The 122,622-nt window shown below is 39.4% G+C and overlaps 1 protein-coding gene across 1 annotated transcript; it reads right to left on the reverse strand.

Moving 5' to 3' along the window:
- Positions 1 to 26,029: 26,029 nt before the first annotated feature.
- TM9SF3 (transmembrane 9 superfamily member 3) lies at positions 26,030 to 106,980 on the reverse strand. The gene is made up of 15 exons (XM_070945836.1): positions 106,878 to 106,980; positions 101,374 to 101,569; positions 68,021 to 68,143; positions 60,931 to 61,091; positions 58,534 to 58,611; positions 48,273 to 48,404; positions 46,213 to 46,379; positions 44,103 to 44,197; positions 32,189 to 32,319; positions 31,371 to 31,510; positions 30,028 to 30,096; positions 29,790 to 29,936; positions 29,456 to 29,539; positions 29,262 to 29,338; positions 26,030 to 27,376 (listed from the first exon to the last, which is right to left on the reverse strand). The coding sequence occupies exons 1-15, from the start codon at positions 106,953 to 106,955 to the stop codon at positions 27,309 to 27,311; spliced, it is 1,746 nt and encodes a 581-aa protein (XP_070801937.1). The 5' UTR covers positions 106,956 to 106,980; the 3' UTR covers positions 26,030 to 27,308.
- Between the last annotated feature and the right edge of the window lie 15,642 nt (positions 106,981 to 122,622).

The raw sequence follows: 122,622 nt of genomic DNA on the forward strand, positions 1-122,622 counted from the left end.
TAACAATAAACCTTGGTTCACAGCTAAACTTAAGCAGCTACATCGTTCCAAAGAGGAAGCCTACAGAAAAGGTGATAAAATGCTGCACAATCAGGCCAGAAATGTATTAACAAGGGAGATCAGAGCAACAAAAAGAAACTACTCTGAAAATCTAACAAATGGGGACTTCCGTTTTGGCGTCGCGGTGATGCAGACAGGGAAATGGCGGGGCTCTGATGAGCCTTGCCAAAACCCTGTCTGGCTAACCGCCGCTGACAGGTCTGCGGACCTACCCCGTCCTGAAGGGAAAGGGGAAAAAAGAGGGACCCCTTGGGCGGCTGAGAGGAACAGGCAAGTTCCTCGGAGGCCGGAGGCAACCCTCTAAGTCAGCAGCTGGGGACGGCAGCCATGGCAGCTGCCATGGCAGCCATGGCCCCGAGACTGCAACAAATTGAGATAAGCAAAGTGCAGGAGGAAGGAAGAAAGGACGAAGCGCTTTGGAGCCGGGTGAGTGACACCAGCCCAGGCGGAAACAATGCGCTAATGAGGATATTTATAAATGAGATCCCCAGCCTTAATTAGCGGCTGAAGAGCTGAGGGGCTTGAAGACTTTGGGGGGAAAAAAAGGGAAAGAAGTTTTAAACCCTTTAAGAACTGTATTTCACCACTGATTGATTGGAGGGAATTGCTTATTAACTAAATAAAGCTTGATATTTGAACTTTTTTCTTAAAACTGAGAACTTGAAAAGGAAAAAGCAAACTAAGGATTTGCCACCTATAAAAGCCAGACAAAGAGATCAAACGGATTGCTATATAAATGTTTCAAAATGGCGATTGAAACTGTGACTAAGTGAAAGTGCTCATTGTGGGAATTTGCTTTCCTTGAAAAGAACCTATTTGACTTGCTACATATTGTGGATTACTTTGAAAAGAACTATGGTTTTTTGAACTTTGGAGATCCCTATTCTGTCCTTTGATGGTTTTACAAAGAAAGAAGAGATACAATGTTTAATAAACTTTTAACTAACTAGTGCAGCAACAGAAGTTTTGGCGTAGCAACAGAAGTTGAGAAGCCGATGTTTTTACTGGAGGCAGACTTTTTAATGGATTCAAAAGGATATGCAGAGTTTTAAGCGTGGAAATATTGACTTTGAATTGAAATGCATATGGACAGATAAGGAAAAGAAGCAAAATAGATAAATTGGATAGCAAGGTTTGGATGTTTAACTGTTTAAAGAATGTTTTGAACTGTTTAACTGTTCAAAATATATATGAGCTTTAAATAAAGATAAGTGTTCATGGTAAATAAAGATAGAAATATTATAAAAATAGAAATGGGAAGCCAAGGTGACTAAAAGTGATCTGTTCATAAAAGCATAATTTGTTGTAACATGCTTTAGTTTTAATTTGATAACAAAGTGGTGGATGATAACTGTGATTAATTCTCAATGATTTTAGATGATGTATTAAGGTACATAGATGGAAATTATAATTGTGATTATATTTAATATATACTGAGAAGGATTAATATTAAGAAATACACCCTGGAAAAGTATTGTTGAGACAGTGGATTAAAAGATAATATCTGGAAAAAGAAATTTTTAATAGGTTAGTAGAATAGAAGTTGGAGTTAATGGAGGAGAATATGCTGAGAAATCAGCCAAACAATGAAATGCTGGAAATCAGCCAAATAATAGGTGGAGTTGAGGAGGAGAATGCTGTTAATCAGCCAAAATAAAAAATGCTGTTAATCAGCCAAATAAAAGAGGGAGTTAAGGAGGATAATATGCTGAAAACTCAGCCAAAATACGCTATGCTGGAAACCAGCCAAACAATAGGTGGAGTAATGGAGGAGATTGAGGAGAATATATTGAAGAATAATTATTAACAAGGGGTGAAAAAGAAAATGTTGGGTGATAATTAAAATGAAATGATAAATTTTGAGATTTCTGTGTAAAAGTTTAAGAATATAACAGGATAGATTGGGTTTAGAAAACGAGAAAAATAGGAAGAAATCTTGATTAATAAATTGAAATAAAAATTGAGTTGTATATATTTTGAAATTAAGATTTGTGATAAAATTGTAAGGTAAATATATAGATTAATAGAATAGATTGTCTTTGTGTTTAATGTTGATGCTAAATGGAGCAAGGGATAAAAAAATTTAGATAAAACGGTTTTGAATTTTGATTTATAATTAAACTTATAATTGAATATAAAAAGGAGATTTGTTTTAGTAGGAGATTAGGATATATGATGAGATAATAGAAAGATTAAGATGTTGAAATTTATGTTAAAAGTGTTTGTTTTTCATTTGTTAAATTAGTGTACCCATTTTTGACCGGACCAAGACTTCGTTCTGAAAAAAAAATTCTGTTTTCTGTTTATGTTGGAAAAAAAAATTACAAAAAAGAAAAAGAAAAAGAAAAGCTAACAAATGAACCAGCAAACATGTGGAAAACTCTTAAAAGTATCACTGGCTACGGCAAACCACCTTCCCAGGCTGAAGGAAATGTGTTTTACTGCAGGTCTGAAAGGAAACTACAGCCACCTGTCTCCACAACGTCCATCTCAGACACACCAACAACAGCCAAGCCTCCTACAAGTGACCCCATCCCATTGGGTTCACAACCCCTAGTGATCACAGAAAAGGAAGTGCAAGACCTATTTCACAGACAAAAGCCAGGAAAAGCTCCAGGCCCAGATAAAATAACGCCTTCTTGATTAAAAGTCTGTGTTGACCAATTGGGCCCCATCTTCACCCATATCTTCAATAAATCGCTAGAGATATGCTATGTTCCTTCTTGCTTCAAACGCTCTACTATCATCCCAGTGCCGAAGAAGCCCACCATCAAGTAACTGAATGACTACAGACCAGTTGTTCTAACATCTGTAGTCATGAAAACTTTTGAAAGGCTAGTGCTGTCCCATTTGAAAACCATCACGGATCTGCTGTTAGACCCCTTGCAATTTGCATACCGAGCAAATAGATCAACAGATGATGCTGTTAATATGGCTCTGCACTACATCTTACAACATCTTGAATCTCCAAAGACCTACGCAAGGGTCCTCTTTGTAGACTTTAGTTCATATTCAATACCATCATTCCAGACATTCTTCTAACTAAGCTAAACCAGCTACAGGTACCTGAACATACTTGTAAGTGGATCATAAGCTTCCTAACAAACAGGAAGCAGCAGGTGAAGCTAAGCAGAATCACATCAGATACCTATACAATCAGCACAGCGGCCCCCCAACGCTGCACGCTCTCCCCACTTTTTTTTAAAATAGATCTTTATTAATTATTTACAAATAAAAAAACATAATGTAATTTTCAAACAGATATGTTACATATAGGTATACACAACACATAAAGACCACCACAAAGAAGGACTAACCGGAGGTCGTGTCGAACCCCCAGATACTTATTCAAAGTTACATCCCAGTAAATCCTTTTCTTCAAATAGCGTTGACTATTTTAGATACCAAACACTATTTCATTATAACTAAGTATATATTTAATGCTATGTTATTTATTCTATGTTTGTCCTCTTCTTTAGCCATATATACCAGCGTTCCCAGTTACTGTAATACATGGATTCTTTTTTCTCTCTTAGGATATACGTTAATTTGTCCAATTCAGCACAATTCAATATCTTATTTATTATAAGTTGATCTGATAGTGTATTTACATTTTTCCAATGCTGGGCAAATGCCATTCTCGCTGCTGTTGTAATATGGATGAATAGGTGCCAGTCTTCTTTGCCCACATCTTTTAGTTTGATTCCAAGTAAGAATCTGGAGTTAGGGGGAAACTTGCACCTGTTACCTCGTTCAACCATTTTTGAATCTTTTCCCAAAATTTCCTGATCTGAGGGCAGGTCCACCACTGGTGAAAGAAAGTACCCCTGGCCGAATTATACTTCCAACATTTGTCCGAGGATCCAGGGAACATTTTAGCTATCCTATCTGGTGGGAGGTATCACCTATAGATCATTTTATAAAAGTTCTCCTTAAATGCCACTGATAATGTCAATTTCATTGATCTATTCCATATTCCCTGCCATTCTTCAAGTTGCATCGGTCTTCCTAAGTTTCTCCCCCAGGCAATCATCGTATCTTTTACTATCTCCTCAGCTGTATAGCTTGATAGCAAAAGATTATAGGTCTTAGATATAAATTTTGTTTCAACACCCAGGAGTCTATCCAGCGGTTGTGTCATTTGGTAAATACCATACTCGTTTGTCTTTCCTGAATCTAGCTTGAATTTGGGCATATGACCACCAATCTATATCTATTCCTTTTACTTGAAGTTCCTTTCTTGATATTAAGTTCCCTCCTCCATCCATCAGGATATTGTAGGTCCAATTTCTTTTTATATTATAAACAGTCGGGTAGGTTGCCATCTCCAATGGGACCACCCATTTAGGAATTTGGGTATGTTTGTTTCTTCACCTTTTCCCATATTTTTATTAAAATTCTTCTAATATAGTGGTTAGTAAAATATTTAGATTGTTTTCCTTGTTGTGCCCATAAAGCTGAATGCCAGCCTTGGTGAAGATCAAATCCCTCAACTGTTAATATGCGTTTTCTCGAAAGGGATATCCAGTCTCTTATCCAAAGAAGGGATGAGGCTTGGTAATATAACTCCCAATTTGGGAGCCCCAAGCTCCTCCTCTTTTTGTGTTCCTGTAGCATTTTTCTCTTAATTCGTGGTTTTTTCCCTTGCCAAATAAATTTGCTTATTGCCTAATCCAATTTCCTAAAGAAATTTTTATCCAAATTTACAGGAGCCGTTTGAAATAGAAAAATTCATCGGGGGAGCATATGGGCTTTGATTGCAACAAGTCTGCCCAAAAGTGAAAGCTGTATATTCTATCTATCTAAGTCCTCTACTGTATCAGCCAATTGTTTAAAGTAATTGGTCTTTTTTTTAAAATTTGATTTATATGCCGCCCTTCTCTGGAGACTCAGGGCGGCTTACAGTGCGTTAAGCAATAGCCTTCATACTTTTGTATATATTTATACAAAGTCAGCTTATTGCCCCCACAAACTGGGTCCTCAATTTACCTACCTTAGAAAGGATGGAAGGCTGAGTCAACCTTGAGCCTAGCGAGATTCGATCTTACTTTAATTGCAGACAGCTGATGTTAAATTACAGTGCTTCTGTCTGTTGAGCTAAACCAGGCTCCTAACCTGGTCTCTTTAATATTAGAGCATTTGTTTGTCAGCCAAGTCCCTAGGTATTTTACCTTCTTTGTAAATTTAAGTCCCATGGCTTCCTGCACCTTATTTTTTTGATCCTCTGTTAAGTTTTTGGATATCATTTTAGTTTTATCTTTGTTAATTTTTAATTCTGCTACTTCTCCATATTCTTCAATTCTCCTTAGCAATATTGGACCTGAATTTAGAGGGTCTTCCAAGATGAATACAAGATCATCAGCGAAAGCTTGGAGCTTGTATTCTTATCCCCTAATCCTTAGGCCACTAATATCCTTGTCTTGCCTGATTATGTTGAGAAGTGGTTCCAAAGTTAAAACGAATAATAACAGTGAGAGAGGGCAACCCTGTCTGGTACCTTTGGAGATTTTAATCTCATCGGAGATTGTTCCATTAAATAGCAACCTGGCCGATTGCTTAGCCTGAATTGCATTTATAATTTTAGAGCCAAATTCCATAATTTTTAATTGTTGTGTAATAAAATTCCAATTGACCCTATCAAAGGCCTTTTGGGCATCTACGAATACCATTGCCATATCTTTGTCTGAATACCTTTCATAATACTCCATTACATTTAAAATTACCCTTACGTTGTCTCGAAGTTGTCTATAAGGTAGAAAGCCATTTTGGTCCTGATGGATGAAGTGGGAAAGAAATATTTTGAGTCTTTCTGCTAATACTGTCGTAAAGATCTTATAATCGACATTTAAGAGCGAGATTGGTCTGTAGTTCTGAATTAATGATCGGTCCGAGTTGGGCTTTGAAATCAACGAAATATAAGCTTCCCTCCAGGATTGAGGTATCTTGGCATCTGTTAAAGCCTCGTTAAATACCTCGTTTAGTTGAGGACTCAGCAAGTCAATAATATCTTTGTATAATTCACTTGGGAGACCATCAGGCCCAGGGGTCTTTCCCCCCGCTTGCTTCTTAATAGCTCTTTCAATTTCGCCAATAGTAATCTCTTTATTTAAAGTGTGCTTAAAAGAATCAGGGATCGGTTGCAATTGAAGTCCCTGGAGATATTCTCCAAGTTTATTTTTATGACATCTTTCTTCTCCATATAAGGAGCCGTAAAATTCCTGGGCTATTTTTATTTTTTGATCCCTATTAACTGCCAAATTTCCATTTTTATCCTGTAGGTATTCTATTTTTCTTGCTTCTGCCTCTTTCTTTAGTCTATAACTTAACCACTTCCCAGGTTTGTTCGCATGTTCAAACTGTCTTTATCTGCTTTTCCTATTTTTGTCTGCCAACTCCTTTTGGTCTATTAATGAAATCTCGTGTCTAATTAACTCTATTTTCTCTTTGGATTTAAGATTTCGTGGGTCTAATCGCAACACCTCTTCCATTTTTTCTAATTTTGATAGTAGCTCCACCCTTTTTGACCTTTCTTCTTTCCACTTGCGGGCTAAGTGTTTTATTGCCAATCCTCGCACTACAGCCTTAGCAGTGTCCCAAGTATTTTGTAAAGAAGTGTCCTCTCTTTTTTTTCCATAAAAAAGAATTATAGTTCTATTTTTATCATATTAACAAAGTCCTCGTCCTTCATTAATTCAGCTCTCATGGACCATCTCTTTTTTTTTTTAAACCCTGCCCATTTGATTATTATAGGATGGTGGTCTGCCCATACATTCGTACCTATCTCCAATTCTTTAATCACCTCTTTAATCTCTGATGTTGACCAAAACATGTCAATCCGTGACCACGACCGATGCCTGGGGGAGAAGTAGGTGTATTGTTTTTCTTTAGGATATAGATCTCGCCATACATCTGACAGTCCTATTTCAGTTGCCAATTTGTCCCAAGTTTTTGGTAGTGTTTTTTTCTGTCCTTTTACATATTTTTGGAATCCCCTCCCTGGTTCATAATCCTTACCTACGTCTGAGATTGCATTAAAATCTCCCAAAATACATACATTTTCATAATTGAGATCAGCTATCTTCTTACACAGTTTTTTTAAAAAGATTTTTTAATCAATATTGGGAGCATAAATAATTACTAGTAAAGCCAATTTTAAACCTGTTTTAATCTGCATGTAATTGTTGAGTCACTAATCCTTTACGGTCATACACCGCAATACCTTGTTTTTTCTGGTCGGCCAGGGATACATACAATTTCCCAAGTTTGGGACAAACTAACACCCTTTGCTGGTCTTTACGTATGTGGGTTTCTTGTAGACAAATTAGATCATAGTTTTGTTTTTGTAGGTTAAGCCAAACTTTTTCTTTTATTTGGGGTGTTTAGACCATTAATATTCACCGAAAACAGGTGCAGCCCCTCTTCCATATCCTCATTTACCTGTGGCTTTCTGTTTTTGTGATCTAGTTTCCACTTGCAATCCAAGTCCATCCCCGACCCTTTCTTTTCCGTTCATCATCATCTCCTATTCGCCATGACTTTCCATCCTTGTCTCCTGTATAATATCCTCCAAGCTCCTGCTCTCTGGTTCCCCTTCACTTTCTCGATCAAAGCGAGTAAATTGAGATTCATAAAATTCCTGTGTGTCTTGTGGGGTTTCAAGTCTAATCCTCTGAACGATAACCCCTCTTGCATTAACCAGCGATACCAAATTCCATATTTTCTTAAGTTAGTTGTAAGAAAATCAAATTGTCTTCTAGAGTCCCGCACATGTCTTGGTAATTGTGGTAATACTGTAATACACTTTCCTTTGTAAGTGAATGATTGATCCCTAGTTTTCTGAAGTACCTCCTCCCGAACTGCCTTCTTAGAGAAACGAATGGATTTCTCTTGGGAGATTATGTCGCATGGCGTAACTGGTGTAAATGCGGTAAATTTCATCAACCTCCCTCGTTGCGTCGAGTTGGTCCCGTCCTAGAATTCCCGCAATTATTTCTCCCATCACTTTTTTGAGACATTCTTCTGTTTCCTCCACCACATTCTGGAAAAGTAGAAAATACCCAGACCTGTCCATCTCAAGCAGCACTATCTTGTTTTCCATCTTTTTATTGATCATAGCATAGGGAGAGTCCATTTTTTCTAGTCTGTTATCCATTTTGGCTGTTTTCGCCTCTATAGTTTGTAGTCGCTCTTCATGGTTAATTAAGGTATTCTGGATCTCTTCAAATCTTGTGTGAAATTGCCTTGTCTCGTTTGTTAATGTTGTCACATCCTATTTTAATTCCTCAAGTACTTTAGAAGTACTTTCTTGATTATTAACTAGCGTATCTTTTTTTTTTATTGAAAAAGTTTTCAAATACAAATTTTTCCCTTTTCTCCCCCCCCCTCCTCCCTAACCCCCCCTCAGCACCCATCCCCCCGTGACTTCTTCACAAGAAAAACCTAATTCATAACAGATTACATAATATTTTACCATCCCCTTACTCCCTCCTCTAAATACTGACCCTTACTTACGAAATATATTAATATTGTTACTTCCCCCTTTAACCATTCGTTTAAAAAAAAAAACATTCTACTATAACATTGTATGATAACTTCTAATTTAGCATATTATTATAACTCCCAATTTAGCAATAATCTGCCCTTTTTCTCCTCTCGCAAACTTATATCTGTATATTATTACAACATTTCATAACCACCTTCCACTTTAAAACTATATAATAAATCCTACCTTAACATTTAATCTTTTGTGTATATTAATATAACATTTCAATGCAGCCTTCCCCATAAATCCTAATTTAACATTTATTCAACTCTATCCATTTCCTCCACTCCCCTAAATATATTTATTTTATTTTTTATTTTATTTTGAATTTGTATACCGCCCTTCTCCCTGAGGACTCAGGGCGGTGAACAGCCAAGTAAAAACATCAAGTACAAATATTAAAATACAGTTAAAATATACATATATAAATTTGGCCCCATTAATTAAAAACAATAAACAAAACACTTAAAAACACTTAAAAAAATTAGGCCAGCCCGGCTTGCTGGAAAAGGAAGGTTTTAAGGGCACGGCGGAAGGCACCGAGGTCTTGGATTCTCCTTATCTCTGGAGGCAATTGATTCCAGAGGGTAGGTGCCCCCACAGAGAAGGCCCTCCCCCTGGGGGTCACCAGCCTGCACTGTTTGGCTGATGGCACCCCGAGGAGGCCCTCTCTGTGGGAGCGCACGGGTCGATGGGAGATTGTCAGTGGCAGCAGGCGGTCTCGAAGATAGCTAGGCCCTATGCCATGGAGCGCTTTAAAGGTGATAACCAACACCTTGAAGCGCACCCGGAAGACCACTGGGAGCCAGTGCAGCTCGCGCAGGAGCGGTGTTACATGGGAGCGCCAGGCTGCTCCCGTCACTACCCGCGCTGCTGCATTCTGGACCAGTTGGAGCCTCCGGGTGCTCCTCAAGGGGAGCCCCATGTAGAGAGCGTTGCAGTAGTCAAGGCGAGAGGTGACGAGGGCATGAGTGACTGTGCACAGGGAATCCCGATCAAGAAAGGGCCGCAACTGGCGGATCAGGCGAACCTGACAAAAGGTCCCCCTGGTTACAGCCGTCAGATGTTCCTCCAAGGACAGCTGCCTATCCAGGAGGACTCCCAGATTGCGAGCCCTCTCTGTGGGGGCCAACGACTCGCCCCCAATAGTCAGTGATGGAGTCAACTGACTATATCGGGATGCCGGGAGCCACAGCCACTCAGTCTTGGAAGGGTTGAGCCTGAGCCTGTTCCTCCCCATCCAGATCCGCACAGCCTCCAGGCACTGGGACATCACTTCAAGGGCATCGTTGGGGTGGCCTGGGGTGGAGATGTACAGCTGGGTGTCATCAGCGTACTGGTGGTATCTCACCCCAAAGCCACGGATGATCTCGCCCAGCGGCTTCACATAAATGTTGAACAGGAGGGGCGAGAGGACCGACCCCTGAGGCACTCCACATATAAGAGGCCTTGAGGTCGACCTCTGCCCACCTGCCAACACGAACTGCGACCGGTCGGAGAGAAAGGAGGAGAACCACCGTAATACGGTGCCCCCCATCCCCAACTCTTCCAGCCGGTGCAGCATGATACCATGGTCGATGGTATCAAAAGCCGCTGAGAGGTCTAACAGGACCAGAACAGAGGAACAACCCCTGTCCCGAGCCCTCCAGAGATCATCAACCAACGCGACCAATGCCGTTTCCGTGCTGTGTCCAGGCCTGAAACCCGACTGGAACGGATCTAGATAGGATGTTTCCTCCAAGAATTGTGGAAACTGTCGCGCGACCACACTCTCAACAACCTTCGCCAGGAAGCGAAGGTTGGAGACAGGACGATAGTTGGCCAATATTGCCGGATCCAGGGACGGCTTCTTGAGGAGAGGCCTCACCACCGCTTCTTTCAAAGCGGCGGGGAAGTGACCCTCACTCAACGAAGCGTTGATAACACCCTGGAGCCAGCCTCGTGTAACCTCCCGGGAGGCCAGTACCAACCAGGAGGGACACGGGTCCAGTAAACATGTGGCCGCACTAAGTCTCCCCAAAATCCTGTCCACATCATCCGGAGTCACAGCATCAAACTCCTCCCAGGTAACATTCTCAAGACTATTCCTCGTCACCCTGCCCTGATCTACCCAGTCAGAGTCCAAATCCCCCCGGATCTGAGCGATTTTGTCATACAGGTATTGTCCGAAATCCTCCGCCCTGCCTTCCAAGGGATCCTCCCGCGCTCCCGGATGGAGCAGGGAGCGGGTTACCCTGAACAGGGCGGCCGGACGATTCCCTGATGACGCAATAGAGGCGGAAAAGTAGTTAAACTTTGCCGTCTTTATCGCCACTAGGTAGGTCTTAATATGCGACCTTACCAGTGTTCGGTCAGATTCAGCGAGACTGGCCCTCCAACCACTCTCTAGGCGTCTTTTCCGGCGTTTCATCTCCCTCAGCTCCTCGGTGAACCAAGGAGCCGCGAGGGATCGACACTTAAAACATCCCTTTTCTTAAACTAATCTATCAGTAAACTAACCTATTTCCACCCACTTTCCTACAAAATTGCCATACACAACAATTCTTAATATCTTTCATCCACTGCCCACTCTGCTTAAAAGTATATATATATATATATATATATATATGTATATATTCCATTATAAAAAAAAAAAAGACAATGACTTTAAATTTATAATCCATGTAGTATCTTCTCTGATGTCTTTCCACTGGATTGTTGAGTCCATCATCCATAATAGGGTAACATAGCTTCCTGATGCAACAGTTTGTTCAAAATCTTCAGTCATCATCTGCCCCCATCAGTAGTAAATATCCTCATATATATATAAAAGTAAAAACAACCACCCGAATGACATTATAATTATATTCCATATAGTTGTAATTGTGGCTTTCATCAGGATTATGAATTCCCGTCATCCTAGTGGGTAACAACCAGATCTTCTGCATGCCCCAGCGTAGCTCTCTTGCCTTGTAGCTCAGGATAGTTATAATATATTTATTGATATAAGAAAGAAATCCAAAGTAGATAATTCAAATCCAACAATTTAAGGCTCTTTTCACATCCCAAAATTACGGCATTGCAGAGGTCTGTCACTGTCCTCAGGATAATATTAACCAATACTTCGCCTCCACTATCTTTTCACATATTCATTCATTTTTTTAAAATCACTGGCTTCACTGTTGCTTGATTTAGAAGTTTCTGTTTTTGTGAGACCTATTTCTTTTTTTCCTTTCTTTTTGTGGGTTTAATTTCCATCCTGGTTTCCTTTCTACAAGTTGTGTATCAACTAATCGGTTTTCATTCTGCTTTATAAGTTGATCTTGTTGGTTTTGTTTTTGTATCTCATATTTCTTTTTTGCCAATTGTATATCAGCTAACTGGTTTCCATACTTGTCTTTGACTTGATGAATCATCACGTTGGAGTCAGATGCCACCCCTCTCATATTTGTAGATAATCCAGCTGGAGTATCTAAAGAATCCAAAGGCCGTTTATCCACCGCAGCCTCTGTAATTTGATGTTTTCCCTTTATTTCCAACTCCTTCTGCTTATCCTGTATCGTGCCTAAAGATGTTAAGTTCATTTTCAAAATTTTTTGATAAAATTCTTCAGCTCTTTCAACAGTATTTAGTTGGTATCTTTCTCCTTGATATCTCAATATAATACCAACTGGGGCGTCCCACCTAAATGGAATATTTCTTTTTTTTAACTCAGTCGCCAAAAAACCAAATTTCTTCCTTTCCGTTAGCATCTTGGGCGGGAGCTCTTTGTAGATCCAAATCTTTCTTCCATACAATTGCAAAGTAGAATTAAAGGAATTTTGTACAATATTATTCCTAATTTCTTTATCTGTAAAATAGATCACCACATCTCTAGGCAATTGCCTTTGCTTTACAATCCAGGAGTTTATTCTATAAACTCTGTCAATCCTACAAAACACTTCCTCAGGTTGAGCCTTTAAAATCCCAGCCAGAATTTCAGAAGATATTTTCCTTAAATCATCTCTGTTATTTTCCTGCAAACCTCTCAGTCTAATCGCATATTCAGTGAAATTATACTGCATCATTAAAACTTCTTTTTCAATCCTCTGTTGCAAATTTTCTACGTTACCAGTCTTTTGATCAGCCTCCATTTTAGGTTTTTCTTCTGAGCTATTATCTTGAGTATTTGTCAAGTCATTTTCAATTTTTTGGATTCTATTGTCCAGATTATCCTGAGTTTCTTCCAATTTAGACTCTAATAACTTAGTATTTGCATCCAACTGGATCATAAATTCTGAAAAACCGTTAGCCATTTTTAAAATCTTTCGCTCCAAAAAGTCAAACTTAGATTTCACCAATTCTTTAATTTCCTGCTTAAATTTTTCAAGATGCTGATTCACAATCTCATCCCTTCTCACAATCTCCTCTAAGAGAAATTCTATTATGTTAAAATCAGGTTTCTGAGACTGGAGACTTAAAACTTGTTCTTGTAATTTGTTAATGGGGGAATCCCCCCCCCGCTGCTTGTTTATCTGACTTTATAGGTCTCAATGCCATGTTTCCGCCCAGACAAACTTTATTAGAAAAGAGAAGAAAACTTCTTTCCAACCAAAAGCAATATCAGATCTCCAGGAAAAAAAAACATGAAAGTGAAGTTTTGTCTTCAATTGTAGCCAAAAGTATTTATTCCGCTACATTGTAATAATAGAAAACGGAAGGACTTTCCCTTTCAGCCTCTTCTCAAGCCGCGGCAGTCGCCATTTTAAAAATCTTTTTTTTTCCCCTTTCCTTTTTTTCTTTCTTAAATAGCTTTTGTAAGATAAGTAAAATACTTGCGATTCAGGAGCACAGGTCCAGCTCAGGTCTTCTTTAATTGATCTGTTAGATTTGCAGGCTTGCTCTTGACGCCTAGCTCTGCATATAGCAGAGGTCTCCCAAAGCCCGGAGCAGCGGCTAGGGATATGGGGAGTCTCATCCGCTCCGTCCCAAAAGTAAAAGAAAAACTTTTGGGACTATGCGGAGAGCTCTACCCAACCCAGCCGGCTCTATCTCCATTTCCTCATGGAAACGGAGTTTTTTCGAGCCGCCATTCCGTTGTGAAGGCGGCTCTTACAGGTAGTGGGGCTGATGATCCCGAAAGAACGTCTGGCGGCTACAAGCAGCAAACCGGAAGCCTTTTTAACTAGCGTATCTTGATTCTTGAGTACCGTATCCTGTATGGATTTAAGAATGTCTTGCAGTTCTCGGGATATAGCTGGGGATTTACCCGAGGGTGAGACATTTTCTGCTGATTTCCTTAGCATCTATGGAATTGTTATTGGAGAGGGGGAGGAGGAAGATGTAAACAACGTCTTATGTGTTGTTGTAGTCGTAGCCATTTTAGATAGGCCTAAAAGATCTCTCCAATCAATCATGCACTGCCACGTTTCTTTGTCAATATCGTTCAGTTTCGTGGTAGTAAGACTACTTTATCTCAATATTTGAATTGAAATCAATAACTCTAAAAGTCTATGTCTAATATAATAAATGTGAAGAGTGATTAATTAAGACAAATAAACTGTAGTTTTACAATTAATTAGTAAATAATCAATCAATAGCTCTAAGTCTATCTGTCTTTGATATAATAAGTATGAAAAGCAATTAATTAAGGCAAATAAGCTGTAGTTTTACAATCAAGAGGTGAGTAATCAATTAATAATTAACAATTCTCATTTAATATCAAATGTTCAATAATAATAATAACCCGTAGATAATAATAATTACCAGACCAATCACAATAAATAATTTCTCAGAAAAAAAGAGGGTTAAGTTAGTTGTAGAGTAAATCCCAGGATTGACCACTAGATGGCAATCGAAGAGCAACATATGTTCACTTTCGCGTTCAGAAGGCTGTTCCAAATTGACAGCTCATGCAAATGGCATCTTACTTGTAGCTTCCAGGGTAAATTTCCAGAATAGCTTGAACGAATCAGTATTCCCCTTCACCAGATCTTCAGAGAGCCCAGATTTACGAACAGCAAAGAAATTGTTTTTTTTTTTAATTGAAAAAGTTTTTCAAATACAGATTTTTCCCCCTTTTTTCTCCCCCCTCTCCCTAACCCCCCCTCTCCACCCCTCCCCCTGTGACCTCTTCTTCAAAGTAAAATCCAAATTCATAACAGATTATATGATACTTTACCATCCCCTTACTCCATCCCCCAAATACTGACCCTTTCTTTCTAATAATATTCTAATAATATTATTATATCCCCCTTTTACTATACATTTCAAAATAACATTCTACTATAAAATTATGTGATAACTTCTGGTTTAGCATAGCAGTATTATTATAACACTCCATTTAACAATGATCTGCCCTTTTTCTCCTCCCCATACATATTTCTCTTAAATCAAACCATTTATGTATATTAATATATTAATATAACATTTCAGAACAACCTTCCACTTTAAGACTAAATAATAAATCCTAATTAAATGTTTAATCTTTTATGTATATTAATATAACATTTCAAAGCAGCCTTCCACTATAAAACTATATAATAAATCCTAATTTAACATTTATTCTCATAGTCTTTATGCTCATAATCTATCCATTTCCTCCACTCCCATGAGTATGTCTTTTAAACATCCCTTTTCTTAAACTAAACAATCAGTAAACTAACCTGTCTCCACCCACTTCCCTACAAAATTTTCATACATAACAATTCTTAATAACTTTATTGTTCTGCCCACCCTAAAAAAAAAAAATTCCCTTATGTAAATAATATCAGTAACTTTAAATTTATAATCCATATAATATCTTCTTTGATGTCTTTCCACTGGATTGTTAACTCCATCACCCATATTAGGGTAACATAACATCCTGATTGCAACAGAATGTTCAAGATCCTCAGTTATCATCTGCCCCCATCAGTAATGAATATCTTCATGTATATAAAAAAAAGAAAACAACCACCCGAGTGACATTATAATTGTATTCCATATAATATCTGTAGTAGTGGCTTTCTTCAGGATTATTAATTCCCACCATCATAATGGGGTAACAACCAGATCTTCTGCATGCCCCAGCATAGCTCTCTTGCCATGTAGCTCAGCATAAACATAATACATTTATCAAAAAAATCCAAAATAGATAATTCCAATCCAACAATTTAAGGCCCTTTTCACATCCCAAAATTACGGCATTGCAGAGGTCTGTCACTCTCCTCAGGATAATATTAACCAATACTTCGCCTCAACTATCTTTTCATGTATTCAGTCATCTTTTAAGTAACTGGCTTCACTGTTGCCTAATTTAGAAATTTTTGTTTTTGTGAGACCTGTTTCTTTTTTTCTTGACTTTTTGTGGGTTTGAACTCCATCCTAATTTCCTTTCTACGAGTTGTATATCAACTGATCAGTTTTCGTTCTGATTTATGACTTGATCTTGTTGGTTTTGCTTTTGTGGCCTAGATTGCCATTCATATTTCTTTTCTATAAGTTGTGTATCAACTAATTGATTTCCATGCTTGTCTGTGACTTGATGAGTCATTACATTAAAAACCGATGCCACTTCTCTCTTATTTATAGGTAATCCAACTGAGGCATCTAAAGAATCCAAAGGCGATTCATCTACAGAGGCCTCTGTAGCTCGATATTTTTCCTTTATTTCCAACTCCTTCTGCTTATCTTGTATTGTGCATAAAAATGTTGAGCTCATTTTCAAAAAATTTTGATGAAATTCTTCCACTTTTTCAACAGTATTTAATTGGTACCTTTCTCCTTGATATCTCAATATTATGCCAACTGGAACATCCCACCTAAATAAAATATTTTGTTTTTTAAGCTCAGTCACCAGAAATCCAAATTTCTTTCTTTCCAATAACATCTTAGGCGGTAACTCTTTATATATCCAAATCTTTCTTCCAAACAGTTGCAAAGTAGAATTAAAAGATTTTTGCACAATATTATTTCTTATTTCTTTATCTGTAAAGTAAATCACCACATCTCTAGGCAGTTGCCTTTGCTTTGCAATCCAAGAATTTATTCTATAGACTCTGTCAATCCTACAAAATACTTCCTCAGGATGAATCTTTAAGATCCCAGCCAGAATTTCAGAAGATATTTTCCTTAAGTCATCTCTGTTATTTTCCTGTAATCCTCTCAGTCTAATCGCATATTCTGTGAAATTATATTGCATCATTAAAACTTCTTTTTCAATCCGTTGTTTTATATTTTCTGCATTACAAGTCTTATGATCAGCTTCCATTTTAGATTTTTCTTCTAAGCTATTGTCTTGAGTGTTTATCAAATCATTTTCAATTCTTTGTATTTTATTGTCCAAATTATCCTCAATTTCCTCCATTTTAGACTCTAATAAATTGATATTTGTATCCAACTTCATAGCAATTTCTGAAAAACCATTAGTCACTTTTGTAATCTTTCGTTGCAAAGTATCAAACTTTAATTGCACCAATTCTTTTATTTCCTGCTTAAATTTTTCAAAATTCTGGTTCACAATCTCATCCCTTCTTACAATCTCCTCCAAGAGAAATTCAATTATATTAAAATCAGTTTTCTGAGTCTGTAGGTTTAGAACTTGTTCATATAGTTTGTAGATGGGGGAATCCCCCCCCACTGCTTGTTTGTCTGGCTTTGTTAGTCTAAACGCCATATTTCCACACAGACAAACTCTTTTAGAAAAGAAAAGAAAAGAAAAGAAAACAAAAGCTTCTTTCCAAACAAGATCAATATCAAATCTCCAGGAAAGAGAAAACACAAAAGTGGAACTTTTTCTTCAATTGTAGCCAGGAGTATTTATTCTGCTACTTTGTGGCTTAATAAGAACGGAAGGACTTTCCCTTTTCAGCTTTCCCTGCTCAAGCCTCGGCAGTCACCATTTTAAAAATTCTTTTTTGCTTTCTTCAATATCTTTTATAAAGTAAATAAAAATACTTGCGATTTAGGGTCACAGGTCCAGATCTCATCCTCTTTACTTAATCTGTTAATTTTCTTTAAAAGGCTTGTTCTCGTCGCCTGGCTCTGCAAAAAGGCAGAGGTCTCCCAAAGCCCGGAGCAGCGGTGAGGGAAATAGGGAGCCTCATCCGCTTCGCCCCCAAGAGTAAAAAAAAAACTCTGGGGGCTTCGCGGAGAGCTCTAACTGCCCTCACCTGCTCTATCTCACATTTCCTTATGGAAATGGAGTTTTTCGAGCCGCCTTTCCGTTGTAAAGGCGGCTCTACAGGCGACGGGGCTGGCGGTCCCGAGGGACCGTCTGGCAGCGACGGAGAGCAAACCGGAAGTGAGTCTGCAAAGAAATTGTTTTATTAAAAATAACAAAGTCCAGCCTTCCTCTTTTATGATCTTATCCAAGACAATGTTACTCTCTCTCTTTCAGTTCACCTCCAAAACTCTTTTGCCATCCTTCTTAATTTTAGTTTAAATACGATGAGCAAAATCAAAGTTCATGGTAGAAATGCCTTTCAAAGTTCCCTTGTTTTTCTTCCAATTTAAAACCGAATCAAGTTAAATGCGATTACCAAGATGTCCTGACTTCCTGCTTAGATGTAGTCACGGTTTTGGGACGCCATTCCAGGCATCCTCTTGATGCGTCGGCCCTGGGGAGTTCCTCAGCTTCTTCCAATAGCTTGCACCTCTGGAATGCTCCCCTCACTTTCCCCGCTCGAGGATGGCTTTGATCAGCCGCCAGACGCAGCAAACGGAGCTATCAGCTTTGGGAGAGAATCCCTTGCTTGCTCGAGCTGCTGTGACGTCACCGGAAGCCAGTTGCGCTCTCCCCACTTCTCTCTGTATACCAATGGCTGCATCTCTAACAATCCATCTGTTAAACTGCTGAAGTTCACAGATGACACAACAGTGATCAGTCTCATTCAAGACAATGATGAATCTGCATACAGACGGGAGGTTTAACAACTAGCCTCGTGGTGCGACCGGAACAATCTGGAACTGAACACACTCAAAACCATAGAAATGGTGGTAGACTTTAGGAGAAACCTTTCCATACTTCCACCTCTCACAATACTAGACAACACAGTATCAACAGTAGAGACCTTCAAATTTCTAGGTTCTACAATATCGCAAGATCTAAAATGGACAGCTAACATCAAAAACGTCATCAAAGAAAGCACAACGAAGAATGTTTTTCCTGCGCCAACTCAGAAAGCTCAAACTGCCCAAGGAGCTGTTGATACAGTTCTACAGAGGAATTACTGAGTCTGTCATCTGCATCTCTATAACTGTCTGGTTTGGTTCTGCAACCTAACAAGACAGACACAGACTTCAGAGGATAATTAGAACTGCAGAAAAAATAATTGCTACCAACCTGCCTTCCATTGAAGACCTGTATACTGCATGAGTCAAAAAGACAGCTTGGCTGTCTCAGGAATTCTGGGAGTTGAAGTCCACAGGTTGTAAAAGGGCCACATTTGCCCACCCCTGGGATAAAGAAATGATCATGAGAGACTTCCGGTTGGCTCCGCAAGCTTTGAAGACGCTCTTTTACGAGCGCCCGATCCCCGGTTCCGTAAAAGCCCCAGAACAGCAGAAAAACAGCTGTCTGGAGGCTTGGAACCCTCTCTCCGGGCAAAGGGGAGAGAGAAGAGTCGACAGGCGGAGGTAGAGCCTCCCAAGTGCGCTAGGAGAAATCCTGGGGCGCAAAGGGTGTAGGCTCCCTATTGAAGCCTGTCAAGCTGCTCCGGACCAGGGACGACTCCGCCAAAGCGGAGCTAGAAGCTGCGACCAAAATCTGCCGAAAATCAACGGGGGGACTTTTAACATCTTTACTTTGATCACAGAGAGAGCAAATCAGGAGAAAACAAAAAGGAAAACTTGCAAGTAACATTTTAACTCCGTTTTAAAATGCAGAAAATGGCGCCTGAGGGCGGGAGGAGGAAACTACAAGGGAAAGTGCTTGTTAAGGCTTGTTAACGTTTGCAACAGTGATACAGCGACTGGATTACACCTGAAGAGAAAGTTTTAAAGTGGAAGCGGCCAGGGAAAGAATATGGTATTGAGGAAGAGAATTTGGTACTGACTTTAACTAAAATTTTGTTTTTATACTGTGTGGAAAAGAGTTGAATTGTTGTTCTGATAGCTGGATGAATACAAAGTGGCTGAATATGGCTGACAACAGGGCTGGTGAATCAGCAAATTCTCAAGCCGTGACTGTTCAGGTTTTTCAAGAACTTCTAGACTCTTTTACTTCTGCCCTGTTGGATACAATTGAAAGGGCTTTTTCAAATAACAGCTTGGGAAAATATAAGCAGTTGTTAGAGGGACAGCAGGAAATTATTCAGAGGAATTTGTTTTTGGAAGATCAAGAGATGGTCAGGATTAAAAGACAGGCTGGCACAGTTGAAACAAAGGCTTTGCTGGACGTTTCCATTCAACTGACAGAAAAGCAACAAATAGTTTCTTTATTGCAAGCTGACAATCTTTATGGCAATAAATTTTGGCTATATGGACAAAGAAATGGACTGAATGATTATACAAGCAAGAAGAGACGAAATGGGGATTTAAAGTTAGAAAACGCGACCTCAAGAAGAGAGCGAGTATTTCAGAAACATCAACCTCAAATCACCATTTTAAAAGTTTCAAAAATAAAATTGGGGGGTCTGTTGAAAGAATTTATTTAAAAAAAGGATTGGAAAAAATATAGAAAGAAGAACAGAAGATTAAGAAAGATATCTTCTTGTGGATTTTGAAATTGGCATCGGGCAAATATGTGTTTTAATGGTATTAAGAGATTAAGAGAATGTTTAACATAAGATTATATTATTTTAAAAGAAACATGAGATAAATTGTATAAGCTTTTAAGATGCCTAACCCTTTGAAGTGAAGAGAATTAATGTTAAATTCAGGATTTTATTGCAAAATGATAATTAGTTTTGGATAGTAAAAGGGCTGCTCTCTAAAAAGTTAGAGGTATTAAGACGGTTAACTGAAAATTTGAAAGACATCCTCCTGTAGATTTTGAAATTTATATTTGGTAAATAAGTGTTTCAAAGGTATTAAGAGATTTTTAAAATGTTTAACATAAGACTATATTATTTTAAAAGACATATGGGATAAAATGTGTAAGATTTTAAGATGAAAAATTTTTCTTTTTTATTTTTTCTTTGAATGAAAGAGGATTAATGTTAAACTCAGAATTTCACTAGGGAGTAATGTTCAAAAAGAATGATATTCGAGGGTATAGAAATGGAATTTATTCATGATTTTTACTGTTTGTAAGACTGCTAAAGTATCGCATTATATATCAAGAAAAAGTTTTTTTATAAGTAGGAAGAATGAATTTAATTTAATTGGTTTTGAGAATTTATAAAAGGGAGGTTGATGAATTGGAGGAAAGGGAGTTAAAGAACATGTGGGAGTTTTGAACTTTATAATTAGTTAGTTTATTTTAGCATATGTTTGTTAGATGCTATATCCTGTTTTTGCTCTGGGAAGTCAGGGGGGTGGGGGGGATAAGGGATGGGGGAAAGTGGTGAATAGAGAAATGTTTTAGCAGAAGAAAGTATTTACGAGTAGAATACAGGAGTTGCTCAGACACTAAAGGAGGAAAATATTTCACAGCAAAGAAGTTACAAAGGAGAGAGAAGGAGGGGGTAGGAAGAGGAGAGGGAGGGTGAGGAATGGAAGAAAGGAGAGGAGGAAGGGAAGGGAAGGGGATAGGAGTAGGAGTGAAGGTGAGAAGGGGGAAAAGAAGAGAGAAGTGGGGGAAAGGAAAAGGAAGTAGGATGAGGTGGTAGAGGAGGCAGGAGAAAGTAGGAGAGAAGAGGAGGGAGGGAAGGGAAAGAAGGGAGGAGAAGAAGAAGGTTTGTTGTGGAATGAAGGAAGAAAGAGAAGAAGAGCAACTCTGAATGTAATTAAAATGTCTTATTTTAATGCTTTCTTTAAGGGAAACATGTATATGTAGGATTTCTTACGTATAAGAAAATGTACAATTTCTATTATGTGGGGAAGGGGAAAGGGGGGGGAGAAAATTGTTTGTATTTATTATAAAACTTTTCAATAAAAAAAAGAAATGATCATGAGAGTAAGTAGACTTTAGGAATGGAGATTTTTGAAGTCAGCTCATAAGTTGAGTGTCTGAGAGTTGCAGGAATTCAATCAAGCTTACAGCCTATTATAGGGACACAAAGTTCAATTGAGCCTCATTCCTTAACCACTTTTGGATGTAATTAATTTCAAGCTAGAGATTTTGTAGGCAGCAGAATAAGAGAATTCCACTTGATGAGTTGTAATTATTTCTACATTAGGAAGAAATAGGAGAGGAAAAGAGTTTTAAGGACTCAACAAAATTCTGGCAAAAAGCTTAACCAGGAACAGATGTAAGAAAGTAAAAAATGATAAAAGGGGGAGTTATTTTGAAAGAATGTTTTTGTTAACTACTTTTGAATAAACTAGAATTAATTTAGATTAATTTAGATTAAATTAATTAATTTAATTAACCAGGTCTTTTTGGAAATGTTTTTTGTTTATTATTAAAGGGAGCAGGCCATTGGCAGATTTTACAAAACAGAAGTTAAAGATAATATGAGTCAGACTGAGATATTGGCTGTAACTATGGGGGTATGGATTGTGAGGCTCACTGTAACTATGGAGTGTCATTAGAGATGAAAATATTAAAGAAAAAGAAGCTTGAAAAAGAAATAAAAAGGGGGAAGCTTGCCTTTTTTCCCTCCCTTGTTCAAGATAATCTTCTTTTTGAATTAAAAATAATGACAACCAGAAGAGTAGCAAGAATGGAGGGGAAGGGAGTATTGTTAGAACAATCAGCAAAAAAAAAAAAAAAAAAAAGGAATTACACCGGATTTGTTTCCATAGTTGTTTAAGGAATTGGGTAATAAATTAGCTGAGTCACTTGATAGTAAATTGAGGGCTTTTGAAAACTATTTGTAAAGATGGAAGTGGAGATGAAAGAGGAAGTTAAGAGGAAAGCTCTGAAAACAAGTGTCTGGAGAGGTAAAACAAGTTAATGATAGAGTAAAAATGTTAGAGAGTATAACAGGTTTATACAGAGAGTTGAAAAAAGAACTAGATAATCTAGTTGTATTGGAACTGAGAGAGAATGAATTTGTTTGAGACTTAGAGCAATCCCAAAAGATTCTGATGAAGACATTGAGAGAAAAGTTCATTAAAGCCTAAAGCCTTAGAATTTTTTTGGATTGGAAAGAGGATACAGAAAATTGATCAAGTACTTAGAATAAATTCCAGATTTGTGAGAACACAAAAAGTTCCAAGGGCTGTTTTGATGCACTTTGTCAAAAAGAAGACAGTGGTCAAGTTTTACAACAGTCTTTTAATACAAGATGGAAGATGAAACTCTGGCAGAAAAGTAAAATGGGGCAAAATACACTTAAGAAATGTCTTATTTAGCAACAGAAATTTTGGGTTCGATTGTAGTTGTAAGTCAAGGACTACCTGTACAGAAAAAGTCCAATAGGTGTAACAAGAAACTGAAAGGGATGATACTGAACTAAGTGCTATAGTATCAATTTTTTAAGTATGTTTTGCTTGATAATGGACTATAAATACTTAGCATAGAATATAAATGGAGCAAATGTATCTCAAATGTGTAATGGAATGTGGAACCTTGGGGAAGAAGCAAGGGGTGAAATGCTCCCGGTTCAGGACGGTTCTCCTGAACCTGTAGTGAAAATGCTACTGGTTCGCCCGAAAAAAATGCTTTAAAAAGTAAAACAAAAGTTCCAACGATCACGCGGCACAGCTGATCGTCTGAACTTTTTTTTTACTTTTTAAAACATTTTTTTACTACCTATTGGGGGGGTCCGTTTTTGCTCCCAGGCTTCCCTGAGGCCTGCTAGGCCAAAAATGGGGTGGGTGGGTGGGGTCTGTTTTTGCTCCCAGGAAGCTTGCCCGAGGCCTGCTAGACCAAAAACGGGTGGATGGGTGGGTAGGGGTGCTACAAAAGAAAGAAGGAAAGAAAGGGAAGGAAGGGAGAAACAAATAAAGAGGGAGAGAGGGAGGGAAAAAAGAGAGGAAGGACCACAAACCTGGCACTAGACGCAGCTTCAGAGGATATCTTGAAAGAGCACAGCTGTAAGGAACCTGGAGGTCATCTGGTCCAACCCCCTGCTCCAGCAGGACATTGTTAAAGTGAGTTTCTGTCTTTTGTCCCCCCAGTCACATGACTACATAGCCACACCCACCGTCACATGACCCCCCCCAAGCCACACCCATCAAGCCATGCCCACAGAACCGGTAGGAAAAAAATGTAGATTTCACCACTGGGAAGAAGATATGCTGTCCAGGAAAATCACAGAGCCCCCCCCCCCCCCCCCCCCGTCTTAAACATCAGAGAAAGAATCTTAGAAAAGGTTCACCCTAATCCATCAAGCAGTTGAAAGAGGTAACGGGAAGTTTTATACTTTCAGACTTGCAAGATTCATGTCAGCCCTTCTAGGTGTATCAAACAGGAAACATGATTAAATTAACTAAATCTGCTTTAAGACTATCTTAACATAATCTAGTCACCTAGATGAGATGGGCAGTGTAGAAATTTGACAAATAAAATAAATGGTAAATTTGTTGCAGTGGATGAAAATTAATTTGCACAGGACTACTAAGACACTGATATTGGAAATTTATACCCCAAATGAAGAAAATGTATTTTTTTTATAAAGGAGACAATTTTTTTCTATTGATGATTGATGGGGAACCGGAATGGAGTCATCTCTCCACAACTGGACAGAATTTCTGAGAAAAACATTAAAATCACTCAAGGCAAATTACCGAAAGTTTTGTTTGATCTGATGGACAATTTAGGACTCTCTGATACAGGGAGACAGAAAAATGGTAATTCAACAGTGTATACTTGCTTTCCTGAAAGACAGAGGTTTTTTTTCAAGAGTAGATATGATTTAGATTTCAAAGAATTTGGCCATTAAGATTTCCAAAATAGAAATATTACTAATATCTTTGAGTCATAATCCTGCGAGTTTGATGTATAAAAGAAAATAATTCTTTTAGATGGAGACTGAATGCAATGTTGTTACATCAAGAAGCGATAGTAGAGGATTATAAAAAGAAATTAAAAGATTTTTAAAAAAATAATTTACGTAAAGGCACTGATTTAAAAATGGTCTGGGATGCAAGTAAATCTTTTATTGAAAGTTATTTTATACAACATAATAATGAACTACAAGCTATTCTGGATGAAATAAAAAGAACTAAAAAAATATCCAGAGAACAGAAACATTTCTTAATAAATTAAGCTTGTACAACAGCTATTAAATTTATTAAGAGAAATGGAAATAAAAATGAATTATAAAAAGTTTAAAAATGAATTTGCAAATAAACCAAGGAAGTGGCTAGCATATAAAATACAAAAAGAAAAAGAAAACGGTATTGAAATTATAATAGAAAGATACTGTATTAATAGACAGTATGGCAATACAAAAGCATTCCATCAATATTATTCCAGTTTATACAAGGAAATGCTATTCCATCAGAGAAAATAGATAAATACATAAAGGAACAAAATTTATAGAGGATTACTGAGGAACAAGGATAGAGTATGAAGGGACCTACAACAAAAGGGAACCTTCTGAAGTAATAAAAAGAAATTAAGATTAATTAAATTAAGAAAGGTACCTGGACCAGATGGATTATCAGGTTCTTGTTAGAATGTTTTGAGGATGAATTTTACAACCTTTCAAAACAAGATGAATTCTATCTTCTAGGGAAGAAAGATGTCAAAGAGTTGAATACAGAGTAAGCTGCAGTTATTTCAATAGAGAAAAGGAGATTGAACTCCATATCATGTAATACAGTGAATCTTATTTTAGAAATACTGTAAAATATTGTATAATTATAATATTTATTCTTCTCAGCCTCTGCACCCTGTTTGAAACTAGGTAAAAGCCTGTAGGGTAATTGTAAAATGTAATTATAACATTTTATATAACAATCAGCTGCAATTCATTTACTGTAAATTGTATTTATTTCTCTTGCACAATTATTTTCCAATGTGAAAAGTCTTCAAGTGAACTCATCTCAGGAAAATAGTTTAATATCACACGCACACACAACCAATTAGGATTAACAAATGCCCCTCATAAGAAACTATTTCTTGAAATAATCTGCATTATTTAGCTTCAAACTTTGCCTTGAAGATACATACTAAATGTTTACCTCAAACTTCCTTTAAAAACAAGGATTTCTAAATCCTTATTGCAGCTTAATCTTCAGTAATTTTGGGGAAAATTTATCTTTACTTTGTTGGTTCTTGCTTTTCACTTACAACATCTGCATACTTATGGAAAACGTTTCCTTGACCAGGCAAATTCTTTTTAGATGAATAAAGCACATTAGGGAATAGCCCAATACAACATGGGGTTTAGTATCTGAAGAATATATATGAACTTTTTCAGAATTGTTTTTCCAAAGACTGATGAACTAATCATCTTTAATTTAAAATATATGTTTTTCACCATCAGAAAGTTTGTCTGAAAAGTTTATTTGAAACTTTCTGAACATTTAAAGCAACATTGCTTTAGATATTATGAAAGTGTCCAGAGAGAACTAAACAAAATCAATCTTATAAATTACAAGTTTTTGCTTTTGAAAGAGCTTAAGTAAACAGAAAACATGAAATACGTACTGCAAGGAAATCCCAACATTTCATGCAAGAGCAGGCAAGATGTAAAAAGCCACCTAAATTCACATATTTATACACTGAATCATCAGAAAAAAAGTATTCTTTAGTAAATCTGTACATCCAAATACAGTTGGGAGCTACATCTAAGTTACATCATTTAATGTTTCATACATTTGTTACCCTTTTAAATCAAGTAAACATTCCAAACTGGGGGTGGGCTGATGAAAAGAAAGAAAGAAAGAAAGAAAGAGAGGGAGGGAGGGAGGGAGGGAGGGAGGGAGGGAGGGAGGGAGGAAGGAAGGAAGGAAGGAAGGAAGGAAGGAAGGAAGGAAGGAAGGAAGGAAGGAAGGAAGGAAGGAATCACTGTAGACATTCATTTAGTTTTTAAATCTAGACCTCCATGTGTTGAATGCTTCATCTTCATATATTTTGCTTCCTGACATTTAAAAATTGCAGTGCAGAAAACTCCAACTTTATTATTAGTTACGTTTCTTTGGATGGGTTTCAGATATACTATAGTTCAATATACTTTTTGTAATGAACAAATGGAAACATGGTCCTATTAAACTGAGAATGCATGCAAATATTTGACTTCTTTTAAAAAACAAAACAAATGCATGTATATTTTATAATAGGTAACATTGCAAATTATTCAGGTAGCACCCGTGTTTCTTTGCCCTATCAAATAACACTAAAGTTGAAGGGAAGAAATCTTTCCAGAAGAGTTATTTTTTGTACCAATAACTTACTAGAAACCTCTAAGAACCATCTGTTTCACTTTCCTTTAGAACTGAATGGAACAAATAGTTAAATACAGTTTGTCCTCTTCACTGAAGAGAGCTAGTCTATTCATTTTTATGAGCTAATTTTGGGAAGATAAGCATGTACTGTGGAAATGCCTACTGAATATAATCCACACATTTTCTGAGAACATTTGGAAAAAGTCAGTAAGAACCTAGGATCAATGAAAACGGATGTTGCTTTAAATGATCCACAAGAGAGAGACCCACAGAGCGCCCAGTGCCACGCACACAATTTTTCCTGCGTTTTTTGGTGTGCAACTTATATACTCTTTTCCCACCCCACACCCTAAAATGTTAACTGTTCCAGTTTTCAGTTCTTTTAGTCAATTTTCACATTCGTGTAGATTTTTCGAACAAAGGCACTTGTTCCCATATAGCCAATTGCTCCTGCAAAAAAATAAAATAAAAACAAACAAATAAACAAATAAATAAATATAAAATTGATAAAACTTTGACATATTTTCTAGAGTAACTTTTAAAAGCAGGGTTCACTATTGAGTAAATATAAATAGGACAACTGAACAACAACAAAACAGATGATGTACAATCTTTTAAATTTCAACAAGATGATCTACCTAAAATTCAGCTAACCTATTAGTACCGTTTTGTTGTTTTCTGTTTTCAACCTACACTGAGAATTTCTGGTAATTTGACACATTATGCTCAATCTTATATTATGCATGATGCTACATACCAAATATGTGCCTCTTCAAATGTATGGAAACACTGCATTTAAAAATGTAATCAAATCGGAATTGGTAGCAACTCTGAACTCTCACATGGCAAATATATTCAAGATCCCATTTCTCTCAAGCAGTAGCTTTTCAGCAGTTTTTATTTCTTTATATATGAAAGAGCCTTGGTAGTACAGTGGTTTAATGCACCCTGTAATTAACACAGCTGCCTGCAATTTCTGCAGGTTCGAATCTTACCAGGCTCAAGGTTGACTCAGCCTTCTATCCTTTCTAAGGTAGGTTAAATGAGGACCCAGTTTGTGGGGGCAATAAACTGACTTTGTATAAATATACAAAAGTATGAAGGCTATTGCTTAACGCATTGTAAGCCGCCCTGAGTCTCCAGAGAAGGGCGGCATATAAATCAAATTAAAAAAAAAAAAAGATTCTATGTTATACCAGGTTAAGTGACAGAACTTGGTTACACATAGCATGTGCAGTTCCAAAAATGCACTTGCAAAAATACTTGCAGAAGCTACCAGTGATTAACAGAATCAAACAACTGGAAGGGGGCATTTGGGCTACCAATTCCAATTCTCTGCTCAGTGCAACAATCTAAATTAAAGCATCTCAACAGAAGACTTTCCAACTCCTGAACACATCCAGTGCTCCTATAAACTATATTTTTAAAGAACCAGTATAGCTCACAGAATAGTGATATCACATGGGCCACGCTTGGGATCCCTAGAACTGTTGTACTATGTTTTGAAAATGATTGAAACATTCTGCTCATGCTCAAAGATATGCTTATTTATTTCTACAACTGCAGGATTCAAGATATACTGTACTAATCAGTTTAGATATTTCCAGCTCGCAGAGATCGTACATATGGTAGGTTTTTTAATAGCTTCTTTCATTTTTCTCTTACCTAGTCTACCTCATTTTTCCCCCATCTACTTTTTACTACACTTCTGATTTACTTTTGCTCATTGAACTGGGGGACAGAACAGGGTGATAAAGATTAATTGGCTTTTTTTTCTCTCTCCCCACCTTCCATTTATATTCCAATCCTTATTTCCTCTTGCCTGATCATCCTGTTTATCTTTTACTATGTGAAGCCACACAAATACAGAGATATTTCTAACGAAAGCTAGAAGAAGATAGAAAGAAATATCTGTGACTAGGTAATAAGAGAATTGTATAAGAAAGTGTTTGATCTTACAGTTGAGAGATCAATTGGTTTTGCAGTTGGGATGCCTTAATTTATATGCAATTAATTCTAAATCTAATAATTCATTTCATTTCTGCTTATTTTTTTTTTGCTTATTTTTGAGAGCATTCCTCTCACTCAAAGTCCTGTGCTGTCCTCAGCATGTTTTATGCTTCCACTATAAATTTATACCTAAAACTGAATTCCTATAAAGATATGTATATAACTATTACTTATGTAACAATATATCTATTGAATTCAAATAATTTTATAGCTGACAATTATTTAATATATTCAGAAAATTAACAATATATATGCAAAAATATATTAAGTAGTTTAAATAGATAACATTTGAGAACTAAAAATTCTGAAACCATTGTGATCTTACCACACATTATTCCTAGAGCTGTGCTAAATACTGCCATATAACCAAAGTAAAAAGATGTCTGAAACAAACCATACATCCTGGAAAAAAAGACAGAAGATAAAACAAATTTTAACATTCCCGAAATTATGAATAGTTACAAAGTAAAGTTGTCATTGTGTTATTTTAAGATAGATGTAAAATGTTAGATTACGTACTTTGTCTTGAAAAAGTAGTAATAAAAGGAATACATATAAACATAGATTGCAGTTGAAGCAGCAGAGAGAAAACTCGTCCATTGCCTGAAAAACATAAATTAAGAATATAATACTTTGAGCAATTACATAAAATGTTCCATGACAAAACTTGTAATACATATTAATTCAAATTTAATTAACTATTCTGAGATTCATAAAAAAGTAAGGTTAAATATTTTACAAACATTGTAACATAAAAACTCTTCTGTGTTTTTGTTCAGTCTCTTTTACAACCTAAAAGAGACCCATGTTCTGCTCTTTAATGGTTAAAACTGAATTAACATATTGTACTTACCACCTATAGTCCTCTGCATTCAATAAAAAGTATGTACACACAATTGTCACACAAACAGTTACAATGCAAAGGATGACCAAAACTAACATCATGAAGCCATAGACGTAATAGATTTTGTAAGCCCAGAAGGAGGTGAAGATAAAATACCTAAAGAGAAAGTAAGGATAATTCAAATATAAACCTCTAGTTAAGCTGATAAGCATTCTACTGACAAGTTGCTTCTATTAAAAAAACTTACATTTCAATGAAAATTGATCCAAAGGGGAGAATGCCACCAAGGCAAACAATAACAGCTGGTTCCATAAACCTGGAAAAAAAGAACTAGTTTTCTCATTTAACCAAGGATAATGGGAAAAGTCACGTAACGGGATATTCCTGCTGAACTCACTGAAATCAACAGAAAAAAAACACTGATTTTTAAAAATGCACTGGGGTAAAATCTAAAATATTTTGAATTCTTCAATAAAATTCAGACTGTGAGAGTCACAGGTCAGTCAGCATTTTAAGATTAATTACAACTGATGCAATATTTGTTTATGTAATATTGTGCAATATATTGTGCAATACTAGTTGTTTTGCCAATGGATGAGGGCATCTGGCCCTTGCAATCAATTCATGAAAAGAGATCATTCACTACTTGATGAAAAATGTCATGTAGTTCTGAAAGACAATGCATCCTGTCTCCTATTAGATGCCATATCTTATGCTTAGATAATTACCTGGAAGTCCCCATAAAGACCAACTACCGTATTTTTCGGTCTATAAAACGCACTTCCCCCCATCCCAAAAGTGGGTATAAATGTCTATGTGTCTTATGGAGCAAATATTATGGCGGGAGAGGGGGGATTTGCCACTGCCTAGCACCACTGCTGCTGGGGAACGCTGGAGCTTTCGCTGCCGAGCAGCTGATTAGCGGTTGGATCGGCCTCCCAGAATACCATCTATCAGCTGTCCTAGGCGGCACGGATTGCCACCTATCGCCGCTGCCTATCGCTGCTAATCGCTGGCAATAGGTGGCAATAGATGGCGGTGGCAATGGCAGCGATAGGTGGTGGCGATTGGCGGCGGCAGCGAACAGCAGAAGCAATCCCTCCCGCCTAGAACAGCTGATCAGTGGTATTCCGGGAGGCTAATCCAACCACCAATCAGCTGCTCAGCAGCAAAGGCTCCAGTGTTCCTGGCGGAGGCAGCAGACACCGAGGAGGTAGCAATGGCAGCGTTTCTGGTTGGCCAGCCCACTGATTGGCGAGACTACGGGAAGCCAGGATCCATATGTCGCTCAGCTGACCGGTGGTGGGCGCAATGGAGCGGAGCCCTGACGAGCCACGTGCTGGGGCTGCAATAACGTGCTGAAGCTAATCAGTCTGTTTGCTGTTTGTTGCAAGGATGCTAGCCAGATGAATACGGATGGATGCTGGGAAGCAGAGGCAGATTTTTTTTTCTTGTTTTCCTCCTCTAAAGCTAATTCCTCCTCTAAAGCTTATGGTCCGGAGCATCTTATAGACCAAAAAATACGGTAACCTTTAAAGTAGGGTAACATACTTTATCAGATACATGAATACAGACAAATTTAAATTTTACCATTTTTTCTCTGGGATTGGACGAGGAACAGCATTTACTCGGCAAGGAAAGTTGGGCTGACCAGAAAGATTTCGTCCAAGTATTGTTCCAACAAGATTTAAAGGAAGAATAACAAAAAAGCAGATGCAACAAACAGCTACCTGTTAAATCAAGTAAGAAGAGATATAAAATATATTCATTAAAATAAAATCAACCATTATGTTAGCAGCAATTAATCATAAGAAAACATACTGTTATCCAAAATAGATAAGCTAAATGTTGCTTCAAGTTGATAGTAGCAACTTTCAAGCTTTGCTATGAGTTGGATGAACAGCAGTGCCCCTCCTTTACATTCCCACTCACTCCATAGCTACATTGGCAGCCTTCCTTTGGTAATCTCCTGTTGGGAGATTACCCCTAGTACCATGTTTCCCTGAAAATAAAACCCTGTCTTATATTTTTTTGAACCCCGAAATAAGCGCTTGGCCTTATTTTTGGGGAGGTCTTATTATTTTGGGGCATGTGGAGCAAGACGTCTTGCCGTCGTCTTGCCTGATTTTCAGGTCTGTCTCCCTAATCCTAACCAGAGGAAATGGCGGGGACTGGCTGCACATGCGGTTAAATATTTTCGGGGTGTGTGTGCTTATTTTGGGGGGGGTATTTTCAGGGAGGTATTATTTTAGTGCATGTGCTCAAAAGCCCAATTGGGCTTATTATCCGGGGAGGTCTTATTTTTGGGGAAACAGGGTAGCTATGTGAATTTCAGTCCTCCACCTTTATTCAACAGATGGAATTTCTACTTCTTGGCAGATGTAGTTTATGCAAATTAAAGTACTCACCATTGTCCCAAAAGGAATAGCTCTTGATGCATGATAATAAATGGCAATAAAATTAATGAAGAAGGCTGTGCCACACACCATTGCAGGAATAAGGAATGCTCCAATGAACATTTGCTTTATCCATCTTCTTCCTGACAATCAAAACATTACATGCATTTGTGACTCAGGGTTACAATTATGAACTTTAAAATTCAGTAGTAGGACATAGCTTAACTGGCATTGTAACACTATTTAGACTGGAAATGATGATGAGCTCTCAGTACCACTTTTCTCTTTTGGACCCAAAATAGGGCTACAACTCAATGGGATATTTTCACAAATCTTGCAAATAAATACATTTTAAGGAACTTTTTATGTATCATTAGAAAATAGAGGACTTCCAGTTGGCACCGCAGGGACACAGACGGGGAAATGGCGAGCTCCACAGAGCTTCGCCAAAACCCCGTCTGCTAAGCTGCCGCCGATAGGTCTGCAGACCTCCCCTGTCTTGTAGGAACAGGGGGACAAGAAGGGTCCCCTTGGGCGGCCGAGAGGAAGGGCAGGTTCCTCGGGGCCGGAGGCTTTCCCTTCACGCCGGCGGCAGTGGAACGACAGCCATGGCGGCTGTCCTGAAACTGCGGCAACCGGGAACAAAGATCGTGCTGGAGGAGAGGAGAAGAAGCAGAGAAGAATAGAGAGCGAGTATCTCGAAGCCGGGTGAGTGACACCAACCCAGGCAAAATAACACATATATTTGGACTTTAAAAAAAAAAGACCCCAAACTTCCAATAGCGGCTACAGAGCCGTGGGGCTTGAAGATTGAAAAAGGAAAAAAAAATGGAAATGAAGACCCGAAATAGACTTTGCTTTATTAAATTTGGATTAATTAGCTTTTAACAACTCAGTAAATTGACTTTGCTTTTATTTGGAACGGATTGGAGAAATGTCTCTTTGGGAGTTTACACCTTTGAAAGTTAACGAAGCTAATGAAGACAGACAGACGGATGGGTACAAAATTGCCATGGAGTCTGCGGTGACTAAGCAGGAAAGTGGATTGAAGATATTTTTCTTTCTGTTTGAAAAAGAAATATTTTAAATGGCTTTGGATTACTTTGAAATTAACATTAGATCTATGGACTTTGGAGATTTCTACTTTGTCCCAGATGATTTTAAGAAGAAAGAAGGAATATTTTGGACATTTGACAATGGAAATTAACAAGCTTAGCAAAAAAAAATTAGGTGTGGCGCAGGAAAAAAAGACAGGAAGTTGATGCATCACACATGGAACAGACATTATAAAAGCATTAAAGGAACATACAGAATTTTTTAATTTGAACAGATGAACTTTGAAATGGAACATTTATGGACAGACAGAAAAAGGAAGAAAAGGAGGAAATAAAGTAATAAATTTTAAATGTAACTAAACTGAAATGTAAAGATTAAAAGCCTAAAGGTATACCTGTTTTTTGGATAAAAACATAAAGGCTTCTGGAGTAATAAAAATAGAAAATAAGAGATGGCAATTAAAATAGAGGAAGATATATAGGTGGTTAAAACAATAAAGAAGAGTATATATTACTGTGAGACAACTTTAAGAAAAATTTACTGCTTGATGTAACATGTTTTAATTTTAATTTGCAAAAAAATGTTAGATTGATGATTATGCTGGATTAAGATTTTATTGAACAAGCTATTAGACACACAGATATTAGCGACAAATTGTGATTTAATTTAATATATAATGGAAATGATGATTATTATGAAATATATTGAGAATTAATTTGAAAGACTGCGCTGGAAACTGATATAAAATAGATAATTATATGTTAAGGGGAAGTCAAAATAAGAGGGATGGATACCAACTAGATAAGAGTTTGAGACTCGGAGGAAATATGTTGGAAACTAGTTAAAATGCTGGAAATCAGCCAAACACTTACTGGAGAGTTGGAGGAGACTGTGCTGGAAATCAGCCAAACAAGAGTGGAGCCCTGGAGGGGACTATGCTGGAAATCAGCCAAACATAATATGCTGGAAATCAGCCAATAAAATGCTGGAAATCAGCCAAACAAAATATGCTGGAAATCAGCCAATAACGGTGGTAGGCTTGGAGGAGATATTGAAATTAGCCAAAAATAGTTGGTGCTCTGGAGAAGAATATGCTGGGAATCAGCCAAACAGAATACGTTGGATAATAGTCAAATAATAGAGGGAGGTATGGTGTGATAAATCTGTGTAACATGAAAAGTGTAATAGATGATAAATTGGATAAAATCAAAGATAAATTGATAAAGTTTAAGATATTAAGAATCGAAGAAAGGGTTAAGAGATTAAGAATTAGATGGAATTTTATCTTATAAAGTGTAATAAAATGGAGTGGTATGGAATTTGAAATTAAGATTTGTGGTGATAAAATTGTAGGGTAAATAATTAGAATAAGAGGTTAGAATATTGTTAAAAAAAAATTGATGCTGATGGTAAAAGATGTAAGGTGAAGAAGAACAAGATATAATTAAGTCTGATATATAGATATAAAAATGAGTGAAAGTTAATTTGAAATTAAAATTGTATTGATTTAATGGATTTGTTTAGATGAAGATGTTAGAATTTACGTTAAAATTGCTTTTTTATTTTTGAATTTTTATTTGTATAAGATATAATGGGAAATTGTGAATGGAGCTTGTTAAAGAAATGTAAGCGTGGTAACCATCTATGGACCGGATCGAGACTCTGCTCGATACATATTCTAAATACATATTCTAAGATTTTTATCATTTCTTCTTAAATTTGGATAATACAGGAAACTTAATTTGTTATACATCATGAAACTTCCATTTTCTAAGATCTATTACTCTGTTTGTCTATGAAACTCTGGCAATGTCATAGCATGATTATAAAATTGATTTTAGTGAAGCAATTAATGAATATAATCTTCCTCATCTCTTGTTGAAATATTTCTCCTCTTGGAAACAGAATCTGAAGATAATTATCCCAGGAACCAATTCCCATCTAGGGCAGTGGTCATCAACCGGTGGTCCGCAAGAAAATTTTGGTGGTCCGCAGTGCACCAGAGTGGAGGAGTTGCTCCAGGATGAGCAATGGCCAGTCCTGTGACTAGAGCTCTGGAATATGGGACTGGACAGGCAGCTCATGGTGGGGCTGTAAATCTCCGCTGTAGAGGGAGGTTTGTGCAATTTGCAACTTTGCAGCGCAGCTGGAATGAGCTAATGGTGCAAGGGGGGGGTGGCAGTGCAGGCGGGCCGAAGCAACAGGTGGTGGCAACCCCGGGCTGTTTCTTTCCCCTGCTGTAGCTTCCTGTCACCTAAACCATCAGTGGCTGTCACCAGTCACTCCTCGCCTGGCAAGGGAAAGGGAGGGAGGATGGAGATTCACTCCATATTCCAGAGCGGGAGCGAAGCTTCGTTTCTTGCTGGATCTCACAGCCGTTTCTTCCGGCTCTTGTTGATGCTCCGCGCACCTCGGTCTCTCGGGGATACGCTTGACTTCCTCTCAGCCCCAAGACACATGAGATGGCTCATGAGATGGGAGAGGGAAAGAGAATGAGAGAATGAGAGAGAGAATCAGAACGAGAGAGAGAATGAGAGAAAGAATCAGAGAATCAGAAAATCAGAGAGAATGAGAGACAAAATGAGAGAGAGACAGAGACAGAGACAGAATCAGAGAATGAGACAGAGAAAGAATCAGAGAGAATGAGAGAGACAGAGAATGAAAGAGAAAGAGAGAAAGAGACAGAGAATGAGAGAGACAGAAGAGAGAGAAAAAGAAAAGAGAGAGAGGGAATCAGAGAGAGAATGAGTGGGAGAGAGAGAAAGAGAGAGGGGGAGACAGAGAGAAAGAGAAAATGAAAGAAAGAGAGAAGGAGAGAGAAAGAAAGAGGAGGGAGAGTGCCTGAAGGACCCCATCCTGTCACTGGGAATCCAGGTGCTTCAGCAAGGTACTACAGTGGTTTAAAGCACCCTGTTATTAACACAGCTGCCTGCAATTTACTGCTGGTTCGAATCTCTCCAAGGCTCAAGGTTGACTCAGCCTTCCATCCTTTCTAAGGTAGGTTAAATGAGGACCCAGTTTGTGGGGGCAATAAGCTGACTTTGTATAAAATATACAAAAGTATGAAGGCTATTGCTGAGCACATTGTAAGCCGCCCTGAGTCTCCGGAGAAGGGCGGCATATAAATCAAATTAAAAAAAAAAAAAAAAGCGGCGCACTGGATTCGTATTAGTGGTCCGAGGGATTTAAAATTATGAACTTGGTGGTCCCTGAGGTCCAAAAGGTTGGGGACTCTTGATCTAGGGTGATACTGAAAATTCCAATCCCACAGAAAATTAGCTGCATGTGACTATCTTATTCTCATACAACAGGACTTTGCAAGCAAGAATGCCAGCAATGAGTTCCATCCATAGAAAGTAAGATTATACTGATCACGGATCCAATCTAGGTCGGTCACCGGAACTAGAGGCATATGTCTTCCAAGCCTTCGGACTCACGCTGGAGCCCATCCTCAGGGAACTTGTCTCTACCAGAATGTATGCTTTGGGCTATTCCATGCTTAGCATTTATTTGATGCCTCTTTTTTGTGGCCCCCTGTTGATTGGGGTACTGATGGCTGGCCACTAAATCGTTGGCTGTTGTTTCCTTGTCTTGCAAAGTCCTTGGCTCCTAAGTACCTGATAAGATGGGCCTGTTTCCAAGGCTTCAATCATTTCCCTATCTTGGTACCTGCTCGGCCAACAACCTCAGTAATTGTGAAATTGAATGTATGTCCTTGTTCATTGAAATGTGAGGCTACCAATGAGTTCAGGTTTCCTCATCTGACCGCACACTTGTGTTCTTGCAGTCTGGTGGCTAGTTTCCTCCCCATCTGTCCTACATAGTCACAGGGATAATCCATGTAGAGGATTTGGTAGATTATAGAAGTATGTCCCACCTCCAAGCAATTGTTACAATGCATAATTTGTCTTCGTATGATAGCCTCTGGGCAGTGTGCGATGCCCACTTGCAGATCTTGGAAGCTGCATTCTACTGCTTCCAAAATGTTTTTGATGTGTGGTAGTGTGGTCTTGTACTTTCTTTCTTCTTTTCTCTCCCCTGCGTGTTCCGCAGGCATCTTATCATAAAAGCTTGTAGTAGTCATTCAGCCTGAATTGTTCACATAGGTACCTGTTCTCCAGTTGTTTAGCTTGCTGGGTATACAGTGAGTTCTCATCCTGCCATATAATGTTGGATGCAACTCTTTTTAAGTCAAGGTGGATGGCTACTGTTGAAACCCAGGATGCATGGAATGATGGTGGCTTTGAAATAAACTGTGGTTTAAAGGCTTCCATCTTCCTGCCTGTTGACAAGTACATCTAAAGCTGACAATTGTCTGGATGTTTCTTCCTCCAGTGTGAACTGTACATCTGGGAAAATAGAGTTCAATAGGGTATGAAAGTCTTTCAGTACATTTTTTGGGTGATGATAAATGTGTCATCCATGTAGCAGCACCAAAACTTAAGTGTATAGTTTTGAAATGTATGGTATTCTAGTTCATGCAGGACAGTTTATGCCATGACTCTTGATATTGGAGATCCCCTGGGTGTCCATTTTATTTGCTCATACATTTACCTTTTGAACATAAAGAAAATATGTTGACAGTATTGGAATAGTTTCATGAGTTGTGTCCTGGTTAGGTTGTTCTGATCTGCGTTGTACTCTTCTTCTAGTTTTCTATCTATTACTGCTAGGTGGGGAGGGAGGGATGTAAATAGGGACACTATGTCAAAGGAGAACATGATCTCATCAGGAGCCCCATTTAAGTCTTGTAGTTTTGTCAAATATTGTATGGATGATGTGACCATGCTGTTTGAGGGTGGGATCAGGAAATGTAACGATTGTGTCAGCCATTGGCACAACACTGTGCCAGCGGCTACTCATTAGTAGCCTCACACTTCAATGAATAAGGACTTACAAAAAGAATTTCACAGCTACTGAGAATTGTTGGCCAAGCAGGTGACCAACCTAAATTGGATCCTGCAACATTATCCTGGAACACACATATTTGCCTTCATTCATGTTATATTAATTACACTGAGCTAATTTTCTTCCTCAATTTTAAATAACTATACCAATAGTATTTACTGTGTGCCACATACTATGTAGCTGCAAAAGGGTGAGAAAATGGTATGAAATACATGAACTGTCTTAACAATGTGAGAATGGATGTGAATCTCTGAACTGAATACAAAAATCACCACTATTTATTTAAAAAGAAAACAAAAAAGAAAATGAAGAAAAAATACTAATAACATTATAGTATCTGGGCCATACTATTGTTGCATGGATTTATAGTTGATTTAACCACAAGAATCAGTGAATGCAGAATAATTCGTCTCTGATGGTCTGCAATAAGATCTTGAACTCTTTCCTCTGTTCTTTGTTGTTCAGAACATTTATACATGACAAGGACAAAGGTACAGAAGGTTGAAGGTCAGGTAACAAAAACCTAAGCTTTAGAACATTTATTTATTTATTTATTTAATGTATGGCATATCATACATGGACTAGTAATATATATTAACATTTCACCTAGATTAGGTGAAACGCAATAAAATATAAATTTTAAAAGTATCTATATTCAAATACCAATGTCTAGGCTGTCTATGCAAATATGTATGGACGTATGTATGTATATATGTATGTCAGGGGTGAAATCTAACAATTTTTGCTACCGATTCTGTGGGCATGGCTTAATTAGTGGGCGGGGCTTGGTGGTAAGGTGACTAGGAGGGCATGGCTTGTTGGTCAGGTGGGCATGGCCAAGTCAATGTCACTTCTTTGCCCTTTTTTAACCTACAAAACACAACACAACACAACCGGCTCACCCACAATATAAAAGCAGCTGTACTAGACCCAAAATGGCCCCTGCAACAAGCAGGAACCCCACACAGCCACAAAAAGCCCCCCCCAAAAAAACAACTTTCACACTTTACACACACAACACAACAGGCTCACCCACAATGTAAAAGCAGCTGTGCTAGACCCAGAATGGCCCCTGCAACAAGCAGAAACCTCACACAGCCACAAAAAGCCCAAAAAACCAACTTTCACACTTTACACACACAAAATTCCACATACAGCTTTGTGAGATTTTGTGTGTTTGTGTAGAAACACTACAGAAACACACTAAATCTCAGAAAGCTGCACAAATATTATTTTATTTTATTTTATTTTTATATAAAAGCAGCTAAATTTAAAACTTCCTAAACTTTAAAGGGCTAGGTCTAAACAAAAAACAACTAAAAAAAAACCCAATTAACTACTTTTTTAAAGCTCTCAAAGGGGAAAAAAACTTACCCAATAGGGGTCTCCAACCTTGGCAACTTTAAGACTTGTAGACTTCAACTCCCAGAATTCCTCAGCCAGCTTTGCTTTGCTGGCTGCGGAATTCTGGGAGCTGAAGTCCACAACTCCCTGCCTGCTTGATTGCAGGCAGGGAGATTCAGTTGCTTGCTGATGCAATGGATTGCAGGGATTACAGCAAGGCATTGCGACCAGCAGCTAAGGTAAGCAAGCTGAGGGGGGGAGGGGGAGGGATTTTTGCTACCGATTAGCAGGCAACTCAGCTGGGATTGTCAGAGCTTGGCTCATAAGAGCCATTTAAAAGAAAAAAAAGGTTCTGATGATCGTGCGGCTCAGCTGGGCATGGGGGGCGGGGGCAGGGATTTTTGCTACCGGTTCTCCGAACTGCCCGCTGCCATCGCTACCTACTCGCCCGAGCCGGTCCGAACCGGGAGCATTTCACCCCTGATGTATGTATGTATGTATGTATGTATGTATGCAGGGGTGAAATGCTCCCGGTTCGGACCGGATCGCCCGATCCAGTAGTGATGGCGGCAGGTGGTTCAGAGAACTGATAGCAAAAATCCCTACCCCACCCCCATGCCCAGCTGAGCTGCGCAATCTTCAGAGGCTCTTTTTTTTTACTTTTAAAAACATTTTTTCTACAACCTCTTCGGCCGAAAAAATGCTTTTAAAAGTAAAAAAAAAAAAAAAAAGCCTCTGATGATTGTACGGCTCAGCTAGGATTGTCAGAGGCTTTTAAAAGCATTTTTTCTACAACCTCTTCAGCCAAAGAGGTTGTAGGAAAAAAAAATGCCCTTAAAAGCCTCTGGCGATCCCAGCTGAGTTGCCTGATCGTCAGAGGCTTCTAAAAGCATTTTTTTCTGCAACCTCTTAAGGTTGTAGAAAAAATGCTTTTAAAAGTTAAAAAAAAAAAGTTGGCCACACTGGGCAGTCACATTACCCCCACCCCCACCAAGCAACGCCCACAGAACCAGTAGTTACAAATTTTACATTTCACCCCTGTATGTATGTATGTATGTATGTATGTATGTATGTATGTATGTATGTATTTATGTATGTATAATTTCTGCTTTCATTGTCATGTACAGTTGCAAGAAAAAGTATGTGAACCCCTTGGGATTACGTGGAGTTTTGCATGAATTGGTCATAAAATGCGCTCTGAACTTCATCTAAGTCACAACAATAGAAAAACACAGTCTGCTTAAAATAATACTACACAAACATTAGATGTTGCCATGGTTTAATTGAACATAACATGTAAACATTCACAATGCAGGGAGGAAAAAGTATGTGAGCCCCTAGCCTAATGACTTCTCCAAGAGCTAACTGGAGCCAGGAGTGAGCCAACCTTGACTCCAATCAGTGTGATGATATTGGATGTGTTGCTGACAGCTGTCCTGCCCTTTAAAAACACACACCTGTTTTGGGTTTACTGGTTTCAAGAAGCACTGTCTGATGTGAACCATGCCTCGCAGAAAAGAGCTCTCAGAAGACCTACGATCAAGAATTGTTGACTTGCATGAAGCTGGAAAGGGTTACAAAAGTATCTCCAAAAGCCTTGATGTTCATGTGTCCACGGTAAGACAGACTGTCTACAGACTCCCTAGGCGTGGTCGTCCTGTAAAAATGACTGCAAGAGCACAGTGCAGAATGCTGCATGAGGTAAAGAAGAATCCTAGAGTGTCAGACCTACAGAAATCTCTGGCACATGCTAACATTTTTGTTGACACATCTACAATAAGGAAAACAAGAATGGAGTACATGGGAGGACACCACGGAGGAAGCCATTGCTGTCCAAAAAAAATATTGCAGCACGTTTGAAGTTTGCAAAAGAGCACCTGGATGTTCCACAGCACTACTGGCAAAATATACTGTGGACAGATGAAACCAAAATTGAGTTGTTTGGGAAGAACACACAACACTATGTGTGGAGAAAAAAAGGCACAGCACACCAACATCAAAACCTCATCCCCACTGTAAAACATGGCGGAGGGAGCATCATGGTTTAGGGCTGCTTTGCTGCCTCAGGGCCTGGACGGATTGTTGTCATTGATGGGAAAATGAATTCCAGAGTTTATCAAGACATTTTGCAGGAAAACGTACGACCATCTGTCTGCCAACTGAAGCTCCGCAAAGGATGGGTGATGCAACAGGACAATGACCCAAATCATACAAGTAGTGATGAATGAATTTATTTATTGATGAGCCCTTGGGCCATATCAAAGTGCAGAGTTCCAGAAACAAATCATTACAAAAGTTTGGTAAAACAATTTAAATGAAATTGGAATAACGCACGATTAAAAATGCAATTAGAATAAAATACGATCTAAAATGAAATCGGAATAAAATACAATCATTTGAGATACAATTTAAATATGATTAAAATTATAATGTCACTCCTGCATCTACCCAATCAGTCTTAAAACTACGATTAAAATTACATTATTAGATCAAATGGTCTTTCCTACAATCTACCACATTCTGCTGCACCAACTTTGTCCTTTTTTCCATCAACTTTACCGCAAATTTGGCAATCCATTTCACCAACTGCAAGTTAGAACCTAACAATGTTGCAAGAAGTGCTCTTTAGACTCAGGGGTGCTGGTATAAAAGATCCTGCCCAGTTGATGTTCCCTCAAATCTGAGGGACATGGGACGTTGTTTCAACTTCCCCCGTCCCACATAAACAGACTCTTTCTCTTACAGGGATACCCTTATACCTACCCCAAAGCATGTTTGTTTGAAGTTGGTCTAATCTCAATTTGGTAAAAAATCTCCTTATGACGGGAAATAAAGGCACAGTTAAATATTTTTCTATTTTAAAATTTTGTTTATTGGCTGATAACCAGGGGCAAACTTTTACTGCTGTCACCTGTGCAATATCCAATTGGGCACTTATGTCCTTAAATCTCTGTGCAATCCAATTTTGGATCTGCCTATGATCGTACTGCTGTCAATTTAAAGGAATACCAGAGCTAGATACCTGCTTCAGAACTCTTGATAACCAGTTATTCAAGTAATTCAACAAAAAAATGGCTTCAACAGCACAGAATACGCCTTTTGGAGTGGCCCAGTCAGAGTCCTGACGTCAACCCAATTGAAATGCTGTGGCATGACCTTAAGAGAGCGATTCACACCAGACATCCCAAGAATATTGCTACACTGAAACAATTTTGTGAAGAGGAGTGGTCCAAAATTACTCCAGATCGTTGTGCAGGTCTGATCTGCAACTACAGGAAACGTTTGGTTGAGGTTATTGCTGCCAAAGGAGGGTCAACCAGTTATTAAGTCCAAAGGTTCACATACCCTGCACTGTGAATGTTTACATGTTATGTTCAATTAAACCATGGCAACATCTAATGTTTGTGTAGTATTATTTTAAGCAGACTGTGTTTTTCTATTGTTGTGACTTAGATGAAGTTCAGAGCACATTTTATGACCAATTCATGCAAAACTCCACGTAATCCCAAGGGGTTCACATACTTTTTCTTGCAACTGTATTTGGTTTTATCACACACACACACACACACACACACACATGAATACATGGCACTGAAAGCAGAAAAATATTATTTTGACAGACTGAAATGCTATTATCAATCAAGAGGCAAATGTATAATTTTGCATGTTAATATGATTTTCAGAAGTATAGGAATGGAATGGGAGAGACTTGCCTTGTCATCTGTACATATGAAAGGATATATGTCCTTATGACAAACACCGTAACTATGAATTTAGTAGTGCAATATAGCTGCTAAAAAGATACATGCAGATATTGTCAGCATTGAGAGTGACAAATAAAAAAATGAAGATCATTTGAGACAGACTATGAAATCAGAACTATAAAGAAAGAATCAAGAGTTGCTAGAATAAGAATATGATGAATATGAGATAAAGCCAAAAGACCAACTGATTGCACATATATTTAATTTCCAATAGCTTTTATATGGAGAGCTAAGAGAAAGATTTAAAGTAGAATATTCTTCTTTAGCTACCCATAATAAAAAAGAAGAAGAAAAAAAGCTCTGCCTACCTCAGCATAGAGGGGCAATACAATCCAAAAACATTATAATGGAAAACAAAAAAATCAAGTCAAGGGGAGAGGAAGAAATAAGAATGAACTGTATATGGTGGAGACACACTCAATTAATAGACAAATCTATATTAAGTCCAAGCAGGAGACGGATATATTTCCATTATTATAAACAATTCTTTTTAATACTACTTTTGAATCTATCAATTACTATCAGTTTCTTACCAATACATGCTAAAAGCCATAAACTCATCTTCTTAGAACACAGTACTTCACTTCCAATCATGTTTATTTTAAAAATATTAGTCTGTAATATTTTCAGCATTGGATATTAGGTGTGAAAGAAGTAGTGTACTTCTCAATGCACTCTGCATGACTTCTTCAAGTTCTCCCTGCACACATTTAGATGATCAGCTGGTTGCTTCATCAGCAAAAGTATTCTTCATGCATGAACACATATGTAGATATACCAAGAAAACTCTTGAAGTAGCTATACCATGTCTTGTGCTAGACTGCAGTATGAACAATAATCAAGAAATGCTTTACCTCCTTGCCTGGCATAAAGGCTTCCTCCAAAGTAGCCATTCACTGGTGATGTTGCAGCATAAACAAAAATAGCAGTACTTAACATTGATCCTCTCCTAAAATAAAAAACATTTTTTTGCTATACAAGTGACTGCAAAAAGAAAAGTAAACGTATAAAAATAATGTTGAATGCTTAGTTCTCATTTAGTTAAACTTTGGTTCTTGAGCTGAAAAGAGATGGCTATCATTGCCATGGTTAGTGGTATCCCAGAAATAATAAAAGCATTATGATGCTACAGGGTGGATTTGATTTAAATCAAGTCAATTTAAATCACTATTTAAATCATGATTTAAATCACTAGTAAAAAGGGTTGTTTTAAATCAACTTGATTTAAATCATAATTTTTAAAGAGCAACTGTCATCTCTATCCCGCAGTAACTCCTCCTCTGACCTGCTGTTGACTCACCGACAGTCGCAATATTGCAAAATATACAGGCTCATGCTACATAACTAAGCGCCATTTCATGCTGAATAAACTAAATTATGAATGTATCTTAAATAGAAAACTATCTTTAGATAGATTTTTATTCCAAAAGCATTTTATGAAAATAATTTTTTAAAAATCTGATTTTTTTAAAAAAAAATTAAAATCACCATCCTGTGATGCTATGACGCCAACTACAGTTTTCTTTCCATAGTTTTCAAACTACAGGGCATAGCACATCTGAGTAGAAACACTTATTCCTTGCGCACCCAACTCAATCAGGGAGATATATCAATAAAAACAGAGTGGCAGAAGGAATTTATGTTCTGTCTGAATAGGAAATAGCATACAGCTAATAGCAAGTAAAATAATTTTACTAGAAAAAAATGATACTGTGTTAATCGTTCTCCTCTATTTCAAAGCCATCCCTGCTTCTGCCTCTATTAGCATCTCTCTGAGTCTGTATTATTCTTGCAGCTTTTTTGGCTTCTACCATGTTTTCCCAAAAATAAGACCCTGTCTTATATTTTTTTGAACCATGAAATAAGTGCTTGGCCTTATTGTCATGCACTCAAAAGCCCAATTGGGCTTGTTATCAGGGGACGTCTTATTTTGGGGAAAACATGGTTGTTGTCTAGAAGCTTCTAGAAATCTAGCAAAGAAAAAATAACTTTATAGTGCTCTCAATGGTACCCATATTGGAAAGAAGAATAAAATATCTACCGTTTGATCAGTAGGCAACTAGACTGGATATATGTGGATACTTTATTCATCTTGGGAATGTTTATCTTTTATGGATATAAAATTGAAGTCCATTATAGCTAGCGGACATCTAAACTGATTTAAACAAGCTAGAGATTTTGTCATATCTTTGGCTTTAATACTATTTGATCTTCCCATCTTAATTTTGTTTAATGTTCATTTGTGTTTCCAGAAGCTTGCTATATTTTTAATGCTAAAAGCATATGTATATGTGCCAAGATCTGCATGTAATGTCATGACTGGGCTTGCTTTGTAATACTGAAACTATGCTTTATTGTTTTGGTCCCCCCCACCACAGACACTACTATTTATGGTTCTATTCTGAAATTTGTTATACTATATTAAATGTTGATATTTTTTATGTTAATAGCTACAAAAATGATTTGACTGTACAGAACCAAGTTTTTAATAAGATGTTTTATTTGCCTGAAAGGAAGTTTAGGTTTACACCCAATAATTTACTTCTAATATTGGAGGATTGTTTTGGATTTGCTCAGAATATGGTAACAGATGGTGGTGGGGAATATTTCTTCAGATCTTCAAGGGGAGAGGGGATGGTCTTAAATACAGAGAACATTCCCACTACTAGATTCGTGCTATCTTGCACATAAGTCTGATGTGAGTGAAGCTTGGTTCAATAGACTATGTTCTATTCAAGGAAGAGAGTTTAGGATCTAATTCACCATTTTAAATTTAAAATATGTTTTACCATAATTTTTACTTTACTTATGTTAATACTCTAAGCCAAATAAATATATGAGCATTATCTATGTATCTTCTGCCTGTACGGCTATTTTTCTATCTTTGGAAAACTCTAGTGCTATACAAGTGGGCCCATTGGACCTTACCAATATATTTTTATATAACCAGAAAGTAATACTTACTCTGTATACAAATCTTCCAGCATGGCAACAATGATTACTATGAAAGAAACTGCAAAGATTTGGCAGCCAGAACCAATAAGGGACGAAAATATTAAAGGATGACTAGATGGCCTGAAAACATCTCCATGAACTTGTTTCCAACCATATTCATCTCCTAGATCTCTATCCTGCACAAAACACAATACATTCATTCAAAATAACAAGAAAAAAGGTAATTGCCAAACCACAGTCTAATTCAGTCTATAAAGTATCACCCACAACTTGCTTTACTGAAACCCCTTCTAACGTGCACAGATTCTCTCCTTACTCCTGTCTTGCAGCAAGAGAAAGCTAAAAAGCTCACATCTTTGGTCACTAGTTTATGATAATCTCTGATCAACAACTTGCAATCACTAAGTAAAGTCTTATTACCACACCAGTGACATTTCTGAGGAGAGATACTGGTGATGGGAAAGGGAGTAGTAACCCATGTTGTTACTACTGTAGAAAACACATGCAAGAGAATGCACAAAAATGTATTAAGTTCTTCATGCTTGCAGTATACATCAATATGCTTTGACAATAATACTCATTTTGGATCTTCCTACCTTTATGTCAAAGCCATTTAAGCTGGATACCAACCCCAAAATAGGCTATTTACTATAAATTAGGAATACATTCATATTTTCAGGTTGAAATTGATTTCTGTCAGAAGCTGCAATTGGACAGGACCAAGACCAAGATAAAATTTGATTCAAAATGTAAGCAAACATATTTCATATGATTATTCCTCATAATAATTTCCTTTATTTTCTTAGCTGCAATTTTTAAATGAGATTTGGAGCTATACACAATGATTTGGGATTAAGAATTACGAACCCTTGCGCTAAAAGAATATAAAAGTCCAGATAATCTTCTGCAATATTTTTATTACTTCATTGTATTAATGGAGGAGTCTGAATTCTTTGTTAATAAACTAGTTCAAACAATGTAATTACAGAGAAACCAGAAAAAAATGTAAAGCACAAATATTATAAAATGACGTACGTTATTACATCTCTCATATCGACTACAAATTTAGCCTCTAATTTAGGTTTAAACATAGACTTAGTTGTTTATGTTTCATTAGATGTCTGAATGAATACATACTAAACTTAAATGCAAAAAGCTTTTAGATATGGAGGAGTTAGGGACTCTTATGCTGGCTGGAGAATTTGGCAGACATCTGCATCAGTGATAAATTGTCTATTCTACAAGTCAAATGTCTCTGATTCAATCCCTAGCTAGGAAAGATCTTTTTGAAAAGGATAGGCTCTATCAGATAATACCTTATTAAATAGAACACTCCCCTAACTAGTTATGTAAATCAGCTATTCAATAAGTGTAATCAATTTGCCCCAGACATAGACCACAGGATCAAGTCTTGAAGAAAAGATTTTTTTTTCCACAGTGAACTACTGGGGCATTGTAAAAAAAAAAAACACAATTTGGCCCCATTTTTTGGTCAACTGTATAATACTGGCACATACAAGATTCTCTTTACCAATATTCTACTACCATACATACATATCACTTTCTGATTTTCAGCGATATTGGAACATGTGCCTTGCCCAAATTTCTAACTCTAGTATAGTGAAGGAAGGGTTAGAATGATGACTGAAGAAAAGGCATTCAAAATAATTATTCATGAACATTTATCCACCTTCTTTGCCAAATAGATGGGACTCAAAATTGGCTTTATTTTAAAACTGACTTAAAAATTCTTAAAAGTTTTGAGAATACTATTCTAATTAAAGTATTGCATATAATCTGTATATTAAGCATATGGTATTTTAAAAATATCAACCAAGAGTCTATTGAGATAAACTTTAAAACTTTAACATCCTGTCAGAAAATCCATTAAGTTATTAAAAAAATACTTATAATCTTTATGCTTAGGAGACCCTGCACCTACAGAACTGGTCACATTAATTTATTATGTTTGATCCCATTTCTAACACATTCAAGCTTTCTGCATCCAGGCTTTCTCATAGACCGGACAGATATAAATTTAAGAGTGAAAATAAAAGCAAACATTTTACCATATCATCCATTTCTTCTTCTTTACTATATCGTGCATAATCTTTCCTCAGCGTTCTCATTAAAATCATAGAAACCAAGCCCACCAGGAAAATAACCATCATAAAGGAGTTGAAGATTGAAAACCAATGAATCTAAAATAAAAAGTGGACACTAATTAATATTTTTTTTTATTTACGAGCCCACAGATCTATAATTATGGAGAAATGTTCTAAGGGATGACATTGACTGTTTATGAATAGAAAGGAAGTTGAAGTACGTATAAAATTCTGCAGCCCTTTTGTCTGGCAAAGCCAAGATAAATAAAACAAAACACTATACTCCACTTTTTCCATTCTGAAGAAACACAGTGATAGAGACAAAATCTATTCACATTTTATCTTATATGAAAACATGAAAATAGTTTTTTTTTCTTCTCTATTATCACAAAGTTACAATAGCAAATCTAAGATTAGTAACTTGTTCAAATTTATTTGAAATGGATTTCAGAAAAAATGAAATAAGTATCTATGGTCCATTCTTCAGCTGAACATGATTTCTTCAGAAGCCAGAACAGAAATTTGCAGCTAACTTACTAACTTCCTATTGTAATTTATTAGAAAGCCAAAACCAGTAATTTTTCACATGAATATGTTAAATGCTCAATGAAAATGCCCTGGTCTCTAATTAAAATATATAGAAAGGATATCCTTTGCTCACATAATTAATAATGTTGTAAAAAGGAATTACAAGAATAAGGAAGAATAGATATTTCAAGTCTACCGAAAAATCACTCATACCAACCAAATACTCCACTATAAAGTTAATAACCCATCCTCCCACAAGAGCTGCGTTAAGAACACTATTTAGACAAGGACGAAACACATTGCAGCAACCCTGAACATCAGAAAAGGGATTAGTACACAGAGAGGAAGGATACAAACCACCTATCACCTGTTTACAATACAATCCTTTTCAAGCAGATCCAAGAAGGCTCCATACCCATTTGCATTATTCAGGTGACCCTGAGAATACAGATAAACCTTCAAGTGGCCTCAATGACTCTCAGAAAGAATGCTAAGGAGCAGATAACTGCAAGGAATATCAATCCTTCCATCCATTTGGTCAGAGCCAAAGAAGCTTCTTGGATGAGAAGCGAAATATCTTCAAGGAAAAAAACGAAGTCCAACTGCCTTTTGAAAAAGTACTTTTGGGACAGCATGAATATATTGCTTACTATGCTGCCCAAAAAGGAATTTTGATCCATTATTCAATTTACAGAACAGACTCAAAAGCCATGTTTGTTTTTGCCTTCTCACTGGTAGTCAGACTCTGTTTTACATGGCACAGTAAACAAAAGGCATAGTGATTGATAAGCAGCATGCACCAGCAAGCTGTTCTTTCTTGGAAATATCACTGGCCTATCACTGCATGCAAAATAGACGTAATGGAGTCTGTCCATGTACAAAAGATATTTGCTATAAACAATCACTGAGACCATACTGTGAAAGAATTATTGTGTCTAAAAAATAAAGATGGACTATTACTTGACTAAGAGAATTTTGTTAAATGAAGCATTGTATATCCTTTATAAATCTTAAATATTAATAGGGCTTAACTCCAAGATTGGAAGATATAAAATAAAGGTGAATGTTGGTTCCTTTGTAGTTTAACCTCCATATTAATTCCTTCACTGAACAACCTATAGGCCAGTATCTCTACTCACCTAAAATGTGGACAAATAACGAGCAATTTTACAATATGAGGATAATCTGATCCTGGACAGACGTATCAGCATCACAGCTCTTGCTATCTGGGACATTTTATTCAACACTGAGATCAGAAAATGAAAGACCTAAAAGTACTAATAGTACATTGATGGATTGAAATTGAACAAATTTTGAAGATATTTTGGAGATATTTTTCACAGCACTGGGTCCTTCAAAAAGCATGCCACATTTGTAACCTAAAGCACCCAATACAATACTGAAATAATTTTGGGCTTTTTTCTTCTCTTCAAAGGTTTAATCCAGTAGCCATGAAACTTTTGAAGCTAAAGATATAATGCAAAGATATACTTTTAGAATTAGTCTAAATGGGATTTTCCACATTTCTAACTGTTTTTTATTTGGCTTTTCAAAATAGAGTTGATGAACAAGTTTGGTTGGTTGGTTGGTTGGTTGATAGATGGTTTCTTACTGGCTAACACTAAACTTAAATCTCTCTGGAGTTAGATTGATGGGAATTTAAGAGTTTCCTGGAGTTGCCTTTTGAAAGCTGGCTCCAACTATGGCTCCAACTATTACTATATCTCTAGGGATATTTTTGGTACCACCAGAGCCAATATCAAGTAAAGAATAAGTTATACAAAGCAAAAATTAAACATGTCATTGTTTCTAACTAACTGGAATTTGAAAAGATACAGATATACAGGTATGTATATATGTATGTATGTATGTATGTATGTATGTATGTATGTATGTATGTATATATGTATGTGTCATCCAGATCTCCACATGGGTTTCTTCAGCATGCTTGCTATCGGCTGCCTTAGTAATGGGGAGGGGGGTCTTGGGCTAGGAAAGTGAGCTGGAGTAGTCCCATGAGAACTGAAAGGGAGGTTTGCACTCAACCATCCTGAGACTCCAGATGGGAGACAAACCTGAAGATGGACTTTTCCACAACATCATACTGGACGTTGATTGGACTCCAAGTGCTGGACCCTGGGGAGAGGGATTTGGAGTGACTTTCAATCTGTAACTTTCACATGTTTTGAATCAGATGTTGCCTTGCTTTCGTTCCTATCACTTCAAACTTAGTAAAAATACCTCTTCTCTAAATCAATGGAGTTGGGAGTTTTCTTTCTTGAGTTTTGAATGGAGGTAGGCCTGACAGTGTGTGTGTGTGTGTGTGTGTGTGTGTGTGTGTGTGTGTGTGTGTGTGTGTGTATGTATCCATCCAATTTCTTTGTATCCTGTGGAGAAGAAAAAGCTACTACCACTTGAATGACAAAAAGTAGCTTCCTTTATCAGAGGTAAATTCAATTTGAAAAATTGACCTGAGATTATTTTATGTTATTTGTTAACCATTTATGTATATGATTTACTAACTGAACAAATAAATTGACATTGACCACCTGTTATTCCAGTGTGTACTTTGTATCACTATTTAGTAAATATTTAGCATATTTATATTATCACATTATATATAAATGAACTCTTTAAGACTCATTTATATGAGGACAGATTAATGAAGATAGAAGCGTATGTATGTATATGTGTATAGGTATGTGTGTAGGTAGGTAGGTAGGTAGGTAATCCTCAATTTATGACAATTATGTTGCTAAGGGAGAAATTTGTTAAGTGAGTTTTGCCCCATTTTATGACTTTTCTCGCTACATCTGTTACGTGAATCACTGCAGTTCTTAAATTATGTAGTAACATGGTTGTTAAGTGAATATTGTTTCCCAATTGACTTTGCTTGTAAAAAGGTTGCAAAAGGGAACCACGTGATTCCAGGACACTGCAACCATCATAAATGTGAGTCAGTTGTCAAGCATCGAAATGTAAATCATGTTACAATAGGAATGCTGCTAGTCATAAGTGTGAAAAATGGTCATAAGTTATTTTTTTTCAGTGCCGTTGTAACTTTGAAGAGTCACTAAATGAATACTGTATACACACGCTGTATACTGTATACTCTCTCTCTCCCCCCGTCAAGAAAAACACAGAGAAAAGAAAATTAGTGTGGACAGGATCAAGATCAAACAAAATGATAGTATCAGAGACTTAATACTGACAATGCCAATGTTAGCCAATTTTCAAATTTTCAAATCAGTGTCAGCCTCTGCTCTTTTGATGCTTACTTGCTCGGCTGCCATGGAAACGGGGGAGGGGGAGCTAGGGGGATTCTTGGGGGGGAAGCATGCTGGAGGAAAATGAAAGTGAATCTTTGCTGCAGTTCTTTCTTTCAAGTTGATATGTTTCAAGATCAACGGTCGTAGCATATCAGGAGGAGGACACTGCCAGACGTGTGCTCCCACATGACCCCTGGAGGACCTGTGGATTGGATGATTTACCCCCTAGCCAAGCGAAAGGCGAGAATCAGAATGAAGGGCATTCACCAGGGCCGGAGATTGGTGGCGGAGTACACCCAGGAGTTCTGCAAGCTGGCACCCTTCATGAGAGGGTGGTCAGAAGTGGCCCTATTAGAGAATTATAAAGATGGATTGAATGAGGACATCTACAAAGATTGCCAGGCACGGGGGGTCCCCGAAGATCTGCAGAGCTGGTATGTGGTAGCAGTGGACGTGGAGATTGATCTGGCCCGAAGCCAGATCCGTGGTGGCCGCGCCTGGGATCAGTCGTCCTCCTCATTCCACAAGGGGGCACCAAAGGCAGCAGTGGGGAAGACAGGGCCCAAGCTAAAATCCTCCGCGTGGTGAATCACAATGGGGGCCCCATGATCATCCCAGTAGAATTAAGGGTGCCATCCACCGGGTCCCACGGGCAGATGCCAGCCCTCCTAGACTCTGGATGCACCAGGTACATAATCAGCCCAGACGTGGTCGTGAAGATGGGCCTAAGACTAAAAGCTTTGAGAAGGCCCATCGCATTCTGTCAGTTAGACGGATCGGTGGCAGGAGGGGGCCCAGCCAGTTTTGTGACCGAACCAATCGAGATGCAAATGGGGGATCACCTAGAGACTCTTAGTTTTATTGTGGCCCCAGGCATGGAGCGGCCCCTCATACTTGGACTGCCTTGGCTCCGTAAGTGGAACCTGCGCATAAACTGGATAACAGGAGTTTTGCGCATTCGCTCCGAGAAACCAGGGAAAGAAAGGGAAGAACCCCATTTGGTGGACGGAGTGGAAATCGAGGGGGCGGCACCGGCAACAGACCACATTGAGGAGGAGGAAAAGATTCCAAAGGAGTATTGGGACCTCCAGGAGGTTTTCAGCGAAAAGGCCTCAGACGTGCTGCCCCCCCCCCCCACTGGCCAACGGACTGTACCATTGAAATACTTCTTGGAGTAAAACTCCCTAAACCAAAAATCTACCCCATGACCCCCTGGAAGCTGGGGGAACTACGAAACTTTATTGACAAAAACCTAGAACAGAGTTTATCCAACTGGCCAGGCCGGGGGTGACAGCGCCGGTACTTTTCCAGGAGAAGGATAGGTCCTTTCGCTTATTTATTTATTTATTTATTTATTTATTTTATCACATTTGTATACCGCCCTACTCCCGGAGGACTCAGGGCGGTAAACAGCCAAGATAAAAATACAAATAACATACAAAAGTTAAAAGCTATTAAAAATAGATTAAATAATTTGGGCTCAAAAAACAAATTTAAAAACATCCAATTTATGTAAAACATTTAAAACCCAATTTAAAAGGGAGAGTTAGGCCAGACCAGCCTGTTGGAATAAAAACAGGCTTTTATTCTAAACGCGTTTTTAGGGCGCGGCGGAAGGTGCGTAAGTCTTGGATCCTCCGTATCTCCGGGGGGAGCTCGTTCTAGATGGCAGGTGCCCCCACAGAGAAGACTCTCCCCCTGGGGGCCACCAGTCGACATTGTTTGGCCGACGGCACCCTGAGGAGCCCCTCTCTATGGGAGTGAACTGGTCGGTGAGAGACTACTGGTGGCAGAAGGCGGTCTCTTAAGTATCCTGGTCCTGAGCCATGGAGTGCTCTAAAGGTGATAACCAAAACCTTGAAGCGCACCCGGAAGACCACTGGGAGCCAGTGCAGCTCGCGCAGGAGGGGGGTCACATGGGAGCGCCACGTCGCTCCCATCACCACCCGCGCGGCCGCATTCTGGACCAGTTGGAGCCTCCGGGTGCTCCTCAAGGTGAGCCCCATGTAGAGAGCATTGCAGTAGTCCAGGCGTTAGGTGACAAGGGCGTGAGTGACCGTGCATAACGAGTCCCGATCCAGAAAGGGACGTAACTGGCGAATCAGGCGAATCTGATAAAAAGTCCTCCCGGCCACGGCTGTCATATGCTCTTCTAAAGTAGGTAGGGGCCTTGGTAGTACAGTGGTCTAAAGCACCCTGTTATTAACACAGCTACCTGCAATTACTGCAGGTTCGAATCTTACCAGGCTCAAGGTTGACTCAGCCTTCCATCCTTTCTAAGGTAGGTGAAGTGAGGACCCAGTTTGTGGGGGCAATAAGCTGACTTTGTATAAATATACAAAAGAATGAAGACTATTGCTTAACGCATTGTAAGCCGCCCGAGTCTCCGGAGAAGGGCGGCATATAAATCAAATTAAAATAAATAAATAAATAAATAAATAAAGACAGCCATGAGTCCAGGAGGACACCCAAGTTGCAAACCCCATCCGTGGGGGCCAACAACTCGCCCCCAATAGTCAGTGATGGTGCCAACTGACTATATTGGGACGTCGGAAACCACAGCCACTCGGTCTTGGATGGGTTGAGCCTGAGTCTGTTCCTCCCCATCCAGATCCGTACGGCCTCCAGGCACCGGGACATCACCTCGAGGGCATCATTGGGGTGGTCTGGGGTGGAGATGTACAGCTGGGTGTCATCAGCGTACTGATGGTACTTCACCCCAAAACCACGGATGATCTCGCCCAGCGGCTTCACATAAATGTTGAACAGAAGGGGCGAGAGGACCGATCCTTGCGGCACCCCACATACAAGGGGCCTCGGGGTCGACCTCTGTCCCCCTGTCAACACAGGCTGCGACCGGTCGGAGAGAAAGGAGAAGAACCACCGTAAAACAGTGCCCCCCACCCCCAACCCTTCCAACCGGTGCAGCATGATACCATGGTCGATGGTATCAAAAGCCGCTGAGAGGTCTAATAGGACCAGGACAGAGGAGCAGCCCCTGTCCCGAGCCCTCCAGAGATCATCAACCAATGCTTAGTGGTTGACTACAAAAATCTGAACGCCATTTGCGTAAAAAATGTCTACCCCCTGCCGCTCATCAAGGACATGCTAGCCTACCTAGGCAAGGGGAAAATTTTCACCAAACTGGATTTACGGGAGGCCTACTACCGAGTCCGGATTAAGGAAGGGGATGAATGGAAAAACGGCTTTTAACTGCCCGCTGGGATGTTTCCAGTTTTGGGTGCTCCCTTTTGTACTGCAAGGAGCCTGGTCTACTTGGATGACATTTTTATCTACACCGAGAACATGGACGACCATGTGAAATTGGTGAGGACTGTCCTGAAAAACCTTAGGGCTGCTGAACTTTATGCCAAACTCTCAAAGTGGGAATTCCACCAAAACACAACTGACTATCTGGGTTACCGCATCTTGCATGAGGGAATAGAGATGGAAAAGGTCCGGGCAGTATTGGAATGGGCCCCACCATGCATCCGCAGACAACTACAGAGCTTCCTGGGTTTGCTAATTTCTATAGACAGTTCATCCCCTCGTTCGCCAAAATCGCGTTGCCGATTACCAATCTTTTGAAGACAAAAGAAGAAGTAAAACCAAAGCCCTCCCGGCCCCTTGAATGGACTGTCAGGCGGCATTTGAGAAACTAAAACGTTTGTTTGCTGCTGAACCAGTCCTTAAGCATCCCGACATGGAAGAGCCTTTTGTTGTGCAGGCCGACATCAGAGATGTAGCAGTAGGGGCAGTACTTCTGCAAACTAATGCAGAAGGAAAGCTGCAACCGTGTGCCTATACCTCTCGTAAGCTGACGGAGACCGAGAGGAGATGGGCCATATAGGAGAAGGAGGCTTTTGCAGTTTCTTGGGCACTGTTAACGTGGAGACAATTTCTTGAAGGAGCTAAGCACCCCTTTGAGGTGTAGATTGACCACAAAAACTTGGAAGCTTTGAAAACGCCATGTAAACTGTCCCCAAAGCAAGTCCGCTGGGCTCATCACTTCAAACGATTTAATTTCTCCCTGCGCTACTTTCCTGGAGGGAAGAACTTTATGGCAGATGCCCTTTCGAGACTGCCGCAATACAATAGTGCTAGAGAGGAGGTGATCCGGCCAATTATCCCCTCAACGCACTTGGCTGTACCAGTAATTACTAGAGTGCAGGCAAAGGCAGATCCAGCTCTATCGGATGATTTGTCTAAGCAACTACAAGGAGCTCTAAAGACCGACGAGTGGTTTCTAGCCCACTCAAATGAATGTACACTTTGAGATGGTCTGGCTTGGATGGGAGCCAAGTTGTATGTTCCCACCAATCTGAGAGCAACAGTGTTACAACACGCTCATGATGCCAAAGTTGTTGGCCATTTCGGTTTTCTCAAAACACTACATCTAGTCAAACAACAATTCTGGTGGCCCGCATTCAAGAAGGACATAGAGGCATATGTGGCCAGCTGCCCTGTGTGTGCTTTAGCCAAGAGACCTCCGGGGAAGCCACCTGGTCTGCTTCAGAGTGTTGCCAGACAGGATGCCCCTTGGAAAGAGATCTCCATGGATTTTATTGTAGAATTGCTCGAAAGTGGGGGGAACACAATTATTGGGTGGTTACTGATTTGTTTTCCAAAAAATGCATTTCATTCCATGTCCCAAGATCCCTTCCGCAAAAACACTGGCGAAAATGTTTGTCCACCATGTTTACAGGTTACATGGTGCTCCAAAACATATAATCTCTGACAGGGATGTTCAATTTACCTCCCATTTTTAGAAAGAGTTCCTGGCGTTAATAGCACCGCCCAGGGATTAAGCTCCTGGTAAGGTGCAGTATTTGGTGGCCTGGAAACATTTCCCACTATCTAAAGCTGAATGGGTAAATAAACGAGATGTTCGAGCGCCAAAGCAAGTGCAATTGTTTCACACCAAATATCCTGATAAACCTTGATTTGTGTATATATTGTATGTTTATCTCCCTTTTATCTCTTACAGGAATAATGTCTGCTCATGGCCTAGGCCCGGGATATTTGTCGGACCCCCTGCAGCCAGCAACAATCTCCAATCGCCCGGTGTGTTCCCACAGACAGGGCCTCCTCAGGGTGCCGTAGACCAGACAATGTCGGCTGGCGACCCCCAGGGGGAGAGCTTTCTCTGTGGGCGCACCCACCCTTTGGAACCAACTTCCTTTGGAGCTCCGGATGGCCCCTGACCTTCGCTCGTTCTGCCATGATTTGAAGACCTGGCTGTTTCGCAGCCTGACTGATGGGGGGGGGGTTCTTAATAGATTTTAAATAGATTTTAAATTATTTTAATTTGGACTTTTAATTTTATATTGTTTTAATGTGCAATTGTGCATTTTATTGTTGTGAGCCGCCCTGAGTCCATTGGAGATAGGGCGGCATATAAATCGCATTAAACTAAATGAAACGAAACTCTTCTGAAGGGGGGCCAAATGTCTGCCTCTGCTCTTTCGATGCTTACTTGTTCGGCTGCCATGGAAACGGGGGAGGGGGACCTAGGGGGATTCTTGGGGGGGAAGCGTGCTGGAGGAAAATGAAAGTGAATCTTTGCTGCAGTTCTTTCTTTCAAGTTGATATGTTTCAAGGTCAACGGTCGTGGCATACCAGGAGGTATGCCAGACGTGTGCTCCCACATGACTCCTGGAGGACCTGTGGATTGGTTGATTTACGCTGGACAGTTGGGAGGGGATGCTTTCTATATGTGATTTTCACGCCTATGCTTCAGATCTTGCTTTTCTATGGTTGCATTCAGTTCATACTCAGTAAAAGTACCTTTCTCTATGAAAATGGAGTCGGGGTTTTTCTTTCTTGAATATTGAAAGGAGGCAAACCTGACAATCAGTTATAAAAATGGTTTGAACCTTACATTTTTGGACCTAAGCAGTAGTGCGGTTCTTAAGTCATTATAAAGAATTTTGTAAACTTGAGTTATTTAGCATTTTTTAAAAGTCTTATGATATGGGGGTCCCTTATCCTTTTGGAGTGGTAGATATATATTTGGAATACATTTTGTACATCTTGAGTACATTATGGATAAATTTTAAAAACAGTTGCCAAGGTGATTATGGCTTGTACCAAAATATAATTTACCACTAAACTAACTAGTGAGATTACTTCCCAACATCTTTTCTCATCTACCTTACCTCTGTCTTTGCGGGGGGAGAAAGAAACAGAGTTCCAAATAAAACATTTGGTTGTAACCACCCATCGTTTTATACAAATGCTTCTATGGTCTACTTGATACCACCAAACATCTAGAGAAATCAATATTTCATTTCAAGCTGGTACTTTGCAATATGCTAACTTCCCATTTATTTATTTTTTTAAAAAAACCTTGAGCATCAAGGAAAATATCACTGGGCACTATTTTGAGTACATAGGTTTCAATGTAATGAAATATAAAAGAAGCATACCCTGTGTTGAAAGAAAGATGGATCAAGATATTTGTCAAATCTATCTTCAAACTTCACATCTGACTTTTTCCATTTCACCTGGAGAAAAATTACATTTAAAAATCTGACACAGTATATTACAAATCAACAAAATCAACCCAGTTCAAATTCCAGACAACACTAAGAAAAACATTAACTGCTAACATACTTTTTCTAGCAAGCCATTGGTGCTGTCAAGTTTTAATAATATCATTATACAAGAACATTTATTCTTTGTTTTTAAATGTTTTAAACAACTATAAACTACCGAGAGTCACTAGAAGTCAGTAGCAATTTTATTTATTTTTATTATTAAATTAAGCTAATATAATGTTCTACAAGAGATCTTTGTCTAACAACTACTCATTCAATGTAATGAAATATGAGGATGAACTTGGAAGATAGGGGCGGGGGAAATGCTGCCTAGGGAATTATTAGATAAAACAGGAGGAGCTCACAAGTACTGAGTACAAGTAGTCCTTGACTTACGACCACAACTGAGCCCAAAATTTCTGTTGTTAAGTGAGACATTTATTAAGTAAATTTTGCCCCATTTTATGACCTTCCTTGTTTCAGTTGTTAAGTGAATCACTGCAGTTGATAAGTTAGTAACCCAGTTGTTAAGTGAATCTGGCTTCCCCATTGACTTTGCTTGTCAGAAAGTCACAAAAAGTGATCACATGACCTTGGGACACAGCAACACTTAAAAATGTAAACCAGCTACCAAACATCTAATTTTAATCACATGATCATGAGGATGCTGGAAAGGTCGTAACTGTTAAAAATAATCATAAGTAACTTTTTTCAGTGCCACTGTAACTTTGTACTGTCACTAAACGAACAGTTGTAAATTGAGGACTACCTGTAACGGCCAGAGAAAGAAACTTAGAAAGGATCTAACCTGACTGATAGTAAAAAGAGACAGCTGGAGATCTGTGCTTTCAGATTTGTATGATTATGTTAATGTAGCTTTACAGTATTTACTTTACATTAGTTCATCTTATAATGTTTCCTGTCTAGTCTACTTGGAAGGCTGACATTCAGCAACTGTTCAAATTTGCAACGATGTTGAACAAGTATTAGTTATTACCAGTCCTCATTATTTTAACCATTACAGCTCACCAGAGGTAACATAACATGATCCAGACACTCACCCATTGACCTGGAGTCCAACCATTGCATGGTTATATGATTGTATTTTTTTTTTTTCATTCCTGCCAGTTTCCCAAACTTCAAAGTCAGAGGGAAGCAGGCAGGAAATTGGAAGTATGATCACATGAGATCCTCACTTAATGATCAATACAGTCCTTGCCTAGCAACAGTAACCAGGATCTCCCAGAACTGCCATCACTAACAGCATAGGCATGTGACGTCACATTTTATAAATGCATCACTTAGCAATGGAAATTTTGGTCCCAATTACCATTGTTAATTGAGAACTACCTGTATTTTTTTATTTTTTGCTTTAATTTATATGCCACCCTTCTCCGGAGACTCAGGGCGGCTTACAATGCGTTAAGCAATAACAATAGTATTGTTAAACCAATATTATGAGCTGCAAAAAGACAATTCCAAGTGGCATCTTAAATAGGAAAATCTTTTCTACCAGATATATTAAAAGCAGTTTCAGTTTACAATTTTATGTCACCCTCTGTTGAAATACACAGGGAGAAAGGGTCACCCCAAAAAAGGAATGCCAACCATTTAAGTAGGAATGATATAGGAGTTATACCACTATCACTGAGACTATTATAAACAGAATTTAAGGAATTTCTGTCAGTGGTAGCTTTAGGAAGAAGCATCATTTAATGGAATTCTTTTTTCTAGATTACCTATAGAAGAACTGTTCTTTCAGGTCCTAGATTTAGACATTTAAATGTTAAATGTACACAGTTATGTGGGATGAGGATATGGCATACAAAATGAACAGTAAATATGTACAATCTTTCTTTTTATATAAATAGCAGGGTGACCATTTGACAGAAAGCTTTGATTTCCCCCTCACCCATTTTAATTTTAAATTTTAATTCCCTTTTTACCACATCCCCAATGTCCATGGAAATATGTATGTGGAAAAATGAAAAAAAGAATTGTTGTGATTAGAACAATCTCATTTTGTAACCATTTTAGCTTCTGGTTTGTTTATCTGGAGATAAGGGAGTTCACTTTAGATTATCCTTCTTGTTGGAATTTGGATAACACTATTCTCAGGGTGGGGAGAGTAAGCATACAATGAACTATGACACATATTGTGATTAAGGCCTGCCACCACGATATATGTATGGCCAGTACTTGGACAAAACATGGTTCTGCCAACATCCTATTTCTACAGCTTAACAGCTGTGTAACCATTATTATTTATAAATTCAGATTACTTACAGAGTAAGACATCTGGATTTTAGTGTTGGGTACCAATTTAACTTTTCCTTCGCTTGTCAGATTCACATCTACAATCCTATTTCCATTATAACCTATTTCAAGCTTTTTATATGTCCAGAGATAAAAATCTTCACCATTTTCATCTGCTTCACCAACAATACCTGCAGAGGGAGAAAGTGAGGAAAAGAAATTAATTTTCCTACACTAATTAACCATTGATTAATAGCAGTCTTCACACCAGCCTTACTAAAGAGGAGAGTGAATACTGATTTGAGAAAATCTCATAGATTCCTGATATTGAAGGAAGAGTTCACATTTCATAAATAAAACATTAATCCATAATAATATAAATTCTGCATTTTAATTTTGAAATTTGTAGTCTATGTTACAGTGTAATTTCCTTAAACTGGTTAAGGGGAGCAACAACGAACTCTGCAAAATACCAACTCCATGCAGTTCAAATTCAATGCAGCCTCCTAACCTTGGGCTTCTGACATTCTACTATATAGGCTCTTCTTAACCTATTGATTAAAATTTAAATAAACTTAGATATAAATGAAAAGCTGGAAATATAAGATTCATCCTTTTTCTATCCAAATATTAAAACATACAAGAATTAAAGAATTAATTAAAGGGTTAATAGTTACATCAGTAATATTTAGCTGCAAATCAGGCTTCCTGTAAATTAAGAAAATCTATAATTCATGTATCAGATGACTACACAAAGCTATAGCTTTTAAAGCAAACAATAAGTGCTGCACACTTAAATGTCTTCTGTTGGTGACTGCTTTTGTATCCACCTAGCACGCACTGTACCTTGTGGTTGTCCCTGACTCAACACGATTATCACCCTACTACCCTTTTTGGTAAATGGAGTAACTTCAGTTCAGACTGAAGCTGAGAAGAAAGCCAATTTCATTCTCCATATAGCCTTCTCCAATTGTGTAATAAAGCATAGTTAGGGAACTTGAACATGACAGTGCTTGTTACAATCGGTCCTAATCAACCTGCCCGGGAGCCACTTTGCCAGTCTTGTCTCCTAATAATTTGGGTTTTATAAATAATAAATTGGTTTTATGATTGGACATACATTATGGCAGTCATTCTTTGAATTGAGTATATATATTACTATAGATCTATTTTATTTCAGCATCCATGACATGCTTTCAAGCTGTAAAAAAAATCTACTGGTTTAAGAAGACTGGACTACTAGATATTTTATAACACCTGTGAAAGAGGAAATGCCAGATACCCTAGTACAGAGGAAATATCAAATGCCACAAAATCAATGAAAAAGCTTTAGGGAATGTGTTATGGCTGAAATGCTAAAGGCTCGTGGTCACAGTTTACACCAGATACTAGCAAAACTATACTCGAGATGCCTCAGAAAAGAAAAAATACCAGATGGAAAAATGCTGAAGTGATTCTTATACACAAGAAAGGGGCCAAAGATAATTTAAAGAACACTCGCCCAAAAAGCCTTCTTTCAGTCATCTACAAGGTTTTCACCAAGATAATAGGAAAAAGAACATTGAGAACATTACATGATGCATAGGCAAAGGAACAGGCAGGGTTCAAAAGTGGTTAGAGCACAATGATTGTACATCCAGGTTGTTCAACAAGTCATTGAAAGCACAATGAGTACACCAGGGTTCTGTGCATGGCTTTCATTGACTAAGAAAAGGTATTCAGTATTTCAGCAAACAATAATCAATGCATTGCTCAACCAAGGTGTAGACACTGCTTACATAAACTTACTACAATTAATATATGAAAAATACAATGGCAACAATTTGCCTTAATGATCTTAAAGTAGAAATCAACATTGAACAAGGTGTACAAGGTGATACAATATCATCTATCCTTTTCTCAACCTGCCTTGAAGAAGTATTTTGTAAACTAAACTGAGCAAAAGATGGAATAAAAATCACCTATTTAAATCACTTAAGATTTGCAGATGACATTCTTTTCTCACAAGACCCACAAGAGTTACAAAGACATATACAAGAGCTGCACAAAGCAGGAGAAACATTTGGCTTAAAAATAAACCTGAAAAAGAGCCAGGTTATGTTTAATAAATTCACCAAAGAAAGATTTTTTATATATCTGGAGAAGAACTAGATGTAGTAGATCATTCTATATATACCTTGGCCAATGGTTGGAAACATGCAGAAAAGATCTTCCTGCAGTAGACAGACAATGGCTAGAATGATGATGATATGCAATAATGGCAAATATCTGTAGCTTGGGTTTAAACTCCACTGAAGATGTTACCTAGCCTAGTAATGAAATGTTCAGAAACCAACCCACAAGCTCAGGGAACGAACCCTAACCCTCATGATGATGATAATTCATACACTGCGCCATATCATAAAACTGTTTGGTTTACAGGGTGGATAAAAATTGATTTTTTTAAAAAAAAATTTTTTTTAAATTGTGATGTTTCTGCACATAGCTTGAAGTGCTTTATTCCTCCCTTGAGGAGCAAAATGGCAGCAGCCGAAAAAAAGACCCAGTTTGGGAATATTTTAATGAAGTTCCTCTACCTATGGGTAAAACAGGTATGCGTGCAAAATGCAAGCAACGCAACAAAGAGGTGCAAGGCCTAGTGGCCCAAATGAAACAACATCATGAGAAGTGCTGTGATGAAAGGACCATGTTTGAAGAGGCAGGACCCTCAGGTTGGTAAACTGTTTTTATTTCACCATATTTTATTACTCGGTTTGTTTATGCAACAAACACTTCTTTCCGTCTGCTTGAAAACCCACACTTTGTTAATATGATTCAGTCACTGAGAGTAGGTCTGGAGGCCATCTTTTTCTTTGGATCTTTAGGGCTGCCACACTTAGTGCTGTGGGCAACTAGGAGGGGGGAATTGTATGGAGTAGCAGGGATACCTAGCCATAACATCATTCTTTTCTCTGAGAGTCAAGGACATCCAGCCTGCACCTGGAATGACATGTCTGGGACGGTGCATTGATTGGACCAAGTGATGGACAAGTGGGTGCAGGGGAAGGGACTTGGACTTTCTTTTGGGTGGGGAAAACCTGGAAGCTTTCAGATTCGGGTTTTCCCAGATGTGCCAATATGACATCTCTAATAAAATGGAACTTTGAGGAACTTCTGGGCTCTGAGTCTTCTTTCATTGGGAGTGTTACTTGGAACCCTGACATTAGGATGCAGTCCACCAAGTAGATTAGATGTTGCAGGGAAACTGCTGGGTAAAGTATATGATGAAGAACTTATGCAATGTGCAACAAGTCTAGAAGGTAAAATTGCTAACCTAAGTCTTGATGGGTGGAGTAATGTCCACAATGATCCTATTGTGTGTGCTTGTATAACAACAGAAAAAGGGAATGTATTCCTTGCAGAAACAATTGATACTTCAGGAAATGCACACAGAGCAGCATACTTAGAAGAAGTAGCAGCAAAAGTTATCATAACATGTGGGGGGGGGAATCATATGTCAAGTACACAGGTTGGTTACTGACAATGTTGCAAATTTGTCCAAAATGAGAAGAAATTTAGAACAACATGAAGAAACTACCAAGCTAATAACATATGGTTGTAGTGCTCATTTGATGCACCTCCTAGCGAGATTTCTGGGTCCCAGAAATAAAGAGTAATGTTGTTGAAATTGCTAAATACTTCTGTAACAATCATTTTGCAGTATCAGCTCTGAAAATAATGAGTGGAACCAAGCTAACAGTCCCACAAGATGTTAGATGAAACTCTGCAGTGGACTGTTTTGAATAATATATATAAAACTGGCCTATTCTGATGACCGTTTGTGAGCAAAATCGAGAAAAAATAGATGGCACTATCACAGCCAAAACCCTCAACACTGGGCTTAAGAGAAATATTGAACATATGCTGAACATCCTGAAACCCACTTCTGAAGCTTTAAACAAAATCCCGAAAAATAGTTGTTTTATTGCTGATGCTGTTGAAATTTGGAAGGAACTGAGTGAGCACTTAATGAACTTCAGAGCTAAGGGGGAACCATTCAAGAAATATGTTTGTTGATGAGGTTTTAAAGAAAGTTTCACCAGTGAACTGGTAGAAGTCACTTAAGTACTTGGATTCAGACAGTGTTGAAGTAATGATTTCACTTTTAACCGCAGTGGCCTCTTCTGCTGGCATTGAAAGAATATTCTCTTCCTTTGGACTTGTTCACTCTAAATTGAGAAATCGTCTGGGGCCTGATAAAGCAGGAAAGCTTGTTTTTGTTTTCCAGATCATGAACAAACAAGAGAACGAAGATGAAAATGAGTGAGCTGCAGAAGACCGTGTTTGAAGAGTTTTTTTAATGTGAACCCAACTGATATATTCAATTTAAGTTCTTTTGTTTGTTTTTTTAAAGATACTTTGTTTATGCACTTCAGTTACTAAACATTGATGTTTAAGCAAATACAAGAATATGTAATATAGTATTATTATTTCAATTAAATAAAAGAATGAGTTCTCCAACTATGTGTGATTAATCTAAAATCGGTTCTGATATCGTTGCTTCACTAACCTGACAACTTATTATTCTAAAGAGGAAACCTTCATTTTGTTTGCAAATAATAATATTAAAGATTCTAACTACCAACAAGAATGAGTCCTTACATTTAAAGAGCACCCGTCATTTCAGATCCATCATGGCAGCGAGTGTTGGTGGGCATTCACCCACCTGCTGCCTGCCATGTCCCTCACCACATCACTGCCGCATCACCAGCCGTCCCATTAAAGTGAATGGGACTGATGGTGAGTCAACAGCAGGTCAGAGGAACTTCCGGTTGATGTCACGGCGAGACAGTTGGGGAAATAGCGGGCTCTGATGAGTCCCACGAAAACCCCCGCCGATGGGTCTGCGGACCGAACCTGTACTGAAGGGACGGGGGAAAGAAGAGGGGTGCCTCAGAAGACCAAGAGGAACAGGCAAGATCCTCGGAGATCAAAGGGAACCCTCTGTGAGTCGGCGGCGGGGGGGCGGCAGCCATGGCGGCTGCCACGAAGCTGGGACAACTGGGCAAGAAAAGTGCTGGAGGAAAGCGAAGTAAAACGGAGCCTTCTGAAGCTGGGTGAGTGACAACAGCCGAGACTTGTAACAACGCTTGGAGCTATATTAGTAACTAGAAGACCCTTAGCCTAAAACAGCAGCTAAGCAACGAAGGGGCTTTGGAAATTTTTTAAACTTAACTTTATAGAACAAAGACCCAAGAAACAACTAATTTTGGAACAGAACTAAGAGACTTAATTTAGAGATATGATAAAAGGACTAAACACTTTAAAAAATTGAATTGGACTAAGGGGGGAAAAAAGATGATTTAATACTTTTTTAACTAAAAGAAGAAAATAAAGTGGATGGTTATATAATAAGAAATAAAACGGAGTCTTGCATGACTAATGGGAAATGTGGATTATAGAGAGACACCATCTGGTGTAAAGAGGAACTTTGTAACCTCCCTTTGTTATGAGAACTTTGAGCTCTACAGAAAAAAAAAATTGCTGAACTGTGGAGGAGGATTTTTCTTTCCTGACTGCAAGCAGCTGGACTTTGGTGAAAAGAAAAGGAATCTACAATGGAACTCCTACAGTTGAACAAATCATAATTTGAATGTTGGCGCAGGAATAGAAGAAGGATTAAGCGCTGCCTTAAAAGAAAGAGATTTGATACATTATATCCGGAATAAAAATATGAAAAGAGATTTAATTATGGAGAATAAAATTAAAAACTTGGAAAATGGAAGGAAATTTATGTTTGCAGACTAGGAAATGAAGATAATGTGATTAAAAATAAAATAAAGTAAAGATGATTGTAATAAATTAAAGGGAGGCTTTTATAGAAATTAAGAATGTTAAATGAAACTAATTAATACATGTAAAGATATGTTTAATGCAAGAACTATGTTTTAATGGTAAAATGTTAAGGTAAAGAATAAGGATGAATATGATTAATTGAAAATGCTAAAAGGAATTTAAAAATGTTTTAAGCAAGAACCATGTCTCAAGATTAAAATGTTATGAATGCTATGAAAAAGGATAAAGAAAAATATGATTAAATGAAAAGCAATGCATAGATGGAGGGAAACAAAGAAAGTTTTAAGTAGAGATTGTTAAACCAACTATGAACATGCTGTATTGAACAGCCAAACAAATGGTCATGCTGGGTATCAGCCAAAATGAAACTTAATATGCCGTGTAACAGCCAAAAAACAAAAATAGAGATGCTGTGTTCAACAGCCAAACAAACCTGAAGATGTGTGTAACGGCCAAAAAACAAAATTAATATGCTGTGTTTAACAGCCAAACAAAGGGCATGCTGGGTAATGGTTAAAAAAAAAATACAATATATTAACAGCCAAAACAAAGGGTTATGCTGTGATTAACAGTCAAGAAATAGAAATGATTGGTTTAACATCAAAGATAATAAAAAGAGGTGGGATAATTAAAATGAGGTGGTGTGTGTTGAGAGTGATAGTTAAGATAAAACGCATAAATTACGTTTAATAATTAAATAATTAATGAATGTTTAATCTGTTTAATATAATTGTATGATTTATATTGTTAAAATATCCATCTAAGCAAATGAAAGAGAAAAATGAATTGATAACTGGTTAGGATTTAAGATTTAAGTAACGGGTTTTTGGGGATAATGGCATAGTTAGATTTGCGGGAAATATTTGTTTAAAATATTGAGTTGTGTTAATTGAAAATAATATTTGTTAATTATTTGTTTTAATTTGTGACCGGAGCAAAAGCTTAGTTTTGAAAAGATGTGTTTTATGATATTTTTTTTGTTTTAAAAAAATTTAAAAAAATTTATCTAAAAAAAAACAGCGGGTCAGAGGAGGAGGAGCTGCTGGGGGACAGAGATGACAGTTGCTCTTTAAAAATTATGATTTAAATCGAGTTGATTTAAATCAAGCTTTTTACTAATGATTTAAATCATGATTTAAATCCAAACCACAATTGTTTATGACATTTATGTGAACTCAGTCAAATATGATTTATTAAACAATCATTAAACTATGGTTTGGAATAAACATAGTTGTTTTCAAGAGAAAGATTGTAGTTCTGCACATTGTAGGCATATATTTCTTACCCCATATTGGCAAGTCATCAATGTACATCTGATACCAATAGTGATTTTTGATAGCATAAACAAATGCATCTCTTGTTTGTTTATCTAAATCTATTTCACAGTAGGTGGTCTGCATCACATCATCTGTAAAAAGTAAAACAATGTGTTAATAGTGCATTCAGATTGTTACATCAATATAATCAAAATAAATTTTACTAATGAATCAGTGCAAATATACCAATCTGACTCTTCAGAGCAATCTACCAATAGCTGACTCTTATGCTATATTCATGCCAAATATTTATTTCCGATACACACAGAGTATAAGTAATCTAATTCAAAAGGGACAACAGAAGTGTACATTCTATTTATGTGGAAAAATTGTAGAGTTAGGATTTTGGAAAAAAAAAATTGCCAAATGCTATGATTTACCAGTGTGAGCCTATGTTCAGTTAAATCCAACCAAAAACATCCTATCAATTCTTAAGAGGCTTATTTCAGGCCCTCTGTTGGAATCTATACAACTTGCATTTGGGATGGTCTTCCAGTAAGAGTCTGCATTTATTGACTTAATTCCTCAAACTAAATTTTATATGGAGTTTTTAGCTGCATTGATTTTCATGGAAGATGCAGCTCCAGGATATATTGTCAGCATCGTTTTTCCAAGTTAATTTTGCTAGCACATGTACTGAACTGGGCTAAAGTTGAAACAACAAAAATGTACACTTTAGACCAATGTCTAAATGTCTGGGACTTCAACTCCCAGAATTCCCTAGCCAGCAGGGGAAAACTGGGGAATTCTGGGATCTGAAGTCTACCCATCTTAAAGTTGCTAACATTGAGAAACACTGCTTTAGACAGAGCTCTCCAAAAAGATCACATTCTTTTTCTATGAAGGATTACTTATTTTGTCCGATATACTTAAACTACTATAAATAGAATAGAATAGAATTTTTATTGGCCAACTGTGATTGGACACACAAGGAATTTGTCTTGGTGCATATGCTCTCAGTGTACATAAAGTAAAAGATATGTTCATCAAGAATCATAAGGTACAACACTTAATAAAGCTTTCTCTCTACTTCACGTTCATGTTCTAAACTTGATAGTACTAGAGCAGGGCTGTCAAACTCCCAGCCAACGGGTGGGATGCGTCACGTGCTGGCCACCCCCATGCCCAGTTTAGCGAAGGGGGGGAAGTCCCGATATGTCACGTGACACTGCCGTGATGACATGAGTTTGACATCTCTGTACTGGAGGGAACAAAGAATACTATCGCCATTTCTAAGTGAATATGCTCAAGTGAAATTCAGCAAAGTGAGTCTCTAGTGCAATCCTCTCTATAATAGGATCCTGCATTCTGGCCTTATAACTTCACTTAAAATTAATAGGTCTGATAGAATTATAAATGATTATATCCATTTTCAGCTGTTAACTTGCATCCTGTGATCAATAGAAAAGGCACAGATTTTTTTTCTACTGCCATTTAATTGCATCATAATATATGAGGACAACCAAAGTCTGTATTACTATTATTGCATTGTATCTTTTTTTTCTTGCCTTTGAATATTTTTAATCTATCTTTTTATTATTTCTAATACAAGAGAATGTTAAAAATAAATTCTGAAAAGGTCATAACTGTACATTTGTCTGATAATCAGTCCAATAATTCTCTAAAAACAACACAATAGAATAAAATTTGATGTAGAGTAAGAAACCAGCAAAAGAAAGAAGTTTGAAAATAGTTCAATAAGGCTGAGAGTTGTTGAAGAGACAATTGGATGGTGGTTCAGAATGTTGCTGGCTCCTCTACTAATCCTTAGCTGCTAATATTATTATAAGACTGAGATCTGTCCACAAATCCCACCCAAATCATGAACAACAAATATTCAATAATTCAAGCTATTTGCAGAGAAAAAAACATCAAGCACAGAATTCTGAGACAATGGCCTAGATACAGAAGTACCTGGAGACAGAGCCATGCAGAAGTCTTATACTTCAGTTTGTCAGAATGTATAATCCAGCCACTATTTTTTATTCTTTATTTTTAAAAACTGATCCAATCCTTTTTTGGAATAAATTTTTATTTTATTAAGAAAATTAAGGTAAAATACAAAAAAAAAAAAAAGGAAAAAAATTTTTTACAAAGACAAAACCAAGATAGACAAAACATTAAAAAAGAAAAAAAATATGCATTAAAAAATGAAAGACAAAAACACATATATTCTCCCCCCTTGTGGAACTGATATTAGAACAATGTTAATTTCTACAGACACCCCTTGCGAAACAGGTCCAAAATTTATAAACTGTTACAATTTGGCCTGCCATCTACATCTGCTATATATAAAAACAAAGTAGTTAACAGCAAAGTTAAAACTTCAAAGCCCTCTGTTAACAATCTATTATATTTAACTGGTAGAAAGTCTACAACAGCTTATCTACCATAAATCACTACAATCATGATCTCTAATCCATCCGAGATGAAATACCCTAGTTTGATTCTTAATAATAAAACCTCTCAAAATTTTGGTTGAAAACTTTCCCAACAATTGTGTCTTATTCTCTAAAATGATAAACCTCTGTTGTAAATCAATTTTCCCAATCCAGTCCAAGTTGTTTTCCAGTTAGATATAGTAAGTCCATTCCATAATCGCCATCAATCTTCTTATCCATTGATTCTTTTAACTCCAGATTGTGGAATCCATATCCCCATCAGCCTTCTCCAATAAACCTGCACTTTCCAAACGAAGTTCCTTCTCCTTTAAATCTGCCAACAGCAATTTAGATTCTAATCCATCCAGTTGTGAGTTTGGTTTGCATACAATTGGTTCTGTCTGGATATCTTCTTTAGGTTGACTTGTTATTTTATCAAACTTTTTCCAAAGTTTTCCATTTTAGCTTTTAGGTTAAAAACAGTGGTGGGATTCAGCCAGTTCGCACCACTTCGGGAGAACCAGTTGTTAACTTTCTGAGCAGTTTGGTGAACTGGTTATTGGAAGAAATCATTAGGGCAGAGAACCGGTTGTTAAATTATTTAAATTCCACCACTGGTTAAAAAGCATTCTTTTTTCAAAGACCTCCCAGAGAGCTTTATCAAATGAAAATCCAAACAGGTCATTTTCATTACCCAGAAAATCTGTCAATTTCCATATGGGGAAAGCTAAAGTAATTCAGAACAGCGGAGTAAAACAGTGAAAAAACATTAAAGAATTCATATTAAAAAACAAGAGAGGGGTTAAAATAAATCAGCTTTCAACCAGTCGATTAACTTTTAAAAGAAAAAAAAAAGAAAATTGAAACCATGTAGTTAAAATCCAGACATGCTTAAAACTTGACTGTAAGGACCTGCCTCAGCTATCTTCTCAGGAAAGCATGACTCTTGAAACAAATGGTATTTCAAAGTGATTCAGGGGTGGTATTCACTTACCTTCGCTACCGGTTCGCAAATGTGAGCGCTCTCACACACCTCCTCCATGCGTGTGCAGAGGGTCAAAAACGGGACATAACAACATCCGGGCAGGTGGGCGGAGCCTCCCACCGCCAGCGCTACCGGATCGCGCAATCCAGATAGAGCAAGCTGAATTTCAACACTGAAGTGATTGCAGAGAAGTCAGGTAGAGTCTGAAGATTCCCACGCAGTGTTAAGCTAATTTCCCCTGTTCAACACCACGCACTTCCCCATGTCCACCAGTAGCCAGTACAATGCCGGAAAGGTATTATGAGAACTCCAAGGCAGGATGGTGATAACAGGCCAACCTCAGACCACCGTGACCTTGAGTAACAGACTGGAACTGGCCGGTCTGACGGCCCAGTCTCCCTCCCTAATTCCCATGCGATTACAGCAAAACCAAAAACATTCAAAGCATTCAACCCCAAGAAGCATCCCCCTTCCCTTTCAGAATGGCAGCATTCTGGTAGGAACCTGACATGCTGCCCCCTAAAAGGAGATCCACACCTGGAGGAAAGAAAATAATAAACAGGGAAAAGAAAACAACAGTTACGGTCATTTTGGTTTATCAGGGTAGTGATTGTGGAACCATGTAAGCACCTTTGTAAAGGTGTTCATGTAAGACTTCGTTTATTAACTGCATGAACACTGCCGGGGCTCCTTGCAATCCAAAAGGCATTACTTTAAACTGGAAACTACCCAGGGGGCAGTTGAATGCTGTTTTCCATTCATCTCCTGCCCTTATGCGTACTCGGTAATAAGCTTCTCGAAGGTCTAGTTTGGTGAAAACCTTCCCTTTAGCTAGGTGGGCTAACATGTCTTTCATGAGGGGGAGGGGGTACAAGTTGTGTACGCAAACAGCATTGATACTTCGAAAGTCGACCACCAGTCTCATGGAGCCGTCCTTTTTCTCTTTAAACATGACCGGCGCCGCTACCCTTGGTTTCACTGGCTCAATAAATCCCCTTTGTAAGTTTTTGTCTATGTAGTCCCGCATTTCCTGCATTTCTCGGGGCGTCATAGCATACATTTTTGGTTTGGGTAGTTTCGCTCCTGGGATAATCTCGATGGCACAATCGGTTTCGCGGTGGGGGGGCAGAATGTCACACTCGGCCTCGCTGAATACCCCTGCAAGGTCTTGGTACTCCCTTGGGATCTGGTTTGCGTTACCAGCAGTGGTGGGTGCGGCTGCCAATTGTTTTGCTGCACCTTCTGGGAGGGGCCCTTGTGTTGGTGGTGTTTTCTTCTGTAGTGGAGGGCTGCTTTGGGGTTTCAGCGTGGGAGGGAATTCTTCTGGTCGGGGCGGCAAGGGTTGGGGCCCCTTTGCTATTCTCAGCCTGCGGGTTCCCTCTTGCCACCAAATGATTGGGCCCCATTTGTCGAGCCATGAGAGTCCCAATATGACTGGTTCTGTCATCTTGGGGGCTATTATGAAGCGGATCGTCTCCCAGTGATCTGCGAGTTCTAGTCTCACGGGTTCAGTCAAATGTGTGGCATATGTTCCTCCCACTAAGGACCCATCAACTTGCTCGAAGCGAATTGGTTGTTTGAGCTGTTTAGCTCGGATTCCCAATTTTAGAACTGTGGGTAGGTTGATTAGGCACCGTGTGCTACCCGAGTCTATTAGGGCTTGGAAAGTCTCTTGGGCCCCTGTTTTGGGGGCTGTTAGGCGTATGGGGAAAAGAAAAGGGTGGACGGGTCCACTCACCATCGGGTCATCCTCGCCTTCGTCTTCCGTGTCATAGGGTTCGGGGAACTGATCTCTCTCATCTGGGATTCCTCTGGTTTCGGTCAGATGAGCGAAGAACTCAGGGATTTGGGGAGCTTCCTGCAGTACGTGGGTGACGCGCTTGGGCCCTCGTTCCGGCCGTGCTTTGGGTGGTGGATCGGGTCCCGGTCTAGGCGTTCCACATCTTGCTGCTATGTGGCCGCTTCCCCCACATCTGTAGCATTTCAGTGGGCTCCGTGGGGCAGTTGGTCTGTAGGAGGGCTGTGATGTTGGGGTTTCTCGTCTATTGAGTGGCCCCTGGTCTGGTCGGCCTCTCTCCTTTCCCTCTGGTGGTTTTGACGTGTCACTCGCCCGCAGCCCTCTGTCGACTTTTATCGCTACCCGGAACCATTCAGCGAGTCGGTTTGGGATGTCACGATAGGCAGTCACTTGGGAAATTCTTTTATCTAGGCTTGTTCTAAAAAAATACACCAGCAATCGCTCTGGTAGGGGAGGCAGTGTCCCAATGACTCTCCTGAATTCACGGATATGCTCTCTGATAGGCTTCCCCCTCTGCATTAGGTTTCTGAGCTCGTCTTCCACATAGGGGTCCTCCTCCTCCTCCTCATAATGGGCTCTCAATAGTTGCAAGAACCCATCCGCATCTTGTAGCTGGGGGGCCCTGTATTTGTAGAGTGATGCTGACCACTTCTTTGCTTCTCCCTCCAGCCCTTCCCTGATAGCATTCACTAGGGCTCTGGGGAAAGGGTAGAGGTGTCCGAACCGCTCTATGTATATCTCAGCTGAATCGAGGAATTGGGCGAGGTTGTCTGGGTCACCATCGAACTTCCCTCTGAACTGGGGTGGTTCCTCCCTCTCTGCCCTCTCCTCTCTGTGCTGAGCTCTGGAGGGCCAGCCTTGGAGTTGGTAGTCCTTTGCCTCGTCTCTCATCCTGGGGTGGGGAGATGCTGCCTTGTCTGGGCTTCGCTGCCATTCCCATCCCCAGCTCGCCCTTCCCAATTCACTTAGGGGTTTTTCTTTATCTTTTACCTTTGATTTTTCCAAGTTGGCCTTACCTTGTCATTTATCTACCCATTCGTTCTGGGTCCCAGGAAAATCTTTCCATGCTATGTTGTCCCCTTCCACCATAAATAGTTCAGGGTAAAGGTGGAAGGGTTGGTCTTAATGGGGAAATCACCTCAGGTTTTAACAAGCTGTAGTGGAAAACAGAGTGAATTCTCCTCAATTCTCCTCAATTCTCTGCAATTCTAATTCTACTGTAACTGGGTTAATAATGCGCTTGATGGGAAAGCATGTCTCTTGAAACAAATGGTATTTCAAAAGGAATTTTTACTGAGAGAAGTGATTGCAGAGAAGTCAGGCACGAGTCTAAAGATTCCCACGCAAAGTGTTAAACTGATTTTCCCTATTCAACCCCCACCCAGTGTCCCATGTCCACCAGTAGCCAATACAATGCTGGAAAGGTATTATGAGAATTCCAAGGTGGGATGGTGATAACAGGTCATCCTCAGGTGCCGCAGCCTTGAGTAACAGGCTGGAACTGGCTGGGCTCCCTCCCTAATTCCCATGCAGTTACAGAAAAAGTGAAAGCATTCAACCACAAGAAGCATCCCCCATCCCTTTTGGAATGGCAGCATTCCAGCAGGAACCTGACACTGACCCAATTCTGACATTCTCTGGGTGTGCAAAAAAACCATCCCTAAATAAATAAAATAGCATTATAAAATCATCAGTAAATGGTACGTGCTCTTGAACTGAATTAATCCAATCTAAATGGCCAAATGCATGCTGGAGCAAAACTATTTCCACTTGTTTATAAAATGCCACCATGGTCCTGATTATACATCCCTCTGGGAGGGATACTCCTTAGAGCAAGGGTGTCAAACTGGCAGTCCGGATGTGTCACGCACAAGTCAAGCCCAGCCCAGCTCCGCAAAGGGAAAAAATGTCACAATACCTCATGTGACGGCAACGCTGTGAGTTTGACACCCATGCCTTAGAGGGAGCCGCTATTGTTGAATATTTGATCCATACTCTATGCACCTTGCACAGAAGGGAAACCTACCACAGGCCTTCTCTTGATAATTGGACTGGAACGGAAGGTTCAACTCTAGCAAGGTATTATCTAATACAATCCAGTGTGGTGCGGTAAAATACCATATTTTTCAGAGTATAAGACGCACCAGAGTATAAGACGCACATTCCTTTTTTAGTGAGGAAAAGAAGAAAAAGAAATCTCCCTCTGCCTCTGCACAATTTTGCTTCATTGAGGCAAACAGCAAACAGCCTGCTTTACTTTCATTTTCATTTTCATCCTAGCTTGATTAGCATAAGGGAAAAAAAATCTGCTCCAGCAATTTACCTCTTTGCAGCAAGTAGCAGAGCCCTGCACAAAACAGCTGAGAGCACTTCTGGTTTGGCGTCACGGCGAGACAGTCAGTGGGCTCTGATGAGTGCCATGAAAAACCCGGCTGCCGAACTGCTGCCAATGGGTCTTCAGACCGGAACCGTCCTGCTGGGACGGGGAAGAAAGAGAGGCGGCTCGGACGACCAAGAGAAACAGGCAAGTTCCTCGGAGGTCAGAGGGAACTCTCTGTGAGTCGGCGGCGGGGGGCGGCAGCCATGGCGGCTGCCACGAAGCTGGGACAACCGGGCTAAGTATAGAGCTGGAGAGAAGAAAGAAACGGAACGGAGTTTTTTGAAGCCGGGTGAGTGACAGCCAACTCAGGCTTGAATAACAACAAGAGAAACATCTTACAACTATAAGACCCCTAATGTGTAATAGTGGCTAAGGAGCATGGGGGCAAAGAGGATTTTGAAATGTAATTTGGAAAAGACAAAAACCCAATTGAAAATTGATTTCTGAACAAACTAATTGGAAACTTTAAACAATTAGACATGGTCAAAGGATTGGAAAGAAATAAAGAGATTCTTTCCCCCCCCTTCTTTTTTAAATGGCAAGAAAAATAAAAAGAATGGATAAGCTTTAAGAAGAAAAAAAAGGGATGTGTAAATAAAAGGGGGAAAAGAAAAAAAGAAGTGAGAGGAGCTATTTAAATATGATTTGATATTTTTAAATTGAAAAAGAAAAAAGAGAAGTCAAGTAAGATGGTGATGTAATGGAAACAAAATGGATACTTATTAAGCAATTGGAAATTGTGGATTGCAAAGAGACATCATCTAGAGTAAAAGGAACATTGCAACTTGGTTCTTTGTCTTGAACTTTGAACTTCACAGATAATAAGCGTGAGAATTTGTGGAGGAGGATTTTCTTGTCTATAAGAGACTTGATTTTTAGAGGAATAAAAAAAGAAATAGAAAGGAATACAATGGAACTTTTATAATTGGAGCAATTATTTGATTTGGAGAATGGAAATAAAAGAAATAACTATAATGTTGCACAGAGGACAATTTTTTTTTCCAATTTTTTTTTATTTTTCAAAACACAAAACATAAAATACATCTTTTTAGAGCAGGTGCTTGTTCCGTCATATAATAAGTACAATTATTAAGATTCCCACAATCAGTTTTGTTCCCATTTTTATCCAATTACATCTTTAAAAAAAAAAAATCTTATTCTAAACATTTATCATTCAATTATTTCGCCCAACATTCTAGACTATAAACACCATTCTAAATATCTTATCATTTTAACAATCAATATTTCATATACATTTCTCAATTTAAGACCCATTACACCAAATCTATATTTCACCTCTTCTTGATCACAATATCCAAATCTTATCAAAAATTTATTTCCCTTTTCTCTTAGAATTTTTACAAAATCAATCAACATTTCGCTCTGTAGTTTATTACTTCCAAAATATTTTATTTTGATTTAGTTACTCCATAGTTATTCTCTTATACTATTAAAATTATTTTGGCTAATTCACAGTTTATATAACTCCAATCTGATTATTTAACTGGTTCAGAGTTATATTATTATTCTCCTGTAAAGTTTCTTCCACTTCCTCCTAATTTTATTTTTTAGTTGGTTCACATCTTGATCTGCTGCTTTCCAGCAAGGCTTATCTCCACTCCTGACCTTAAATTATTTTGGCTGGTTCACAGTATGATTTTAACTACACACCAACCTTATCTCCTTTACTCCTCCTATATTTGTTTTATAACTGGTTTGCAACTTAAATAGTTGCTTTCCAGCAGTGCTTTCCTCCACTCCCACCTTTATTTTTAACTGGTTCACAGTTATATTTCAATTGTTCCCCAGTATAGTCTCCTCCACTCCTAACTTTATATTTTTGGGCTAGTTCACAGTTTCGCTTTAGCTGTTACCCAGTATATGCTTTCCTCCACTCCTAATCTATATATTAATTGGTTCGCAGCTTTACTTTAACTGTCTTCTAGTGCATATTTTCCTCCGCTTCTACCCCTATTTTTAACTTGTTCACAATTATATTTCAATTGATCCCCAGGTATAGTCTCCTCCACTCCTACCTTTTTATTTTTAACTGGTTCACAGTTCATATAAACTGTTACCCAGCATATGCTTTCCTCCACTCCTAACTCTGTTTATTGGCTGGTCCACAGCGTTGCTTTAACTGTTTTCCAGCTCATGCTTTCCTCCACTCCTAACTCTTATTTTAATTTTTAACTAATTCCAAGCTTTGTTTCAACTGTTTTCTAATATAATACCTTCTTCCACTCCTACCATATTTATTAACCTGGAGCAAAACTCTTCTAAAATCATATTTCACATTACTCCTAGTTTCACATATTTAATTGATTGATAACATTTTGTTTTAATTATTATCTCGCTTGTATTTTCTTTCCTTCCAACTTCTCTTATTCAATCTGTTAGTTTCAAATTACTTCACAATGTATTACCCATATTGTTTTTCCATTTATTCTCCTCCATATTTCTAATTTAAAATAAAAATATATTTTAACAAATATCTTCTAATGTCTTAAAAAACCTTTTCTTCTAAATTGTTGAATCTACGGAAAATTCAAAGTTTAAGAAAAAGTTAAAGCCTCCAGAGATCATATTTTTCTTAAATCATTTGTGCTCTTATTTCTTAATCAAATTATTTGTGTATTTATATATATATTAAAACAAGGTGGTGATAGTAATAAGGAAAATAATAACAATAGTAATTACAATTAAAAAAGTAAGGAAGTAATAGAGATATCAGTAAAAAGGGAAAAGGGAGTTTAAAAATAACAAAAAAAAGAATTAAACAATTATATTAAAGAGAAAAAATAGAAAGGGAAAAAAAACAGATGAGAAAAGAATAAAACAAAGAGAAAAAAGAAATATAAGAAATAAAAAGAAAGCGTGGAGAAGAAAGAAAAGTATCTCCTAACATTAATCAATCACCCAATAACCATTACATCCATTTGAATCAAAATGTGATATTTTGTTATCTTGTTACTTGATTTATTCCATTGTTTTTTTCCTCCAATCTGTCCAAATGTATTTCTTTTCCCTTTCAATGTCATCAAAGTTATAAGTTCTGCAAAGTTAATTCTGGAACTATTCCATATATGGTATCATCATGTCTTCCTTTTGTTGCCACGCCTTTCTCTTATAATCACTTTTATTTAATTCAGTTTCCATTATTCCATTTAATTTCTTCTTTCAAATCTTCCATAAGTCCTCCAGTGAACAGATTATGTATCAGAAACCAAGGTCTCTAAGTCTTTTCTTAGTATCAATTCAGTACAAGTAACAAGCAACATAGTTCCTCTTTTCAATTAACAAATAGTCTGGGATTCATACTTTCACTTCAGAGATAGCAGCCATTTTATCCATCACTGTTTGTCTTTTGTCTTTACTTTTAAAACATAGTTATTTCCTCTTCTCCTTCCTCTCTCCCAGATATAATCCAGTCTCACTCCACAAAATCAGTTTAGCCTCATTTATAAACAGGAAAAAAAAATAGTTTAAAAAATTGTAACTAAGCCATTTCCATAGAGTCATAATAAGTGCTTTCTATCAAACAGATCCTTTGTCTTTTAGCCCCTGTAGTTGTCAGCCGCTATTAAAACAGGGGCTCACTTGTTGCAATCCACATCTGAGGGCAGCTCCCGCCTGGGCAATTGTTAAACTCACCCGGCATACAAGCTCCCTGTTCTTCTGCGCTTCTCCTCCAGCACGATCTTTGTTCCCAGTTGCCGCAGTTTCGGGACAGCCGCCATGGCTGTCGTTCCACTGCCGCCGGCATGAAGGGAAAGCCTCCGGCCCTGAGGAATCTGCCCGTTCCTCTCGGCCGCCCAAGGGGTCCCTTCTTGTCCCCCTGCCCCTTCAAGACAGGGGAGGTCGGAAGACCTGTCAGCGGCAGCTTGGCACACGGGGTTGTGGCAGACCTCCGCGGAGCTCACCATTTCCCCATCTGTGTCCCCGCGGCGCCAACTGGAAGTCCCGCAGAGAACAAAATTTGAGGATATAAAAATCGAAATGGAGTATACAAGTGTGGACAAGAAAATGAAGATGGAGAAATAAGACATAGAAGTGGAAAATAAAGAAGATAAAGATATTGTGATTAAATATGAACAAATAATTGAATATGTGAATACTAATAATAAAAAGGAGGTCTCTATAGATTATATTGAGGTTAACAATAACACAATGATGATTATACCGAGATTAATAATATAATGATGATTATATGGAGATTAATACTGAATGATAAAAGAATAAAAGTTTGGAAAATATTAAGAAATTTAAAGAAGTCCAGGACCTGGATTTATAAAATGACCATATTGAGATAAACAAATATGAGAAAAAATATGTTATAGATATTTAGAAATGAAATAGGGATTGAAGCTAAAATATATGGAAAATAGATTACAATAAAAAAAATATAGCAATGGATATAATGAACCAATTTTTTATTAAGATGTTAAAAGATACTACTTGAGGGAAATGATGGTTATAATAACTGGGATATTGTTTAAATACCTATAAGAATTGTTATAATTTGAATATTTTTAATAATATAACTACAAAAGTAAAAGATGATTATGTTGGGAGTAACTGTGAGAAAAATAAAGATAATTATACTGGGATTAACAATAACTAAAATGATTACACTGGGATTAACAGTGATAAAAATAAAGATGATTACACTGGGATTAACAGTGAGAAAAAGATGATTACACTGGGATTAATAGTGGAATAAAGATGTATTTTGTACATTGGAATTAATAGTGGAAGGATAAAAGAAAAGGTTAAATTAGAAAATTGATAGCTATAATAATTGGGATATTGTTTAAATATGTATAACAATTGTGATAATTTGAACATTTATTACCTAAGTGAAAAAGAAAAGAAAACTGAAACAATATATGATTATGATTTATAAACAAAAATTACTTAATTGGTGTTATATAAATGGTATGGTTTGATAGATAGAATTTAGGATAATTGGGAAATTGTATTAAAGAGCATTATTTGAACTAAGAACTATGTTTAAATGTTAAATTGCTATATTTCTAAAATTAAAAAGATAAGATTTAAATCTGATAAAGTAATAATGGAATAAAGATTTAATGAGCATAATGAAACATAAATATGTTTGAATTGTATTGTTAATAGTGAGGATTTAGGGTAAGAATTGTTGTATTATGAGTTATTAATTGAATTAAGAATTAAGGTGGGTTAATAGAAGGGTTATTGTTTTGATTAAGTAAATATGTGTTATTTTTTTTTAAAGATGGTATTAGTTGAATATGTGATCTAAGATTTAGAAATAAGTGCTATGGCAAAATAGAATAGATAAAATTTTGTTAAAAATTTTGTTAAAAATTGAACAAAGTGATGATTGGATCAAAGCTCTGTTCCGAAAGGATGTAATTTGTATGTTTGGAAAAAAAATAAAAAAACTTTTTGCAAAAAACAAAACAAAAAAACAGCTGAGAGCAAATCAGTTGAGAGTCGGGAGGCCGATCCAATCAACTTGTGCTAATTAGGCTGTGCTGAAGCTGAAAGGAGCTGTTTTTTCTTGCTGTTTGCTTGCAAGGAGGTAACTGCTGGGAGGCAGAGGCCAAAGGGTGGGGGCTAATGGGTGGGCGGGGCTACATTCAGTGTATAAGACACACCTAAATTTTCACCCCCTTTTAGGGGGGAAAAAGGTGCATCTTATACTCCGAAAAATACAGTACTTTACAGATGGTAACTATATTGAATTAGGCTTGGAAAAAAGACCAAGGATAAACACCCTGGGCTAGTCCTAAGTAGCCTAATATAACATACATTCATACATATACATACATACATATACTTACATACATACGTGTGTGTGTGTGTGTGTGTGTGTGTGTGAATGACCCAACCACTGCATTCTTTTTCACATGAGCAATTTTTGTGAAGATTTTCTCAAAGAGTCACACATGGAAAGAAATGCAAAATGTTTAAATTTCAAAAAAGAGAAATAAAATATAAAATGGATAATGTAGTAACTAAACAAATATAAGGTCTACCTTTGCTTCTGCGACTATAATAAGGTCTTTGTGTATATAATGTCATGGTGTGGAATATGGTAAAGATAATGAGTGTGCCAGAATAACTGATTCTAATGAAATGAAATGAAAAACGAAACAAATGAAAAACAAATGAAAAACTAAAGAACTGCATCTGGAGAAACAAAATAGCCTTATTATCCACATATAATAATTATATGCAATAATTATATTACAAGATCTGAAGTCAGAGCAACCAGATGCAGGAATATGGGTGTGGCAAGAGGTTCAGAAGAGACCCTCCCAAGTACTTTCAGACTTACAAAATTCTGTTAATGTAATCTTACAATATAGAATAAGCTCAGGTCGTATTTCCTGTCTAGTCTATCTAGTAAGGCTGTCAATAAGTTTGCAAGAGATGACAGCTAGAATAAAAAAACAATTTGAGATAAACAGGGACACTACATTCTGGGTTGAAAGTAGAGACAATTAGAAGACTTCATTACAGGTGGTTCTCAAACACAACAGTGCTGAAAGTACTTACAACCAATTCTCAAAATTCCAGGTGTCACAGCATCCCTGTAATCATTTTAATCTTGATCAAATAAGCCAACTTTGTAAAACTTTTTAATTTTAAAGGTCTTGATGTTTATTTTTTAGATAATATCCAAAAACATTTCTTTCTCTATTTTCAGGAATTTCATAAGTATAAAACATCTTTTATAAATACAAAGTAAGAAAATTGTCCAGGTCATTTTTCTGAGTTAAAATCTACACCTCCAAATCACTTTTTTACTTTATTATTTGTGTGGCCCTTTCAACTATTAAAATATTAAAATCCTTAGTATATAACATCTCTGACTCTGTCATTAAAAATTCTTTCGCTATGGGTTGGAGGAAAATACCCAGTGTAATAAAACATGTTCTTCAAAAGTTTATTAATATTTAAAAAGCATTTTCTTTACAAATGCACAAGAGCAATTCATAAAGCATTTCCCATGAAAGTGATTCAGAAAGAAGTGGGCAAACCCAGTGTCTCTTTGAAGGCCCTGAATTGCAGCTTTGCCAAAACTGGCTGTTCTGGCTCCCTGAGCTTTGAAATCTGACATTGATTTTTTTGGTATCATCATATATGGAGCTCTGTAGATAGACCCCAAGTCCACGCCTTCATCCAGAGCAGAATTCAGGGAGCCAATTAAGGTCTCCTCATCTGACTGCTCGCTTGTGTTCTTGCAGTCTAGTGGTTAGCTTCCTCCCCATCTGTCCTACATAGTCACTAGGTCACTATGACACAGTAATTATATTGAAATTAATTCAATTCCAACTAATTCACCAGCTAGTCTTCTATCACAGTCGTCAGTTCCAATTCTTTTTTTTTGTTTCAAGTTTTTTATTTTGTTTTACATATATGTATCAATGCATGAACGGTGTGGCACCTGGGTGTCCTACATTCTAATACAAATAAAACTTGTAGAATTAGTCATAATTATTACAGTCAACCAACTTATATATTTCTAATATATATTTCATATTTTCTCTTATTGCTTTTATTATGTAAAAATGTAAATACTAATATTCCCCCTTCTCTTATTTCTATCTCTTATTCTAACTTTAAATCATGTCACCCTTTTATTAGAAGATGTTTTCTTTCTATCCTACCTAACTTCTAATCATACCACCAACCTAAAGGAGGAAAAGAGAGAGAAAAAGAAACAACAAAAGAGAAATCATTTCCTTTCTATCCATCGTCTCTTGCCCGCTTCAGAACTTTAGTTGCTATGGTTTTTTTTTTTTTTTACTTGCCTCCCATATTCCTCTCTTGGATCTTTATCTCTGTCTGCATCTACTTCTTGGCTATTCAATCTAAGTATTTCTCCCATCTCTACCCTCTTCCACTGCCTAGTTTCCAAAATTTCTGCCCAAACCCCTATCTCCTTTCCAAAAGTATCTTCCTGTATCTCCAGCACCAGTCTTAGTTGTTCCTTGGTTGTCCCAGCTTCGTGGCAGCCATCTTTAGGCTGCCTCTTCTCCTCCGCCGTGGCTGAGAGAGAGAAAGAACCCCGGGTCAGACAAGAGAGCTGCAACTCTCCGTGACCTCATAGGGCACCCCTCTTTCTTCACTGCCCCTACAAGGTGGCTTTGGCTCCTTTCGGAGCCCACCAACAGAGAGAACTCAGCACGGGAGTATGGAGACCCAACCCGCATGTCTGATCCCACTGCGACATCAATTGGAAGTCAGTACCAATTCTTAAGGAGCAGTCTTTACTTTGCCATTACTTCCTCGAAAGTCATTTCTGTTTTCTTTTTTGGTCAACTTATTGTCTTCATAATGCCACACAAATTTCTTAGGATCCTTGCTGTTTCATTTCCCAGAAAACTGCAGAACAGATGAGCATATTAGGTTGCCTTGAGATAAAAACAATGGGTACCTTGGAAGGAAATAATCAAATCATCTTGGTTTTCAAGGTACTACAAAAACAGTGGCTTGCTTGCTTGCTTATTAATCAACTTGCATGCCCTTCAATTACAAAATGCCTTTAGGTAGCTTATACAACAGGATTAAAATATGAGGTAAAAAGAAGAATTAAAAGTAATGAAACATAATAAAAAGAATACATAATATCCAGCAGAAACATGTTAAACATGCCTATATTAAATATAAATAATTATAGTTATAATATAAAATATAACAGTAGTGATAGTGAATCAGGCAAATCATAACAAAACCAAATAAAACAATGCTAAAAAATTAATTCAATACAAGTAATTCAAAGAGAAATAAATTAAAGACTGTTGATAAAATATTTAACCAAACTCTCTTCAGAAAAAATTCTCTCTCTAGTAACTCCTAGAATATTACAAAAGATAGAGCAAGGTTTTAATTATAAGGGGATAGTATTTCACATCATTGGCATATAAACTGTGAAAAAACACCTCAATTCCTCTTACCAAAATTAAGCATGAATGGGCCACTTTGGGTAGCAGAAGATAGGCTATACAAGTCAAAATCAGTTCATGTGGTAACCAAAGTAGTGTTGTGGTCCGCCAGCAACCTGCGGAACTGGCAGTAGAGTCGGACAGTGAGGAGGTTGGGGAGGAACATGGCCCAGTCCTTGAGCCTGGGGAAGGCCCAGACAAGGATTCTGAGTCATATGCAGAGAAAGGGCCATCTGGGAGCTATGTGCTGCCTCCAGAATCGGATGTCAGTGAGGCAGAGCAACAGGGGGAGCCTGTTTCCAGTGGGTGCATGCTCCAGCTGCCAGAAGGCAAAAACAGTTAAAACAAAAGGGACGACTCGGGAGTTGGGCTTGGAGATGATTGGCCCCTCCCATAAGACTTAAAAGAGGAGCAAATGGGCCTTTGCAGGAAGCCACATTGTTAATTCTGTTCAGTTTAAAGTCTGAAGCTCTGTTTGATTCTGGACTCCGTGTGGCTTTGCAGCGAGTCAAGGGAGATAAAGGTGGGTGATTATCAGCCTTATCCCAAAGGACACTTTACAACTATTTGGGACTCATCTGTGAATGAACAGAATTCACAGCAGTTGCAATAGAAGAGGTTTTTGGGACTACTCGTGTGTTTTACTGACTCAGGAAGCCTAGCTCAGAACAAGTAGGATCCACAGCACATATATTATGCACGCTTCAGAATATAGCAACTGGTAACTGGACCACTCCAGTACTCTTCAATATCTTCATAAACGACTTAGATGGGCGAATAGAAGGGGAACTTACCAGATTTGCAGATGATACTAAGCTGGCAGGAATAGCCAATACCACACATGATAGACTGAAGATCCAGATGGATCTTGACAGACTTGAACACTGGGCCCCATCTAACAAAATTAAATTCAATGAAGAGAAAAGTAAAATCTTACACTTAGATAGAAAAATCAAAAGTACACATATAGACTGGGTGAAACCAGGCGTAATAGCAATAACTGTGAGAAGGATCTTGAAGTCTTAGTGGACAACCAATTAAATAGAGGCAACAATGTGCGGCAGCAGCCAAAAAAGCCAATGCAATCCTAAATTGCATTAACAGAGGAATACAATCAAGATCAAGTGAGATACTAATACCTCTCTGTAAAGCCTTAGTAAGACCATGCCTAGAATACTGCATCCAGTTTTAGTCACCATACTATAAAAAAAATATGTTGAGACACTAGAAAAAGTCCAGAGAAGAGCAACCAAGATGATTAGGGTATTGGAGGCTAAAACATACAATGAACGGTTGCAAGTACTCGGCATGACTAGTCTAGTGAAGAGAAGGACCAGGGGAGACATGATAGCAGTGTTCCCAATATTTGAGGGGCTGCCACCGAGAGGAGTGGGTAAAGCTATTTTCCAAAACACCCAAAGGTCAGACAAGGAATAACAGATGGAAACTGATCAAGGAGAGATTCAACCTAGAAATAAGGAGTAAAATTTTCTGACATTGAGAACAATCAACCAATGGAACACCTTGCCTTCAGAGGTTGTGGGAGCTTCATCACTGGAAGCTTTCAAGAAGAGGCTGGACTGCCATCTGTCAGAAATGGTGTAGGGTCTCCTGCTTGGGCAGGGGGCAGGAAGTGGACTAGAAGACCTACAAGGTGCCTTCCAACTCTGTTAATCTGTTTAAATAAAGATTGATTGCTTGGTGAACTTTAATATTATTTAAGTCTAAAGGAATAATGGGTTGAAATCAACAGAATGAATTTTAGTAGGGGAAAACTATACAATTCTGTATGTGGAAAGAAAAAAGGAAAAGCATGGAGAAACCTGCTTGGTACTAGTACGCATGAAAAGGATCTGGATGTTCTAACAAAGCATGCTGATTATCAGATATCAGGTGATGCAGTTGCTAAAAATGCTACTTTGTCATGCATCAACAGGAGCAGAGTCAACATTCCAAGGGGGCATTGGTCCTACCTGATACGCACCTTCTCGTTGGGTGGAGACACCCAACAAGAAGGTGCGTATCAGGTAGGACCAACAGCAGGCAGGAATGGGTGATTCTCGCCTGTTCAGCTTGAAGAACTGAGACTGTTCCAAAATTAAGCTCCTCCCTTGTTGCTAGGGATCTCCAGCTTTTTACGAAGACGAACAAGTCTCGACGTCTCGAGAGAAAGAAAGAAAGGTTAAGAAAGGAGATCAGACAATCCAAGGGTGGGGCTGGCTGCTGTCTCCACCCAACGAGAAGGGGTGTATCAGGTAGGAACAAGGCCCCTTCTCCATTGTGAGTGGGGACAGCAATCAGGAATGGGACATACCAAAGCTTCGTGTCCCAATTACGGGCAGGCCCCAGTCTGGTCTCATGTCTCTGTATCAGAATGAACCCCGTTGCAGAACTCTGCGGCCAAATGCCGCCTCCGCCGAAGCGGCATTTGGTCACAGGGTTCAGCTTATAGTGCCTCACAAAGGACGAAGAAGATGTCCAAGTCACCACCCTGCAGATCTCGTTCAAGGACGCCTGGGTGGCCCAGACCGCAGAAGTAGCCACATTGCACGCGGAATGCACCATCAGACATGATGGTCATGGCAAGGAACGCAGTTCATACGCCTTGGCGATTGTCTGCCGAATCCATCTGCCGAATCCATCTGCCAATGGTGGAAGAAGAGACCTTGGCACCTAAAGACACTGGAATAAAAGAAACAAACAAGGACTCTGTCCTGCGGATGTCAGCAGTCCTCTTGAGATAAATACGAAGGGCCCTCCGTACGTCCAACATATGCCAGTGCCATTCTAAAGGGTGAGCTGGATGCATGCAAAAATTTGGAAGGACCAGGTCCTGTGTGCGATGGAAAGTCGTATTGACCTTCGGGATGAAGGTGGGGTCCATGTGAAGGACCACATGGTCAGAATGAAAAATGCAAAGATCACTACATACAGAACGAGCTGCAATTCCTGAAATCCGCCTGGCAGAGGTAATTGCCACCAAAAAGGCGAGTTTGCATGAAAGCAGACAGAGACTGGCAGTCCTTAAGGGTTTGTACGGAACCCCCGTAAGGGAGTTCAAAACAATGGTTAGATCCCAAGTGGGATATCTGTGTACCATGGGAGGACATAAGTTAGTGGCTCCCCGCAGGAACCTATGTATGAGAGGGTGCTGGGACAAGGAGGTAAGGGACCCACAAGTGAGAACCGTAGAGATAGCCGCCACCTGCCTCCGTAGAGTATTGGGCAGAAGTCCCCTCTCGAGCCCATCCTGGAGAAAAATCAGGACGTGAACAATTGAGGCCTGAAGGACAAAAGCCCCCATACGGTCACATCAAGCACAAAAGGCCCTCCAAGTGGCCAAATAAATGCAGTCCGTGGACGGCCTCTGGGATGCTTGGATAACGCTGGAGGGAATGTTGTCCTTACTCAAAGTGCACCACTCAAGCGCCAGGCAGTCAGTTGCAGCCACCGAAGGTCTGGGTGGAACAACGCCCCCTGGCTGAGCAAGTCCACAGGCTGAGGGACCCTCCAGCGAGGGGCCACCGACAATGATTTGAGGTTGGCGAACCAAGATTACCGGGGCCAGTGTGGCGCTAGAAGAATGACCTTCCCCCGCTCCACCAGAATCTTCTGTACCACTCGTGGAATGAGTGGCAATGGGGGAAAGGTGTAAAGAAACCCTTTCGGCTTCTTTTCGGAAGAGAGTCCACTCCCTCCGCTCGAGGAGCTGGAAAGCGAGCATAGAAGCGGGGGAACTTAGCATTCTCCAGGGTAGCGAAGAGATCCACCTCTGGAGGACCAAAGATGCTCGACAGGTCCTGGAAAATCAACGGGTGGAGTCGCCACTCTGTGTGTCAATAGTCTGGTGGCTGAGCCAGTCCGCTTGTACGTTGGCCATTCCCGAGAGGTGTTCCGCCGTCTAAGAAAGCAGGTGTTGCTCCGCCCATAGACCCAGTCTGGAAGCCTCCGACATCAGGCCCATGGATCTGGTGCCTCCCCGGCGGTTATGTGGGCCTTTGTGGCCACATTGTCAGTGAGCTCCAACACATGTTGGTCCATCACCAGTCGGATGAAGTGTCTGAGGGCCAAATAGACCGCAGGCTGACCACAATCCCTGAGTGACCTGCATCTGAAGATGGCCCCCCAACCGGAAAGGCTGGCATCCGTCGTCAATACTAGACAGTGAGGCTTGTGGAAGAGCTGCCCTTTGGAAATGGCTGGAGACCTCCACCAGGTTAGGGACTATCTGACGCTGGGGGGAACCCGGTCCTTGGCTTGGGAATTGCCTTTGATCGCCTTCTGAAAGGGCAAGAGAAACCATTGAAGGTCCCTCGCATGAAGGCGAGCCCATGGGGTAATGTGGATGGCTGAAACCATCTTGCCCAGTAAGGTAGACAGCAAGGCCAGGGGAACCTTAAACTCCTTCTGAACTTCGACCACAAGTTCTTTAAGGCTAACCTGTTGCTCCTGTGAAAGATAGACTCTTCTAGGGAATCTATTATTGCCCCCAAATGCAGAATACGTGTCGATGGGACCATTTGACTTTTTGCTATATTAATAGAGATCCTCTAAGGAACGCAGTTCAGAAGAGGACTGAATTAAAATGTCATCCAAGTAACATTGGACCCAGACAGGGATGGCTCAAAGATGAGCCGCCAAGGCAGCTAGTACCTTAGTAAAGGCATGCGGAGCAGAAGACAACCCAAATGGCAAAGCATGGTATTGATAATGCGTACCAGCATAATAAAACTACAAATATTTGCGATGTGGGGAAAAGATGGGGACATGTAAATAAGCCTCAGTGAGGTCAACAGAAGTGAGGAAGTCGCCCCTCCTGATCCCAGCCAAGATAAATTGAAGAGACTGCATTTTAAACCATTTATAAACCACATAACGGTTTAGCGGTAGGTTAGCTCTATTCGCTGACCGGTGGGATATTCTTACGTCAGACTCTTGGGTCAGGGATACCGTAAGATCTGGTCTATCCCTTGAATTTTTCTCTACCCCTCCGAGTTTCTTTATTTGCTGCCCCATCTCTAAAGATGGGCACAAAACTGCCCTCATGGATTTGGCCGTGAAACACCTACTGGATATTCAGGCCATCGAGCAGCTGCCAGAGGATCAGGTGAGCCAAGGGTTTTATTCCCTGTTCTTTCTGGTCTCCAAATCCTTGGGTGGGTGGAGACCTATTCTGGACCTTAAAAGACTAAACTCACAGTTCACAGAAACCCACGAATCAAAGTCCAAAATCTCAAGGATAGCAAACAGGAAGGTAAAAGAAAGGTGGTGAGGAGACACAGCCCGAGACGACTGTCCAGGCTGAAGGACTGAGAAAAAAAGGTGGAGATCCCTAACAACAAGGGAGGAGCTTAATTTTGCAACAGTCTCAGTCCTTCAAGCTGAACAGGCGAGAACCATCCATTCCTGGCTGCTGTCTCCATCCACAATGGAGAATGCATTTGCTACTCTGCCTTGGGTCTGAACCAAGGATCTGATTGTCACTGCGTTATTTTATTTACCAGCTGAGCTCATCATTTCTGGACTATCAGACTTTCCGTACCTTGCCAAGAATTGTTATCAAAAGCTACTACGCATGTCCATCCACCCACATTCCTTCACACTCTTTCCTTTGTTCTCTTGCCACGGGGGTGCCGGTTGCTGGAAAGCAGCCGGCCCAAACTATTTCAAAATGTAGCAATTATTTTTCTTAGTTAGTGAGGTGTTTTATTTTCTTTATAACAAATAAAAGAGTTTTATTAGAGAATACATCTTCAGGTTTTATTTTCAGAATATTGCAACTTGGAGAAAGCCACGATCCATCCTCTAATCAGGGTGATTGTCCCAGAGCCAATTATGAGATTAATCAATGCCCTGACATCTGGTAGCTCGGATGGTTGATTTATAGCTTTTTCCTTGTTTTGTTATTTCTGATAAGAGCGCATAGGCAATTAATTTTTAGCTACTGAGGTACACTAATTATTTTTGCTAAGATGCCGAAACAGAAGGAAAAAGGCAAAATGAAACTAAGACCACTCTTTGTAAATGATTCAATTGATCTTTCCAACGAAGAGGTGGCAGACAGGAGATTTTCAGATTTCCAGCCCCTTGCTACAGCCACACGCCTGGAACAAAAAGTCGTGGGAGCACAAATAGAGGGAGATAAGACAGAAGCTGTTTTTGAAGATGATGATTTACGACTGAGGTCAGTAGCATTTTCTTCTGATTTTCCAAGCTCTGAAAAAGTCCTCCCAGAACCTTCTGAATTTGTAACGCTTGGTGCAGAGCCAGATTCCCCACGAACGGCAAAGCCTTTTTACTCCCACGCAGAGAGAGAAATAATTCATTATTCTCCTCGCACTCTTGACCTCACTCTGGATGAGCTGGCTATGAAAGCCTATCGTGACCGTAAAAATTCTATGAACAGGAGCTATCCCAGGCAAAAATGGCTATATCTATGCTTGAGCAAGATAAGGGAGAATCTCGTGACTTAAGATTTTCAAAAAGTGCCATATTGCCTTCTTCTCCGGAGCCAAAGACACTCCCCCTGGTGGATTTTGTGTCAGGCCAATCAGAACAGACAGTAGTGCATACGTCACATGTCTTACATAATCACTCCTACTCTAAAGCATACAATGCCACGTATGCAAAGCTGCCCGAAGCTAAAGGTGCAGCACCATCTGCTGGCGAAAGTAATTTACTACAGGAAGCTGAAATGCCACAAGTGTCTCCACGGGCCCAAACTCAAACACCCCCTGGTGGTGTTGGTGTCCTTTTAGATGGAACACAACCACGCTTAGTGCAGCAAAGGCAAATGACTGCATCTCCAGCAGGTCATGCCAATATTGCAGCTCAAGCACAAATGCCTGCATATATGCCACAGCCACAAGTGCAAATAGGGCCAGCTCCTGGTCCACCTCAGATGGCACAACCAAGACCATTTTTAGGTCCACAACAGGCACAGCAAATACCACAGGCATTTCTGCCAGCACAACCAGCATACCACATGCAGGCTCCTTACCAGGCATTTTCTGTCTCTCCATTAACTGGTGAGTCAAAACTAAAAATGTCAGGACACAATTATAAAGCCTGGGTCAGTGAGATTACACTATTGCTTCTTAGAGAAGGCACTCACTGCATGATTTTTAAACCTCCTGCACAACCTTGGGATTTTGCAATAAGAGATTTAGAGATAAGAGCTCGCACAACATTATTGATGTCCATGGATACTGAACTGCAGGTCACTTTTCCACCAAATACAACAGCCCGACAAATTTGGGCTCAATTGGAAAATTGCTACAGGCCTGTCTCAATTGAATCTTCATGTTTACTCATGTCTGAACTCCACGGTTCGAGATTGAAACCTGGTGAACAAATTGGAGGACATTTAACCAAACTGAAAGGACTGAGAACAGAATTGAGAGAAAGAGGCCATAACATTGAAGATATTCAAATGATCAGCATCATTATTAACTCTTTGAATTATGAATGGAAAGATGCTGTTACAAAAATTAACCAAGTCCCAATTGCTCAACGCACAGTGGACAATGTCTGTAGACTTTTAATTGAAGAAGAGGCATTCATGTTGGCCACGCCACATTTGAGAGGACCATCCGCATCAAGAGGTCCAGCTAGACGCCCCTTCCGCGGAAGGACCTACGTTCCAAGGATGCCAAGATGCAACACCTACAATCGTGTGGGACATGCCACCCGGGATTGTCCCCGAGTTCCAGCTCCCGTCACGTACCAGCCCAGAGAAACAGATTCCAGAGGCAGAGGCAGAGGCGGAAGACAAGGTCGTCGTGGTCCCCGGCGTGATCCACAAACTCCACTCGCCACACTGGCTTTAACCAATGATCCACAACCTCAACCAGAGTACGACAGACGACTCCTGTGGACTTTGGACAGTGGTGCAGCATTGCATGTTACCTACAGAAAGGAACTTTTCACAGAAATGCATGAGCCTGAACCAGAACTACGTGAACTTTATTCTTTTTCAAATCATCCTTGTCAGGTCAAAGGAAAAGGAACTGTTTATGTTGAAGAGCTCGATGCATTCATTCGTGATGTTTATTACATACCAACAGCAACCAGTAATTTGCTTAGTCAGAGTCACTTGTCTCGAATGTTAAAATTCCAGGTTCACCACCTTGAAAATGCAAGTTACATAGTTAAAGATGGAGATATTGTTGCTGGAACCATATTAATTGGTGGTGTTTATTACTTAAAGCCAAAGCCTAAACCGCAAACACAGGCAAGTATACAAACTCCAAAAAGGGAGAGCACAGGCCCAGAGAGAGATGCTCCAGAGAGAGATCCTGTTGCTATTCCAAAGGGTCCTAAAGCCAATAAAAATAGAATTGGTAAACAGGTTGCTCAGAGCAAGCCTGAGGTTCCGCATAAAAATGTCAATGTTGAGAATTCACTAACTGGTAAACCTTTGCATTCCAGGTGTATCCATAAATGGCATAGAAGATTGGGGCATGCCAGTTTCCGTGTTCTTAGGAAGATGCCGGAGTTCGCAAAAGGTTTGGATCTAAAGGGGTGTAAGGTGTTTTTGGATTGTGCTGTCTGCAAAAAGGCCAAATCCAAAGCAGCAGCCATTCCCAAACGCGCTACACGCCTGTCAACACACATTTTTGATTTGGTTCACATTGACTTAGTTGGTCCTTTCCCGCCATCTTTTGGTGGTAGAAAATATTTTCTAACAATTGTTGATAATTACTCTAGATATGGATATGTATATCCTATGAAAGAAAAATCTGAGACCTTTTAGATCTTTAAAGACTTTGCAGCCCTTATTTCTACCCAACACCAAGTTCGCATCGCCAGAATCCAGAGTGATCGTGGTGCTGAATTCATGTCTCAGCGTTTCCAGGACTGGATGCGTAAGAATGGAATTATTCATCAGACTTCGGCCCCTTACACACCGGCTCACAACGGAGAGGTACTGCAAACCATGATGCGTTGTCTCCTAGAAGACGCCAACCTTGATATGATATACTGGGGTGAAGCTATAAAGTATGCAAGTTACATTGTCAACCGTACTTGGAGCAGTGTAATAAATCAGACTCCTTTCTTCATGTTGTATGGCTACAAGCCCGATCTTAAAAACATCCATATTTTTGGTTCATACGCTATGGTGAACATTCCCTTAGCTCAAAGAAGAAAAGGAAGTCCAGCAGCAAAAAGACTGAGATTTATGGGTATTGATGATAACTCAAAATGGAGCAAATTTATTGACTCTAAACATGTAATTGTGATTTCCCAATCTGCTAATTTTGAGGAAGATATTGACTGGTCCAGGATTCATTCCAATGATCCTGGAGTTTATTTTCCCAGAGATGATACTGCTGATGCCACGCAGATTGATGATCAAGATTCCACTGATTCTTCTCAACCCGATGTTCCGTCTTCGCAAGCCGCGGATGCTGACGCTAGCGACGAAAGTGAGGATGAGGACGAAGCAGAAGAAGACTGGACAGTTGTTCCGAGACGTTCCAAGAGGGCCACAAAAGGAATCCCTCCACAACGATATTCTTGGCAACTGACAAAAGCACCCTTGCCTTTGATTTGCAATGTTACACTTCCACCTGATAATTTCACACAAATCAAGCAGCTCCCTGATTCAGAGCAAGACAAATGGTATGAAGCAATGCAGGTTGAAATGGACAGTCTAAAGAAACTTAAGGTATTTAGACCTGCAAAACCTCCAGCAAACAAAAAGGTCATTGGCACTCGATGGGTCTACAGAATCAAAAAGCAACCAAATGGTGAGTCACTGTACAAGGCCAGACTTGTAGCTCAGAGTTTCGCTCAACGTTATCCTGAGGACTACACAAATACTTACTCACCGACAGTCAGAACTGAGAGTGTAAAAATTGCTTTAGCAACTGCAACTATCCTTGGTTTAGAAGTTTTCCAGTTTGATGTTGACACGGCTTATCTACATGCAGACCTAGATGAAGAGATCTACATAAAAGGTCTTCCAGGATTCCGACAGCAAGAAGGGGATACCTGGTTTCTAAACAAAAGTCTTTATGGTCTGAAACAATCTGGTTTAATGTGGTATTTATGTCTTACTGACAAACTAAATTCAATGGGCTTTATTAAGTCCGAAACTGATGAGTGCGTGTTCACAAAAAGATCTAACAATGCATGAGATAGTTCTTGTTTATGTTGATGATATTTTTTATATTGGTCCAAATAAGCAAATGAGTGAAATTTTTGCCAAACTTTGCAGAGATATTTCACATTGAAATCATTAGGTCATATTAGCACTTATTTAGGTGTTCAGATTGAAAAAACACAGAAGGGGTTTAGTCTTTCACAAGATAAAATTGAACAAATTTTGCATCATTGCAACATGAAAGATGCTAACACAACAAAGACACCCATGCAAACAGATTTTCACAACTTGACACAAGAAGCAAGTCCCGAGTTCGAGGATCAAACACTTTATCGTTCAGTCATTGGGTCACTATTGTACATTAGTAGTTGGACCAGACCCGACATTGCACTTAGTGTTAATCTCTTATCTCGACACGTAGGTAAGGCAAAACAGTTTCATTGGACATGTATTAAGAAATTATTGAGATACCTAAAATACACCAAACATTTGAAATTATTGTTAGAACCAACACACACTGATTATGCAGAATTAAGTTGTTATGCAGATTCTGATTGGGCAAGTGATAAGAAATCACGTAAAAGTACTTCAGGTTATATGATGTTCTTAAATGGATGTCCTGTTTATTGGCAAGTACATAAACAGAATTTTGTTTCTTGTTCATCTACTGAAGCTGAATATGCTTGTGTTTCAGATGCATGTAATTCTCTAACTTGGTTTGATGCTTTAGTCACAGATATCTGGATACACCCGATCCGACCGATCACCGTGATGGAAGACAATGAATCGGTGGTTTATATTTCTGAATCACATTTCACAGGTTCTAGGTCCAGACACATTGGCATCCGTTATCAAAACATAAAACATCTAGTGAAAAAAGGTTTTGTTAAAATGCAATATCTACACATGATCAAATTGCTGACATGCTCAACAAACCACTCCCAGCAGCTCAACATGAGTATCTGCGTAAGAAGATGTGCCTTATTTGATGATGTACTGATATTCGCTCAACTGGCAAAGAAGGGGAATGTCACTGCATTATTTTATTTACCAGCTGAGCTCATCATTTCTGGACTATCAGACTTTCCGTACCTTGCCAAGAATTGTTATCAAAAGCTACTACGCATTTCCATCCACCCACATTCCTTCACACTCTTTCCTTTGTTCTCTTGCCACGGGGGTACCGGTTGCTGGAAAGCAGCCGGCCCAAACTATTTCAAAATGTAGCAATTATTTTTCTTAGTTAGTGAGGTGTTTTATTTTCTTTATAACAAATAAAAGAGTTTTATTAGAGAATACATCTTCGGGTTTTATTTTCAGAATATTGCAACTTGGAGAAAGCCACGATCCATCCTCTAATCAGGGTGATTGTCCCAGAGGTAGAGTGGACTTGTTTTCTGTCAACCTAAAGAACAGAACCAGAAGCAATAGCCTGAAATTACAGGTAAGTAGTTCCAGGTTAAGTATCTAGCTATATGGAATTTACTGTCTCAGAAAGTGGCATGCTCATCTTCCCTCAAGATCCTCAGACAGATGCTGAATCTATAAGAATTCTTTAACAGTTTCTGTGCTAGGAGTTGGACAATTTAAAGTTCTGAAATCCCTTCCAACTGTAGATATATATATATTTCTATAAACAGTAGACAGAAAAAAAACATTATCCCCTACTATCATAGTCTGACTAAATCTAAGACAATCCTTCCCATTTAAATTAAATTTATTTAAGACTGTAACAGGTTTGTTTCAATTTCTGATGAAATGATAAATCAGTTTATTAAAACCCTGTTCACAACTATATGGAAAACAGACACCAAGTTTGGAGAAGATTATGGAGTACTTGGATAAAATAGAATTTATGAAATTATTTATAGACCAGCAAAAGAAATACTTAACAAGTTAATTACAGGACACAGAACAAAGGACGCAATCTGAAGAATAAATCCCCATGATCAGAATTGATTTTCTGCACTATAAAAATTCATTTTTTTTGACAAAACATTAACTTAGATCATGAATGGAATACAGTAATGTGAAGTGTGTGGCACATAGCCCTTAGGTCACTGATTTATAAGAAGGGTTCTAACCCATCCACTATTTTATGGGCTTACTTCTTCATTAGATGTAGACAATAAGTTTTTCACAGCTATTTTACAATAAGGTTAAATAGTCTTGTAAATGGCATAATTCATTCTAATCAACAGACATGAGAAATAATATCAAAAAAATCTTGAATAAATATATACATCCAGATCAGAACGGATTCTTAACAGGACGACAGATAAAAAATAACATGAGGATCATAATGAATACCCTGGAATACTACAAAGCCTATCCTGAAAAACAAGCTTCACTGGTTTTCCTTGATGCCCAGAAGGCATTTGATAATTTGAATTGGAAATTTATCACAATACAATTGAACTATATGGAATTTGGGACAAAATTTGAAAAGATGGTGGAAAAAATATACACAAAACAAACAACTAGAGTAATTATGAATGACGGAATGACAGAAAAATTTGATATAATCAAAGGAGTAAGACAAGGGTGCCCACTTTCTCCTCTTCTATTTATTTTATCATTAGAAACACTATTGACAAAAATCAGAGGAGATCAAGAAATAAAAGGTTTAAAAATTAAGAAGGAAGAATACAAGGTTCAAGCCTTCACTGATGATATGGCATTCATTTTGGAAGATCCATTAGAAACTGGCCCTAAACTGATCCAAAAAATAGAAGAATTTTGTGAGGTAGCGGGATTTAAGATTAATAAAAATAAATCCAAATTAATAACCAAAAATCTTACAAAGAACCAAGAAAGTGAATTGGAAGACATAATTAAAATTAATATAGCCAAGAAAATAAAATATTTAGGGATTTGGCTTACAGCGAAGTGCTCTTCAAACAAGGAGGATAATTATGACAAAATATTACACTATATAAAAAAAGACCTAGAAAACTGGAAAAATCTACAAATTTCATTTTTAGGAAGGATCACTACGGTTAAAATGAATATTTTGCTGAAAATTTTATTTCTGTTCCAAGTTATTCCAATAAAATTAGGGAAAACATTCTTCGAAGAGTTAAACAAATTAGTTACCAAATTTATATGGCAAGGGAAAAAAACCTAGGATTAAATTAAAACTTCTGCAAGACACGAAAGGCAGAGGGGGTTTGGCATTACCAGAGTGGGAAATGTATTACCTAGCATCAATTTTAACCTGGTTAAAAGACTGGATGGAACTGAAAAACAATAGAATTCTAGCAGTAGAAGGGCATGATTTGCAAGCAGGGTGGCGTGCATTCCTATGGAATGGAAAGTATAAAACACATAGATATTTTCAAATGCATGTACTTAGGAATGCATTGCTACAGACTTGGAAAAAAATAAAACAAAAACATTATATAAGAATTCCAATGTGGTTATTCCCAACAGAAATATTGAAACACCCAAATTTATTTGATGTAGATAAGCTAATTAGATATGAGAAATTGGTAAATGAACAGGGAAATTTGAAAATAAAACACGAATTGGAAAAAGTTGTAGAGAGGGAGATAGATTGGTGGACATATACACAAATACAATCAAAATATACAGAGGATAAAAAATTATATGAAATACAAAAAGAACAGCAAGAATTGGATAAAATTATATATGGAACAGAGATAAAATTAAAATATACAAATATCTATTGAGATATAAAATGGAAGATGAGGTTGTTAAGGAAACAATGATCAAATGGGCAAAAAATTTTAGATACAATGTAGAATTGGAGAAATAGGAAAAAATGTGGGAAACAAATATAAAACTGACTATGTCTGCGGCATTCAAGGAAAACCAGTTGAAGATGTTTTACAGATGGCATCTCCCACCAACAAGGCTTGCTAAGATGTTTCCGAACAGTTCTCCAACATGTTGGAAGTGCAAAAAAGTATACAGAACGTATTACCATTTATGGTGGACAAGTTCATCTGCAAAAAAATATTGGGCCAAAATCAGAAAATGGTTGGAAGAAATAACTGACCAACCCATAGACTGGAAACCAGAGATATTTTTGCTGGGAATACTTAATAAGAAATATAGTAAAGAAATAAGGTATCTAATTCTACACATAACAACAGCCGCAAGAATATTTTATGCACAGAACTGGAAAAATGAGAATATACCATTGGAGGAGGAAGTGATAAGGAAAATTCTGGACTGTGCTGAGATGGCTAAATTAACAAAGGAGATAAAAGAAAAGGAAGATACAGAATACTATGTAGTATGGAATAAATGGTATAATTGGATAGAAATTAGAAATGGTAAATAAGAAAAAAGGGGAAAATATCACAAAAAAGGTAGTGCATGAAAGAAAATGTATTGTTATAATGATAGATATGATGGAACATACATAGAAATAAGGGATAATGGGACAAAAAGATAAGTATAATTGAAGAAAAGTAGAGTGGAAAATGTAAATAATAGAGGATTACCATTACGAAACTGTTGTAAAGAAGGAGTATATGTTTTATGTTAGTGTTTATGTCTTGTTTTAAAAAATAAAAAGTATTTTCCAGAGAAATAATATCAGATATATATGTTAGTATCACTGATAATGTCAACTAGAGAAATAAGAAAGTAGCAACATTTTTTCTTGATGTAAAAAAAGCTTTCAGCAATTTGGAATAACTCTTCATATTCACAATCTTGAAAAAGATGAACTGCAGTTCAATTTTTTTTCTCATGGACTCGAAGAATTTATAAACCAAATCAACTGTAAATGCATATATGCCTCAAAAATATGCTATTATGAAAACGACAAGATAAAATGGTCTTCTTTCTTTTCTGTTTTTATTGACCTGAACCACTAGTAAGAAAGATATAACAAAAGAGTAAATTTTCAGGAATTAAACTGGCAAATCAAGAGCATAAATTAACATGCATATGGTGTTGGTGATTACTTAGTTACTTAACTAAAGAGTCCTTAGGGAAAAAAATGGAACATACAAACAGTATCAAAATACCAAAATAATAAGTCATAGATGATTACATGGAACCTAACTGAAGAGGGAAAAACAGCATTTGAAAAAAAACAATAGGGTTTAATATCAGTACTAACTGATCAAGTAGCTGGGAATTTATATAGCTAGAAACAGTAAAAAATTATTTAAAAATAATTATTTGCAGATCTGGAAAAATAATGATTGATATATTAAGATGGAAAAAGCTAAGCTGATCTTGGCTATGAATAATGTTGGCAATAAAAATTAATGTTTTTAAGAAATGATCTCAACAATTTAAGAAAGTATATTTGAATGAATGACAAAGACAAATGAATAACTTCATTTAAGTAAATAACGGACTAACAATCAAATATAGAATTCTATATGCTACAAAGGAATATACCAGCTGCACCAAATGTTAACTTCTATTATTATTTGATTGTTTGACCAAGATTACAAATTGGATTATATCCTCATATGGTTGAATTACTTCTTTGGAAAGAATTTCTAGAAAACCTGTTCAACTATCTCTGATCTGATAACTATAGAATTAAATTATAAATAGATTATTAAAAGTAGGGAGAAATATATATGAAAAAGGATAGGCTCAGGTTCATCTCCTTTTGCTTCAAAATTACGGTAAATTAAATATTTACTTTCATGAATATGCTAAAAATTATTAGTGGAGAGATAATATGCTGCAAGATTTAACCTTTAATAAAACAAAGTTGAAATCTTTTGAGAACCTCTCTTCAGAATAATCAGAAATATCTCATTGGTTTCAATATTCAAATAAGTAATACAGTTCCTTTTCAACTACAAAAGCAAGTGATTTTATAGAATTTGAAATGTTTATACTATGAAAGTCAGAACTTCTGTTTCAATTTCTAAATGTTATTGAAATATGATTCAGTAACAGAAATTGAACAAGTTAAAGACTATATGATTCAATGGATGCAGAATTTAAACAGGCAAATTGATATGCAACAATGGAAATATCAATGGAAGGTATGTTTTAGGTTTACTGTGATCATTATACCTAGAGGAAATTGGTGTTTTTCAGTAGCATATTATCCAGCAATGATTTGTCAAAACGGGTAATATGTATTTAAATCAGTTCAATCTTGACCAGCTCAAGGTTGATTCAGCCTTCCATCTTCCAAGGCCAGATTGTTGGGGCAATATGCAGACTCTGTAAACAGCTTAGAGAGGGCTGTAAGGCACTGTGAAGTGATATATAAATCTAAGTACTATTGCTATTGTAAATCAGCTTAAATCATTCTTCCGTATCTACTGGAAGCTCACAATTTTGTAAGACAATCTTTTTCTTCCATTCAAGTTTTCCAATTGTTGGAGGTTGCCCCCACAAGTCCCTGCAGTTTTCTTTGCAAGGATTTTCAAAAGTGACTTGCCACTACCTCCTTCCTAGGGCTGAGAGAAAGGGACTGGCCCAAGGTCACTTAGCTGGCTTCATGCCTAAAGTGGGACTAGAACTCAGTTTCCCAGTTTCTGGCCAATGTCTTAACTGTTATACCAAACTGGCTCTCATTCATTTTTATTATATTTAAACATTTCATATTTTGAAATATTTAATATATTTTCCTTTTTTGTCTTTGTATTTTTCTGTTTTCACTCAAATATCTTTTAAAACTAATACGTTTACAGTAAATTATTTGGAAAAAGGTTTTCCTGTTAAACAAATACAATAATTTTTAAAACACCAACGATCATGACTTATGGTTATTTTACCTTTAAATTTAATATCCAAACCGCTGAACTCTAGTTCAACTCCTTGAAGTGCTTCCCCAAGAGTTTCATGGTAGTGATCAATGCTTTTTTTAGATCCACCACAAAAAGGGAGAGAGAAGTATTTGTAAGTTTCCTGGCGATTGTGATATGGTCCTACAGTATTCATCCATAAAACAACTTCTTCTTTATCTTGGTACTGAAAAGAAACCATATTTTAAAATAAAGAATTATCAATAGGCACATTGTTTAGAATGGAACAAATTTTCAGAGAGAAATATGAAGAAAATACTTTAAAATATTGACAGGCAACTCCTGGTTTGCATGCCATCCCCAGAAATTATACCATTAAAAAACAGTAATGTGATTACCACCTGCATTTTGGCAGGGGAAGCAAAAGTGCTACAGGTAGTCATCATTTAGCAACCACAACTGGGGCCGCAAACTTAGTTGCTAAGTGCCACAGTCACCAGGGTGGATAAAAATCTATGATTTTTTTTTAAAAAATAAAAAAAAATGGATTTTTAAAATTTTAAATTGGATTCTTTTTATGTTTATCAAATTTATTTTAATAAAATGCTTTTGGAGTAAAAATCTATCTAAAGATAGTTTTCTATTTAAGATTCATTAATAATTTAGTTTATTCAGCATGAAATGGAGCTTAGTTATGTAGCATGAGGCTGTATATTCTGCAATATTTACATTTTTAGTAAACTCATTCAATGAATCCAAGCTCTGCCAGTTCAGATAACATGCACTGCATTGATGCGTTCACACAATTTCACAGTAACCAAGAGATAAATCATAAAACAAAGTTCAGGAATATTCCTTTATCCCATTGTTTTGAAAATCTATGTACACTACAAACTGTATGGTTGTTTGAAGAGAAATACATCTGTACTACCAGGCTCTAAGTGTGAGGAGGAAGGGCAAGCAGTAAAAATGAAAGTGAAACCTTCTAAGCAGCTTATAAATATAATATTAAAGAGCACCTATCATTTCAGATCCATTATGGCAGCGCTTGTTAGCAGGCATCCACTCACCTGCTGCCTGCCACATCCCTCACCTTGTTGTGTCCCTGCCACATCACCAGCCGTCTCATTAAAGTGAATGGGACTGTCGGCAAGTCAACAGCAGGTCAGAGGAGGAGCCGCTGTGGGACAGAGATGACAGTTGCTCTTTAAAAATTATGATTTAAATTGAATTGATTTAAATCAAATCTGTTTACTAGTGATTTAAATCAAATCCACCCTGACAGTCACTAAGTTGAAAATCATATGACCATAACTGTGTTTAGGATTTTATGAGTTTTCCTTTTTCCCCATTTCCTGAAATGCTGTTCCTCTCCAATCTTCTCTGCTCTGAGGGTGGAAGGAAAAAATGGGTCAGGTGCAGGAGACTGCCCATTTGTTTAGCAATCTCTCTGGTCCGTAAGAGGGGAGAGAGAGAAAAATGGGTCAGGTACAGGACACTGTGTACTGAGTATAACGAGAAACACATTAGAAGAAAGTAAGTTGTTAAGGTCATACATATGCACCTTGATTACAGTGTTATTTTTTTCAAGATTGTCGTAACTTTGAGTGGTTGTTGCATGAGGTCGTTGGTAAGATCTATCTGTATATCTCTCTCTATTTAGGTTTAATAATTGCCTTAAAGTTTAAGTTCTATCTATGTCCCATACTACCATTCTAGCTTTAGCTGTCCAAAGTAATGCATTAAAAAAATTGAATGAAACATAATTTTTTCTTGTATTCAATTTCTACTTGTTGCATAATTAGTTGGCCAGGACTAAAATTATCTGGTGTCTGCACAATGTATCCACAAAGCATCCAGCTAGATGGATCTTGGCTATTCTCAAAAAATTACATAGGCCTGGATTGGATTAGTACTAAAAAGAGAAATCACCAGGAAATCCCAGTGCTATAGACTAAGACAGGAAAGCTGAATAATTAGCTCAGAAGAAAATAATGCCAGTTTTTCTATTGCTGAAGAAAAAATTTTTTGGATGTGATCAAGAACTGAGCTTAATTTACCTTTTTATTTATAAAGCACAATGACTAGATTCACATATTACACTATTAAGCTAAAACTAAGAAAATAACACAAGGGGTTAGCAAGATGTGCGTACTGTATCCAGTCAAACTGTTACCAGTTAAACCAGCTGAAAGTCACTTTTCTCAATGCCATTGTAACTTTGAACAGGTGCTGAACAAATGGTAGTAAGCTACCTGTACACATTTTCATGCAGAAGATTTCACAATCAAATCCAGCAGCACACCTCTGCGCAAGTTTTCATGTAATTTCCATGGACAGCTACTACTTTTCTCAAACTTTTTTTTCTCAATATTGCATGATCTCCCATCAGGGTGGATTTGATTTAAATCAAGTCGATTTAAATCACAATTTAAATCATGATTTAAATCACTAGTAAAAAGGCTTGATTTAAATCGACTTGATTTAAATCATAATTTGTAAAGAGCAACTGTCATCTCTATCCTGCACTAACTCCTCTGACCCGCTGTTGACTCACCGACAGTCCCAATGTTGTAGAATATACAGCCTCATGCTACATAACTAAGCTCCATTTCATGCTGAATTAAATTATTAATGTATCTTAAATAGAAAACTATCTTTAGATATTTACTCCAAAAGCATTTTATTAAAATAAATTTGATTTTAAAAAATCCGATTTAAATTTTAAAAATCCAATTTTTTTAAAAAAAATTATTGATTTTTATCCACGCTGTCTCCCATCGTTCCAATGTTTTTGATCATTTGTTGTAACAGCTTTATCCTTTTCTTCCTGCTTGCACAATGCCCTTGCATTCAACCCCTTGGTTTTTATATACTACTTACATGTATCTGTTTCTTGCTTGACATTTCTCCATCTCAACAGCTGGATGTTTTCACTCTGACATTTTCAGTCTCTAAGCATTCTAAGACTGCCTTCTATCCTATCATCCATATCATCAGACATCCTGGTACAGTAATCTTGAATTTCTTACATTCTCCCTTGCTTCATATATGCAAATATGCTGCAAGGCCTGTTGCTTTTCCCTGTACAATATTGGGGGGTAATGTTCTCTTTTCAGCCAACCCCTTAATTCCTCTCATTTACGATTTTTCCACTTCTATTACAACTTTTAATTCGTATCTTGATTCCTAAATTGGGTTTCTATAATTCCTCAATTGGGTTTCTATTGCCTTTTTCAAGGAACTCCTTTTATACCTTTAGAAATTAAATGCCATCTATTTTCTGCTATATTGTATATACATGCTTGTCACATTTGCCTAGGTCACTCTTTATCATATGTCTCCTTCCTTCTTCAATTACCTGAATCTCTTCTCAAGGACATCTTATAAGTGCACTTGTAAGTCCAATATTTCTAAGAATGTTCTACACATTATTTGCCCAATATTCTGGTTTTCATGTTCCTTTCTTTTCTGCTTTTATATGTATGACAGTTTCTCAAAATCTTTTATTAATACTTGGTGTGTAGTGCAGAAAATTGCAACCACTAACTTTCAAGGAAATAGCCATTAAGAGATTATACTATGTACTCACTGTCTTAGTGTTAGCACTGGATGACTTTTGAGCGGCATTACAAGGGCAAGTGTATGACTAAGTCATAGTGCAAACCTAGCTACAATGTAAAGTATTGTTGGCAGAAGTGGGTAATGCAAGTGGGTAATGCTTCATGCAATTCCTTTAATGCCCTTTTTTCTGCTGTCTTCTGGAGCATCCTTGGATTCAGGGGTCAGTTCTACTTACCTTTACTACCGGTTCACAACGTGGCCACTCGCATGCTCTCCTGCGCATACGCAGATTGTCATTTATGACGTCGGGACTGGTGGGCGGAGCCTCCCGCCAATTTTATTACTGGTTTTATAGAACCGGACAGAACCGGGAGCAACCCACCACTGCTTGGATTGCACCACTAAAAATCTTTGGGAAATCATTAAAATCAGTGATGCAGATTTTCATAGTTTGTCAGCAGAAAACTGAGGGATAAGTTTTCAGATAATGTTTAATACGTTTAAAGCAGCGACTCAATTTCAAAAATAACGCTTTAAAATTTCATCCATTTGTACCTTACACTTCCAATATCCATTGCCCAACACCATTTTTCCTCTTTTAAAAAAGTAAAGCCTTACCATTGGTTTATGGCTTAGTGCTATGTTTGAACCCATCAATAATTTAAGAACAGAGTGTTTTCTGAAGTGACACTAAACGTGATCACATTATGCTCGGAATCAATATTATTCATCGCTATTATCCATTATACAAGCTCCTACTGCTTTCAACAAAGTTTGCAAGTGCTACTTTTAAAAGCTATTTTTCTAATTATGTTTGGTTTATACCAACTATATTATTTGGTTTTAAAGTGCTTGGATTTCATATTTTACATTATTTGTATTTTCTTTTAAGTGGTTTCTATCTTAATTTGTCTTTCTAAGAGTAGCTTGTATGGAAGGCTTTAGAAAAATAAGAAGTCCCAGGTTAAATACTGCAATTTCTTGATATTTTAAATAAGAAGTACACTTTGCTATTTTTTTCAACCTTCCATCTTTATTTCCCACTTTGGGGGGGGGGGGGTGTTTGGCCCTTTGCTGTTTTTGCACCTGATCAAGCAGCTACCGTATATTACAATTATAGCCCATTCGATACAATTACAACAATCTGACTATACAGGTTGTATATTCTGCACAAACAAAGCAAATCAGTCATGTCATTTCTTTACAAATTATCCTGATCAACTGAATCAGGGTAACCGTAATGCACAAACTGTATTTTCGTTAAGCATAACCAGGCAGTGTCCAAAGCTATACAAACACGGCCCACTATTTAAGTATCAGATTTCACCTGGTTCGACAAAAGAAATACTTTTTTTGATAGGACAGAAGCTAAACAGCTTGAGCCACGCTGCTGTTTCTCAGACATAACTATTGGAATTTATTCTGAATTGTAGCGTTTATAACGTTTCTGCCTGCTTTGGGGAAGATTAATTCTAATTTGCTTTTTTTTTTTAAGCAGGGTGATTCTTTATAATTAATAGATGCGATTCTGTTTTCTAAGTTCTAACAATGTGGTGTCACCACCAACAGAAATGGTGAAAAGCAGAGTGTTGTTTGAACAAAGGCTGCCCTTCTTGATAGCCTTATTCGAGCTTCGTTCTCTGGAACTAAGAACTACTCTTTACAGGAGAACGATATTCGGCCAGGCCGCTCGCAATCACCTCCCCGCCACCCACCCAGCGGAAAGGGACCACTTCTCACTGAGACGTCGGCTCTCAATGATCTGCGGAACAGCTTCTCCTCTCACGCACGCGGGTCCCGTCCCGCGCGGACCGATTAGGTCGATCCGTGCTGGCTCTGGCCTCTGCAACGCCGCGCAAAGACGCACCCGCACCCGAGCAGGGGAGCCGCCGCCGAAGGATGAGGGAAGGAGGGAAGGAGAAAGAGCAGGCCCGTCTGTCCCCGGGGCCTCGGCCGCGCCGCCCCCTCACCGTGTGGTCATGCTCGTCGGCCCGGCCCTGCAAAACCAACAAGGCCACCACGCACCACAGGAACCCGGCCAGCGCCATCCCGCGTCGTTGCCGCCGCCACCGAGGAAAGGAGCCGCCGCTTCCGCCGTCCCCGCCACGTCATCCAAGAGCACGCCGGAACAGACGCCGCTTACGGCGACCGACAGCACCCAGAAGTCGCAGAACTCGAAGGCAGAACGCGAAGGTGGGGGCGGGACCCCAGTCCTCGCCGCGCTTCCAGGCGGAGGGCCCCTTCTGCGGGCGCTCGGAGATGGACGAGCGCGCCTTCTGGAAGCCACGGCGAGCTTTCTATTCCCTAAAGGGCGTCGTGTAAATTCTTCCATCTTCGTGGTGCCGGACCCGAGCGCTCGTTTCTCCATACGCAAACCCTCGAAGCAGAAGGGAGAAGAGATACCCCGGGTGGTACTAGCCGGGCCGTTTGCAGTTCCGCCAATAAACAGGGAATACTGGCATTTATTTTCTGTGTGGAATCCACAAGCAGGAGTTAGAAAGCACATCATGAACAAACTCAGAGAAACACGATTTAAAAGTTTGCCAAAATTGTTTAAATATAAATGTAGCATGAATAAATATGGGGGCAATTTCAGACTTCTGAACCTGGATTATTCATGCACAAATTCAAGTATCACCAACAGTTACTATACTGTAGCATAGTATCTGAAAGTTGGAAGGGGGCTTAGAGATTATCTACTTGAACACTCTACTCTACTCTGAAAGATCCAATCTTGGTAAGAACAATTTTAGACCAACTCAGCATGCTGGCTGGAGAATTCTGGGACTTGAAGGGTACACATCTTAAAGGTGCTGTGGTTGAGAAACATTGTGTTAGAGCACCTCCAGCTCTCTAACAAATGACCAATATTTGAAAATATGAAAAACACCATTGAAAGGGAGCCCAATTTTTGCAGCAGCAGCTATTCCACCAGTTGAGGGAATTCTTCCTGTCTAGCCTAAGCTGCCATTTTAGCTTCTGATCTCTGGTAATAAAGAGTAAATCTATCCAACAATACTTCAGTAATTTAAACTGTTAAATCTCACCTCAGTTCTTTCTTTGCAATAATCCATTTTTATATACAATGAAAATAGAAGTGAGACAAAAAAGCTACTACATATACAGGTAGTCCTTGACTTACAACCATTTGTTTAGTGAGTGTTCAAAATTACAGCATTGAAATGGACTTATGACCATTTTTCAGACTTAGGACTTGCACATCCCCATGGTCAGGTGATCAAAATTCAAACACTTAGCAACTGGAACATATTTCTGGTGGTTGCAGTGTCCCGGTGTCATGTGATCACTTTTTGCGATCTGACAAGCAAAGCCAATGAGGAAGCCAGATACACTGAACTATTACTATTACTTAACTTAACAAATGCAATGATTCACTTGACAACTCTACCAGGAAAGGTCGTAAAATGGGGCAAAACTCAAAACTACTGTCTTGGTTAGTAATGGAAATTTTGGGTTCAATTGTGGTAGTAAATAGAGTAAATAGAAAACGCATACTGAAAAAAGAAAAATATCACCTTTATTAAAAGTATCACCTTTATTATTGCCTTCATTTGAAAAAAGAAAACTCACTTAACAATGGAAATTGGAACTAGCAACTCCATCAGTAAATGGCACAGTCATAAAGTGACATTACATGACTCCTAATTTATAATAGCAGTTGGACTATTCTGGTTGCTATTGTTGAACAAATCACAGGTGGCCATTACACAAAGCTTCACATGTGATGGTATGTGGGAAAAAGATTGGGTGAAGAAATGCTGCTGCCTAGAGGGTATGCATTTTCTTTATTGTTTTGCCAAACATTATTAGTGACATGACTAGAGGAAAAGCCAAGTTTGCTGATGACACTAAATTGTTCACAGTAATAAAAAGTTTGTATTCCGGAGGGATCTCTACACATTAGGGGAATGGGTGTTAAAATGAAAGATGTCATTCAATGTGAGCAAGTGTCAAGTGATATACATTGGTGCCAAAATCCTAACTTCTCCTACAAATGAGCTCTATGGTCTCCCCAAGATACACAAAGAAGGAACCCCACTTAGATCCATAGTCAGCTCCATAGGCTCACCTCTACAAAAGCTTACAAGAAGGTCACTTTCTTTTATGTGTTGCTTTTTTATTATTTGTATGAAATGGTATGAGTTCTGTACATATGAAGCAGCAGATTCTGCATAAGGTTGAAGATGTTTTGCTAAATATCTGGCTAGATTTTGTAAAGGTGAGCCTATGGAACTTACTATGGGTCTGAGAGGTATTCCATCTTTGTGTATTTTTGGGAGGCCATACAGTTTTGGGCATTTTGATGATTTTTCTCTGGGAATAATTTTTTGTTGGATTTCTTTACTTATAGTACTTGATTTTATCTTTATCTTCGTGGTTTTTTCTAGATATGTTGTTGGGTCTGTGTTTATGGGTTTATATGTGGCATCTTGAAGTAAGTCAGACAGTTTCTTTTCATAGTCCACTGTGTTCATTACTACTGTTGCATTGCCTTTATCTGCTGGTAATATCATTATGCTATTATCGTTTTTTAAAACTTGCAGTGCTTTTTGTTCTTCTTTTGATAAGTTGCTTTTAGGTGGTTTACTAGTACATAGAATGTTGGTGACGTCATGTCTGACTTTATCAGCATCGTCAGCACTGAGTTTCTTTAGGCTGGTTTCAACTTCGCATATGATGGTTTCTATTGGAATTTTATTGGGTGCCACTGCAAAATTAAAGCCCTTTGCTAAGACATTTGTTTCTGCTGTTAGTTTTCTATCGGAAGCATTGTATACTACTTGTTTTAAATGATGTTGTGTTGTGGTTGGAGGTTTTTTATGTTCTAATTTCTTAAGTTTCTTTGAATGTCTGTAAGTTTTATGAGTGGTTTCTATTTCAGATCTCCAGGTGGCAAGCTGTTTTATTTTGTCCCATAATATGGGGTGAATAATATTGCTTATCTTTAAGTATGAAGCTAATAGATCCTTGTTTACTTGATCCAATAGGAATCTTTTGCTATGGATTTCATTTCTAAGTAATGCCATTTCAGTTCTTTTAAGAATACGTTAGATAGATGTTGTGTGGGTATGGAATTTCAATTTAAAGCAAGATTAATGTTGTGTCCTGTTGTATTTATATGTTGAACTAACAACATATAAATACAACAGGACACAACATTAATTTTAATAAAACAAAAACAGTTGCAAAAATAGAACATCTCAATGGCAGGATAATCAGAGAAGCAATAGAAATAGAAAAAAGACCATATTGCATGAATAAACGGGATGACACTTCACGTCTGCCTACTATTTGGAAACCTGCTCTCATAGATAGACGAATCTTAACACCATATATAAAACATAGACCAAACATTAATCAAAAAAATCCCAACCAAATCATATTCAAACCAGCCACAAAGATGAAGCCCTGTCACCTAGTGGAGAAAAACCGACCATACACCCGAAGCCAAGCCAATAAACACATACTGGGACTCCCAACCAATCAGAATGAAAAGGTGGAGCCATCCCAGAATACCAGCACCAGATTTGAAATTCCAACGGCAGTTAGTGCAAAATGACTGCTGACATAAGCCTGATGATGGCAGATGGGATTCTGTCGAAACGTCGCTTCTACCCTTTTAGGGATATATCCACAATTACACGGGAAGAAACCCGAAATATTAACTATATGCTCAGAATCTCAGGGCCCTGGCCTTAGGCTGATGTTATGCAATGCTAGGTCCGCGGTTAACAAAGCCCCCCTAATTCAGGAGGTGAAAGCGGACCTGGTGGGTATTACAGAGACCTGGTTGGGCCATGAAGAGGGAGTCCCCCTCGTAGAGATGTGCCCACCACATTCCGTAAATTCCATCAGCCAAGGGCACAGGTTAGGGGTGGGGGGGGTGGCGGTTATTATAAAGGAGGGTCTTGATCCTAGGGAGGCCACTGTTCCTCAGACAACTGGATGTGAATCCCTCGTGAAGTGAGGTCATGGGTTACAGATGGGCCTGCTCCCTGCCACGTGGCAGCAGCCCTGCCTGAGCTCCTCAACGTAATAGCCAGGGTGGCGGTTGAGACTCCTAGGCTTCTGGTCATGGGAGATTTCAACCTGTCGTCCATCGGTGAAACGTCTGAGATAGCTTGGGAGTTCATGGCTTCCATGACGGCCATGGACCTGACCCAGTTAGTTCATGGCCCTACTCACACGAGGGGACACACTCTGGACTTGGTCTTTGTATCTGACCAGTGGTTGAATAGGGGATATAGTCATCGAACCCTTGTCATGGTCAGACCATTCTCTCCTTAGGCTTGACTTTCTGTCCGCTACACCCCACTGCAGGGAGGTGGAACCGATTAAGTGGTTCTGCTCCAGGCGCCTGATGGATCCTGATAGGTTCCAGATGGAGCTTGGGCCATTTCCTGAGACACTAGCTCACAACTTGATTGAAGACCTGGTGGCAGCCTGGGATAGGATGGCCGCTGGTGCTTTGGATCGGGTTGTGCCTTTGCGGCCTCTGATCCGGCGTTGAAATCGCCCGTCTCCTTGGTTTTCCGAGGAGCTGAGGGAAATGAAGCACCAGAAAAGATGCCTAGAGAGTAGTTGGAGAGCCATCGTTCCCAATATGACCGAACACTGGTGAGGTCTCATATTAAGACCTACTTAGTGGCGATAGCAGCGGCAAAATATAACTATTTTTCCGCTCTTATTGCATCGGCAGAAAATCGCCCAGCCACCTTGTTTAGGGTGACCCACTCCCTTCTCCACCTGGTAGCATGGGAAGACCCCTTGCAAGGTCGAGCTGAGGACTTTGCACAATATCTGCACGATAAAATCGCTCAAATTCGGGAAGGCTTGGACTCTGACTGGGTGGGTTCAGACGAAGTGATGGAGGCGGGTCTTGAGAATGTTATTTGGGATGGGTTTGACCCTGTGACCCCTGAAGACATGGACAGGTTACTGGGGAAGTTGAATGCGACCACATGTTTATTGGACCCGTTCCCCTCCTGGTTGGTACTGGCTTCCCGAGAGGTCATACGAGGCTGGCTCCAGAGGATTATAAACACTTCTTTGAGTGAGAGTTTCTTGCCTTCCGCCTTGAAAGTGGCAGTGGTGAGGCCCCTCCTCAAGAAGCCCTCTCTGGACCCAGCTGTTTTAGCAAACTACCATCCAGTCTCCAACCTTCGCTTTGTGGCAAAGGTTGTTGAGAGTGTGGTGGCACAGCAACTCCCACAGTACCTTGATGAAACTGTCTACCTAGATCCGTTCCAGTCCAGCTTCAGGCCTGGTTACAGCACTGAAACGGCATTGGTCGCATTGGTTGATGATCTCTGGAGAGCTCGGGATAGGGGTTGCTCCTCTATCCTGGTCCTATTAGATCTCTCAGCGGCTTTTGACACCATCAACCATGGTATCTTGCTGTACCGACTGGAGGGGCTGGGAGTGGGAGGCACTGTTTTACGGTGGTTTTCCTCCTATCTCTCCGACCGGTTGCAGTCTGTGCTGACAGGAGGGCAGAGGTCGACTTCAAGACACCTTATTTGTGGGGTGCTGCAAGGGTCGGTCCTTTCACCTCTTCTGTTCAACATTTATGTGAAGCCGCTGGGTGAACTCATCCGTGATTTTGGGTGTTACACTGATGGTACATCTCCACCCCAGACCACCCCAATGATGCCCTTGCATTGATGTCTCGGTGCCTCGAGGCCGTGTGGATCTGGATGGGGAGAAACAGGCTCCGACTCAATCCTTCCAAGACCAAGTGGCTGTGGCTGCCGGCGTCCGGATATAGCCAGCTTATACCATCGCTGACTATTGGGGGCGAGTCATTGGCCCCCACGGAGAGGGCTTGCAACTTGGGTGTCCTCCTGGACACGCTGCTGTCTTTAGAAGAGCATATGACGGCCGTGGCCAGAGGAACTTTCTATCAGGTTCACCTGATTTGCCAGTTGCGTCCCTTTCTGGATCGGGACTCCTTATGCACAGTCACTCATGCCCTCGTCACTTCCCGACTGGACTACTGTAATGCTCTCTACATGAGGCTCCCCTTGAGGTGTACCCGGAGGCTCCAATTGGTCCAGAATGCTGCCATGTGGGTGATTACGGGAGCGACATGGCGCTCATATGTAATACCTCTCCTACGCGAGCTGCACTGGCTCCCAGTGGTCTTCTGAGTGCGCTTCAAGGTGTTGGTTCTTACCTTTAAAGTGCTCCATGGCTTAGGACCTGGGTACCTATGAGACCACCTTCTGCAACCGATAACCTCCCACCAACCAATACGCTCCCACAGAGTGGGCCTCCTCAGGGTGCCGTCAATAAAGCAATGTCGACTGGTGGTTCCCAGGGGGAGAGCCTTCTCTGTGGGGGCACCCACCCTTTGGAACAGGATACCCCCAGGGATACAAATGATCCCAGATCTCCGTACTTTCCGTTGTGCACTAAAGACTTTTCTGTTTCACCAAGCCGGGCTGGCATAAATTTTCAAATTGTCTATGCTGATGATTTTAACTGATAAGCTAAATTGGTTTAATTATTTTAAATTGTTTTTATTTCACATTATAATCTGACAAGGATGCAAGGGGATGAAGCGATGGGCATTAGTATAGTAAGTGGGAGGGGCAGATATGACGGCTGCAGGGGGCCATATTATGTTTTGGGAGTGCGCACTCGATGTTTACGAGCGATTGTGCACTCCGACCCCCAAAGCATTGCTCATTTCCCGAGTTGTTCAGAGTCTCAGACCCTGGGTCTACGGCTGATGTTATGTAATGCCAGGTCAGTGGTAAATAAAGCCCCCCTCATTCATGATCTTATTTCAGAGGGGAGCGCTGACCTGGCAGGGATTACGGAGACCTGGTTAGGCCAGGAGGGAGGAGTTCCCCTTGTGGAAATGTGCCCGCCAGGTTTCCGTGCATTCCATCGGCCAAGGACTCAGGGAAGGGGTGGGAGAGTGGCAGCAATCATTAGAGAAAGTCTTTGCCCGAGGGAGGCCACTGTTCCTCAGATAGCCGGATGTGAGTCCCTCCTTGTGAAGTGGGGTCGGGGGATTCAGATGGGCCTACTGATTGCGTACGTGGCTCCCTGCCACGTAACAGCAGTCCTGCCTGAGCTGCTCGACATTATAGCCGAGGTGGCGGTGGAAACCCCCAGACTTATTGTTATGGGGGATTTTAACCTGCCATCTGCTGGTGAGATGTTGGAGACGGCTCAGGAGTTCATGGCTTCCATGACGGCCATGGACCTGACCCAGGTAGTTAAAGGCCCCACCCATTTGGGGAATCACACTCTGGACTTGATTTTTGTCTCTGATCAGTGGCTGAATGATCTAAGAATAGGGGATATAGACATCAAGCCCTTGTCATGGTCTGATCATTCCCTCCTTCACATGGACTTTCAAGTCACTTCCACCCACCGCAGGGAGACGGAACCAACCAAATGGTTCCGTCCCAGGCGCCTGATGGACCCTGAAAGGTTCCTGACAGAGCTTGGGCCATTTTCTGAGACTCTGGCTCACGACTTGACTGAGGACCTGGTGGTCGCCTGGGACAGGGTGGCTACTGGGGCCTTGGACCACGTCGTGCCTTTGTGGCCTCTGACCCGATGCCGATCTTGTCTAGCTCCTTGGTTTTCCGAGGAGCTGAGAGAGATGAAGCGTTGGAAAAGACGCCTGGAGAGCGATTGGAGGACAAGCCGATCTGAATCTGACCGAACACAGGTGAGATCTTATATTAAGACCTACCTAGTGGCGATAAGAGCGGCGAAGTCTAGCTACTTCTCCGCTCTTATTGCATCTGCAGAGAACCGCCCAGCTGCGCTGTTTAGGGTGACCCGCTCCCTACTTCAGGTGGGGGTACGGGAAGATCCCTTACAGGGTCGAGCTGAGGATTTTGTACAATTCCTGCATGATAAAGTCGCTCAGATTCGGGAAGGCCTGGACTCTGATTGGGTAGATCCAGGGGAGGAGACGGGGGTAGGTCTTGAGAGCGTTATCTGGGAAGAGTTTAACTCTGTGGCTCCTGAGGACGTGGAAGGATTCTGGGAAAGCTTAACGCTGCCGCATGTTTATTGGACCCGTGTCCCTCCTGGCCTCCCGGGAGGTTACACGAGGCTGGCTCCAGGGGATTATAAATGCTTCTCTGAATGAGGGTGTCTTTCCCGCCACCTTGAAAGAGGCAGTTGTGAAGTCCCTCCTCAAGAAGCCTTCCCTGGACCCAGCTATATTATCAAATTATCGTCCAGTCTCCAATCTTTGCTTTGTTGCGAAGGTTGTTGAGAGTGTGGTGGCGCGACAACTACCCCGATACCTGGATGAAGTTGTCTATCTGGATCCGTTCCAGTCAGGCTTCGGGGTGGCCAGGGGTGCCTTTTATCAGGTTCACCTGATCCGCCAGTTGCATCCCTTTCTGGATCGGGATGCCTTGCGCATGGTCACTCATGCCCTAGTCACTTCCCGTTTGGACTACTGTAATGCTCTCTACATGGGGCTCCCCTTGAAAAGCACCCGGAGGCTCCAACTGGTCCAGAATGTAGCCGCGCGGGTGATTATGGGTGCAGCTCATTGCGCCCATGTAACACCTCTCCTACGCGAGCTGCACTGGCTCCCCGTGGTCTTCCGGGTGCGATTCAAGGTGTTAGTTAGTGATATATATATATTGATATATATATGATTTCACTGAACTAGGGCTGCATAATATCTTGGTTTACGTAGGTAGAACCTGGCTAACCTGGTATACACACACACACACACACACACACACACACACACACACACACACACTTTGCTTAGTCTCCCAATGGGCAGCAAAGGGTCTGCGGGCTGCCAGAAGAAAAAAAGCCCAGAAACTAGCAAGAGAAGATTCAAAACAAGGCAACTATGGCTTAGCTTACCTACAAGGAACATTTTCAACATTTGGGCCTTTTTTATTTTATAAAGAGATGAATGAGAGGGGACATGATTAGCATGTAAGATGCATGGAGGAAATATTTCTTTATTTCTTTCCTATATTTTCCTATATTTTCCTTTTCTATATTTCTTTCCCCAAAATATTAGAACCAAAGTGAAACGGAATCCTGAAAGAAACAGGAAAAAGAAACAAAAGGATTTTTTTTTACACAAGCATAATTAAAATTCAGATTCACTTTCATGAGATGTGCTGGCTATCAACTTGCTAGTTTCAAAAACAGGTTGAACTAATTCATGGAAACCATAGTGATCAATGATGATTAGTCTATATGGCCATGAGAAGCTTCTGAAGGCCATATGCTAGAAGACCAGTGGGTTTCCTTGTGCAGTTGATTGGCCATTGTGAAAAAGGTTGAGGGGTCTAATCCACAAGGGTGTTACTTATGTACTGCAGAGAGAGAAAAAATTACTGAATACAGTGTCACTGTTGGTGGAAGAGAAAAAGGAAATTGAGTCAGAAAGCTGAATGAGATGAAATTGAATATCAACATTTAGTAGAGAGTAAAGAGACTCTGAAGCTTACACAACTGGAGTGACAGCCTCACAAGTCTTCCAATGTTGCATACCAGCGACAGACAGACAGCAGTTAGTAACTTTTCCCTCTCTCCTACAAAATGATAAAGACAGAGATTCAAAAGCAGCTCAGTATAAAGGAGTAATTACTAGGCCACTTCAGTCTACAGCAGGAACTACAGCAGAGTGGAGGAAAATAGGTGATCAAGAGCATTAAGCTAATAAAAGGATAAAAGGAATAGAATTTATAGCCACTAAAGAAAAGGACTATAAAAAGTACTATGCTACTACTGTCTTTATTGCTAAGAAAAATTGTGTGGTTAACAGGGTAAAATGGAAGTTTTTAACCTTGTTAAGCACTGTAACTTAGAATTAAGTTGAGATAAACTGAGCCTTGGTGGCGCAGTGGCTAAAGTGCTGTTAAAGTAAAGCCAACTGCCTGCAATTACTGCAAGTTCAAATCTCACCGGGCTCAAGGTTGACTCAGCCTTCCATCCTTTCGAGGTAGGTAAAATGAGGACCCAGATTGTGGGAGCAATAAGCTGACTTTGTGTAAAAAGAATACCGCTTGGGGGAGCCGAAAGCCCTACTAAGCAGGTATATACAAAAGTATGAAGTCTATTGCTTAATGCATTGTAAGCCATCCTGAGTCTCCGGAGAAGGGCGGCATATAAATCGAACCAATAAATAAATAAATAAATAAATAAATAAATAAATAATTTGTAGACTTAAGACACGAGAGCAGGTGTGTCAAACTGGCAGTCTGCAGGCCCAAAATGTCACGCGCAGGCCATGCCTACCCCAGCTCCGCAAAGGGAAAAACATCACAATACCTGACGGCAACGTGGCCCTGCGGGTTTGACACACATGCATTAGAGTGCACTAAAGTTGGTATAATTCAGACTCACAGATACCTAAATTTTGACAGTGGGGATGCTGCAATGGCTGTAACTTCAAGGCATAAGTAACATTCAGTGCCATTAAACTTTGAACTTTTATCTGGAATCTTAGGCTTCACTATTAGTTTTTTAAATAAAGGTGTTATTTGCATTTTAGCATTGTGTCCATGCTTGCTTTTGAAGTTCAGGAAACCATGTTTTCTTTTTAGTCAAAGACGGGACTAAAGGGGAAGTGCAACATATTTCAAGGGAGAGTTTTTTCCTCACATCTAATCAATACCTTTTATTATTCCTTCCTGACGCATCACATTTATCAAATGTATGTATCATTTGCTTCTGTACTCTACAAAAAGATTTGATCTTGTCCCCAAATAAACATTTTAAAGTACTCATGATTTGTATGTTAGTTTTCAAAGATTCTCTCTTCCAAATTCAGGGATCAAGTTTTTATCAGTTCCATGCCAAACTTGGATGACTTGGATAATTTATTTATTTATTTATTTATTTATTTATTTATTTATTTATTTATTTATTTATTATATTTCTATACCACCCTTCTCCTGCGGGACTCAGGGCGGTGCACAGCCGAGATAAAACATAACATATAAAATTTAAAAAACAAGTTAAAAACAATTAAATAATTTCGGCCCAGTGATTAAAATAACCCAATTAAAACCAAATTCAATTAAAACTGAGAGGATGGGATCAAACCAGCCCAGCTAGATGGAACAAGTGTGTCTTCAGGGCCCGACGAAAAGTCCGGAGGTCTGATATCGTGCGTATCTCAGGGGGCAGGTCATTCCAGAGGGCAGGCGCTGCCACAGAGAAGGCTCTCCCCCTGGGGGTCGCCAGCCGGCACTGCCTGGCCGACGGCACCCTGAGGAGGCCCTCTCTGTGTGAGCGAACTGGTCAGTGGGAGGCTATCGGCGGCAGAAGGCGGTCTCGCAAATACTCCAGCCCTAAGCCATGGAGCGCTTTAAAGGTGGTCACCAACACCTTGAATCGCACCCGGAAGACCACAGGAAGCCAGTGCAGCTCGCGCAGGAGAGGTGTTATATGTGAGCGCCCCATTGCTCCCATAATCCCCCTCGCAGCCGCATTCTGGACCAACTGCAGCCTCTGGGTGCACCCCAAGGGGAGCCCCATGTAGAGAGCATTGCAGTAGTCCAGGCGGGAAGTGACGAGTGCTTGAGTGACCGTGCGTAGGGAGTCCCGATCCAGAAAGGGACGCAACTGGTGTATCAGGCGAACCTGATAAAAAGCCCCCCTGGCCACGGCCGTCATATGCTCTTCTAAAGACAGCCGTGCATCCAGGAGGACGCCTAAGTCGCGAGCCCCTCTCCGTGGGGGCCAGTGATTCGCCCCCAATAGCCAGCGATGGCACCAGCTGGCTATATCGGGACGCCGGAAGCCACAGCCACTCGGTCTTGGAAGGGTTGAGTCGGAGCCTGTTTCTCCCCATCCAGGCCCACACTGATAATTGAGATTAACAGGCAATGGAACGACTGCTAAACAAATGATCAGATAAAAAGCAATATTAAGATATTCAGATTTCCTAGATAAAAGTTAAAAAATGCCTTTTTACAAATTTGTACAGACCCGCATAAATTACCTCTATTGATAAAAAATATATTTTGTTAATCTACATAACCAGTTTGGCACTTCTGGAAGAACATATTTCATTAGCATTTATGTCATGGTCCACTGAAGCCTGAGTCCGTGAAGGATGATGAGATGGAGATGGGGCCGACGGAGGAAGAGGGTGCAGCCTCGTTGGCTCTGAAGGAGCAACCGGAGAAGCAAGATGATACTGCTCCGGGTCCCTTGAGTGTGGGAAGGATTGCCAGCGAGGAAGAACAGGCACAGGATGTCGAGATGTCCCTCCATTAGCCATGGGCACCTGCTGACATTGCGGCCTTCGAAAAAACTCTATCACCGCTACTTGGGGCCATTTCTGATCAAAGTGGTGATCAATCCAGTGGCGTTTCACTTATCCCTGCCGTGTACCATGAGGATTCACTGGTGTTCCATAGGCCGTTGCTGTTACTGGTATCAGCTGATAGCCTGCATCAGCTGGCTTCACTGCCGGGACTGGTATCCCTTCACGGAGCAGTGGAGTATGAAGTACACAGCATCCAGGACTCCTGCCGGTTGCGGGGCTGGTTCCAGTACCTTGTGGCATGGAAAGGCTATGGACTTCACCTGGGTTGATGCCACCAACATCCACGTCCCTCATCTGGTCTGTGACTTACATGCTCAGTTCCCACAATGCCCTAGGCTGCATGTCCCAGGGGACGGGGCCCTGGGAGGGGATAGTGTAATGGCCCCATTGGAGCATGAGTCTGTGGAGGACAAGCCACAGCTGGGGCTGACAGAGAAAGAGGTCGCAGCCTCATTGGCTCCAGAGGAACAACCCCATCCTGATCCTAAGCACAGAGAGTGGAGAGGAGGCAGGAGCAGCACAGGCCAACCCAACGACTTGGGAGGAGAGTACCCTGCCCCTCTTCACAAGGCTTATCTGGGGACTGAGACTTAAGGAGACGCCATTGGGAGGGGCGTTTGTGAGGAACAAGTGTTGAATCTGTGGAGTCTCGTGCAGTTGCCGAAATCTGGATTTTGCTGTACTGTCTTGTGTGCCTTGCCCGGTTTGCCTGCCTTGCTGGACTTCTTGCCTTGTTTGCTGCCTTACTAACTTTGTTTGCTGGACTGGCAGCTCTCATCCTGAGATGGAAAGCGAAGAGAACCACTGAGTGGGACGAGCACAGGGAATGGAAGTACCTGACTGCCCTTAACTGACCATTGGTAGAGCGGCTGAAGGAGATGTTTGACCACATGGAGATCTGAGGAGTTGAGTTGATGCACCGAGTCAGATCACCTGTGGTAACAGTGACTTGGGCGGCTCAGCAGCTGATAACCCACCAGGGCCAGAGCCCAACCCCAATGGCACGAGCAGCTACCCCGCCTCCTCAACCAGCCGCAGCAGTGAGTCCAAGCCCAAGGCAGAGCCCCCCAAGGCAGCAGCCAGTAGCAGTTTGGGTGGAGCTAAAGGAGTAAACTGACAAAAACCTAGCCAGAGGCTTCATCCAACCGGCAAAATCCCAGGTGGTCACTCCCATGCTATTTAGAGAAAAAAGATGGGACAATGAGACTGTGTGTGGACTTTAGGGTGATAAATGACATGTGTGTGGAAAACGTACTGACTTCTAATGAAAGACATGCTGCCCCATCTAACAAAAGGGAAGATATTCACCAAGCTAGACCTGAGGGAGGCATACTACAGAATGAGAATCAAAAAGGAGGATTGTGGTGGTCTCCCATGAGAGAAATGAGACACACAAGCAGGTATCTCGGGATGAGAGCCCAGAGCTGACTCCGTGACCCTCTTTTATTAAAAATTCATCAAGTTCATTATACAGCATCATAGCAAGGTGGGATTCGGGGTGGTTACATGATCGGGTTGCATACACTCATATTATAGTAGTTACGTAGACCTTTCCCTGGCTGGTACGACCCTTCCCAGGCTGGTACGAGAATAATCATGTAGGTATTTCTTGGCCTGAGCCGTTGGGACTTTCCAGATGATGTCGACATCCTATTTCCCTGTACGCGCTGTGGCAAGGTCCACGGGTAATTCTGATATGCAAGTATATTTCTATACAACTATTCCCACAGAGGATGAGTAAAAGATTGGTTTTAACTGCCCATCGGGCAGCTTCCAATTCAAAGTAATGCCATTCAGACTCCACTTTGTTACATAAACAGAGTGCTGCATGAGCACCTATATGTGGGGGTCGTAGTGTACTTAGATGACATTCTCATCTTCACTGAAATGATGGAGAAGCACATCAAACTGGTCCTCCAGGTACTAAAGAAACTCCTGGCTGCAAACCTATATGCCAAACTATCCAAATGTGAGTTCTATAAGACCCTACCCAAGCTATTGAGTGTCGAGTGAGGGGGTAGAAATGGATCAAGGAAAAGTCAGAGCCCTCCTGGAGTGGCAACCTCCCAAACCTGCAAGCAACTGCAGAGCTTTTTGGGGTTCGCAAATATCTACTGGCAGTTCATCCCTCTTTTGCTAAAACAGCCCTGCCCATTACCAAATTGCTAAAAACAGGGAAAGTGGGGAGGCAAACTGCAACCTAGCCAGCCGCTGGACTGTGGAGTGCCAAGGAGCATTTGAGAAACTCTAATGGCTATTCCCAGAGGAAGCGGTCCTAAAGCATCCAAATCCCAAGGAGCCATTCATCATTCAGGGAGATGCCAGCGATGTAACTTTAGGGGCAGTCCTCCAGAAGAACAAAAAAGGGAACCTTCAACTATGCACCTACACCTCCAGAAGGCTCACTGACACCAAACCAGGGTGGGTGGTTTGGGAGAAAGAGGCTTTCGCAATCCGTTGGGCACTATTTACCTGGCAGCACTTCCTAGAAAGAAGTGAAGTGCAGTCTGAAGTATGGACTGATCACAAAAATCTGGAGACCCTTAGGACTCTGCAGAAGCTCTCTTCCAAACAGGTTTGATAGGTGCAGTATTTTAACCAATTCGACTTCACGCTGAAATACAACCCAGAAGGGGAAAAACTTCCTGGTGGGTACCTGGTCCTGAATGCCCCAGTACAAGAGTAAGCATGAAGAGGTGGTCAATGCCATCATTCCCATCCCCCAGAAAGCAGCACAAGTCATTATGAGGCAACAGACTCAGAGGCAATTGAGCGAATTGGGGGAAGAGCTAACTCAAAAGCTTAGAGCCGAGCTGCAAACTGACCCCTGGTTCAGGGACAATCAAAACTCCTGACCTGCCAAGACAGATTGACAGGGAAAGGTCCAAAATTGTATGTCCCCAGCACCCTTCGGGTTCAAGTCCTGTGCAGAAGCTACAACTCCAAGCAAGTTGACCACTTTGGATTCCTAAAGATGTAGCATCTGATGCAAAGACAATTTTGGTGACCAGCAATGAAAATGGGTATTGAAAGCTATGGAAAAAGCTGTGCAAATTCGCAGCATGTGATGAAAATAAGACCTGGGAAATCATCAGGATTGTTACAAGTGGCCAAACCATCATGACCCTGGAAGGATAGCAATGGACTTTATCGTAGAACTCCCAGAAAGTGGAGGAAACATCGTAATTTAGACAGTGATTGACCTTTTTTTCCAAACAGGCTCATTTCAATGCCTGCTCTGGCCTCCCTTCAGCCCATAAACTGGCTAAATTGTTCCTGAAGCACATTTATCGGCTGCATGGAGTCCCAAAGAGGATCGTATCTGATCAGGGTGTCCATTTTACAGCCAAATTCTGGAAGGAATTTGTAAGGTCGATTGGGTCTTCTCAGGGGCTTAGCTC

This window comes from Pituophis catenifer, unplaced genomic scaffold (assembly GCF_029215685.1).
Source record: "Pituophis catenifer annectens isolate HBS135680 unplaced genomic scaffold, rPitCat1.0.hap2 SCAF_6, whole genome shotgun sequence".
Classification (NCBI taxonomy): Eukaryota; Metazoa; Chordata; class Lepidosauria; order Squamata; family Colubridae; genus Pituophis; species Pituophis catenifer.

Bases quoted from the DNA above. Each gene is read 5' to 3' on its own strand.
- TM9SF3 (XM_070945836.1), bottom strand. From the start codon at position 106,955: ATGGCGCTGGCCGGGTTCCTGTGGTGCGTGGTGGCCTTGTTGGTTTTG. The intron at 61,092-68,020 runs GTAAGAAATATA...CTCCCTCTGCAG, and splicing joins TGATGACTTGCCAATATGGG to GTATTGTTGGTGAAGCAGAT. The intron at 44,198-46,212 runs GTAAGTATTACT...TTTTTATTTTAG, and splicing joins CTGGAAGATTTGTATACAGA to GAGAGGATCAATGTTAAGTA.